The sequence below is a fragment of the Argiope bruennichi genome, chromosome 3 (assembly GCF_947563725.1).
Source record: "Argiope bruennichi chromosome 3, qqArgBrue1.1, whole genome shotgun sequence".
In the NCBI taxonomy this organism is placed as follows: Eukaryota; Metazoa; Arthropoda; class Arachnida; order Araneae; family Araneidae; genus Argiope; species Argiope bruennichi.
This window is the reverse complement of record NC_079153.1, coordinates 11,810,472-11,954,650: the sequence shown is the minus strand read 5'-3', so window position 1 is coordinate 11,954,650 and position 144,179 is coordinate 11,810,472. Positions and strand designations below refer to the sequence as shown.

Here is a 144,179-nt window from a genome sequence, read left to right as displayed (position 1 = left end):
TTGATTTATAAATTTCAACCTAATTATTAAGTAATCCATCCTGATTGTTCCATTTATTTTAATTCAAATTAAAACAACAATTTGTTTAAGAATTTCTTGTGAATTAATTGCTATTATTGGCTTCATAATGTAAGATTCTGTTTGATGCAGAAATTATACTGAATGTTATGTGTATTTTAAAAAAATTCTTAAAATATAATTTTTGCAGTTAAGTTTCCATAAATTATCTTATTATTATATAAATATTCATTCTCCATTTCTATTATGTTTTTTACACTATCTTATTATTTTTTTATGTCTTAGGGAGGATGACATTTTGTGATGTGTAAATACTTTAGAAGGAAAGATATACATGTGTAAAGAGCAACTGGAACCCAGTTGAATGGCATTCTAGCAATATTAAAATTTTTTTAAAATGAGAATTAAGTTGTAAAATAATCCTTAAAACAATGGCGAAAACCTTACCCATGAAAACTGATCTAAGTTTGATCTTTTGTATTAATAAAAGCAATAAGCAACTGATAAGTATTGGTGGGAAGGAGTTAAAAAAATTAGTGTCAAATATTATTTTATATTTGAGTTTGAAAACATGGCTATTTTTATGTCATTTATCCGTATTGATTTTCTGTTCATTTTTTAATTTTATATAATTTGAAATCAACATAAGTTTTAAAAAATTATTTTAACGTACATATTATGTTTATGGATTGAATTATAATAGACAATATGTTAATATTTGACCAAAAATCAAATGTAAAATAACTTTAGTGTATATATATATATATATTGTTGACAGTTTATTATTTTGCAATTTCAATATTTAGATGCAATCTTTATGCATTTTAAATGTAAAAATATATTTTATAGTAAAGTTATTTCCTTTTTTCCCTCCTTATCACCCATTCTATTCTGTCTCTCTTTAATAATACCATAATTTATTTTTTAATACCATCAACCAACCAACTCTCTTTAATAATACCACTATAGAATTGGATAGAATGTTTTAGTACTGCTTAATTTGCATTTATACGTCATTTAATTCTCTGAGAGCCACTTTATGAAAGCACCACAGACATAATATTTTAATATGTGAAATAATTACTTATGATTACCTTATTACAGTTTTCATAATGCAAAATTGTTAATTTGATGCTTATGTGATAATGCATGATGTGCATGTAAAATTTCAAAGCATCTTAAAATTTTATGAAACATTTCTTTTAAGATATTTTCTGCATTCTGACTATTTGCAAGAGCCAAATAACATTTTAATATGATTCTATATTGTTTGCACTTTTTATTACTTTACTTTTTGTTTTGTTTTTGTTTTATAAGCCAGTTGTGTGTGTTGTAAGCCAGTTTACAGACACATTTCATTGATAATATTTTTGCACATATTTTATGCTTTTAAAGACTGATGTTAAGGAATGACATACGACACATACTCACACACGCACATATGTATATTTTATTTCCATGGTTCTCATAATCTTCACGTTTCACACAATATTTTGAAAATGCTTTTTTTCCCCCCTTTTGATAAAACTTTGCATAATAATTCAGGGTAAAAAAATTCATATATATTTAACACTTTCATGACAAAATTATCTATACAATCACTTTAATCATCGATTTATGCACTCTCTTTAATTATGTTAAGGAATCGGTCTTTAAAGAGATTTGAATGCTGTTGATTTATGATTAGTTAACAATTCTGTATCATGACCAGAAATAATTTTACTATAGAATTTGAGGATATAAAGAAACCAACAAGGCACTAGCTTAATTGTAAAGCTCAATTGTAATTGAAAAAGTATTTCTTCCATTGTCTGATGTATTATCGTGCAGTCTATTGCAGTTGATATAGGAAAAACAATTTGCAAATAAAATGTTTCAAATTCAGTTATTAAAGTTTTGAAAAACTTTATTTTACCTAAAATATATGATATTATAACACTTATTAGAATGTCATAAACCTATTTAACATAACTTATACATTTTGACCCTACACTTACATATGTAACAAATACAATTTCATTTTATATAGAAAAAAATATCTTGTATATAAATTTTAATTATTTAAAGGCAAGATGATCTCTATAGAACCATAATAGTAAATTTGAATGGCATTTTTACATTTTGTTAACTTTTATGACAAATACTTATACAATTTTAAACGCACATATATGATCCAAATCTACATTTATAACTATGTTTTGAATTAATTTTTTAGTATGCAATTTATATTCAGGAGTATTTGACATAGTACAGACAAATAATTATAAGCAATATGAAATTAAAACCTATTTCTGAAACAATGTAAATTATTTTGGAATCTAACTAAAAAATTAAAAAGTAGAAATAGCTTATTTTATTTGGTTTAGTTTTGATTCTATTTTTTTCCTGTTAACTTGGTTTTTATTACTAATTAGTATATATATTTATTAGTATAAATATTTACTACTAATATATATATATATACTAATAAATATATATACTAATAATATATTTACTACTAATTAGTAAATATATATATATATATATATAAAGGAATATTAGTTCATTTAAAACATATACAATGACTCAAACTATGAAGAATATGCATTGTGCATATAAACATTTTGTATGGTGATTAATATGCAAAAAATATTAAAAAAATTTCCGGATGCTTTAAATTATGGACATTTTACTTTGTATATACACACATGCATGCTCAAAAAAATAAATTTAAAATTATATTGTTTATACCACTTTAAAACTTTAATAAAAATATTTTGCAATCTAAAATTTGAAAATACATTTATGAAGATTATGTTTAAATACCACTAAATATTTTCTACCTGGCTGCAGATTTTAATCTAATTTTCATAATCAGATCATAAGCTTTTTAGTGACCATGAAGTTTGAAAATAAACTTAAAAGCGAACTTTTAAATAGAAAATGGCTTCTTGAAGAAACCAGTATGATTTATCTTCAAGATATGCAGTTGATGCAATAATAACTGTATTAAAAGTGTTTAAAAAGCGAAGTAATCTGATTGTAAAATAGCTAAAATCGTTGGTAAAATCCACATATGTATCCAGAAAATCATTAGAGTATTTAAAAAAGAAAGAGGATGTAAAGATATTCTGAATGGTGTTGTGAAAAGGGAAATTCTGACAGAAATTCTGATTCATTCTAATGTAAATGCTATCAAACTTACTGCAGAAACTTTTCTAAACAAAGGTCTAAGTGCTGAAGTTGTGCAAAATATAATTAGACAAGCTGGATATGAAAGTCGAGTTTCTGGATAGAAATCATTGACAAGCTTGCAAAATTAGAAAAACTGTTTGGATTTTGCAAAACCTTATCAGTTGAATTCAAGTAACTTTTGAAAGGAAAGTTATATTTAGAGATTAAAGTAAATTCAACATTTTTGGCAATGAGGGCTGTTGCATTGTATGGATAAAGCCCAATAATGCTTTGGTTCCAAAAAAAAAAAAAAAAAATTCCTACTGTTAAACATGGCAATGGCTTCATCATAATCTGGGGTTGTTAAGAAATTTGGTTTTTATTAATGGCATTATGAACCATATGGTTTACTTGTATATATTTTACAACAACTTAAATGTAAATATTAAAATCTAGATTTAGATGAAAGTTTCGTATTCCAGTGACCCTAAACACATAGCTGATAATGTCAACATATGTCTTTTTCATTGTAAACAACAGTTACACACACCATAACAGTCCTCCGATTTCACCATAGAAAATCTGTGGGCCAAACTCGAAACAGTAGTTAAAAACACAAAATTAGAAATATTGAAAATAAATGCCACAAGAAGAATAGGATAAATGTATCTTCAGATAAAACCAAAAAGTCAGTTTAATTGCTACCGTGATGTTTGGAGGATATTGAACTAAATATTGATGCTTCTTTTGTATGTAAGGCACTATAAAAATCTCAAATCTCATCTCAAATTTTTAAGATAAAAATCTGTATATGTTTATTTTAAATACTTCTGAAACTTTTCATTTTAGGTGTTTTTTGTTGGTTGTTCTTTATTTTAAATTAAACCATTTATTATGCATAAGAATAAAAGAAAATGTTTTCACTTCTTAGTAATGTGTTATTTCTATTGAAAGTAGAATTTATTGAGTAAAACTAAAGTGTTTTCTCAATTGTTCAAGTCACTGTACATATGTGAATCAAAAGTAGTTCATAAAATGGAGAGAAAAATATCTCCAAGAGACAAATATTAAATTATCTGAATAATACACATATAAAATGAACTTGCCACATTATCTTAAACTCTGTAATTTATAACGTTTTAACAATTTGTGATACTTTATATCAAAAACTTTTTTATTGTGATTCTTATTCTTTTGAAAAATTTGAATAGTTTCAAAATTATTTTTTTAAATTCTTAGTTCAAAACTGAGCATTAAATACTATAAATTATTAAAAGGAAAACAATAAAATATATTTCATGTGTCAAAACATTTATATTCATTTATCTTAAATTTTTGTATATAAAAAAAATTGCTAAAAAGGTTTGAATTTTTTGGGAAAAAAATATTTTTCAGATTTTAAATCTTTTCTATTGATATAAGTAAGGATGGATCATCAAAGTATCATGTATATCTAGTAATGTTTTCAAAGAATTCAAATCTAAAATAAATGTCAGATAAGATTCAGACAATTTTTATTGATCATGTTATTTTATAGTCACAAAAGTAAGCCAAATGGTAGGAAAATATTTTAGCCATAATTGCTATCAAAATGAATAAAATTTGGTAAATGTAAAGATTTGTTCTCTGTACATGGGTGAAAAACCAATAATATTTAATTTAAGTAAATTTTAATATAAAATTGATTTTGAAATGTATATTTTTCAGGATAATGAAAAATTACTAAAGTAGTGTTTTTTATTAAAAATGTCAGGAATTAATAATTTGTAATAGGGACATAGTTAATGAGAATATATATATTGAATTTAATAAGTTTTTAAGGTTACTATTATGTTAATAGTGCATGTTTTCTTCATGAAATTAAAGGCAGTGGATTTTTCAGGCGAACGGAACCAGAAAAGTACTGGAAAAAAATTCTTTTATCCATGCATGATTCACTCCATAATTTGGATAAAATGTAAGAAATATTTATTATATTTTGTTTAATACTGCTTAACTGCTTCAAATATATATGCATATTTTCTCGATTAATTTATGAAGTTTAAATTAATCCATTTGCCAATTTTTGCTTAAAGCTATTAATATGCAAATTTACTATTCCAAAAGAAATAAAAGAAGTAAGAGAACTATTTTTTTTAATATTTCACTAATTTATTAAGATCATATATTAATAAAATTAATTAAATTAGAACTTGAATAAAATTAATAAATAAAATTTTATTATTTTGAAATGTGTGAATGCTGATTGAAGAAAAATACAAACAGATTGCAGGAACATATTCAATATTCATTTGAATTCAATAGTCATTTTGAAATATTGATTGTCAAGTTGACTGAATTGCTGATATCTCTAATGTTTAATCATTAGGCAAATCTGTTGACAAACTTGGATGACCTTTTGGATCCTTTGTTTAATTAATTAGCCTATATGTTACATGTGCAACAAAAATAAGTTTTTTTAGCGATATTAGAGGTTGTATGTTTGAAAGCAGCTTTTTTTTAATGACAGAAATAAAATTTATTTTTGAAACAGTTACAAAAATATAGAACTTTTTTAAATTTACTTATACTTTTTATTAGATCAATTGATAAAGAAATTTTGCTTCATGGTAGAATCACTAAAAATACATATAGTAACAGTAAAAGAGTAAGGGAGGAAATTGAAATTTTCTCAATGATATTTTCACTTTGAGTTATGATATACTCCATGACTTTTAGTTAAATTGTAATGATACGATTTTTAGATAGGAGAGAAAATGGAACAATTAGTATCTTTATCAAATCATTCATTGGCTTCAAAATAATTGATCATTTGCTGTTGCACAAAACCTGATAAGAACTTTTAATTTGCTTAAGAGTATTGGGTTCTGCATGAGATTACTGCTGAAAATATAGAACTTGACTTTCAAAAGTTGCCTCTCTTTGGTAGGAAGAGAATAAAACCATTTCTTCATTAAAATTGCCTGAAACATGAGACTAATTTATATGAAAAATAGCATAATTGTTAAAAGTTGCATTTACCAAGCTATAATTTTTTTTCATTAGTTCTTAAATAAATGAATTTTGTATTTTAAGCTTCAATGAATAATGATATGGTAGTTTTCATAACACGAAGATTTTTTTTTTTTTTTGTTAACTTGGCAGAATCCTATACCTATTATCACAAAATTAACTTATAATTGGGTAGTATGGGCAATTTGCATAGCAAAATATAAGATTTTCTTCCAACATAATGTTGCAGTGCTGATTTCTCTTTTTATATTTTGGAAGATAGGAGTTCCATTCTAGAAAAAATATCATTTCAGCAAATTATTCTTTATAACAACTACTGTCAATTTCAAAATAAAAGTGTCATAATTTGTACTCATTGCAACTGTAACCACATTAAAATTTTTGGTTAAACCCAAGAAAAAGTGTATTCCCAAAATTGTTTTCATAACTATTTGTGTCTTTGGGTTTTATTTGAATGGCATATTTGATTTAAAGCATATGACATTTCTATTACGGTTTATTTATTTAGCATTGAATCTTAATAAAGTTTCTGATTTACGTCAGATTGAAATTATATATTTTCCTTCTGTTCAATATATAAAATAATTATAAATGGAATGTAAATAATAGTTTTTTTCCAAGTCTTTGCTGTCTATTTCAGGTGTTCTAAAAATCTTTTATTATATAATTTAAATTATGTGTTGAGTATGTGAAGTAAAGGGGAAACAATTCTTTGCCAAAGTTTCTTTTCTAATAAATTATTTTTTAAAGCATGACAAAGAAATTATTGTAAAATAAATTAGAATTGCAAAATAATTTTGAAAGTGTTTTAGTAAATATGTGTTGTTCTGAATAATGTGCTAAGATAATGAAAATGACAGTCATTTTTCATTCTCTGGTTTCTGTTTGTATTATTGCATCAAAAAAATATCTTTAAAATTCTAATTGTTTATTCTCCAAGCAATTGAAATAGATTTTTTTCAGTCTTAAAGTTCATTTCAAAAAATAAATAATATAACATATTTTCTTAAAAATTTGCAGCTAAAATATTTTTTTAGATTACAATAATTTGATAATATATCAAAAATGTGATTGGTCTGTATTAAAAATTCTTTCTCAATACTTAATTGGATTCCTTGGATGATTAAGAATTTTTTTTTGTTTCCTAATTAAAAAAAATATATTTGTATTTGTTGTTTACATAGATATAAATATTTTCATATTATTTCATTAAATAGTCCCTTTTTTATTCTGTAGGAATACTTCTTACAGTTATGAGCTTGAAATCTTCCATTTCTAATTCATCTTCTAATGGATCCAGTGTCACTCGTTTCATTCTTGATGGAGTTGTGGCTGAGATGTTGGTTGAAATTGAGGATGAACAAGAACCATTGCTCTCTCCCAGCAAAGCATTTAAGTTAAATGAAATAGATAACTATGAAGAATTAAAAGATTCTTGTTTGAGACATAGTTTTGTTGCTTTAGACCCTATTTTAAAAATGGACGATATCAAAATAAGTAATATGGAAAACCAAGAACAAAACAAATCAAATTCAGAGCCAGATAAAACTGATGTGTCATCGAAAAAGTTGAAAGAAGATCAAACTTCTTTCAAATCTGATGTTTTAAATGATCATGAAGTTTCGATGAGTGAAAAATCTGACTTGAAAGAAGTGAAAGAAAGTGATAATTTAGATGAAGATAACGATGTAGTAGTAGTAGAAATAGTACAAAAGGATTTAAGTAAAAGAAATGAAGATCAGTTAACGGTGGATGAAGTGACTGAAACAAATGAAGATAAATTGCCTGATCCAGATGAATGTAAGTCACAAGTAGAAATGAGAACTAAAAAGGATGAGGTAGAATTTCAAGAAGAGGGTGAGAACAAGTCAACTTTTGAAGAGACAATTAAAATCCAGAAATTGATTGAAAAAGATGAGAACAAATCAATAACTGAGAAAAAGATGGAAATAAGTGAAGGCCAATCAATGCAGGAAAGAAATGAAATTAAATCACCAGCAGATTTGTCGGAAACAAATAAAGCCCAGTTATCAGAAAAAGATGGAAATAATACAGTATTAGAAGAGATGACTGAAACAAATGAAGCTCATCCACTTGAAAAGTATGAATATAAATCAGTAAAGAAAGAGGTGGATGAAACGAAGGAAATTCATCCATCAGAAATGAATACAAAGTCAGAAATTGATAGATTGACTGAAACTATTGTTGTTGCATGTGAGCCAATAGAATTGGAAATGCTAAATGATAAAGCGTTATCTGGGGTAAAAAAATCTTCGAAATTACCTCTGAAAAAAAGAAAACTTAAAGAACCTGAGAAAGCTAAAGAAGATGGTAAGAAATTTATTTCCCCAATATTTTCAAATCAGTAACTTTCATTGTTATTATCATGTTCCAGTTTAAGACTTTAAACAAATAAATATTTCAATCATTTTGTTTATAATTTATACATAATTTAGTTTTGAAGGATTTACTTTTCTCTTTTGAAAATACTAAACATGTAAAAGTTTAATTACTTTTAATAGGAATTTATGTATTAACAGCATGCCAGCAATTGAGCACCAGAAACAGTTGCCAAAGATGCTATGGTTATTGAAACCAGTGATTAATTGTCAAAAATATCATGTTAATCTATAGATTGTATTTGCTAATGGCATGTGATTAAAATACAAGTACTTTTAATATAATCGCAAAATGTACCAGATTTACAATTTACTTAGCCACAATTTGCTATAATTTAAGAGAATTAATTGTTTGATAGTCCACAAATATATTCAGATCTCAAATATTAACTGCATAAATTTTTACAAATAGATCATAAATTCATCTGGTTTTAAATACAGAGACCTCATGTATAATTTTTTAAGTTTTTAAAGATTTCAAAATAAATTATACTTATATTTGCCAATAATGATTTTTTTACTAATTAACATAAAACATTAAATTTTATAATGTTGAAAGTTGTTCGTATCCTTTTTTTAGGCGAAATATAATTTTATTCACATTTTTCTTTTATATTTCTTGTTTCATATATTAAATTTTAAAATCAAAGTTGTTAAATCATTAATGTTTCTTATTAAAATATGCATGAAAAAGATATAATTTTTATACAATTTTTCTTAATGTGAAAAATTTTATAATATTTTCCTTTTATAAAAATAATTTTAATTTTGATTTTAAAATCATATTATTTGCAATATTTTTTTTAAATAAGTGATAAATTTTTTTTGCTACATATGATTAAATATTGCATTAAATTTTCCTATTACTGTGATATACTTTGTAGTTATTTCTTTATTGCATTCTGGAATTATGTTACATATTATCATATATATTAACATATACATATCATATATGTTTTGGTGAGATTTTTGCTGTTTCTTGAAAAAATGTACCAATCTCCAGTTTTAATACAGTGTTAAGAGAACAATTGCTGCTGCTATTTTGTTGTTTTACCAAGTCATATGATTTTTAAATTTCTTCTAATGCAACCTATTTGTATAATTTAAAAAAAAATACCCAATTTTTCATCTTATTGGAGATTTAACTTCGTTGATTTTCTATTGAATAGCTTTCTTTTATATCAAAATTATTTTCAAAATGGCAGTTTCGGAAATTCACAACAATCTTTATTATATGATATGATTTAGTGAAGATAAAGGGATTCCTCTCTCCTCTATAGTATTGTGAAATAGCAGGTCCATAGCGACAATAGAAAATAAAATACAACAAACTTAGCATGTAAATATCAAAGAGGCAGTGAATTACTGTGAATTAAACAAAATAAAGAGCACATATATAACAAAATTTAGCCATCATTTACAAAATGTTAACTAAAAGAATTCTCATAAAATGTCAGCCATTTGCCAGTATAAGATAATCACAAGTTGATTGCTCCAACCCACCTCGAGGCACATACATGACTGGACTTCTGCAACAGTATTAGCAGGAATTGAGGTGTTTGTTGATGAATCTGAAATAAAGGTTTCCAAAAGTTCTGTAAAATAATATTGTATAATTCTCATTATAATTCAGAATTTAAGAAATCTAAACTTTTAAACTCACTTAGTTTCAAGAAACATAATTTCTTAAAGAATATCAATAAATGGATTTCTGTTTTAAAATATCAGAATTAATCATTTTTTTTCTCGACAAGTTCTATTACTATAGTAGAACTTAAACTCTACTTTTTAATATATATATATATATAACCAGAATATGGGGGGGGCACTGAAAACACAGAATATTAACGAGATATGTCTCATGTGATTGCTTTCATTTTATTGGATAAAGCAGTTTTCAATAATTATACCATTGTTTATGTAAATGTTTTTTTAACCTGAAAATAAGACAAGAAAAATTTATTTTAAGTAATTTTTAGTAATCATAAATAACATTTAATTATGTTTGTTTTTATATTAGTTATATTAATTTTTCTTCTTTTTAATTTTTTTGCCTTCATTTAGTTTCCTATTAGTTGTTATTATCCCAGTAATTGGGCAAATATTAAAACTAAGGACTACAGGGTTAATAGCATCACCAGATTTATGGAGATTCATTTAAAAAATACATTTTAATAACAAGATGTATTTTACTGTACAAAATATGCAAAACTCTATTTTAAAATACTTATTTTTATTTAAAATAAAATAAATGTTTTTAATTTAAAATAGTAATAGTAACAGCCCATTGTTTACTTCTATCCCAAATCACTGACATCAGCATGTTTCTAAAAAAAATAGATCTCTGAAGGGGATAGATTTGGGAAGTACCCGATTATGAAAAGACTATAGTACACTTAAACTTCTTAAATAAATATAATTATGTTTAAAACACATGTTAAGTAATTTTTGTATGAATAATATTGAATTTTATGAATGTAAATGTTTCTAATGCTTTATTGAAAAATTAGCAATTTGAATGAGATTTTAGACTCTGAAATTGAATGAATGCAGTTCAATTTCAATTTTCATTCTTAGCATCTATAATACATATATATTTTCATTGTTTCAGTTAAAGAAGAGGATAAGCCAAAATCACGTACACTTCGTACAAGGCCTTCAGAAAAGGAGAAAAAAGACGTTAAAAAAACAGGTATGTTGTAATTTCTTTAATTATGTTATATTGAAGGGTTTCATAAATCTATGTTTCATAATCAGCATCTAAGTTACTTGTAATGATTTTTATATCTTTAAACTATTCTTTACTAAAAATGTTCTTTGAATATCAAATTTCTTTCAAGTCAACTCTGTCATTATCATAAAATATAATTATAAAAATAATTTTGATTAAATATTTGTAAAAATATAGTCATAATTGACATTTTTATAACAATTTTTTTATTATTATTTACTTTGATTGATGATTTAAGGCTATAATATTAATTTGAAAATAAACATGAAAGAAATGCTCTATATTTGAAACTCAATAGTATTTTCATCTATTTTTAAAAAAAATAAACTGATGTATATTTTCTATCCATTTGGCTTTTTTTTTTTTTTTTTTTTTTTTTTTTTGCCATTGCTAATGTTTTATAAATAACACCACTCCAATTCATTAATTGCAAAGACTGAAATTTTCTTCATGTTTGCTAACTTCCATCTGAATCTAGAATTTATTGCATAGTTATTCTTCTGTGGAGTAAACTCGGCTTATAAAATATGATTAAAAAAAGTTTTGCAAACAGTTAAAAAATTTAAACTGCATTTAGTTTGCTTTTTGTCAGTTTTTATTTTGTATGATAAATTTTAAGGGATGCATCTGCATTTCATATTCTTTATTGATAAATCCTAATTCTTAAAGTATTAAACATTCTGTTTAAATTGATGTAAAGATGTCGTCCATGACTTAGTATTATTACAATTAGTTCTTCTAATTATTCATAAATGTGTGCATTCATTTAAATTCAATAATCTAAACAATATTGATGTTTGTTTTGTTTCCACTTTTTAAAATGGTTTTTTTTCTGATGACTTAGATTTATGCTTTTCCCATTTGAAATGTTGTAAAATTAGCATAGAATGTAAATTTGAATTCTTTATAATAAATATTTATCGATGTTCTTTTCCTTGTTAGATTTTTAACCTTATGCTCTTCTCATTTTTCAAACACCATTTAAAATTTTTATAGATACTAAAAAGAGGAAAGATATTTCTAGTAAATCTACTCCTGTTCCAGCAAAAAAGGCAAAGATTGTTAAAGAAGAGAATCCAAAAAGTAAGACTATCAAAATGTTATGATTTATCTTTAATCCAAAATCAGTATTATTTTGTTCATTATTCCATAATTATTATTGTATTTCACAACAAATCATGATAATTAAAACTTTTATTGTATATAAAAGTAAATGAATTAAGAGTTAATTCCCTCTCTCAAATTAGTAGAGACCTGTATAATTTCTTTGAAATACAATCTTTTTGGAAGCATTACATTGCTTTGAATTGCTTATTCACACCATTGTCTTATCTAGCTACATGGAAAATCAGTGATTTTAGATAAGAGAACAAGGCTTCATATTTTTAAAACTTGCCTGTTCATGTTTTGTGAAAACATTTAAAAGTAATTATATGTTTCACAAAAACAAAATTGAACAATAATTTAAAATTACATTGATTATTATCTTATCACAAGGAAATTATGCATTTTGTTTTAACGTGTTGATATATAATTTTGAATTTCTGTCTATTTAAAGGATTGTCACTGGAGTTTTAAAAATTAATTATAGATAGTAAAAAAGCTTCATAACATCATATTGCTGACATAGATGATTATTAATCATCAAATGAAATGAAAACAAATGATATATACAAAACAAATGAATATATATATGAAAATATACAGTCACATGGCTTTTTCCACGAAACTTCTTGGCATGCTTAATGTTCTCGTCTTCATCCCCCCCCCCATCATTTTTTATTTTCTCAGTGTATGTTAGATTATTTTGTTATCAAGATGGGACAGAATTATGTAAATCCAGTTATAAATGCTAGTTTTTGTTTTTATTTTCATTAGCTCATTAGACACACACACACAAATAAATAGCAGATTCTACTGCTATTTTATTTCATTTTACATTTATTACATATGCTCACCTGAATCATATTTTGCAAAGACTCAAAAGTTGATAAACACTTGTTTCAGGTTCTTAGTGTGTACTCAATACATCATATACAAAATGTGTAACTTATAAATTGGTGCCTACTGTTTCTCATATTGTTTTTGTCTCATTCTGAATAGTTAGATTGATTCTTTCTTGATGATTCAGTACGTTTTGAATGTTTTTTCAGTATATTCGATTTTTTAACAATTTTTTAAAGAAAGTGGCTTAATTTTGAATATCTAAAGATTATGGTTTTCAAAATTAAGTGGACCATGTGTTCTCAGTTTAAACAGCAATGTTCATAATGAGGAACCTGTATATTAACAGCATACTGTAAAAAAAGTTTGACAATTGATTCTATGCATCAGTTTATAAGCAGGGAAATCAGTACAATTACTGTTACATGAGAAATAGTGAAGATTATTCAAAGTAAAAATTTTGTCACATCCTATGTAATTCATAGTTTCATAAAATTCCCTACAATGATTTGATGTAAAATTAATGTAGTATAGTAGTGGATAATTTTCTTATTCTAACATTTTAGTAATTTAAAAATAAGTTTTTGAAAATAATTATGGTTTTATATACCTGTATTCTGAAATTTATGAACATTGTTATGCTTCCAAGTTTTGTAATTTATGAAATTTGATTTTATTTTTAGAAGGCATTAAAAGAAGTTTACTTGATGATGATGAAACTAAGAGTGTTGGGAAAAGATTAAGAAGCGCAGTGCAAGACAACTCTCAAAGTATAATGTTTTCCACATTTTAAAAATGCTTGAAAATTTTTTTTTAATGAAGATTAATGAATTTATATTTTAAGTGTCTTGGTCACTATAAAGTTTTACCATATAATTCTGATATTTAATTTGAAATATAAAAGGGAGTGATCTGAAAAATATATATATATATATATATATATTGATAAGTTAGTAAGTGTAATTCAAAGTAAGATTGGTACTACTGTTTTTTGATGAATTCTATGACAAAGAAACAACAGTAAAAAGCATAATCATATGCTTGTCTTTAAAAAAATTATCGACTTACAAGATCATTCTAAAATATCTGACAAAAATGAAGAGGTGATTGAAGGCCTCAATTAACCAGATTTTGTGTGTATGAAATGAGGCAAATAAATTGCGGTATATAGGAAAATATAAGAGTGTGTAAGCTGAGTGGTTAAAATTTAAAAAAAAAAACCATTTTGCAATGGATATTCAAAATTATTATCACCAATAATCCCACCAATTCAAAATGACAATGCATTGATTGGCATAAATTAATAAAGACCTAATGTATATATATAACTGAAAATTTTATGAGATAGATTTATGTTCATGATAGATTAAAAAGAAATCGTGGAATTCAGTGCATGCTTATTCGGTTTATACTCATATTCTAGAATTATATCATCTATGAATTTCCCATAATTGTGGAATGAAAACAATTTAATATTTTCTAATTTTTAATCATTTACCTTATCATTATACTTTGATTTTGCTAATTTTCTTTTCAAATGATGAGTCTCAATTTCATCAAGTACTATTTTTTCTATGTTTATTGGTTATAAGAGTTTAAATTTATGGTTTGAATTCCTTTCATTAATATGCTGAATACAATTACAAGAAATACTTTGTGTAGGTGCCACCACCTTATCGTTTATTATTACAAAAGTTCTATTTAAGAAAATTAAAGGGTATATGGAACTGCTTCTGCATTTATCTAAAAATTTTAATATGCTTGTCTTTATATGTACACGTTTTACACTTTTTCAATTTGTTGTTTATTTTATTTATTTAAAAGTATTTAAAAAAACTTAATTTTTTATTGGTTTATTTCTTTGCACATTTACTTTTATTCCAAAGCCATAATTTATTAATTATTGTCATTTTTCTATGTATGTTCATAGAAATGTTTGTTATAAAAAACTTGTATGTATTCATTTCTAGTGCAGAAACGATCTCAAGCAAGTAAATCTGTAAAATCTGAAATAAAAGATAAAAAATCTGAGATAAGAACTAAAAAACCAGAATTGAAGAATGTGAAAACTGAAGTAAAGAAGACAAAGCTTGATATAAAGAGTAAGAAACCTGAAACAAAGAATACAAAACCTGATATAAAGAGTAAGAAACCTGAAATGAATATAAAGAGTAAGAAGCCTGAAATGAGAAGCAAGAAACCAGAAATTAAAAGCAGTGAAATTAAAAGGCAGTCTTTAAGTAAGTTGACATCAAATTTTTGATACTTAATATCAATATTCAAGTCATATTCAAATTTTTTGTCCTTGGAAGATCATAAAATTTGTTTTATTATTTTTTAACTAGTTCTAGATTTATATAAAAATGTATATGAATATATGGAATATTAAAATTAACCATGAATATTAAATATTTTTCAGAATATTTGTTTTATTAGTTCAAACTATTGTGAGAATTATTGAATTCATTTGTAATTAAATTTTCAGAGTTAGTAGAACCTCACCAGTTTAAATTATTGTCCGATTTTAAAATATAATTTCTTGAACTGTTTTTTGTACTTAAGAGTTTCATCCATTTTTCTATATGTTATATGAAAAGTAACAAATCTTACAATAATTTATGTTAAATGAATAAAGGATGCTTTAAATTTTGAAGTGCATATTTGTTTTTGCTTTTCAATTTCCAAGTTTTTTTAAGACAAATAATATCAAATTTCTGTATAACAAATTATGACAAAAAAAAAAATAAATAAATAAAAGTTGATTCATCTTATGCAAAGAAATAAAAGTTGATTCATCTTATGCAAAGAAATAAAAGTTGATCCATATTTATTATTAGTATTAAATAAATAAGAAATTAATCCTTAGTCATAATAAATTGCATTATTTAAATTAAATAATTTTTTTGCATATAAATAAAGGTAGGTGTACGCATTTAAGAAGGAATGAATGTACTGTTTTGATTTAGATATATTAATTGGGATTTTTAACAACAAAGGTTTTCATTCCCTAATGCTAGAAAGTCATGGTTAATAGATATTAAAAAGTTCCATTGAGCAAAGGAAAATTTACTTATGGCACTTTTTAAAAACAGTTTTTGGGAGCAAAACTTAAAAGAGTTGCAATTTCTTGGTGTTTAAGAGTGAGCTTCCTCAAAAAGTTTGTTATATGAGTTTAGTATTTTAAATTGTGCATGAGACTATATGTTTATGAGAAGCAAACGATTGTATGTTCAATAGGCATATGATTAAAGAAAAATGTAATTTAAATGCATCTGTGGTAACACAAAATAATATTGAAATTCTTTGTTGAGAATTTCTTAGAACTTTGGTACTAGAAATAGGTTGTACTTGTTTTAGAAACTGAACTTGGAAAAGTGTATTTTTCAAAATTTATTCTGACAGATAGGAGCATAATGAAGGATTATAATTTGATTTAATGAAACATCCAGTTTTTAAAACATGCAGACAACAGCAGTTTCATCTGTTTTCTGTTTTAAAAATTAACTTCAGTATCAATTAAATGCTGAGGTTAATCCTTTTTTTTTTATCATATATAGGTAACTGAGTATCATTTATAATTTGTTTATTAAATCTCTCGATTTTCAAGAACTCTTACTTTTAGTCTTCAATTTTATTAAGACAATGTTTGAGTCCATTTAGGAAGGTCAAAAGTGATTTTATGGCCTATAATCTGTACTGCATTTTGAAAAAAGTATTAACAAAAAATATATTACAGATATTGTTATTGTAGATATTAATAAAATCATTTGTGCTGGCGCTGTATGTTTTGTCGGCAATAATTTTTAGATCATTTATTTTTCTAAGGTCTTTTATTTGCTTTCAATTTTTTTTAATTAATACCATTTTAATTAACTGAATGTATATAATGCATAAATTGTTATTATAATAAATAAATGAAATTACAGTGGATTGAACTGAAATGTTAATTTAAAAATATATTATGGGAAAGTAAAAATTATTTATATACCTCAATCTGTTTTAGATTCATTGTTGGAAAAAAAAAAGTAGTATTAGGTTCTTTGTTTTCTTAAAATAAGTTTTGATTTTTGGGGGATGATTTTATAGCAATGATTTTTTGCTAACTTTAATTGTATAAGTATAATTACCATGGGAAAATAAAGAGTAAAAATAGAAATATTAAAATCCATAGCTAAAAAAAGAAAAATGTAAATCACTGTATATCTGTATCGCCAATAAAATTGCTTATCCATGTATACATCTTACTTGATAATTTTTTTAAAAATTACAATTACTCATTAAAGAAAGATATCTGTGTTATTGATTATCGATAACTGCTTTAAATCATATCTTTATGTAAAAAAAGCAAAACTAATACCTTTCCTTATGATTAGCAAAAAATTAACATAATTAAATTGTGAATATCATTCTGTTTTGAATTGTACAGTATTTTGATTTTTAAACAACTGAATTGTGGTACTTTAATTAGTTTATTGACTTAATAAACTGAAATTTTAATTTGTCTTTTTTTATTATTATTTATGTGCTTCCAATTTAAACAACTTTTTTAACATAATTTAGGGAAAACAACACTACAAAAATCTACAAATGCTCCTGTTCCAGTGATATCATCGAAACCTAAAGTATACAACTTAAACCCTGGGAAAGTGACAAATTTAGGTGTTTTTGCTGAAAGTAAGTATGCTAAATATTTTAAAACTGTTTATTTTAATCCATTTTGTTGATTAATCAAAATTTTTAGACATTAGTAGAGTGAAGAATTCTTCACTCCATTATTTGAGTTAAAAAAAATGTGCTAATTTTTTGCCATAGTTGTGATAACATTTATCCCTTTTATAGTTAAAGAAAGAGTGAATGAAAGTGATATGAAATATTTGCGATATTTGTATCGAATATTATATGACCAGTGGCCACCAGTAAGTTGTATTCTTTTGTTTATATCTATAAATCGCATATAATAATGCTTTTGTTAACAAATGTATAAAAAATGTGATTATTTATTTTTTTAGAGAGACATAGATGCGTTGAAAGAGGAAATCTTAAACTTTGAGGGATACAATTTCAATAAAAAATCGCAAGACCTACAGAAAAGAGAGCAAGTCCTGAAGAAGTACACATTTTTTTTTTGTTTCATTTGCTATTGTTTTTATGTTTTAAAGTAAAAATTAACATGATTTCTTTTTTCCTCCTAGTAAAATATTATGCATAGCAATATAATATTTTATCTAATTAGTAAAAAAAAAATTATTCTTAATCCTATTTATTATTTTAATCTTCTTATTATATTTAAAACATATATTTGGAAATGAATTAAATCAGTTAATTTTTTTTTCTCAAATAGTGTGTATTTGAATGAAAGTGATCTGAAATTATTTTCTTATTTGTTTTGTTTTTCTGACATACATTGCATTTGTTAGTACCTTCTTTATTTTTCAAATGCATAAATTAAGATGTGTAGAATTTAAAAATTGCTTAAAAAATAGAATTTAATATATGCTTTACTTTAAAATTATGTAAGATATATTGTAATAAAACTCTTATTAGAAATTTTGCTTCCATGAATAATTAGATGAATCTTTTCTTTTAGAATGCCTGATACTTCAGTTATTGAAATTTGCAAAATTCTTGCCCTGAAAGTGGATAGTAAAGAAAATATGATTTCAGATATCATAAAATTTCTTTTGAAACCTGTAAAAATTGTTATCTCAACTGTGGATCCTTTTGACCCATCTATGCAACCTGTGGTGAAACTGGAGAGAATCGTAGTTGGTAATAATTTCATTTTTCAGAAAAATAAATAAATAAAGCTTATAAATAAAAAGGAAAATGGTAAAATGAAAAGAAAAAAATTGGAACATTATATTTGAAAATGAGAACAATAGATTTAATGAACACTAGTAAATTCTTAGCCACCATTTTGAATTTTTTTACCCTTTCCCCGTCTTCCCCTATTTTCAAAAATTTCTGTTTTTTTGCTGCATTAGAATAAACAAACAAACAAAAAAAACCCCAAACATTTACAAAGTGTTTTTAAACATTTAAAAGCTTTAAAATATAGAAGAAAGCTTGAAGCACGTTACGGCCGCCCTGCAGAAGTTTCCCTTGAACGCACTAGACGTGTTACAAACGACAAAGAGGTTAAACGCTATTTTTTTTTTTTTAGAATTTTAAAATTTTATTTATAAATTTAATTGACTTGTTCTGTATGATTGTTACCATTGATTATTTTGTCCCATTTGATCAGCAATGGTTGATCCTAATACTTTTGTACATTTGCTATCACTGTATGCAGTCTCAGCAAAAATAGCAAACAAACAATTGTACTATTTTATGCTTTCTATTTTGAACACTCCACTTTTTTGGGGGTATTATAGGTATTTTTTTTTTATTATTGAACCAATTTTTAGATTTTGGACTCTAAAATAATTATATTTGATATTTTTCTCCCCTGTAGCATTGAATTTGCTTATCTGAAATAATAAATACTGTGTTTAGCCTCTTTCTGTTAATACGTAAATGTTGAATAAATGCTCATAATTAATTTTCAGTTTAAATCAGATGCAGCCTCACTCTCTTCTCAGTTATGAAAAGCTTAAAAATTCTTAAGATGAAAAAGTGCTGACAGCAAATATTTCAATACTTTTAATGCAAATATTATATATAATTTGAAAATCAGTGCTCAGAATAGTAGCCAAATGAATTTGGTTATTGCTTATTTGGTTATTATTAACAATTTAATTTCATATAACTTTCTAAAAATTTAAATTGTTCACTTATATATGTGTGTGAGTTTTTAATACTTATAAATACCTTGTTCTTTCTTTCTTTTTTTCTCTTTAATGCAGATGAGTATCTAAACAGAATTACCAAGAACGAAGATAAAACACCTGTGCCTGTTAAAAGAAGCACACGAGAAAGATATCCTTCTACGAAGTTGGAAATTTATGTATCTGATGTATCAGAAAAGGTGAGAATTAGATTTGAGTTATGAAAGCTTTATGGATTAATTTTAAAATGATATTTAAATTTTTATGTTATAAACTTTGAAGATTTTTTTTTTTTTTTTGCTTAATATATAAAATTATTGAATTTGAATTAAAATGTTTGCAAGAATCATAGTTGATAACAGAACTTTCACTAGCAGCAATTTTATCACTTATACTTCAAGAAACATTTATTTTGGAAAGAAAAAAATTGTTAAGATCTTGCATCGGATCAAACCACAATTTTCATCAAATTAAATTTAATATCTTATTTTATTAATAAATAAAACAAGTGCTGCTATTTGATAAAAACTCGCTAAAATTTTTTTGATGCAGTTTTTTTTAATAAAATATATTTAATTGTTTCAGTGTGATATCTAACTCAGATTAGGAAAAGTTGTGATTTGGTCCATTGTGGTTAAATCATACCTTTAAAACTGTTTTACTGTATTTTCGAGAATTCTGCATGAAATTGCTACAATTAAATGAGATAGAACCAAAGAAAATTAAAGAATTAAAGAAACACGTGCATACACATAACTGAAAATTAAAGAATTAAAGAAACACGTGCATACACATAACTGATAACAATAATCCATGTTAAAAGCGTTGTTACAAATAAGTCCTGGAAAGAAAATTTATTATTATTTGTGCATGAACTGTAGAATGTAAAAATAGATAAATTAAAGGATGTAATATATATAGCTGTAAAGTATAGAAAAAAATTTCTAAACCGTTGTGAATAAATAATTAAAATGTTGAGTTAGCATGCATAATTATCTTTTTTATGCAGCCAGTAATTTAAATAAACTATTATAATGAAAATTTATTGGTATATAATGCATAAATTAAAATATTTGTAATACAAAAATGATAAAAATTTTCATATTCAGTGTTTGCACATATCTTTTGTATATTAAAATTTTACTATCGGATATAATTTGTTACCATTAATTTCTTTCAAACTATATTGAACATACAAAATGCAAAAATGTGTATAAAATTAAATTTTGATTATTTTTTTTTGTTAGAAAAATTATTGAAAAATTGGCAAAAAAAATGTATATTTACTAAATATTTTTAGATGTCAGTATAAAATATAAAAGAAGGTAACATATCAATAAAAAATATTTATCTATTGTATACCAAAATATTTTTTAAATATCAAAAATTAACATTAAAATTTCTTGCATTATTTTAAAAATACAAAGAAAAAAAAGATCAAATTGATGATTTTTAATTTTTAATTAATTAAATCAATATTAAAATTTCTTGCATTATTTCAAAAATTCAAAGAACAAATTGATGATATTTTGCTGTATTAGGTAAAGTTTGACATTGATACATAATTGATGCTTTTGTGCCGGATATAACTGGTAATGAATTCCTATCAGAATTAAACTGTGTATTCAGTGGTTATCGGTTTTTACCATCAGTACTGGGATTTGATTACTAGTTTTGTGTATCAGGAATAGATTGATACTTGACATTGTACATGCCACTTTGTCCGATCATTTTATATTTAAGACATCTAGCAACCAATTTTATTGCTTTTTATAAATATTAAAACATTATTTGTTAATAGATATTAGCTTTAAAAACTCATAGCTCTAGCCAAATTGCTCATTACCTATAACTTTGATTGTTTTTTAAGCATTGTTAAAAAGTGAGGACTTTCATAAAACTTAAAGAAAATGATTACTAAAAAAATTTCTTTTAAAGTATTTTGTCTCACATTCATTTAAAAACTATTTTTATATATATTTTTCTCTTTAAATTTACTTTTTAATTAATTGTATTCTGAGAATTTGATTCGTGTTCATTCAATAAATTTTTTAATAATAACTCTGTTGTATGAATTGCTTGTTTGCTTTGAATAAAAAAATTGTTTAATGCAAATAAAATTATTTATTCAATGAAAATCTTCTATGTTATATACATAATAAAATATTATAAGAAAAGCAGAACAAATACATTTGAAATAATTTTATGATGCGTGCATAGCACCTGCAGGGTTTAGGAGCACAACAGGGATTAGGATTCTGTGATACTGTAATGATTTGCTATTTTGTATCATATTCATACAAGTATCACCTTTATACTTTGCATCTTATTGGTACACTTATCAAATTGATTGATACCCAATCCTAACTGAGACTGATAGCTGTTTTAAAGATGAATACTATTCTAAATTGGGACTTTGCTGTATCAAACAAGGCATTGATCTTGAATATGACATTGATTGAGGGTGAGTGAGAAGAGGAAAGTAAATATGTTACTGATATAGTGAGTGTAAGAAAAATTGGTGATTCTTCAGTAGTATGTGTACTTTTACATGGGCTAAAAGGCAGTTAACTTTGGGAATGATATAAATAGTTAAAAAATTATCAGCCATTGCTGAGGCAAGGCCGTGAACTAAATTGTATTTCCCTAATGCTTTATATTTGATTGATATAGCCCCAAAACTGAGGCCGAATGCTTAATACTTTTAGTTAGCACCAGTTTTTTGTATCTGACAAAAGTATCTGATTAATACAATATCACCCAACCATAATTTAAAAGTAGCCAAATGCTGTTGTATATGATTTTGGAGAAGAAATGAAATTTCGTTATCTTTTCTTATTTTTTTTTTTTTTTCATTATCAATTGTTGATTAATTCATTTGTTGTTTGAGTGTTGTTATTATTGTTCTGTTTTAGTTGCCGATGCCTTCTGTAAAAGATGAACAAAAAAATTCACAGCTTGAACTTAAGATTGAAAAAAACTCTAAAGGTATGTGTTTGTTGAAATAAATCTAAATTTTTAAATGCATCTGTATTTCTATTTGATTAATTTCTGAAGAAAAAATAGCAGTTTTTAAAAAGATTGACTTATAAATAATTATCTTTTTGCAAGTTTTGTGATAATTTTAGTTAGCATGTGTTAAATATATAGGATTTTATTATGCTAATTGTTAAAACTGGTCATTCTTATTCTTGGGTAACTACTTTGTAAAAATTAGAATGTGTAATTAAGAAAATCCACTAAACTTCTGATTAAGTTGTAAACACGAAAAGGATAAAGTCGATAATGACTGATTTCACATGATGAGGTGGACTGTATATTCCATTAACTTCATTTTCCACTAAGTTCAGTACCCATCATTCAGTTAAACTTTTTTATAGTTTTATATATATTACCTAGGGTAATTTCTTATTGTAAATAACACCATGCTTTTGATTTGACATAAATTATAAGTTTGTACCATAAATTATAAGTTTATGTATTCTCAAAAAAATATTTCAAATTTTTAAAAATAACATGACACTTATTGTAATGTCACTCACTTTTTAGCAGTTGTTATGGAAGTTTAAATTAACGTGTGACCTTTTAGTCTACAGTTTCTATTAAAACCCCTGCACACCATCAGCTTCTTGGTGTACATCTCCCATTAATTATTGATGCAGGCAGAACTGAAATCTTTTTTCTTTTGCCTATGATTATGCTGACTTCTTTTAGTTTTGATGCATATTTTATTTAAAGTGAAAGGATAAGTGAACACAGAGCCGGCCTTCTCTTCAAAGGGGCCTGGGTGCAAGAAGTCATTTGGGGCCCTAATTTTTTGTAAAAAAAAAAAAAAAAAAAAAAAAAAATTTGAACATATATTATTAATATATATTTGTTTAATGCAGGGTTTTTTTTTTTTTGCAATTTCTTTTTCGATGTTTAATACAGCAAGTGCATTTAAGCGTTTTGACACATGCTTGACCGAAGATAATTCTTTTTTTAATTTTAATTTGCTGAAAAAGCGCTCAGCACTTGCTGTAGTAACTGGTAACGTAAAGAAGGGTTTTAACACAGTTAATACATTTAGAAATAACTCATTATAATTATTATTTAGTATGCATTGTGATATGTCTTGTGTGTTATTTACATCTCTTTCATTCAAAATTAAATCCCATAGCTAACAAATTTCCTGAATTAAGTTCTCACCTACGTCTTTATTATAAAACTTTACAAAGTTTTTGGAACATTTTTCTAATTAATTTGAAATCATAAATAATATTTGGTATACTTTTAAATCTATCTTCTATTTGTACAATAACAGTATCAATTGCAGTGTTAAAAAAAAATAACACCTCATTTCTTCTATTGGGTTTTCTATAACTTCGTCTTTGGCTAATTCAGAATATAATCTTTTCCCTTTTTCGAATTCGTTTTGCAGGAAAATGTTCAAATTATGTGCTAGCACTTTTGTTTCGTCGAAAAATGTGTTAAAGTTTGTTCTTAAATTTTGGATTTCAGTTTTAATTTTATTGACTAAATTAAAAGCCGAGTCAAGAACAATTGTTTCTGCTTAAAATAGTTTATTGATAGTGTTAATTTTGTAAAATATTGCAAACAATACAATTAAACATAAAATAAATGCCATTTCTTGCTCCTAATAAACTTTTAGCTTCGGATACCATTGTATTATCGTTACTTACATAATTGAAACTTCAATAAACTCTTCTAGGGCATTACAAGTTTGTTCAAACTGTGTATACACTGCTTTCACCTAATATATTTTGGCTTCCCAATGAGTGTCACAATGGTTTAAGAATAATGTTTTAAATACTTTGCAGTATTTCCCATCTTTTTCCCATTGCAAAAAATAAACAATATAAATGTTATAATATCCCAAAAAGTTTTTTTACTATATATACTGCTGGAAGAGGCATCACAAATTAATAAATTAAAGGAATGTGATAGGCAAGAAACAAATTGCGTGCAGATTTAGAGAAAGTTTTCTAGATTGCACTCCTTTATATTTCCCTTTCATGTTACCACCGTTGTCATATGCTTGCCCTCTACAATGCATAATATTTAAATCAAGCTCAATAAATCTTTTCAATAGAGTTTGTTAGTCCTTCTCCAGTCATATAAGTTACTTAAATAAACCCTATGACTCGTAAATTTTCCATATGTAATAACGATTGAAGTTTGTTCCTTATGAGAAATATCAGGAGTACAATCCCTTTGAATACTATAGTACATGGTTGCTTTTATATCATGTTTAATTTTGTTAAGCACTTCATTTCCTAATACAAATATAATTTGTTCTTTAGAACTATGTGCTAAATGATGCACAATTCTATTTTATGAATTTATTATTTTGTTTATATGATCCATTATCATAGGGTTGTATTTACTTAATAATTCTATCAAACATAAAAAATTTCCATTATTAGGCTATTCTTCTATTTCGCAAAATTCTTCGAGTGGTAATTAGAAAAACAGAACCATTTAACATGATTTGTTTTACCTATAGTTGAACGTAAATTTAGTCATTTTAGTAATTCTTCCCAAGTAATAAACAAATTAAAATGAAACTAGAATGCTCATGATCTTGGATTATAGTTGACAGCTTTCTCCAGTCATTATAGCCACCTATAAACCGTGTAGTTTGGTCTTTTGAAAAACAGCATACAACAAAAACAAAACAAAACGGTGTCTTGCGTCTTTGAATAAATTAACCAACTGTGAAGTTGGGTTTCACCATTTGGCATTTTTTAATAGTAGTACATAAAAAAAAATTATCTACCTTCAGCATTTTTAGCAAAAACTGTTTTGTGTTGCAGAGGTCCGATTTTAACAAAAACATTCTAAATGTATCAGTGAAAATACCTGGCCATAAACCAGGATCATTTATACTCTCTTGATCATATTTGTTCTTGTCATTTTCATCATTATTTTCTGATTTGATCATATTTCTATAAACACACGATTCTTTGACAAATTTGACTGTTTCAACAGTTTCATTGCAAGACTGTAAATTTGCACAGAACTTTCTTCCCCTCTTGAAGTTTGAATTGTAACTTCTGAAATAGAAGCAATTTCTGTGCCAGAATTATTTCATAGCCATAAAAACAGATCTACTTGTGACTTCTTGAAGCTTAGCTTTTCTTCTTTCTTTTTTTCTGATAATTTTCATTTTTGAAACGCAGTGGGATATTTCCTTGGCATGGACATGGTTGTATCTAATAGTATTAAGCAGTTTATAGAATGAAGTATCAAATTATTATGTTATACTCTAAGCTATTATCTAGTTAGTGAGGTAAGTGATTGTAAATCTATTTACCTTATATTAACAATATTTTACACACTTGCACAAGACTATAATATATACTATGATCTTCATATATTTCCAAATCCATCGGCAGCTCCATTTAAATTCATCCTTAATTCTTTTCATTCTGGTCATGACACTGAAGCAGTAATTTAATTTATCTTCATTTTACTTTTTGTTTGAGAAACTTAATATAAACAAACATAATAGAGCCTGCATAAAAAATATTATGTTAGGTGCAGAAAAAAGTATATAGCTGATGATTTACAAGTCCATTTGAACCCAGCCTCAGCCTCGACTTCTGGCCGCTGCTAGCGCCCAAACTCTGTCTTAACATGTCTGAAGGAGATTTCTTTATTCATAAGTCACCCACCCCACACACACAAACACACTTTTATAGGTATCACTGCGAGCATTGCATAATAACGCGTCAGTCGAAGCTCAGCCAGTCACGTGAAAACAAATTTGTATACTTTCAGTACATGTAAACGCTATTATTGTTCAGAACACTATTTATTCTTAATCATGGTGGGGCACCCGTTAGTCACGTCACCCCGGTGCATAGCACCCCCCCGTACCCCCAGATAGCCAGCTCGAGTGAACAATATGCTAAAGTCATTTCAAAGTGACCCGAAGAATCTGTAAAGAATTGTGCTTAAAATTGATACAGTGTTGTTTTGAAAGATGTTTATTATTAGAAACCAGTTGTTAGCTAACAAATCTAGTATCTTTACCTCTGAATGTTTGTTGAATATCATTCTTATTGGAACTTTTATTTTGTTTTTTAGTATGCATTGATGATATCAAATATTTAAGCGTGAACATATTTCAAATCAGCTTGCTTTGGCAAAATACTCTATCCTTGTACCTTATATTTGTATAAAACTGCCTGCATTATAAATAATTACAATATATTGAAAATAAATTTTATTTTTTTATTCTTACAAATCGAATGAAAAATCTAATTAATTAATAGGAGAATTTATTCATTTATTATGAGATAGCCTTTCCATTAAAGTTACTTTTTAATTTATTTTTTTATACTTTTATAGGTGAATCTTCTAAAAATATAACATTAAAACAGACTACAGTTAACAAAACAAAAACTACAGCAAAGAATACTGCTGAGATGAACAAAGGAACCTTGACTGCAAAGTATGCAAAAAGGAGAAAGAAAGGTTTTAAATTCTCTCAAAAGAAGAATGAACACAATTGTAATGCTAGAAAAAAGTTGATGAAACTAGCTGCTAAAATTCAAACAACAAAATCTCCAGAGAAACAAAATTCTGATGTTGAAGATATTGAAAATACAATTATACCCAATTCTGAAATTAAACTTGAACCCATTGTAGAAGAACTCGGGGAAGTTAAGGAATTGAATGAAACTGAAGAAAGTGGAAGCCATGCAAAACATTTTGTTTCTGGAGTAAGCAAGGTATAATTAACTCATATTTTGTGTTTACTGCTATACTTTATGGGTGCAAAATACTTAGGTGATTTGTTGATAGTAATGACATTCTTTTTTTAGCTTATTTGTTAACGTAGAGAATTAATAATAGGTTTCATTAATTTTATACTTTTGTGAAATTAGTAGTTTTTGTGTTGTATTTATTTTCAATCAAAGCATAGGGTTTTTAATCATAAAACTATCAAGGTTTTTTAACACTATTTTTCAATAATCTTGGAGAAAGTGGGAATAAGCTGTTTTTCTTGGAAAAAATATTTGTGAAAATTTTCCTTGGAAACAAATCATTGGTGTAAGACTTTAGCATTTCATGTCTTTGTGAATATTTTATAAATGATGTATAAATTTCTAATAATTGAAAGTAGAGTCTTCTTCAGTAACTTTAAAATAGGTACAAGAATAGATAGACCATATATATAATGAAATACATCTCCGAAATATTTTATTAAGTTCGATATCAATTATTTGCTGTTTGATTAATAGCAGGTCTTTTCAATTTATTTGTAATTTTGTCTATTTGAATTATGAATTTTATAATTTTTATGTTAAAATCTGTATGCATTGATATTTTTTGATTAAAATGCTATTTCTAATATTGTACATTCTTTATATTAAAGATCGGAGTAAACCCAGTGCGACTAAATATTGTTCTTGTCATATTTAATTAAAGCAAACCGATATACAATTACATTTAGTTTATGTCTATATTCTTATTTGCTCTTAACCAACAAGCTTATTCATAAGCTCTTCTAAATGGATACATTTCTATAATATTTATGTCAAGAAAAGAAATGGTTTTTATACTTTATTCAAATGACTTATATAGGCAGTTTAAATTTAAAAGGAAATAAAATTGATTAATTGGAGAATATCTAACTTAGAGTAGTATCTGATTTGACTCATGATCTAATTAAATAGATATTATATTTTATACATATTGTTATAAATAAACAAGGTCTAAAATTTTTATGAACTGGTTATGTTAAAAAGTAGTTGTTAAAATCACGAGGAGAAAATGTTATGATAAAAGCATTGTGATAAAACCTTAGAAACTTTTAATGTGTTATTAGAATTAATTATATTAATTTCAATCTTATTGGTGTTCATAATTCGAAGGCAAATATGACTTTGTGTAATATTTTAAGTATTCAATATACTTAATTGTAATGTAGGCTTGTTAAACAAGGATAAACAAAAAACTTTGAAAAAAATTGAATAATTGCTTAGCCTATAATTTTAAAAATAACATTAAAATTTGTAGGTACTTAATTTTAAGTTGATTAATTGTTGTAACAGTCACCATGAAATCTGCATATTATTTGCTCAATATCCTCATTCTCTCCAGGTATATATTTTTGTGCAATTAGAATTAGTTATTCTTATTGTAAGTTCATCACTGTTAACTTGATACTGAAAATAATAATAATAATAACAATTCTTATGTGTCTGTTACATTAAGGAGAATAAAAGGCGAGGGGGGGGGGCACTAATACAGATCTTCTTGATATCATGAACATTGATCCCTTTTCTAAACTGCTTGCTCATCAATATATTAGTTTTTGTTTTAATTTTTGGCAAATAATTTGTGCACTGGTACTGTAAACTAATTTGGTTGTTGAAATATTCAAATTTAGAATATTTTTTTTATTAAAAACCCTTATATTATCATTTTATAATTGATAATATAAATTCATAAGCTATTTTTTTAACACTTGTTTATTAAAAATAAAATGTTAAAAAAAAGCTCTTTATTGTTATAAATATAATAAAAATTATATTTGATTACTTTTAAAAGAATAATGTTAAATGTTTTAGTATTTTTTACTCTGTAAAAAGTATAATAAAAATAAGTATAAAAAAACCAAGCTATTTACTCTTTTTTTCCAATCCTTATTGAATAAAAGTTCCTTTTTTATAAACAATCATTTATATTTTAGGATATTTCAAGTGATACAACTCTTTCCTCAGATGAAGCTAAACAAGTAACGAAAACAGGTAGGAAAAATACTTAATTATCCTGAAATCTCTTTTGCATGCATTTGTTATGAATTGGATGAATCTTCTGCTATATAAAATTAATTTTTTTAGGATCCCCTAGAAAGAGAGTTTCTCACAAACGAGTTGGAAAACCTTTGAGATATTTCACTAAAAGTAATTCCTTTTTATTTCAAAATTTTTTCTGTTATTTAAATTCTTTCTACATTAACATGTATAAAATATTAGAAATCAGAGTCACCTTGTACTTCAGTGTTTCTTTCTTTTCTTTTTAATTTTCTGTTTTGACTTAATCTTTAATTCAAAGTTTACAATTTTTCTCTTAATAAAAGCATATCATTGTTATTGAAGATATTGATCAAGATACTAAAGGTATATCAAGAACAATTTTTTCATTATGGATATTAAATTTGTACATACCTTAGTCTTTTTTACATTCTAAGTAAATATAGTTATATTGCATTTCATTTAAATTGTATTGGAATGTAGAAGTCATTTTTACTTTTAGATTCTGCATTTGTACTGCTTTAATATACTGATGTAAGACAGCTGAAACAAATGTATTTCTCTCTATATATATTGACTTATTTATAAACTATGTTGAATTCAAACTTTTATTTTACAGTCAAAGAAAATATTTTAAATGCTAATTTCAGCGCATTACAACGTCTGCATATTCTACTTTTCGGTGCTTCTGATAAGGTAATCAAAAATTTCTTATTACATGATATGGGATTTATGTGTGTTTTTGATTTTTTTAAATTAAAATTTTAAAGTTTTAATATATATATAATATAAAAAATAAGTAACATATATTCGATTTAAAATTATAAATGATCAAAATATTTTGACTATATGGTAAAATATTAAAAATAACATACATTTTTTGCATGTCTTTCACTTTAATAGGAGGTAAGATTTCTGATCATTAACTAGTTCTTTCTAGACAAAGCACCTAATGTATTATTATAAACAAACATGATTTAAGTAGAATTGCAAATACCATGTGTAGATCTCATTAGTTTAGGTTATTATTATTATTTATTTTTCAAACCAATTAGGTGTGTTTGATGTGTATACATGTCAATCCAAATCTATATTTGGCATAGTTGATGTATAATTTTTTTTATCTAATGAAAATGAAATCTTATTCACTTTATTATGATTTTTTGCAAAATTTATTATGCTACCATTTGTTTGTTCATATGTATATTGTTTATTCAACATGTATATGCATCATTATTTGACTTTAAAAAGGAGGATTTGAAAGACTTTAAAATAATAAATTCTGCTGTTAATCAGTTAAAATGCATAAAATAGGTGATCCTTGTATTTATCATATTGAATATGACAGTGTTTTATCTTTCCTTCTCTAGATTTTTTTAAAGTTGTTTTGTAATATAATTTTCTTTTTGACTTTTTTTTTCTTCATATACATTTTTTTTCTATCTCTTCTAAATGTAAATTTTTTGTAAATCTCTGCTTAGACTGTAACAGAAGTTGGAATTCTTAGATTTAAGATTTTGTTACATTTAAGGCATTTTTAAAAAAATATTTATTGCATTCATTATCATTGTTAATATTTTTATTTATGACATGCTTCAGATAAAAATGCAGAAAAATCAATGTCTTTTGAAGTTATTTGTTGCTTGTAAGAATACTTTTTTTTTTAAATTCAAATGGATGGGGAAACCCCCCCCCCCTCAGGAATAGCTATTTTAGTTAATACCATGCCATAAATAATGGTTGTAGCCATCTAATTTTTGGTGGAATGTTGACAAACTTTTATGGCTGTATCAGGTCCATATGTTTTCATAATTATAGATGGTTAAAAAAAAATGAAAGGATGTTTCCAGGCATAGTTTTAAATGTATGCGACAGCATGTTAATGGTGTACTGCTATGAAGTGTTTGTGTGTGGTTTAAGCCTTTAAAAAATAATCTCTTAATGCTTGTTTGTTTTAAATAACTATTACACTGATTATTTGGTTACACTGATTATCTAAAATTTTCCAAGCTAGAAAAATTAACTTGTAGAGTAAATGAACTTCTCTCTCTCTTTTTTGTATTTTATATGTTTGAAATCTTAATATTACTTTATAATATATATGTCTAAGAAAATATGCATATAAATATGGTGAATTATCTGTTTTTGAACTGAGCATGAAAAACCAAGTGGACAGTTTTGCATCTCTAATGATTATTCATGTGAATAGGTTATTAGGATAATTGTATAATAAACATATGTGCAAATATTTGCACATTTTAAGTTTAACCAATTATTAACTAATAGGTTAAAATATTAATTGCTGATTACATTAAACATGACATCTTTGGTGATTAATCTATGGTTACAATAAACATTGCATCTTTGGCAATAAATCACTGTCATGTAATTAATAGGAAGTACCTACATTAACATAATACTCCATACTATTTAACTAGGTATTAATGATACAGAATATAGTAATTTTCCAGTACTTTCAATTTGTCTTCATGCATAGTTTTTGCTAAAATATTGTGTTTCAGGCTATAATTGCTACAAATGTATTTGTTACCCATTGTGTTGCTTATTTGTATAACAATCCATACTTGTTCAGTTTAATTATTTTGCAGGTTAATTAGGGACAGGATATTATTGTATTTTGAAACAGATTTGAATGGAAACATAAATTATGATTTTTGATAATCTTTTACTATCCATATATGCATCATTATATATATGTATAGACTTCTGAAGGGAGTCTCCAGGGAATATATATATATTGTGTGTGTGTTTTGAGAAGTTTTTTTTAAATAAAGCAAGATATTAATAATTATATGAAGAGCTTTAATTTTGTGTATATAAAACTAATTTGCTTTATTGTAACTTGGATTTTTACCCTAATGATGTTAAATTTTTTTTTCTATAATCTATTATGCTTATTTTAAACTTTCATTTTTTTAAACTTTTAACTGCACTCATTATCAATAATTTTATTGTAGGCAGATAATTTAAAGGGGAATATATTAGCTTTTGGTGGTTTTCCATTTTTGGAAGGATCTGAAGAATGGAGACAGAAAGAATTTTTGTTGTCTTTGTAAGTTTTATTTTCTAAATTTTGAAAAATCTTATTGTTATATATACTTTTAGAGCTTTGTTAATCAAATATTTTAGATATAACATATTCAATGTAGAAATGTTACGAGAAATGCCATAAATAACTTTATCAAACTGCTGCAGTTTTAAAAATTCTTTTTGTATTTTGTATCTTATTGTATCTATTTTGGTCTTCCTTCTATTTTTCATGATTATGTTTTTTCGAGTGTATTAATTTAAATAATGGAAATTACTGTCAAATTTGTTTGTGAAGATTCATACGATGGCCAAGTTTAAATGTTAGCACTTCTTGCTTTCAAATAGAGTATATATTATTTTGTTATTAACTATTTGATATGAAACTGTAAGCATTGTGATCTATTTTTTATTGTTCAAAATGTCAGGTAGCAAATTTTTAGAGAAGATAAATTGTAAATGGTTATGTAGTACGAGAATTCATTATCTCAACTGTTAACTCAAAGGTTGCTTGTTAAACTACAACTCGAGTGTAGTCAAACAACTTCAAATTCATTAAATCATTTTTTTTTCTAATTTTAATAAAACAATGTCTTGGAAAATTTTGTATAAACAAAAAACCTTGTCACTTGAACACAACTAATGTAGTACAAATGCATGAAATGTGGGATATTATGCACATGGATATCTGCTTTTTAAATATCTGAGAAACTAATATTTTCTGAAACTCTAAATCTTCTGTATTTTTGAAGCAGCAAATTAATATATCTTGCCAAATCTTTTGAGGAAAAGCTCTTTAAAGAATCTGGATTATTAAGATTTTCATTCTTATGCTGTCTTTCTGGAAACTTTCATATTGGTGGTTAAGTTTATTTTATTTACAATAAAAATTTGTTATATGTTTTATTAAATTGAATCTATACATTACGCATATCAGTTTGTTTAATAAGTAGATTTCCCATTGCAATTTTTGCTGATGTATTTCTTAGACTAATTGTTAAGGATGAGGCAATAAAATAATTTCTGCTTGGCATAACAATGGGCAAAATTCAAAGCTGAGTGAAACATATTTGATATAGGAGCAGTATGGTGATACTCTGAAAGAAAATGATTGCTGAATTTCAATTGCCACATTATTCTCGTGTTAATAGTTTCAGTTAGAAGAATATTATTTAAATAACAAATCTATGGCAGCAATTCCACATTTTCTCCAGCTGATGTGAATGTATAAAATCATGCCATAATGTCACAAATTATAAAGCCCATTCAAACGATGCATTCAATAAAATTCAGTATGGTTTGCATTATCTCTTTAACTGGATATACATACCCACACTAACACAAATATAGAATACCATCAGATAACCATGATCCAGCTGTGAAATATTGAGGCATTTATATTATAATTTATACAATAATCTCTCTCTTTTCTTTTTCTTTTCTTGCTCAGACTGTTGTCACCTTAGAATGGGAAATAATTGGGAATGGCAATATAAACCAATGAAATAGATCCTTTGATATCAATTTTTTGTCTTTAGCAGCTGCAATTTTCTGAAAAGATTACTCTAACCTGTGCAACTAGATCTATTCATGTATAGTTTTAAGAATATGACAATGAACTAGTTCATTTCCCTTGGCCATCACAGTGTGTTAACTTCAATATTATTTTGTTGCTATGATCTATTAAGAACAAATTTTATAACTGATATAAGGGGTCTCTATAGGACCAATCACAATTTTTTCTTGAAAAATGATTTAATATTCTTTTAAATGCTTTACCCAAATTGTATAATTATATTTCTTGATCTGTATAGGCTACTTTAAAAGCAGAAGAGTTATTAATAAAACTTTTTGTGCTATTTCATGGTATTTCTATTATTTTGATAACTACTATTCTGTGGTATTTGAATATATATATATATTTTTTTAATTAGTGATAATCATTTGAAATTTTATTTTTAAACTAAAAATATTTTCAGAAGTTTCTTTTTTATTTTTAGCACTGTTTTACATATTTTGTTTTGCCTTAATACACTATTGTTTTAAAGGTTGGCCCAAAACACTCTTCGTGAGTATTTGAATCTTTTATGCATAGAGTATACTGATGATGACCAGAAAGCTCTAATCAGAAAATTAATGAAGTTCCTTGCTGCACCAAGTGACAGTTCTCCTAGTAAGCTTTTTTATCTTATGTTTTTACATAATTACTTAATAATATTTCAAATCATCATTTTGTTAAGCATAAAAATAGCTGCAAGATTAGCTTGAGTTACAAATTGTTAAATTTATCCTCTTGATAAGAAGGATTTATTTTTAATATTGAAACAATAAATGCATCTATATTAGTTCAATATTAAAAAAATAAAAATATTTAGTTTTTAATTAATATTTAATAAAAATATAATATTTTCAGCTCAGTAACATTTTCATTCCATCTGCATAGCAAGATTAAATGACATTTAGTCAGTCGTACTTCTTTTCATCTCTCACTAGAAATACTAGAAATAAATGCACTAATCTGGTATCTTTTTGGTGCCCCTTTCACTAGCATTCATGGGATCTAAATCCTCATGTCCATCTTCTGATTATGATTGTACTTCAGTATGTAAATGTTAATAGCTTCATCACACTCTAAATATTTAGATACAGATTTTTTTCACCCCAGCTGGAGTGTATTTTTTACTTCTGCATGTAAATATTTGCCTTGATATTTAAAACTGCTTTGAAATTATTTTAAATATTTAGGAAAACAGGGTTGAAATGTTCATTCTTAACCATATATGGTAATTTTATGCTTTGAGTAATATATCAGAATTGTAGAGATTTTATTTTTAGGACTCTCAACTGTTGAATGATTTTTTTTTTATAATTCATAAATTTTATTTTATGACAGGTACTGAAATCAGAACCCAAGTTGTATCTTCTGAACCTGTCAATTGTGCACCTGCTCATTTAATTAAAGGTAATATCAACTATTAATTTTCACCTTACTGTAATAATTTTTTAAAAAGACGATTGAAAGAAAAAAGGTACTTTTAAAGAAATTACTATTTGTTTATTTCACATTTTTCAGCTCCAGGCAGAAAGAAAAAAACAAAGAAGACTGAGGAGGTACTTTTTTTTTTGCTATTCACACAACAATGTGTTTGGTTATCCTCCAAATACCTGTGCTCTTTCACTAGGGTGTGTGTGTGTGTGTGTGAATATGTTTGCTTGTGCAGTGCAACAGTGCTTTTGTTTAATATGACTTTCCCTTATCCATATAACTAAGAAGCATAGATAATTTTAAAAGTTTCTCTTCAGCATTTTATCTTTGACTTTTTGTTTTGTTAAAATGTGAATTTCATACACAAATTTTGGCAAACGATTCATAAATTGGTTTAATCTCCCAGTTAAATTTTTAGAGGTATAATCTTTTTTCTGTTATTTATTTCTTGGAATTGTTTGAATTTACAGAAGTTTAATTCTTAATTCAAAAATGATAAAATAACGATTTTATCATTTGATAATGATAATTTTATTTTGTTATAAAAAATTTTTTATATTAAAAATGATTTGCGAGCATTTTTGAAAGAATTACAGAAAGAAACACAAGTTTTGGAAATTTATTATATTCTAAGGGTTTTTTCCCCCATTTGTTATGCTGCAATTTGATGTATATAGTGTAAAATTTGTTTTAATTAATTTATATTTTTAGAAGAGAAAGTCTCGTACTAGAAAAGTTTTAATGGATGAAGCCCAAGTAAAACGTCTAGTAAGCATTTATCATCATTTTTATTTATTTCTTACATCTCTCAAATAGTTTTTACTTAACAATTAAATCTTAAAAATTTGTATTAGTTTTTTTTTCTTACTCATGTACAGGCAAAACAATATCATTTATTAAAGGAATATTATTTTTTTAAAAATTTTGTATTATATTATGCCAATTTCTTTTTTGTTTTATTTGTAGCTGATGTCTTTGCATATTTAGACAGTAAAAATCTAATTATTTTATATTATGTATTAGATTTAAAATAAAGATATTTCATTTTAATTGTTTGAAATTTTTTTGTGAAAAATACCTGATTGATCACGAAATAATAATTGATAATTTAAACTTAAGCATGAAGAATTATCTGCATATTTACAAAAGATATATTGCTTATTATAGGTGCATTAACATCTTTTAATTGATTTTTAATTGATCTATTGTTTCTGATAGGAAGCAGATCTTGCCCGAGAGCAAAGAATATTGGAAAGGGAAAGAAAACTGCACGAAGAACAGGTATAGTTTTTTTAAAACTGATTTTTAAACATTTATTTGATTTATTGAAAAGAGAATTATATAAATACTGATTTGAAATTAGGCTTCATCTTTATAAGATTGGAAATTATTAATTTACCTATCTGATTTATGTAATTATAAAGATGGTGTTTTCTATCCTCAAGAGGAATGGACATTTGAAGGAAAAGATGATTTTTTTTTTATCTACATAATTGCATTTATAACTGATTTTTTTTACAAAAAAAATGCAGAATAATACTTTGAAAAACAGATACATGAAGATAAATGAATAAGTAAGCAATTAATACATTATTTTTATGCAATTTCTTTATCTAAATATGCTAGCATTGGATCAGAAAACAACAAACCATGTGATCATCATCTGCATATACACTGGAGCTTTTTTTTATTTGCTAGGTTTATTTCTTGCTTATTATTATTGCATTATTGTTTGAAGATTGGCTCAAATTTTTATCCTTGATATGGATAAAAATTTGATGATATGTTGTCTTAACTTATCAGAGGTTGTAGCATCATCTCACTTTGCATTGATGGGAAAGAAATATATCAATACCATTATTTTTTTACACCAAAGGAAACAGCATTCCTTAATCTGTTTTTATGATCTGAAGATATGTTAAATCCATAGAAGACTTCAAGCATAATATGGGAGTAATATTTTACATGCTAATTGAAATGTTCAAAAGCAGTTGAAAATCGCAAAGGATAGGAAACTACATTAACTAATGAACATATTCAAGAACAATAACAAGTTCATATTCGGATTTCGAATACCTGACAAGATAAAATGACAAACTATGTGCACATTAGTCATGATTTTGAAAATGAAAGCATGCATGACAACCTGAACTTTTATATAGCTTGTGTGAAAAGCCTTCCAAAACAACTCAGTGAAGAGAACAAGTGCAGTCGCATGAAGCATCATGCTGATGATTTTGAATTGGATCATATCTCTGGAAATGCAACCAGTTTTCTTCATTGTAAGCCAAAGAGCAAACAATAGAACTTGAAATAAAACTATCTGGAATCTTTCATGAAAATGAAATTCAAGAACTAACCCTTTGCAAGAAAGATGACACTCAGAGATATTTTGGGATTTACAAGGATCAATTTGGGAACATTGCCTGGAAATGGTATCAACAGCAAATGTTTCAGTGATATGCTTTGCTATGAATTGAAGCTTGCATTTTTAAATAAACGCTGAGGTTGATCATCAGAAGACGTTGAAGACATTTTTGAGAAGACATTGAAGATTCACATACCGCTACCCAACACCATTCAGACTCTTCAGAATCAGCATTTAAAAATGGTTCATTTTACATGTATTCCTGATCTATCCCTCTTAGACTGCCATTTATTTCGGGCAATTAAAGTGTTTTTCAAGCATCCATTGATTCACTGATTAAGAGATGACTATGTGACTGGCTGTTAAATAACCCTCCCCCCCCTCTTTTTTTCCCCTGAGTGTATTAGAAAGCTTATGTATTATGGGTTGAATGTATTGAAAAAGAAATTATGCTGAAGAATAATATTTGTAAATTTTCTACTGTTGTAATAAACTTTAAAAATTGAATACAGATACTTATTTGAATATCCTTGTATTTTCTACTGATTTGTACTCTTCAAATTTTTATTATATGAGTATAATCTTCTTTATATAAAAAGAAAAAGGAATATAATTTTGTTTGTTTATTCGTGAAGATTTGATTTTGAAATTAAGAATGTCCATATATTTAGTTTTAAAAGTATTTTCTTTAAAAAATTTTGTAAAGTTGACTTAAATTATTTAACATCACCATTTTAAATCTGTGTTAGTGTCATTATTTTTAATTAGTATGTCATGATGACATTCTAAACACAATCAGTGCTTTTTAAATATGATTTTAACTAGCTGTGCATTTCTCCTTTATAATTTAAGAATATTTCCATTAGCAAAGAATTGTATTTAAGTTGAACAATTAAATGGAAAATATTCATATTTCTTTAAATTCAAGCTTACTCAAGCAAGATCATACTCAAAATTTTCAGATTTCCTTATATTTGATGATTTTTTTCTATTGAAGTGCAATCCATACTTATAGTTTAATATGTTCTGACCATTCCTTTTTAAAAATGTATATTTATAGAAGGAGAAATTTGATAAAATTCTATCTTTCTGTGAGAGCATTAAGCACTTTCATCAGAATTTTTTTCTTTTCTTCCCTGTTCAAATTTTTATATCTATCTTATGAGTTAAAAAAACTTTTGTTAGAGTGATTAATTTTTTTAAAAAAATATAGTAAGTTTTATTTATATGTTTTACCTTATCTAAGTGTTCTATTTTATTAAAAAAATGTTTATGTAAGTGCATTTGGTGTTTTTTTGTAGACAAAGAAATTACAAGCCAAAACAACATCCGTAAGTATATGAAAATCTACATTTTACTTAGTGCTATTTGAATGATCTTAACTTAGCATTTTAAAATATAACTTGTTTCATTTTAATTTTATGATTCCACCTCTTTTAATGCCCGTTTATTGTATTTTACAGATTGTTGAAAAGAATAAAAAAATTAAGCCGTATGTAATTAAGGATGGTATGGAGGTAATAAAATACAGCAACACGTTTTATATATATATATATATATATTAGTTTTGAAAATTTTTTTATAGAAATTAGTATATTAAATTTTTTTTTTAAGTAATTGGCTTTTAAACCTGTTTTCTTTTTTAGATGAAAATTTTAGAAATTTTCAAATGCATTGTAGTTACAATAATTAATATATATAACAAATGCAATGAAATAATTTAGAAATAAATCGAAAATTTATGCTTGTATATATACAGTTATTCAGTTTTTCAATCATAATAATTACAATTTAAAAAGAATTAAAAAAAAAAGGTTTATTTGGAAATAATGAGGTTTTCTCTGCTGCCTCTATAAAAAATAAAAATGTTGTATTTAGCTACTATTTTGAGTTCTTCTGTCTATGTATCAAACCTTGTTTTATGCATTGCCATAATTAAATCATGATTTTTTCATATATATTTTTAGTCTGATGAAAGCTTGGAGAAAAAAGCTGCCTTGACTGCAAAACAGAGCGATGCAGAATTGCTTAATGCATGTATGTGCTCTTTTGTAAAAATATAAATTTGAATTTTTATTATTCATTCAAAAATCTCATTTTTCATATTAGATTTGACAAATGAGTGCATTTTTCTAAAGAATTCAGTTATTTGACTTTTTTTTTTTCCCCTGAAATAAACATAGATATTGAAGTATTACTTATTAATGCTTAAAAATAATATCTTATGATGTCACCTTTTCTTTTTTAAATATAATGTTATCTTATATTTTTTCATTGTTATCTATTATAGTATTGCAGACTGTATATAAAAGAAGAGCGTTGAAAAAAGCTGGTGTAGTAATTTCTGCTCCAAAAAAAGAAACATTGACTCGTCTTGGAGAACTTGCAAATGGTATTTTTATATATGTATTTGACTTATATTATTGAAGATTTAAAATTTCTGAATTTATAATCATATGGCTTTAATAATGTTTGTAAGAGAATCATATGTCTTTATTGCAAAAAAGAGAAAAAATAGTTTGTATAATTTTCTATTGTATAATATGCAAGACTGAAAAAATTATTATTCCTGTGGCGAGGTTTTGCAGCAAAGATGACATTTAATTGTAAATGTTTTGTTCTTATTTACGTTGGTAGCTTTATTTTGATACATGAAATTGTGAAGAAACTCCTATTTACATATTTTGAGATAACACTTTTATTGAATATTACAAAAAAAGCAGAACTTACTTTTTAAAAATTGAATTATTGTAATTTATAAACTTTTTTTTGCTCTATATATAGTAATTGGTTGAATTATGAAGAGCAGTTTATACTCTTACTAATGCTAAACCAGAAATTCATAAATATATTAATTGATTACCCATTTCTTAACTGGTAAGAAAAAGAAAGTGTGTTGCTAAAGTCCAATTATATTTTTTCTTTTAATCTGTGCTACTTATTGTAATGTTTAATTGGATTAAAAATTTAAATATTTGTTATATTTTTGATCTTAAAATTGTTTTAATACTTATAATTATTTGACAGCATTTTTTTTTTTTTTTAAGCTTGAAAGTATCCCATAGATGTAGTAGGCTGTGGAGATTTTGTACTGTTCTGTTTCTATTTTTAAAGATAATTTTATTTCCTAAGAACTTTTTTCAAACAGTGAATCATACTAATAAAGATGAGGATTCATGTCACTTGAATTTATCTTCATAATGAACTGTATATAGTAAATTTTAGCATGTCAAAATAGATGTTGAAACTTTTCATGTCTGTAGATAACAACATGTTATTTAAGTATGCATTAAAGAGTAACAATTGATATGATTTTTTTTTTTCCTTTCTTATAGTTAAATTCCTGGTTGTCACTGCCAATTATAGTGACCTTGATGTTCTGCATCACTTAATATATATGACTGAAGCTAATGTAAGTATTTTAATTGCCTGTTACGATCATTGAATAAATTATATTTTGAAAATAAGTTTATCATTTTTATTGTATAAAATTTGATTGTTAGAATTTGACACTTAATTGAACTGTTACTTTTGAAAAGGGAAACTTCAAGGCATTATTAAAAATGTTATCCTTTTAAAAATTTCTATTTTAACACTAAAAATTTCTATTTTAACACTAAAAATTATTTCTTTCCTTATTTTCATTATCACTCCTTTTTAATATTTACTCTTTATTAAAAAAATCTAAATGTTTTTATATTGATTATTACAATTTTTTAGTCTTTAGCTATATTCTTAAGTTTATTTATTAATATTGGGCTTCATATCTGTTTCCATTGGATTTATTTAGTTTTCCAGTTAATAGACATAAATGACAGATTTGTTTATTAATTTTATAGACAGAAGTGTGAAGTAAAGAGTTTTCATATAAGTAAATGCTTTTGGCAACTGACTACTATAAAATATATATTGAAAAATTGTATTTTTCCCCTTTTATAGAAAGCTAAAGTTAGGAAGAATATACTTGATTTTGCTGGTTTTAATTTTTCTGAAGATACACAATCTTATAAAGATAGAATGGAATTCCTTAACAGGTTGGTCAATTTTAATAAATAGGTTTTTCTGTACAGTAGTTACATATATATATATATGCAAACATATTTTAGCAGTTGTATGGCTGAATAGAAGTTTTTGAAATTTTAGAACTTCAATTTATTTCCTCCTGGGAGGTACTTTATGTACAAGAATTGATGATAAAACTGATGTCCAATTGCGTTGTTATACAAGTGCTAAAGTGAGAGACATTTTTGTCTTTGACCATTTTGCTATGAGATTTTGATAGGGATTTCTTTGGCATGTGTCAATTTAAGCAAGGGTATTTTAGTTATCTTTAAAAGAATGTTGCAAACATTAAGGACTTTATCCCTTCACTTCATTAAGGAGAATGAGAAAATGCTGAGACCAGGAGTTTTATAGTGCACATGTAGAATTTATTAAATAAAAAGTGGGAATTGGATCAGGAATTAAGAAAAAATTTTAGAATGAAGGTAATACAGGCTAGATTAAGGTAAAAATAATCTTAGGTAATGAAAAAAATTTGATTTATTTCCACTGCATTATAAAGAATAAAAGATAATATTAAAGATTTCAAAACCTGTTTCTCTTTAAATCAAAGAATGTTACACACGCTTCAATGCTTGTACACACATATATGTATATAGTGTTATTTTTATTTCTGTTATACAGTTTTGAACATTTTGAATTATAAAATCAATTATTTAAATAAAATTATACTGCTAGTTGAATTCATTAAAACTCTTTTTGCTTAATGTTCTGAAAAGGAAAAAAAGGATGATGGTCTGAAGACAGGCGTCTTTTTTAACTTTAACTATGATAACATCTTGAATGCCATTGAGGGCGGATGTACAAGAAAGAAATTCTCCCATAGGTGCTAACTGTCTACATGCATGATCATTTTATCCTGCTAAGTTTAAAGTGCTTTATAAATCATAAGAATGTACTTAATGATTACTAAAAAGTAATCTGTGTAGAGATGGGAGAAAAAAACTTTTTAAATATGTATTATTAAATATATTTTCAATCATGATTTAATTAAAATACCCGATATTTTATATTAAAAAATAAAATATATAATGTATTTTCCTGTAAATTTAGTTTATCCTGATAAATGATAATGGCTAAAATAACACCAGATTAGTGATGCAAAATATAAAAATACAAGAAATGTATATTTACATAAATACAAATGTTAAAAATAGATGTTTATGTTTAATTTTTAAAAATAATTCAGGAAACTGTAATAATTAAGGTTTTAAAGCCATATGAAAAATCTTAAAACTCAGATCAATGTAGAGAATTGACATTACACAGTTTACCTTCATATGCGATGTCTTGTCTTTTATCTTGCTTTGAGAAAACAATGCATCTTTTTAAGTTTTTAATCATCTATTTTAGCATAAATAATTTAATGCTTGATTATTTTCATTAAAAAAATCTTTTTTAAAAAATGGAGATTTTTTGGCTGTGACTGAACGAATATAACTGGGCGGAATAAAATCTTTAGTAGAATAAAACTCTATCCCAAATGAAAGTATGAATTATAGCAGCCACTTCAAAATGAGCATGTTTCTCTTTGCATTAGCAAAAACATTTGCAAAAATTCACAGATATTTGTCCAACCTCAATCTTACTTAGATGAAAGAAATACTAATGAAATAAGCATTGATTAATAATGCCATCAAATAAAAAGCATTTTGTTTCAAAAGGCCTACATGCTCATGCATTAATAGTCTCACTGCCATGATTCAAGAATTCTGCCAAGCATTCAGCTTTGAGGAGAATTTAGCACTAATGCATTGTGTATTTCAAAGGGGTTGAAAGCATATATTATGCCTACTGGCAGAATTTTGGTTGGTATAGAGAAGGTCAGAGGTTCAAGACTAGATTCCATCAAAAATCTGCTGTTTATATGTACCTGATGCATGTTCAGTTTATCTGGGCTAAACATTCTCTTATATGTGTAACATGGAAATGTGGGTGATATTGATAAAATATTATCCATGTTATCTGATCACTTTTTTAAATTATTAAGTCCACACATCATTTGTGTAATTTCAGAGTGGTAAAAATTCATTGTTAATCTTGCTAAACTAAACAGTTTTATAAATAAAAATCCAAAAACTAAATCTTTGATATTGTTGGGATTATAATTTATTATTCTTTAATTTTCAGCTTGGGCTATGATATATCAAAGAGAATAGCATTTCTACTTGGCCTTTGTCCTTTTAAAACTGAGATAGAGCCACAGGACTTAAATGAACTTATCATGTATTTTCTTATGCATCCATGCAAATCCAAACGTAAGTGTGTTGATTTTTTTAAAAACTTTTTTTAGTAAAAAAAAATGATGCAAAATGATTCATGTATGATTAATGTATATATTATTAAAGTATAAAGTTAAGTTACACTGTAAGAACATTTACACATCTGCAATCTTAAGAATAATCTTTGCCATGATTCAATAATTCTATTATTATTCTAATTTCTTTTATTTAGTCGATAGTTTATTGTAATAAAAGATCAAATATAATGCCTGTTACTTATATTTGCCTTTTTTCTTCTTTTTCTTCTTTTTTTTTAGCAAAGAATTTAATATTTGAATCTTGTTTGATGTTTACTATTTAAAGATAATTATTTAAGATTACTTCAGAAAATAATTGAAAATAGAACTGTCCTATTTTAAAACTATTATTATTCATTATTGAAATATTTATTATCTATATTGATTCTTTTCATATTTCATACCTTACATTATTTTTTTGTAATATAGTTTGTATTCATTTACTTTTGTCATAGAAATTCCAATAAGGCATTTACCTCAGACGTTCTTCAGGAAAGATATTCCAAAAGAGATAGTAAGTTATCTTAAGTAACTTAATAAAAATAAATTTTCATTTGTACATTCTGTATTGCTTATTGATAATTATTGCTGCTGCAGTAGTCATTAATATAATTTTTTTATTAGAACAAACATTGGAGAATGAATCTTGCTGTTCTTGCCAATTGTAGTAAATGCAAATAAAAGCAATAGAAAGAAAAAATTAGAATTCCTTATAAAAAATATTATTAAAAATTTTTTTTGGAAGTGATTTGCTTTTTTTAAAGTAATTATTTCAAAGACTATTTGAATACTTTTCTTAAATTTTTAATTTGAATTGAAATTTAGCAATCTGTCATATTTTAGTGCCAACTCATGCAGAAGCACCTTGTAGATTTGCCTGTATCTACTGCAAGTCCATCTACAAGTGCAGCAGAGAGTTCATCTGAAAAACAACCTGAAATAAGTGTAATAGAAGAAGATGAGCCATCCACATCCTCACAAATTCGTCAGAAAGCTAAAAAATCTTTCAAATCTTCCTGTCTACCTTCTGTTCCAAGAAAAGGACTCTCTCCATCCATATCCACCTTACCTTTAAGTGCACCTAAACCTCTATTGAAGCCCCTGAAACCATCCCAGCCTGTTATGTTATCTGGTACAAACAATAAAATATTTCTACCACAGGCACTTAATCAGTCTCCTCAACCAACATTACAAAAAGCAATCCTTAAAACTCCGGCACCTGCACCTGTACCTCCACGTGCACCTGCACCTGCAATTACTTTCCCTAGTACTCCCAATGCACCCCATGAAGTCCTTATTCAGCAACAGACTCCAGATGGCCAACAAAAGACTTTCAAACTTATTAAATTACCTACAACCCAAGCTATGCATTCAGGTGTTCAGCCAGTTCAGCAAAACATACCTCAACAGACTCCACTAACTATTCCTGCACCTAATCCACCTGTAGTACAAAGCAAACCAATTACATTCACTCAGCCGGTGCAAGTTAGCCCAGTAATTGGTGGATCATTGCCACCTGGCCTCATATTTTTCAAAGGCAACCCTGCAGTTACTGTTAACCAGCCCTTGCCAAACATTATGCAGACAGTACCTGTCGTGCTCAGTCCATCTGCTATGAATATTAATCCCATTGTTTCAGTGGCAAATACAAGTCAAGGTACCACTGTTGTACCAGAAGAGGAGAAACCTGATATTTCAGGTAAATTGTGAATTTGATTTAGTAATTTTTCTCTTAATTTTAATAGCTTTTCAGGCCTATCATAAAAGGGACCTGTAAAACCTTTAAATATATGAGATTCATCTAAATTTTAAATATACTAATGTTCAGTTATACTATATTGCATTTCATTTTATTATACTGTTTCATATATAAAATTATTCCTAGAAACTTAGAAATTTTTAAATTTTTTTTTTAACCTTTGTTAATTATTTGTTTCTAATATGTTTAAGTAAACAAGAGTAATGTTTTTGAAGAAAGCTTTTTTCTTTTCTATTTTTGCATATTCATTATTGTTAACCAATCTGACTTTTTTTTTCACTGCAATTCCCTTTGGTGATCAATTAAGTCTTTTGTGGTAAATCACTTTTGATTTAAAATTCAACATCTATAATATTTGAAAGAAAAAAAAAATTAGTGTTATAAAATCAGAATATAAATGCACCCAGGCAAACCCAGGAAAACAAATTTTAAGTATGCTACAACTATCTGTTCTTCATCCTGAGAGGATATTTTTTTAAATGAATTATTGCAGAGACTAGTACTAATTAATTATTTGGAAATTCTTGTGTTTTGAGAAATGTAAAAATATGTTTAATGAAGCATTTTTGGATAAAATAAAGGTTTTCAAAACTAGACAAAAACAAATTTTTAAGAAAATATAAAAGAACAAGAATATAAATGTGCAATATAATGTGCTGCATACCTTTTTATTCTTACTACAGATTAAATAGCATGCATATTCTGAAATAATTTTCATATTTTGAAGGAAGCACTATTTTGCTACTAAAAAAAAAAAAAAAAAATTAAAAGTAAATATTACAGTAGCAATTTCCTGTCTACCTGAAATATAAATACTGGATGCATAAATTAGAATTTGTATGGAAACAATATTCAAATATATTCATATTGCTACAATCATTGTTTGTGCTATAACTAAAGGGTTCATGGATTGGTAGCAACATGCCCAGTCTTAAGATATTCGGACCATCTTTTGGCACAATATGATTTTAAAGTAATAGAAAATAGGGAATTTTAAATTAATTGTAAATTATTTTTAATTTGCAGTAATAACAAATATGGAAATGAACATAATTATTTCTTTACTGCTTCAGAATTGTAGAATTCTTTAAAATTAGCTAATAATATTATAAAGAATGATTAGGCATCTAAAAAAAATGTGGGTATTTTTATAATTAAATGTAATGAAGAGTTTAAATTCCTGAGGATTCTGCATTAAACACTTGCTAAGTGCCACATACTCTTTAGTTACTTTTCTGTTTATAGAATAATCAATAAAAATTTAGTCTCAAGTTCGTATTGAAATTTATTGATAAATTTTCTCTGTAATTTATATTATTAAATAAAAAATCAGTGCTCATGCTACTGTTCTTGATCATAATGTCATTAATTGTATTATGGTTGCTAAATTTATGCTGTTGATCATTAACAGATCCTGAATTTGAATAAAAAAATTTTTATGACTACTTCACTTTTTTTTTTTTTTATGAAAAAACTTTTGGACTATTTGTTATTGGTAATATGTTAGTCCTTTGATTTAATATTCTGCTTTTATTTTTAGTTGAGTGTGAATATAGTGAAGACAATATTGAGGAACTCAATCCTTCAGCTGACAGCAATCCTCCCACGGTATAAATTATTTGAATGAAATATGTTATTTTTAAATTTAATAATTAAAATAAAAACAAATTCATGCTAAAATTATTTTCTTTTAATTTAATTCTTAAAAACTTCATTTTTGTATACTGTGATATTGTTTAATTGTAAATTTTTTATATGTCATGCATAATATATTTGTTAAATATTGAAACAGAATTTCATAAACATGCATGCTTTAAGTAAATGAGTAGAATAAATGAATATTTATATACTGGACAATAGTCAGTATAAAGAGAAAGAAGGCAAATTGCAAATACATATGTAATATGGTACTCATTATAATTTTTATTCTTTGTCAAATAAAACCATTTTAATGATTATATATCTTTTTTTTAACCTTATAATAGAGGAAAATATTGTAAGAATACTCTTAAACTGTTTATATTTAAAATTATTTACTTATATCATCTTTGATATTGGTCTTTTATTTTCTCCTGAAGATGTTATATATAATTTAAGTATACTTTTATTTACTTTATTATTTATTTATACCCATGCCAACTCCACCTATTAAAAAAAGTATAGGGGACTTGGAGTACATTGTTTAAAAATTCTTAATCAATATATATTTATCATATCCAAAAGTATAACAAAAACTTCTACAGTTCCATCTTCAAATCAATGTTACACTGTTTTTTAAAAAAATGTGATAATCATTTTATTACTTTTTGGAACAAACTAAAGAATATAAATGTCTAAAAAATCTGCTAATAATCTAGCACACAAAATCAATAAATATATTTAAAAAAAATATATTTTAAGTAAAACCTAGAAATCTTAACTGCATTTTTAAATTTTATTCTTTGCATCTTTATATCAAATCTGACTTGCCATTATAAATGTTGCATTGTTTTCATTTTCTTATTAGATAATAATTATTATGAATGCCATATAATGGCAAACATTTTCAGATAATTTTTTTTAGGAATTAAAACAAATTCATAACTATATTTTTCTGCTTCCTAAACATTTAAATTAATTTTAAAACTTTTATAATTATTAATATCCATCTTGTTATTTAGTGCAAAAGGTTAAAGAAATATAGTTGCTTATAAAAGTTTTAAAAAATAGAAATTGTCTTGAACCAAATTCTTATCATAGATGTTTAGAATACTTATACCAGCTTTCAGAAAAACATAGCTATCTTAGAATGAAACATAGCTATCTTAGAAACATAGCTATCTTAGGATTTTGAATTTTTTAACATCATATTTCATAAAATTTTTAAATGTTCCAAATATTTCTTTACAGGATGAAGACCTCTTTAACAGCATACAGGAAATTATTCACAGTTCTGATTTTGAAAACATAACATTAAAAAATGTTATTGATCGAGTATGTTTATTATTTTTAATTTCTAAGCCTTTGTTATAGTATTTTTCTAAAAAATTTGTAGCTTGGTTGTTTTTTTAGTTATTTTTTACTTATTATTTTCTAAGTAAAATTCCAGAAATATTTTAAATACTATTTGTATTGTTTTTAGGTTGCTGCCCAGTACTCGACATTTGATTTGACTCCTCGACATATGTACATGAAGGAATGTATTAAAAAAGTAAATATGTTTTCGAAGTTAATTGATTTTAACAATTTAATGACGCCAGACAATGTTAAATATTTATAGGATTGGATTTTAATCGCTAATAAATGTTTGCATCTGTTTCTGGAAGCATTGAAGCTGTTTCTGAATATATGAAGTTATAGTAAATGTATATATTTCTTGAAATGTGGATGGTTTTTAAAGATTTTTTTTACTTTGAAAGCATCTTTTAAAAAAGACATTATTAAATCTTCAGCAAATGGGAAGAATTCAAAAAAGTATATTAAATGATAGTATCTCAGTTTCTGTGTATATACTAACTTTCATTTGTAATTGACATTTCAAATTTTAAAAATGAATGTTAACTTTTTTTTTTTTTAGCATTTACATATTTGTTTATATCTTAATAAAAAATAAAATTATGTAGTGCATATTTAAAATTATTATTCATAGTTGATTGTGGGGATTTTTTTTTAATGTTATAGATGTTTATGTGGTATTTGCTCTTGCAACTCAGATTTTAAAGTACAGTTTGATGTACTTAATTTCATAAATGATTTGCTATTATTATATTTTGTTTAGCTCTTGGTTGCAAGTAATAAATAATATCTTGTGGCACTGCTTTAATTATTTAAGATAATGTGATTTTTTGGAGTTTTTTGTATAATAATTTTTTTTTATGTATAACTTAGGTTTAGTAACCCACTTTCTTATCTGCCTGTCTGTTTACATATATTTTCAGTACAGGTTTTGTAATCAATTTTAAACTAATTTCCCTATGAGAAAGACTTTAAACCTTTCATTTCTATTCTGGCAGTGAATGTTCTATACTAATGAGTCATGTTTGAACCAGTTTCTTTTTAAAGGATTGCTAAAGAATGCAAAATGAGTTCTTGCTAAGAATGCCCTTATTTTTTACATTCTGAATTCCTCATTTGAAAAAAAAAAAAAAATACTCCAAAAGTGATCCATTAGAATAAAACTTGCATTGCCAAGTTAGTAGTTGAGAGGGTTAAACATAGCTGAGAATTTATGGTGTATTATAAAATATGCAATATTAACTCACTTTCTTGTCTGTTTCTTAAAAATAGTGTCATTGAGTGTAGCTCATTAGGAAGTTAGTTTAAAACGGATTACAAATTTTTATACATACAATATTAAAAAGCAGGAAGTAATTATTTAAATTAAAAAATTACTACACCACACTTCAAAAATGGACTGAAAAGTGTAAAAAAAAAATTCTCCTAACTCCTACAGATTGTCCTGAAAATTTGTGAGTTAGCATTTTGAGACTAGAAGAAATAATTTTATGCTTTTTAGTCCAATTTAAAAACACATTTGTTAATTTTTTTAATAATCATTTTTTAGTTCTTTAGCAATCGAGGCCTCTAATCATCCCTTACTGCCAAGAAATTATAATCAATACATAAAAAAAAATGTTTTTAAAAAAACTACAGCAATTAAAGAAAATTCTGTAGATAGCATTTATTTAAAACAGTTTTTGAAGGCAAAATTTGATAGATGAAATTAATTGGCGATAAGATCAAATTTGTTCCAAAAGTTTTCTCTACGAGTTGAATATTTCAATTAATCTAAGAGTATTTGCAAAAATTTCATATGAGATATGTCATTAAAAACAAATTAATCAGCATTATTTATTTATTTTTTACACGAACGCCATATTTCTTTCATTAATATCATCTTTAATTGCTTTGATCATTGAGTAGAATCAAACAATATTTTAACATAAAATTAAAATATGTGAAATATTTTTCGTTTGTTTGTTTTGTTTTCCTTTGTAAAATTAAGATGAAAAAAATTATTTTCATTTCATATAAGGGACCCACATTCAATTTATTATATTTATGTAAATTGAGATTTTGTTACTTCTATAGATAGTTTTAAAGTTATGTTCATAGGATCATATGGAATTTTATGATGCTTGTAAAATGCATGCACACATTGTATGTATATAAAGTGTATATGTACAATTTATGCTCTGTTGGTCAAATACTTGTGTGCATTTTAAACTTTTAAAAATTCTGAAAATCTTCTAATGATTTTAATTGATATATTTAATTTTCAATGTTGTTGAAAACATATTTTCTAATAATTGTATCTTGTTATCTTTTCAGATTATCATGGGGACATAAAAATCATGTTTTTTATTGCCACCGTACGATTGTTGATATTTACTTCAACATATGTTTTCATGCAATCATATTTGTTATCATTGTACAGTTATCATACATAATGTATTACTGTAGTCTTTTCTAATTCACATTGTTTGGTAAACTTTCATCTTTTGAATAATAAATTCGATGGATTTTTACCATTAGTATATAATTTTTATTTGTTCTGCTATGTAAAATTTCATATCCAGAAAAATATTAGATCTATGCTTTCTATATTATTGATGTATTGAAATTGGTAGCTTTTATTTCTGGATTTGTTCATTAAATAATTATGCAATAAAGCTAAAAAAATTATTGCAGTATAATAATGTTGCTTATGTAAAGAGAATTAAATTATGTATTTTACAGACTGCCATTCTAGAGATTCCTTAAATTTCATATTAAATAATGTATGTTAAGTTATTGAATGGAATAAGTAACATTATTTAGGTTTTGTTATAATACTTTTTCTAAGTGAATTTAGATAAAATGGAAGTGTCTCTCTCTCTCTTTATATATATATAGTTAATCAAAATTTTCTGTTATGAAACTTAGTGAATCAGTAGATATAAAGCTATTTCATTTTTAATCTGAGAAAAACGAAAATTTCCATTTTTCTCTTCCTTTAGAAATGGCACATGGAAAAGTAGATTTCAGCTGTTTCAAAATCAAATTTTATCGTTCTTAAGAATGATCAATTTTCTTTGATGTAATAATTCTATTATATTTTTGATTTTTCTAAAGTCCCCTCCCCCCCCCATTTCTTCCAAGCTTGTGTCATCTCTTTTCTATCTCTTTTTTTACCTTTTGTGTGTCAAATTGTTTTGCAATTTTAGTTTATTGAATATTTATATTCATATGCCTGTTTTCTTTTCATTTGCTGTTATAGTTCTATGGTAATTTTTTTTCAATCTTTGTATTTATGCATGGAAAAACAAAATACTTTTTAATTTATTTTTCACTTTCATGTATTTGAATGGAATTTTATTATATATATTTTTAATATCTAAGAATTTCAAAAATATATTCATACAAAAGTTTCTCTTGATAAATTTATTATAAAAATCTCTTGTTAAATACTATTATAGTTAACTGATTTAAATATTATTATATTAGAACAAAAATAAAGTGTTAACTAGTCATATTTCTACAACCCTATTTTGACAATAATTTATTTTTAATGATGTAAATAATTTTTTTTCTGTTCTATTTTTAAAAATTTAAATTCCTGAATATAATATTTATCTTGGTACATATGTCACAAAATAACAGATTTCATGTTACAGATGGCAACTATCTATTGTTTTAATGCTTTAAAAATAGCATTAATCTTGCAGTTAAATCTATTAATATTTTTTTTTAAGTTAAGTGAAATCTAATCTTGGTAGCAAACATGTTTATATATTTAAATAATAATCTAAATTCTTTTTTATTTAAACTTTCTTAATTCGGTTTTTCCTTGTGAAAAAAAAAAAAGGAATTGCATTTTACATTATAAAGATTATTTTAAAAGTTTGAAAAATGATTTTTTTTTTTTTTTTTTTTTTTTGATGATGATGTGTGAATATCTATGCTAGTATGTGCTTTATCTCCCATTAAAACGTCAAAATCTCTTAAAGTTAAAGAAATTGAATTTTTTCTCAAGAGTGTCACAGTTATTTTGGTCTTCCTTCTGTTTCTATCGTTATTTTTTCGTGTATCTTTTAATTTATAAAATAAAAATATATGTCATAATTTCATAATGCTTATTTTTCATTAAAAAAAAGTTTCTGTAAAGATGGGTAATGAATGAATAAGTCACATTTAACATAATTTTTGACAAAAATATGTTCTTACTGCAAATATATTATTTATTAAATGCACTTTGAATTGTTTTGATCTATTAGCGAAAATTCATTATGTTTCATCTACTGAAATATTGGAAATGCTCAGAAAACAAAATGCCTTTCTTTTTTGTAGAAATTGAGCAAAATATGTAAAATAGTTGCAGTTTTATTGATTATAGATAAATTCATTCTATCTTTATATGTTGCATAGAAAGAAGTATCTGAATTTATTTTAGATGTACACTTTTTTTTTAAATCTCTGATTTGACTTGTTTCCAAAATGCAAACTTATGTTTTTTCTTCATTTATTTCTGTTGGAGTTCATACCATGGATTAATTTATTTGGAGAATTTACATCTGTAAATAAATGTTTTTAAATGTTGAAAATAAAGCAATAATGTTTCTATTCTGGAGTTTTCATTTACTTGTATACATATCAAAGAGTAAATTATAAAAAGATAAAAATTGCAATTGCTGAAAAATTCAACTATAAGATTTTGAGAATCGTCATTTTACAACATCTTGGAGTCAAAAAATCATCTGCCGGCCAGTTATTACAATAACTCAAAAATGCAATGAGCTTGATGGAAATATTTTGATAACAAATCACATCAAATTTGTATCGAAAGTGGCTAAAACATAAGCTGTGAAAAGACTGTACTGTGTATATGAACACAATAACTCTAAAACACAAGCTGAATAGATGTTAATATGATTCTGTGTCCCTTCTGAATCATCTGTGGAAAAGTCCAATACCATGCATTTTATATCTTATATGGGAGTTTTCAAAAAAAATTATGGTGAGAATATTCCTGCTGTTTCATTATCAAGTTGTTTATTTGTAGGTTTTCAGATGCATATGTATAATTTTTTTATCTGAGAATTCAAATTGATTATTGAATTTCTCTTTTGAAAGTTTTATGTATGTGAAGCAATTTTTTTTTATTCTAAAACTTGTGACGTAGTTGTTTATCGCAAACGAGATCAGTGTATGTAAACTACATATTATTAGGTATAAAGATGCTTTAATGGAGTAGGGCATTTAAGAGTTGTAAACCAGATGTTTATTTTCTACAGAAGACTTGTTATCATTAAACTGAATGGAAATGAATTATGCTTATTGATCAAAGTTAGCATGTGCAGTACGTGATGTTTGTTTAGGTAATTCAGGGATTTGATTACTTCTGCGAATGTGAAAAAAGGGCTTTTGAAATAAACCCTTTTAGTTGGGCTTTTTTGCTTATTGAATCTTAATGCCAGAAATAATAACATAAACAGTGGCCAGTGAACTTAGAACCATTGTTTAAAAAGATTTTCGTTTTAAATGAATTGTCTCTTAAATTTACAAAGCCTTTTTTGTAATAAGTGGTGTCTAAAATTAATTGAAGAATTATAATAATTTAAAAAATATATGACCCAATGAATATTTGTAAGTTAACAAAATACTCTTAACTTCTTTTGTTCTTTGATTTATAAAATACTTTTGGCTATAAGCCATTTAGATCCTATGGGTTTGTAACTGACGTGTAAGCTAAATGATTTTTATTAAATTTGCTTATTTTCAGTTGTATTGTGAGCAAATCTAATGTTTTTATAATATTCGGAAATTAAATATAATTTTTCTAATTTATTAATATGTGTAGTTTAAGACATGTAATGATCTTTTACATTTCAGTCATGTAAATGCAGTCTCAGTTAGTAGATTATCGGAAATATTCGATTTACAATGTAGAAAAAAAAAGAGGGGGGGGCAAATATAATGTAATCTGTGCCATCTGATGACAATAATGATGCAAATGAAACAAATTATTCAGTAGCTTGCTTTTATTAGAAAAAAAAATAGCAACATTTTAGAAGTTAGGAAACTGTCTGAATATTAGACGGTTTTGGCAACTAGTTAGTTCGCCAGAAATTTTATTTTGTTGTTTCCAATAAAATCTATGCATAACTTAATTAATAATTCCCCTAGAAAATATTTTGAAGCATCAAATTCTGGCAGATATCAAAGCTGTGTTAATTCAGTAGCTTTATATTTTTGTTCTATGTATTCTGTATATGAACCATCATAAAGTAAAAAATTGAAATTCAGGATAATCTATCTTCTAACTTTCACTACTTTCTTTCTTCACTTTCTTATTTTCTATGTAAAACTTTCTTGTGAAAATTAAATAGAATAGTTCACCCTTAGCTTTCAACAGAAGGAAATCACACAGTTAAGTAACGGATGCCCCAAAATTAACGCAAGATTTGAATTTGCCACCATTCTTGCAGTAAAAGGTTGGCAACACTATTAAAAATAACCCATTTGATAGCTGATAGTTTAGGGTTAGTAAAAATGTTTATTAAACGATAGAATAACTTGTTTTAATTGTTAAGCAATATTTCAAAAATAATGAAAGTCTGGCGGTCATAGTTCGAAAATTTCCGAATCGGCCCCTTGATAGGGTTGAAATTCTTATTTGAAGTCAAAGGTTTATCCCCACAAGTACGCTTGCATTAAAGGAGGGAATTGAACGCTGCATCAACGAACTTTAGTTACATGGTCATGGAAAATTTCGACAAAAGAGAGCGTATGTGCCAGCAAAGCCGTGAAGGCCATTTGCGTTATTTTATTCTATATATAATCCTATCATGTGTATTTTACGATTCAATAAAAATATAACAATTTAAAAGGGAAAAAAAAGTGTTTTTTATTTAATTTAAATCTTGCGTTAACACGTTGCTCTATTAGGTAACGCTCCATTTTTACTACCCTAAACTATCAGCTGTCAAATGGGTTATTTTAATAGGGTTGTCACTACTTTATTACAAGAATGGTGGTAAGTTCAAATCTTGGATTTATTTTGGGACACCTTTTATTTGAGGAAACAAAGAAAACGGCTTGAACTGCAGTTCAACCATGCAATTCATTGTTAAAAATTATGAAAAAGATGTTTCCAAAATTTAGAAAAATTTATACGACAATTAAATTGATATAGACAGCTACTTTTTTAAATTGTACAAAAATCAGTTTAGTATGATAATATTTGGGAGAGTTTTCCCAGTAAAATATTAAAAATTCTCTTAATTTTTAATTAATTCTAATTCTAATGATGATATGAAAAATTGCTCCTAAATGTACATTCTTATCCTGCAAAGTATATCTATGATACATTTGGTAGGTCTTCATCATACAATCCATCCTGAAGCGAGTCAGCTCACATTTTCCTTTACTACTAGACAGTTTTGGAGATCAATTGACTCGCCGAGAATAATGATTCAAAAAATTTTAATTAAATATTTTGTGTACTTATTTCTCAAAATACGTTTAAACTACAAAATTTGATAAATATTTAATTCATACTACTTTAGAAATCTTAAATCGCCTTATCCATTATGCTACATATTCCTTTAATTTTCCGTTCTTTACTTTTATATTTCTCTACCTTGTACCTTTATGCATCCATTCACATCCAAAAAAGAGCAGTAGTATTTGAAAATCATTTTACCAAATGGGTATTCAAAATCCCATTTCATTATTCTCACCAAATCTTATAAGGAAATCCATTCAAGATGGAAAAATAATATAGTGATATATGTATAATAAAAATAATGATAATATAGAAAAATAATTGCATCTCCTGATATCTTCATATCACAATCAAAAATAGAAAGATGGGAAAAAAAAAAAAAAGATGAAATATCAGTTGCAACTATGGAAAAGGTTTGAGCTTCACTTCAAAAACGAAATATATTATAAACATGTTTACAATCTTTCTTAAAAATTGATTAAAAAGTAGAAAAAAAAATTATACACTAAAATAGTAGGTGTCATTGAAAAAATCAATGTCAGAAATTGGAAAAGGAGTAAAAAAAAAAAAAAAAAAATTAGTGTAATATTTTCGGAAGTTATCGCAGGAAAATGCCAACATTTTAATTAATTTTAATTATAATTTTTAAAAAAATTCCAAGCTGCACATTCACACTCTCCAAGATATTCGAAGGGATATACATAGATAAATTTGGTAGTTCTAGATCAAACGGTGTGCCTTGCATAGCGTCAAACATCATCTTTATTATTATTAGAGAAATCAACAAAAACACCGCAATTATCAGAACTTACATTGTATCAAAGAAAAAAAATTTCTAATGTAGACGCCATCATTATCTTTTTCGTTTCCTGTTTTTGTTTATTAAAATAGGTGAGGTTTTTTTCAACCTAATTTTATATTTACTGCAAACTGCATGCGTATGTTAGAACATTAGCACTTAATTATTAAGTTATATGCTTAGGCAAATTTATCAACTATATAACTTGATAATTTTGGTAGCAAATCACCTATAATGCAGCATTACTATTAAACTCGGATCGTGCTACTGAGCTGTGTAAATGAGTTGTTCTATCAAAGCAAATAACAAGATATTGAATTTTTGTAAAACTAGGATATAAATTTTGAATATGGGCGTCAATCTTTTCATTCATTTTGGAAACATTTCGCATTAAAAAAAATCATTGAAATTGCAGAGGAAGTTATATGGTATTTATTTCTTATATCAAATAAGTACCACTTTACTTAAGCGATCCCTCTAAAATCCTTTGTATTTTTAAAAATCAAAATTTATTTTAAATTATCTATTTGTATAGCGAGTTTTATCAGTTTTTAGGAACAAAAAATTGTTCAGACTAATTTTAAAATTCCAGCAAACAGAAGAGCCACTTTTTCATACATATATTATGAAATTTTTCGCTCTATCCCAGGGATTCATTTAAAATGATTTGTTGAAGCGAACAAATTTAAATTCCGATATCTTTTAATGGATTTTTTTTTCTCTTAAAGTTATTAACAGTTGAATTTCAGCAGAAAAAAAAATGTTTCATCTTTTGGATTGCTAGTCCCGAATTGTTCATCCGTCCTTACAAGCTTTTTATGCACAGGTGTAGGTGACGTGAAAAATTTTCTGTCTATACGTTTACGAATTTTTCGTATTTTTAAAAAATCCAATTTCGGTTTGATGGAAATGGAGCATGCGCATCCCCTTAGAAATACTGTCATATTGCCTGTTATTATGTTTAGGTACTTAATATTTCAATTGTGTCATCATAATAAATTATACTCTGGAAAAATTAACCGAAATAAAAATATTAAATTAATTTTAATTAGAATATGCGAGAATTAACAAATTTCTGATGTTGTTAGAAATAATAATTTACGGTAAAACTTTTATTTGGAATAAAATCACTTTTCTAGTAGTTTTTGAAAACCATGCTAGATGGCGCCATGGTTGCCAGGAAATTAAAGGGAATATTTTGTGATTTATCTTCTTGAAAATGTAGGGGAAATGAGGGAGGGAGAAATTGACAGGAAGTCAACTTTTTACCTGTTTTCTAAGCCAGTTCGGCTGGCATTTAGTTTAAGTTGAGGCGCAGGTCGGAACACGATTTCGGCGGTGTGGTTTTTAACAGATTCCAAACAAGTAATGAGAGTTGTGTTATCGAATGATCGGCAAGACTTCCATTCCATTCTGTTTTATGTTTACTAATGCAGATTGAGAATCCAGAGTGGGTGTTTTTACTGTCATTATGGCTTGTTATCGACGACAAACTGTTGCTAATTAGTTGATTTCGACAGTTCTTTTAATCATTATATTTAGTTTTTATTCTTATTTTCGACAATGGGTAATTGCTTCAGTAGAACTGCTAACAAAAATGCCAAGAAAGAAGTCATCGGACAAGCACCCGTTGAGAGGAATATTCTTGACAATTGTACGACCCCTCCTATCATTTCTCAATCTCTGGAGTCTTCTGTGACAATTCTTAGATATAATCCAGATCCTGTCGGCAGAAACGGCCCTAGTTTACCCCCAGTTCCCTCTGATTCTGACAGTTCTTCAGGTTCTAGTGCCAAAATTTTCGTCGCTCTGTATGATTACGATGCCCGAACGGATGAAGATCTGAGCTTTAAGAAAGGTGAACATTTAGAAGTTCTTAATGATACACAAGGAGATTGGTGGTTTGCTAGATCAAAAGCTACTAAACAAGAAGGATATATTCCATCGAATTACGTTGCTAAACTAAAATCGATTGAAGCCGAACCGTAAGTAATTTTTTTTAAATTTCCTTTTTTATGCCTCACTAACGGAAGCAAATTAAAATTTCAATTGATATGATTTAACTTTTTATATCTAACATGTTTAATCTTGAATAAATTTAGTATTTTCAAAGTGGACATGAGTTGCATAGTTTTACATTATGATGTAGCTAAGATAATCAAAGCTCCTAAGTACAGATTGCATTTCTTTTGAATCTGTACTTAAAATTTTAATGCTAAATTTGAAATAGAGCCTAAGAATTCCTATAAATCTCCCTCAACTAATGATGGGGGGGGGACATTTGAATGAACATGTGAAATACATGTCTTCATTAGTGTTTGAAAATTCTGCCAAAATTGTTATATTACTGAAATATATGTTTGAAATTCTAGCTCATTTTATGAGACAAGATTTAAGCTTTCCCCTTCTTTATGCACAATAAGCTTTTTACACTTATTTAAATTTTAAAATGTCTGCTGAGATCTTTTTAAAGAGAAATAACAAATAGTTGAATAACTTGTTCCCAATGGTAGAAAATGAAGGACATATTTATGATAAAGATGGAATCAATTATTTTATGATAAAAGATAAATTATTGTATCATAATGTGTTTGGTAAACTGAGTTATTTTACAATCAAGCACATACGCAGATAGATGTGTTGTAATAGTCTTCTATATACAATATTTTTGTTTTTAAAAAGCTAGAATATATAATCTAAATATGAAAGAAAATGTCATAAACCCAGTTCTATTAATACTAAAATAATATTTTTTTTGTTATTTAAATTTCAAATTGTAAATCTTGAGAGTTAAATATGCAAGATCATTTTTCTATTCATGTAATATTTTATAATACTTGGCAAATACTTAACTGTATTAGAAAATTAAACATACAATACATGCATATTTTTTTCTCTTGTTCTAAAACATACTTTGTGTTAACTATATATATATATATATATATATATATATATATATATATATATATATATATATATATATATATATATATATATATATATAATATTATGTTTTAGTAGGTGCAATTTCTGTGTTTCTTAAATATTTATGTAAAAATTTTTCAAATAGATTAATTTTCTTAAATATTTTTTTGTGTATTTCGAATTCTCTCAGAAGCTTGCACAAGCCTAGCTTTTATTTTTGACAAGGTTATTTGATCTCATATTTATAAGAATGAAAAAAATTAAGTGTTTTTTAAAACACTAAACAAACTTTTTTTCAAAATGCAAGGAAAAATATTCTTTTCTATTGATTAAGAATCATAATAATGATTTATCATTAAAAATATAAAGTTTTTAAACAAATATTTTTTTGCAAATTTAAAGTATGCTGATAAAAATTTTGATTACAAATTTTTAAATTTGAAACTACTCGAAACTCAGACTCCCAAATTTATTAGTGTTTTTTATTGACTGTGTACATGAATATTTCTGAAGGAGACAGTCCATAACATTATAGCGTCATTAAAAACGTAATTGTGCTTTTCTAAATTTCGCGATATTACGATTATACTCTATTTGCCTTATAAACCACGCAGATATTAAACAAAGCTTTTTCATTAGCATTCAAAATCATGCAATGTAATATTTGATGAAAGAATGAAACCATTTGAATTTCAGGGTAACAATGTAATCTGCTATTGGAAATTAGGCAAAAAAAAAAAAAAAAAAAAATGTTATTAAAAAGTTACAAAATTCTGCAAAAATTATTAAAATTTTTTTTATTAAATTGGTATAGTTAAAAAAACATTTTTTTTTATACTTTAAAACATAAAAAAGATGTAAAATTCATTTCTGTAAGACGCCAAAATTCAATTTAATTTTTAATTAATTAAAAATTTAAAAAAAAGCGCTTTTATGTGCTCATTCCAACAATCTTAGGTATACGGCTCAAAATTTGATTGTTGTAAGTCAAACGGTCTGGCTTGTAAAACACCAACATACACGTACGCACACACTGCATTCATCTTTATTATTAGTAGAGATTATTGGACAATATCGTAGCTTAATCCTTAAAAATAAAAAACTAACTTCCAAATGTTTCAAAAAATTGCTTATTATTTTTTCTTTAATGTTATTTCGGTAGATCAAGATATTAAAAGAATTTAGCTGATCATAAATTTGCTCGGTAATTCGGCAAATATGTGCTTCTTAAGAAGTCATTAGATAACATTTAGAGTTTTATCTGAAAGAATTTTGGCAAGAGCCGTTTTATCTTTGATTAAGCCCTGATAATAATTTTTGTTATCACAAACTGTCAAGTTGGATAAGTTATGTGTTGAGTCCGCAAATACCTATTTCCCAGCATTCCATAAATAATATTAATTTATATTATTTTATGAAAGCTGTGTATAAATCGTGAAACTTATAATATGCTATCTTTCTTAAAATTATTTTAATGCATTAATTTCCTATCTCTTTATTATGACTTGTTCAAATAAATTAGATAAAGCATGATAGAAGTACTTTGTTAGTTTTCTTAAGTGGCGCGATATATGTTGAACGTTATACTAACATTAAATTAATTTTTGTAAGTCGAAATGTATAACGGAAAAAAAATTAATGAATTGAAAGCGCTAATTTTATTATGCAATAGCCTCCTTTCTTTCCCCAAGTTCCGACGGACCATCGAAAAAAGATAAATGTAGGGAACAAAATCAATTTACGCCCTAAAGGTATAAAAGCAATCATGGTTACATTTCAACGTAATTACGAAAATCCAAGCATCAAATTTCCTATACCTTCTACCTCTATCTTTGATATTCAAGTTGTGACGTTTTAGTATAGTTTATAAAGAGATAAAACATTAACAATATTGTTTTTGTAATCATTACACGAATATTTAATAACAAATCCAAACAATTTTTTCCTACAAAAGAATTTTATTTTTCGTTATTTATTCGGATCGTCTCTGATTAAAATAATATATTATTTGGCATACAAAAGGGAATAACAAAGAGGATTATGAAAACAAAATCTTCCTTCCTATACCAGAACTATACTACTTCTTAATAGAATTTACATGATTAAATAATATACTGAATGGAGACATTTCTTCAAAAAGTGTTCTGATGATAAATTAGAAGAGCTTGTGAAATACTAAGTATTTAAGTGATAAAAAAAAAGTTTTTTAATCGAAAAATTGAAACGGTTAGAATTTAATTTGATAGAAAAAAAAAAAAAAGATGCAAGTTGCGATGCATAAAGAATTCGGAGGAGGTCCAAATGAATGTCTGTTGATAATGGTTGAATTAGTAATTTAATAAAATTATTAACGAATCAAAAATAAGATAAGTAATTTATAAAAAATATTTAAAATAAAATTAGAAAAAGAACCTCCAAAATAATTAAAACACATATGATAGAACTTATTATTTCCGATTTTTTTTTCCTTCCTTATTTTAATTTTCTTGTATCTTAAAAAAAATAAATAGAAATTTTGATAGTAGCATAATACGAATAATTTTATATGGTATAATATATACTACCTCATTAATTTTCGTTATCATAAATGTTGACTGCAGTGTTACAAATGTTTGCATATTTGAATCGATTGATTGAGTGATTGCATTACTGCAGCGATCAATTTTTGATTTGTGCGAAATTTATGACTTTATACCGACATGTAACATTTATTTACGTTGGTTTTCCCCAAGTTAGTATTTCTGATGATTGTTGCACGGGAAATATCCGTTAGAAAGAGACGGAAGAGAACAACAGATTGCAGTAAACGAAAACGATTTTTTTTTTTTTTTTCGACTTGCGTTGTACAAAATGAGTTTCAAAATGATTTTAAAGTTCGCAGCTATCTAGGCAAAGGTGTCTTCTCCCTCTCAATGATTTTATTTAAAAGAAATTCTATGCATTATAAAAGTTCAATTGGATGCAATTGGTAGTAACTTCTAAAACGCACATTTTGTGGTTTATAAAATTTCTCTGAAGGTATGGGCGAATTTTAAGAAATGTAACATTTTTGAAGTATAACTATTTTAGCTCAATAAAAAAAAAAAAAAAAAAAAATGTAATGCTGCATGTTTACAAAATGAATTATTGTATTTTAAGTTGTACAACGAATAGGAATTGTTTTCATTATCCATTAAGAATTATATTCTCAAAGGAATAGTTTGCAAAAGTTAAAATAAAATCCATAAAATATGTATTTTATTGGCAGAATTCAATTGTAGATACTACTCAGTAAATGTTCTAATTAGAATTGCAATGAAGTTTCCATCTTGCTTATTTTAGCAATTAAAAAAAATTAATAAATTATTATACACTTTGTAAAAGCAGACTTAAAAATTAAATTCGTTTGTCATTATTTTCCCGTCCTATTTTGATAAATTCCCTAAATAAAGCATAATAATATTAATTTGATAATTTCCAAGTGAATGGTAGGTTTGATATCTTAAGTTGCTATACCGTAATTATCAGTCAGAAACAAAAATTCTGGAAACTTTGAAATTTTTATTAACAACAAAATAGTTTAATAAAATGTCTCAAAGCATATTTTATAATAAGTTTTTAATTTTACATCTACTTCCAATCTGACTAGGAGATTTTGTATGTTCGAAACAAATTAAAAAACTATGTAAACATTCTTTTATTTACTGTTGTTAAATCATTTTTAAATTTAATCCTTATTTTAAATTTGGTTTCAGAAAATAGATATAATTCATTTAAAGATTATATGGAGATTAATTATACATTCGTTAAAGATTATATAAATATTAATATATTTTTATTTCATTAATATTTTATTTCATTAATAAAATGATTGTACGTAAATCTTTTTTTAATTAGCATTCACAAAATTGCTATATAGAATGATTTCTCATCTATTTAATGTAAACCGTGAAAAAAAATGAGAAATCTGTTTTTTATTGTTTAAATAACTCATTCAGTCATGTAAGTGTTAGTCTCTTTCATTTAGTATTTTTAAAATTCTTCAAAGATTGTCGCGTATTATTTTAATTAATATGACGAAAACGTAACATTCTGTTGTTGAAAGACTTTAAAAAATTGGATTATAGTTGATATAAATTAAATTAAGCTTTTTTAAAAAATATTAAATAACTTTTTTTCCTTTAAAATTATAAAAATTCATATAGTTTTCATTCATTTATTATTATTATTATTTTGCCATAAAAAAATGTCTTTTTTTTAAGATGTAACACCTTATTTTTCTTTAATGAATCATCAAAAAGTTCATCATTATTTTCTATTATTTGAAAAAGTATTCAAAAAAATTCTCTTTGTTTGTAAATAGGATCCTCGTAAGTGATATAAATCTGAATTTTGCGTTTTTTGATATAGAATGAAATTTTTTGCTGTTAATTCGTGAAATTTCTAGTCTCATTAAAATATTAAAATGAAAAGGTTTGAATCCTTGAATTCTTTTGAGTGTTTAAATTATCTGTGATGTTTCAAAATGAATGCTTGTGAATATTAAATAATTAAATATTTATTTAAAACGATGAATTGAAAACCCCGAATCATTGGAAGAAGGTTGAAATGAAAGGCTTTTTATTCTCCATTCTTTCAAGGCTATTAGTGTTTGTTTTGTTGTATCCCCCCCCTTCTCTGTGTTGATTTTTCTACAATTAGTACAATTGATTTTAAAAAGTCAGGGTTCTTTATTGTGTTTGTTGCGTAGTGTTCTTTAATTATAATTCAAGAAATGAAATTAGTCGAAGCTTGGCGTGATCATGTGTTTCTGTTCACGTGAAATTTATGAGGAATGAAAATTGTTTCAACTTGCTTTGAAAGTTAGGTAGCACATTTCTTTTATTTTTTTCAACATTTCTACATTAGAATTTGGATTATTTAATCGATAATTCATACATAAGAAAGATGAATATTGTATAAAAAAAACTGTGTTTTCAAATTATTAAATAGTTTGGATCCGTTTTAATTAATTTTAAAATTTTTTTTATTTGAATATAATTTATTGTTATTCAAATACCTTTAGTAATGAATATAACTGTTTAATTATTATTTGGGTAAAATTCTCTGATAAAATCGTACATTATAGCATTTTTATGTTCTTAATAGAAATAATTTCAATCTTTTTTTTATAAATAACTATATTTAAAGAACTTTACATTTATCTAATTAATTAAAAAAAGAAGAAAATTCTTTACGGATTTGAAATTGTAATATGAAATATATTTATCGAAAAGGTAACTTCAACTTGGAAAAGGTTTGACATTCAACTATTAATTTGGGAACTTAACTCTAGAAGTTTCCATATTAAATCAATTTGCTTACTTTTTAAAATTAATATGTTTTTAATATTCCTGACGCTATAAAAAAATATTCATTAAATAATCTTCTATGAATCTGTTGTCCACTTATTTTGATATTTATACTTACGGAGATGAGGAAAGGGAAAAGACCGGAGAATAATAATAATAAAATGAAATTCTGAAATTTTAAATTTTATTCTATATTTTTCACCAAACAAAAATACTGTCTTTCGTAGAAATTCAAATTTTGGTTAAGGTGTGAACTTTATGGCATCCCTTAATGCTTCTTCTTCCGGTAATAATTTTTATACTGATACGTGACTGGAACTTGAATTTTATGACTATTAACAAACGGCGATAACCATAACTAGAGAAGATACCCACTATAATGATTCAGAGTTTGTTATAAAGACTGCGAAATTTCATCATTTTCATTACTGTTATTTCTTTATTTTATTTTTTTTTATTTAGAGAACCAAAAAGTATTTTAATTCTAGAACATTGTTAAGAATTGCACATTATTGGTTTAATCTATCGGATGAAAGGCTTTATTGAATTGTAATTATTGCTGTGGTACTAAAATCTTCAATAAAATTTAACTATGAAAGAAAAATATTTATATAAAAATATATTATTCAAGAAATTGGCAGAATTCAGAAAACAAACAAATCTCTTTCTCTCTACTAGTTTCAGACTATCTTCGTCATTGTAAGTCATGTTCTGCTTCCGTTTCTAACGAATACAGATTGCAAATGCTGTAGTGACTACGATTCTTTGAAATTTACTAACACAATTAACTTGGCATTTATAATTAAGTGGCCGAATCTTAGAAAGGCTGTCGAACAAGTGTTAAACTGAATTAGCAAGAATTATAATCAACGCATCAGCGGTGAATAATGTAATATATGCTTCGACGCATCTTAGATTGATGAATTTCATTATACAGAATATTGATTATTGTTGCCTAAAATTAAATTTCGTCTCGATATATGAATGACTTAAATGCATTAGCATGATATTAACTGTTTAATATATACTTAGGGATTGCAATACCGGGATACCGAATACCGGTATTTTGAGCCATTTGTACAATTTTGTAATACCGGTATTCACAAGTATAAATACCGGTTTTTCGGTATTTACTAGACATTTTTAAAATTGTCTCCACTATATGTTCAGGGATCGCGAACATAGCAAAATAGTATACGTTTTTGTTTTTATGTCTCCCTGACGTGCGAAATTAATTAGCTAATTAATGGCTTAATTAATTGCTTAAATCTAAATTAGCGAAACATGGATTATCCCTGAAAGAAAATATTGTATCCATAATGACTGATGGAGCAACAATTATGAAAAAAGTTGGAAAGTTGATTGGTGCAAATCAGCAGTTGTGCTATGCACATGGAATTCATTTAGGACTAATAGATGTATTATACCAAAAAAATAAAGAACAGAAGAATCCAAATACTGTGGATATAGAAACTTCGGATTCCAACTTTGAAGAGAGTAAGAGTGAGAGTGATATTGACAATGAAGATAATGACAATATAATTGTTGAAGAAGATATTGCTAATGAGGATGAAATATTAACCTATCAAGAATTGCTTCCTATAATTTATAAAGTTCAAAAAATTGTTAGGATATTTAAACGTTCCCCTATAAAAAAGGATATATTACTAAAATATATACTAACTGAAAATAAAACAGAATATACGTTGATATTAGATTCTAAAACACGTTGGAACAGTTTACTCTTAATGATGGAACGATTTTTGAAACTGAGAAATCCAATCCAAGAAGCAATAATCGACTTAAACCTGTAAATTAATTTTTCAGATAGTGAATTCGACTTAATATCCAGAACTATATCAGTTCTACTTCCAATAAAACTGACTATTGAGGCATTATGTCGGAGAGATTCTAATTTATTAACAGCTAATGCAACAATAAATTTCAGGTTGCAGTCACTGAAAGAACAGTACACATCACTATCTGAAGAATTATATATTACATTGAAAAGTCGCACAGAAGAAAGGCATACCGAAATAGAAAATGTCTTACGGTATTTACATAATTATAATGATTTTAAAAATGAAAATGAAAAATAATAAAAGAAAATAACCAATTCAAATCTGATTAAATTTACAGTAAATTTTCGTAAAATTTTTTACCCACAAACCTATCTACATTCAGAAGAATTCGGTTCAGTTATCTAAGATTATGATTACATTACTGTCGATAGTGAAAAGGAATTGTCTCTTGAACAAAAATTAGAATTAGCGATAAATAAAAAAATTTCAACGAACCAAAATACAATACAGAAATCAACTATATCCAAAACTATCCAACGAGAAATCGATTTATTTGAAGATGAAAGATTTAGAGGTAAATACTTGGAAAAAGTATATCGCGCATTGCTAACAGTACCACCAACTAGCGTAGATGCCGAAAGAGCGTTTTCGACAGCTGGTAATTTTTACACAAAATTACTTTTCAGGCTTAATGACAGTACAATTGATGCATTATGTTTTTTAAGATCACATTTCAAAAATTTGTAATAGTACCATAGACTGAATAGTGATATTTACACTTTTTTTGTGATTTAAATAAATAAGATGTTCCTTTACTTTTTTGTGATTATATACTGTTATAATTTATAAGTTACAAATTATTTTTTGTGATATTTACACTCTCTAACAAAACTGGTAAATAAAACAAAGAACACCTGCGTTTTCTTTCTTTTTCTAAAATTTCTAATACCGGTATTAAAACCGGTATCCCGGTATTTAGATTTAAAAAATACCGAATACCGGTATTGAAATTTTGGTCCGGTATTGCAATCCCTATATATACTGAATAGCTATTTCATATTGCAGACTTATCAGTGACTATAAACAATAACATAAATTATTATCTACTATAATAAAATTTCTGTATAAACAAAATATTGGTTTAGAAATAGAAAAGAAAAGAATTTAATACAAATGTATGATACACACCCAAAGTACAGAAATAAAATATTTGGCATTGATATGCAAATTAAACATAGTGAAGCTTTTAGAAGCACGAATGTTACTCTTCACAAATGCTCTCTATGATCTACGTAAATTCCCGCCATTCTTAGTCTGCGTCTGCTTTTCTCATTTTTTGAATGTTATACTTTGAAAATGAACAATAAAAAAAATCGTTTGGTATGTGTACATAGAGCATAACAAATTTGACTCCATAGATGGGAAAATGAAGTAAACAGTCCGGGTTCAGTGCACTTGTTTGTATGGATTCTAACCACAAGACTAAAATACGAAGAAGGTATGTTAGGTGTCGTTTGCTTATTAAGCTTCTGTTTATAACGCAAACAAAGTTATCAATTACTTAAAAATAAATATATCTTTTTAAGAATGTTGTATTATTGTTGCTGTATATATCATTGAATGTTTGCATTATATACAATATATTTCGCATATTTTTTTTTAATACACCCTACATTTTTTATACCATCAATTACTTCAAGAATGCTTTGGCAAGGTTGGAAGAATGGTTACCATCTATTATTATATTTGTGTGCATTTATAAAGAGGTTTTAATTGTTTATTAGTTTTCTATATGACACTTTCAATATAAACATTTAAATGTCCAGTTATCTGACAGTCAGAAATTTAAATGTTTAATTATTTTGTTATTTACAAATTAATTTTTTGAATCGCTATAATGTAATTTTTAATTTTTTCGTTGTTTAAAAAGGAACTTTTTTTTTTTTTTTTTTTTTTCTTTTTCTTTTTTTTTTTGATTATTGCGATCTGAAATATTACAAAATAACTTCTTAAATAATCATCTCAATTCTGATTTTAATTTTGTTTTCTAAGCATTTTTTTGTGCCTATTTATTGATTTGATGGTAGCCATTTAAATTTAGAATTATTAAAATTCAATATAACTATCAATTAAAACCAGTCTATTTCAAAATGGAGTATACCATACTTGCGAATTTCATTTATATCATAGTTTATAATTTAAAGTTTAATTTCATTTTGTGATATGTATTATTAATATCTTTTAGTTAAGTTTGAATGGAATATAAAGACACCAGTTCTTTGAAATTTTGTATAAAGAATGCAGATTAGAAAACAGTTAAAAATTGTCTCGGATTTGAAAATATTTTGTGCAATACTTAACAAGGCTGAATTTTTCAAAGTAAGTTCGATAAATATTGTCTTAACACGCTTTCAGATTCATTCAATAATTCCCTAATATTTTTGAACTAAATTATGAAGTTGATTTTTATTTTGCTATAACATGAACTGACCTATATTTTCTATTTTTTGTAGTGTTATAGTTAAAAATAATTTTAATTTTTATTCAAATTAATCTTTGATTAATAATATCTTATATAATAAAACGTGATGAACAAAGTTTAATCTTCTTCGAAATGCATATCTGGTGTAAACTACATCAATTTAATCGTACCGATTTCGGTAAATGTCAAAACTAATCTGTAAAAGTTTTATATACTTTAATTTAACTATAATTAGTAATTTCTAATTTAACAAAATGAGTGAAAATTGAGATTTTTAATTCTTATATTATTGCTGGAAATGAGTAACTTTTAATTGATCGATAATGATTAATTCGATGCTAAAAGCTGAAGAGATGGATAAATTCTGTAATTTTTTATTGTCAATATATCTTTTTTTCTCAATGAAATCAATAGATAGGATTTTTCTTCAGAATTCTGACATATAGTACTTATTTTGTGTCAAAATACATAGTTTGTTAATAATAAATTTTAAGAAATTGGAAACATCATAAACCTAAATGAATGGATAATCTGTCGACCAACTTAAGCAAGATAGGAGCCTGCGTGGAATATTAGCATCAATGATGACAACAATTTCAGTTTCCCTTCAACATATATTGTTTTAAAATACCCGTAAAAATTTTTAAAAAGATGTTTCAAATTAGGGAAAAATTACAATACCAAAAAAATAATAATAAAAAATTAACTTAAAAAAAAAGAAATCTACTAACGCAAATTTCAAGTTATCATGTGAGGACATTATTATTTTTTAAGTTATTATTTGTCTTAATTAATTTAAGTCATTTAATTTAAGTCATTAACCAGTTTAAATCGGTTTGAAACAATCACAAGACTTCTTTATCAGTCTCTATCCCCCCCCTCTCTCTATATATATATATATAATGATAATTTTTTTTAAACTTTTAGTTTTTCTAGTTTGCAATGAAATTTTTGGATCTCAACCAATTTTGAGATAGAAAAAAAAAAAAAAAAATCCCATAGTTTTTTTAAATATTGATGCATACGTAATCTGATAGCCTCGTAATTGTTTCACACCGGTTTAAACTGGTTAAATGACTTTAACTACGGAAGACAATTCGTAAGAATTCAAAGAATATATAATTTGGAATCAAGTTGTAACTTTAGTTGGCGATAATTCGCCAAATGTGACAACCTTGTGCGTTATTTTCTAATTACCTTATTTTAATTAGTTGAAATTCAAAGAATATCCCAGAACCATCAATCTTTATCGATTAAACAAACAATATTTTAACTTGTTTGGTTTATTTTTAAAAAACGTTGCGCGAGTTAGGCAATAACACTGTGATTTCCAAGGGAAATACAACAACAGCAGACGATAGATAATTTAAAAGCTATACAGTGAAAGCCGAATCCAAAATAAAACTACGTTAGCAGACAATAGATAATGGAAAAAGTATATTGCGAAAACCGACTCCAAAATAAAACTACATTAGCAGATGATATATATTTCAAAAGCTATACTGTAAAAGCCGACTCCAAAATAAAAATAAAAAGAGATAAATCCCCAATTTGTTGCCTACACATTTTGAGGCTTCAAAAATTTGTTGCTTTCAAATCGCTTCAAAAACCTCAAGTCAAAACAATATCATGTTCTCACATAATAATAAAGATATTATTGAAAAGTTTTTTTTTGAATTTTAAGATGATGTAAAAATTATTTTTGTGCTATAATATTTCTGGAAGTTTCCGAGATAAAATCTTTTTTTCATGAAAAAATTTCCCTGCTGTTATTTTTTATAAATGCATCAATCATCATGGATGTACAGCTTTTTCACATCTGTTTATTTGGGGGCACGGCAGTGCTCCCGTCAAGTCGAGCAAAAACAAGCGGCACGGCCGTACTATCCTTTTCTCGAAGCAGTTCAGGCCATTTTTGAACCTCTATAACTTTGATGTGGATAAAACTAGAAGCCTGAATTTTCAGTAACCAAGCAGGCATTATATAAACATGGTATATTTCAAATTTCATTAAATTTGAACCAGTAGTTTAAGAATTATAACTAGTCAAAGTTTGTGAATTTTGTCACTGACTGACTGACCGATCATCAAAACTCTAAGGCACTTCTACCAGACATAGAAGCTTCAAATTTAGAATACAATTAGAGTTTAGTGTATAAATTAAGGAAAAACTTAAATATTCGTGTAATGGACGGATCAATAAATTTCTCGAAGTTTCGAGCATTATCCATTTTGTCGTCAAATTCGTCGCCAAGTCGCCAAATGGTCGCCAAGTTTGTCACCAAGCTCTAGCATCACTGGATCGGCATCCGGCAGCATCCAATACAGATTACTATAAAACGGTCTTTCGTATGATGGCACTATTCTCGCTGGGAAAAATGAATTAAATCTCAAAATTACAGGTTTGTAACAATATCTAATTTGAAATAAGTCAATTTGAAGCTGTGGAAGCTGCAAACGCAATGGATGACTTTCAGAGAATCAATCTGGTAGAAGAAGAGCAAACTGATCTTCAAAGTATGATCGCAAAACTTAATGTCGATCAAAAAAGAGTTTTCGATATGGACACAACTGATAATAACGCTGACGTTTTACGCTGTTTTGTGAGTGGAACTGGTGGCACTGGAAAGAGCTTTTTGATAAAAACTCTGAAAATTTGGGTTAAGACGTATTTAAACAAAAAAATTGGCAGTTAGTGCTCCAACAGGAATAGCTGACTATACATAGAATAGATTGACTATACATAGACTATTGCAGTTGCCTGTAGAACACAAGCAACACCGAAGTACAAATCACTTTCTGATGAAGTGCTCCAAGTTCTGAGATCAGATTTGAAAGTAGTAGTGTTTTTTATCATAGACGAAGTGTCGATGATATCCAATGTTACTTTAACATATATCATATATTCATTTACGCTTATCTGAAATATTCGACACAAGAGACGGTCAGAATGGGTGGTTTGGAAAAAAACATCTTGCAGTTTTCGGAGATCTCTTACAGCTTCCGCCGGCAAGAGAAAAGTCACCTTTTGAAAAACTATCAACTGCTGAAACTAACAAGTTGTTAGGTTCCCTCAGTGTACCGAATCTGTGGACTGAACTGTTCATATACGATGAACTTACAATTAACATGCGACAGCTCAATGATTCTGACTTTGTTGAAATGCTAAATAGAATAAGATTAGTTAATACACAAAAAGACCGCGACATGCTCTCGACTAGATTAATAACTCTCAAATCCAATTCAAATGAAAACAGATTAGTTGAAATAATTGAACACCTCTCGAAACTTCCTGATGATACCGTTTGCTTATTATCTACAAAAAACATGTGTCAACAATTAAATACTGCAATGCTTAAATCTCTTCCACATCCCAAAATAAAACTTACAGCTGTAGATAGCATAAATTTCCTCAGATACCTAACAAATACAGCTCATGAATGCATAAAAAATATGAAGACGATGATTCTATGACTGCAGGCCTGGAAGAGAACATAATTATAAAAATAGGAGCAAAAGTCATGTTAAATTGACGTGAGTTGACAATATTGACGTGAGTCTTGGTTTAGTTAATGATTCTTTCGGTATATTGCAAAGAGTAAAGGTTGATCCGGAAAATACAAAAAATAATTAAGCAAATATACATTACATTTAATAAAGAACATGTTTACGAGCTTAGTCCGGTCAAAACTAAATTTGAAATTATTAATAGAGCTTATGTTCATCGCGAACAGTTTCCCATATGTATAGTCTATACTATAACTATACACAAAAGTCAGGGTCTAAGTCTAAATAATGCACTGATGGATATCGGTTCTGCAGCATTCACGTCAGGTCAAGCTTACGTGGCATCTAATTTATCTAATAAATGTCGACTTTGGAAGTATTAAAGCGCAGGAATCCTCAATTTGTGAATACAACAGACTAAGAAGCATTTACCGTCCAGACTTGTCAAAAATTGTAACATCAAAGCTTACGAGAAAAACCCATAGAGACAGAGACTGGGCTTTGAGAAAAACTGTAGCTGAATCTCAAGAAGTAGTACCGGAAAAGAAAAAGAGGAAGACTACATACAAAAATAAGAAAAGGACTATCTACAAAAAGAAATGAGATGCCATCAAAAACATAACTTGTAAAAAAAACCAAGTCTCGCAACTCAGTTCTTCTATCGTAAAAAGCTGCGAGATCCATGTAATACCAAGTCGGTCAATTTATTCAGTCCCTACTTAAGGGTCCTTCTGTCTTAAGTTATTACGTAATTAGCTAACCTAACAACATCTTATAGTGACCATATCAATATTAAAAATCTTTTATGGTTTAAATAAATAGATTGACTTGGCAATCGCACTAAACAATTTAATTTAATATAATATGTTAATGTAATCTAATTTAATGTAAAGATACATTGACTTGACCATCGCATGGAAACACAATCTATTTATTTAAACCATAAAAGATTTTTAATATTGATATGGTCACTATAAGATGTTGTTAGGTTAGCTAATTACGTAATAACTTAAGACAGAAGGACCCTTAAGTAGGGACTGAATAAATTGACCGACTTGGTATTACATAGATCTCGCAGCTTTTTACGATAGAAGAACTGAGTTGCGAGACTTGGTTTTTTTTACAAGTTATGTTTTTGATGGCATTTTTATTTAACATGGCACGTTAATATTTATTTCAACTGTCTTTAAATCTGAAAGTATTGGGAAAGTATTTATCGGGTTTATTATAGTTGAATACTTATCGGGAATGACAAATAAAAAAATCACTAATTTTGCATGCTGACATAAAATACTGTATGCAAAGAAATTTTATTTTTTGTTTAGAATTTATATCAGTAAACTCTGCTATTTTTTGCATCCATTTCTCTGAGCATTTTATTTCATAAGCCAATAAAAGTTTTTTTTTTTTTTTTTTTTTTTTTGAGGAGAAATAAATATGCAAACTGGCTTGAAATATACTAATGAGTTTATTGTTTTGCTTTTTAAAGAAAATTCCTATTTGAAAGATTTTAGAGTTTGATTTTCAATGAAATAATGTTCATAATTTTGTTAGTCTGATTTTGCTGATTCCACCTTTTCTTTAAGGAAAACAAACAAAAAAACCTGGACGTTTTAATGCAGAAGTTTTAATGCAGATTTCATTTTTGTTTGTTTAAAAATATCAACCTTATTTGTTTTGGGTCAGCTTTACTTTTATCTTTCTAATACTTGCAACTATAATTCACTCAATCTAGCTGACCTTACAATTTACATTTATGACGCCTGCTTGATCACTGGAAACAATCCTAAGTGAATTTAATTCTAGTTTTGAAACTTGCAGATATCCTTATTTAAATTGGAAAAGCAGTTTCCCGTAACTGTTCTAACAACTTTTTTCGAAGGACAGACGCAATCCTATTGCGAGATCAGATAAAAATCGTTTGGAACGCCATAAAAAGCTGAGTTGTCTGTAGAACTCGAACAGGTGCAAGGAAAAGTAATAAATTCGAAATAGCTTCTCGCTGTCGAATCAGATGCTGTTCGGAAATTACTGTATTAAAGAGGAGAACATTAGTTCCACGTCGTGTTATTATTGGACCGTTTAATGGGAAAGGGTATATGTGGGAAACGTGTTCTGTTTATGGTTTTTTCGGGTTCCGAAAGTCGTTTTCATTTACAAGTGAATTGCAATTTGATGGAAATGGTTAGCGTGGAATTTCCAACTGCATTTTGGAATTCGGGTTCAATGGTAGTGAATGGATTGGATTTTTCTGTGCTTATTGGAGATGCTTTGTTTCCAACAAATTACTTTGATATTTTCGATTTCAATTCCTTTTAGATGGAATTTTTTTGTTTTATTGAAACACGAAGAACACTCGTATTGGCAAGACATAGTATAAAATTAAATAAATGTTTCTGGTTTTCTTTTTGAATTTTATGCATTAGAACAAAAGTTATAAGGCTTGAATAATTCATGTAAACTTTGGAATTCCAGCATTTATTGATTTGCATTACGGAAAGTCCATTACTTTGGGGAAAGATATAAATATTTATAAAACAGTCAAAGTGTTTAAGTAAAATTTTTATTTATGTGGTTAAATTTGAGCGTATGTGTAAAACATGAAAAAGTAATTTCGAAGAGTATTTGATTTTATAATCACAAAACTGATCGTGTTCACACAGTGACAGATATAATTCCAAAAATGTGTTTTTTCGACTGACAGAGATCTAAAATGTTGAATACCGTCAAAATCTCGGGTTAAATTTTTTTTTTTCACAGTTATAAGAAGTATACAAAGAGAAAATATTATATGAGAAAGTAAAAAGGTGTGTTTTTAAGTAAAATTCGCTTTGAGTAAACCTAAAATGATACCTACTCGGCTAAAGACTTCTCTATTGGCCCTTTTAAGCGTCGCAAATATATTAGTGACAGTTATAATCCAGCTAGATTATCGCTACTAGATGGGTTACGCGCAAATTGTCGTTGCTCTATTTTACTTCTAATTTTGTGATATGATCAGAATTTATGTAAATTAATTTTTTTTGGTAAGTAAACTCTGATAAGATACAAGGAACGAGGCTTTTTGTGCTTAAAGTCTTTTCTTTCATCTTTCTTTTTCTTTTCTTTTTTTTTTTTTTTTTTTTTTGAATTCTTTAACCTGTTTGGATCCTTTTCTTTCTTCTTTGCTTCGAATGTTAATGAGTCGAAGAATATTTCATGTTCTCGAAACTTCTTTCTGAACTTGTTTATTTCAAGAATCGTTTATATTATTCCGAAATTATATTCCTTGTGTATTTTGGCTATGGGCTATGGAATAGAAATTACGAAGTCATATTTGATTCTAAAAATCTTAGTATCGTTTCGTTCTAAGTATATTAGGTTGTAAATTTGTGAGACTAAAGAAAAATAATTATTAAAAAAATTAACATTAAAACTTATGAAAATAAATTGAGTTCAAATGCTTCGATATCTTTTTAGTTTATGTTTGGCTTTTCAAGAGTTCCTATCGAATAAATCAAACATATCGTTTGTTTAAAAAAATTTAAAAGCATTTGAACTTTTAATCCAAAGTATTGTAGCATCAAAATGCTTTTGATTTGATTCTATTTTTAAAATTTAATCTTAATTATATAGCAGTGATGAAACGGCACGTATAAAAAGTACTTAATATCGTCGTAACGAGCATCTAAATCCAGCACTTAAAATAATAAAAATTATTATTATTATAAAATGTACTTAAAATTTATTTAAAAATTTCTTAAAATTTGTGAGAATTACCTAAGAGCTTTTTCGTATATTTCTTAGTTAAAAGCGTTATCCCCCTCTCTTTCGCATAAAAATTGTGGTTCTTGGACGAAGCCATGAACGTTAAGATTGCTCAGATTTTTATTTTTATAATCTCACAAGTGAACATTGTGTGTTTTGTAGTATCGCAAACAAAACCAAGTGTGTATTTTAGAAGTGTTTTTCTGATTGGTTGTAACCAACATTTGTCTCAGAACTACAGTTCTAGTAACAAAGTCACATATCTAAAATTTTGATATTTTGAGCTGTCGCATTTTCATATATGAGAATATATATACCAATAGACGGTCCATCTGTTGACGTTTCAAAATTTGATATGGTTTGATACTTTTAAATGGTAAAACAGTATGCCATATTTCTTCCATCTCTCACCACGTCTCACAGGCAAATAATGTTCTGTCAATGGGTTTCATTCAAAATTTGATTGAAATCTATAGATTTTGTGGAAAGGCCTCACAAAATATTCATGGATTTGGCTCAAAGCGTTTTTTATTTATCATACTCACAAACAGATATAATTCCAAAAATGCGTTTTTCGGACGCAGGGAAAACTGAAACTTGGAGATTTGTAAAAATCTCGAATTTGATTTTTTTTTTTTTTTTTTTGACGATTACTATACTTTTTTCTTGTATATATTTTACACAAGAAAGTAGAAATTGTACTAAAATAAAATTAGTACAAAAATTAATTTTTTTGCATTAATGTACCCAGAAATTATTGAGGGAAAACATTCATATTTTAATTAAATAAAAACATTAAAATTTTGAAAAATTCTTTCATAAGGTGTAGTTACCAAACAAAAAGTGACTATTTGCCTAATATGATAGCTCATTGATGACTGTGAGCAATATTAACCTGCCGAAATATACCTGTAGTGACAAAATGATGCTTTTTTTGAAAGTAAGCTGTCACTGTTACCCACTGTTCTTGCCGGCTGAAAAAACATATTAAATGTGTCATCTCATGCAGTCTGGATTCTGGTCGTGACGGTATTCCGTGGCCTTGTCAAGGTAAAAGTTGTGACATTTACTGAAAAGCGTTTTCTTTGTTGGGCATGTGCTAAGATTTTTCATTGTCGTTTGTAGGTCGAGTACGAATTTCATCTAACCCAGAAGCGCAATTTTTATTCGTTGATTATATACTGTATTCTTTTTTTTTTTTTTTTGTTCGTATATATTCTTTTTTTATGCTATCAGTGGACTTTGCATAAATTGCCTGTAAGGTATTGACACAAATAAATAAAAATAAAGTGAAAGAAAATAATAAAATAAATAATAATTAAATAAGGTTTATTATTATAATTTTTAAAAAATATTGTAGAAATTGTTATGACTATCGGAATTACTTTTTTGATTATAAGTGAAGTTCAATAAAAAGTTTATATATTTTAATTTTTGAAATATTTTTTTAAATACTTTCTGAAATAAAACAGGCTGTTTTCATGTGCTTGTAATATATTTTCATATTAATATCGTATCTTTTCATAATATATATATATTCTCATATTAATATTAATTCGTACTTTCATTTTTTTTTTTCGAAAAAATGTTTACCATTAAGTAAGTTTAAAAAAAAGTATTTGATATGAGTATAAATTAAATTTCTTGGTTGGGGGGGGGTACTTACATACTTAACCTGATTCACCTATTACATCAAGGATTCTTTATATTTCATAAATCTTTTAATTTAAATTTCGTACATTTTTTTTTAAAATTGCGATTAGGAGAAAAAGAAAAATGTGTTTTAATTGCATTTATATTGCAGTATAATTGTTGTAATATTTAATTTTAAATAATTATATTTAAATGTAATTATATCAAAATATGCATTATTAAAAATACTAGTCATTTTTGATTCTTTCCTTATTATTAATCAGAAAACGTCAAAATTATTTGAAAATGGATCCATTGGAATAAATTTTAAAAAAATTTGGATATCAAATAATTTTTTTTAAATATCAAACATTAGCATTTCATTTTTTTTCTTTGCCGTCAAATATTATTTCAGATATAATTTTGTTATTTTTTTTTTAAAAAAAATAGCATATGTTTATTGGAATTGTAAATTTTTGTTCCTTTGTAATCTGATTGAATATAACTCTCAAATCCCACTTAATGTACCAAATTTAATTTAAAAATTTTCATCTTTAACAATCAATGACAGCCTGAATCTATTTTGTTTTTGCGTGTTTTTATCACATTAGAATCGTTTAACAAGCATCAATTCAGCTTAAGTAATAGACGTGGCTTCTAGTGATCGAGGTTACCCGTGCCCCGAGTAACGGAATTGCCAAAACGCAAAAGGAAAATACCCACTTTCAACGCATCGTTGGTCCGAAATGTTACTGAGATATGTTTCATTGATGCTTCTCTGTGCCTTCCTTTCGAAATATGTTTCCAGTGGCCGCATTAGTAGGTGCTCTTATTAATCGAAAGAGGAAATTGTCTTTTTAATCAGGCTGCTGCATTGGCGAAGCGCGCCTTCTCCTCTTTGATTCCCTTGCTTTGTTCTTTGGAAAGGGGGGGGGGGATGAAATGAAAGAAGGACGGAATGTTTGAAGCACTTATACTCCATAATGTTGCAGTTTGTTTGAAGTTTATTGTAAACAATAAATAAAATCAATTTAAATTTGGATTAGCGTTTATTTATATTTTTTTATTAAATGGAATACACACACACATACAAAAAAAAAAAAAAAAAAAAAAAAAACTATGCTCTTTATTACTATACGCATCGAATGTTTTTTTAACACATTTCTTTAACCTTTTGCAACCAGTTTGTTTGCCTAGATTATTGACTTCTTTTTAAAATTCCATCTTAAATTATTAATACGAAGTATACTAAACACATTTCACCTAAATTTATGATACGTCTTAAAAACTGGAATTCTATTGAATCAGTTTATGCAGATTAAAAAATGTATACATTACGAAATAAAAGCGGAAATGAAAATTCTATTAGGAACTTAATGATTGGTAAAAACATGCACTTGAATGTTTTAACGGATACATTCGAAGCATTAAAGCATTGTTACGGATAATGTATCAAATTGAATTTAAAATGTTATTAAAATGAAGGGAAGAAATTATACGAAAATGAAACGGGTATTATTAAAATGCTAATTATTGAGTCTTAAGATAGTTGTTTTGGAAGATATGAGCATTCATTTCCATAGGCAAATCATAACGATTATTTATAGTTATTATTTAATGCTTAGTGATAAAAAAATTATAAAATACACATATTTTCATGGCCATATTTGAGTTAACTAAATATATATTTTAAGTCTTTTTGTTTGTGAGTTATCGCGTTTGCATGCATGCGAAGAATACAGACCGATAGGCGATCATCTCCTTGAAGATTTGGTCTCAAATTTGATAGGTATCTAACCTTTAGATGCTAAATCTGTATACCAGATTTTATTCCTCTAGCTCTCTTCATTTGTAGTTATCGTGTTAACTTACATTCGAATATCCAGACTTCATGTGAATGGATTTCGCTCAAAATTTGTTAGAATTCTTCAAATTTGGTGTAAAGATTGCATACCTAGTTTCTTTACTCTAGCTCTAAGTGTTTTTGAGTTATCGTGTTCACAGATAGACGGATATAATACCTAAAAAGTGTTTTTCGGACTCATGTAGATCTGGAACGTGGAAATTCGTTAAATACTGGAGTACGAAGTTTTGTCGATTACTATACTTTTTCTATATTTTGTAAACAAAGTGAAAATGAGTATTACTAGTCGGACCACCTTTTTTTTTTTTAAAGCTATTAAAGCTTTTATTTTTGTTTCTCATTTGCAGTTTTTGACTACAAATATTTCCATCAACGATCAAGATTTTTATTGCATTTCATATTATATAATTAAAGAAATAAAAGTTTCTTTAGTAATAATTAAAATATTAAATCTGAAATTTTAATTATAAATTTTGAATGAAGGTATTGTTATAATTAGGCAGAAATACTCGCTTTCAACATATTCAAATTCCAATATCAATGTGTGTAACCCCTTTAAATTAGGAGTCATAATTTAAAGAAATCTGTATTCTGATTGTCTTTCATTATCTCTGGCGAAATAAATTTTGATTTTATATAAGAACATTAAGAAACAATGTGTCAAACTTTTAAGTCCTGAATCGAAATTTAAAATTTAAAATAAGTGAAAAATATTTTCTGTGGGAGTCGATTAAAGAAAAAGATAATTCAAATTAAATCCCGTGAGAAAAATATAGCAATTCTTGCATTTATAACTGTCGGAACATAATGGATTTATTGTAAAATTGTCATTATTTACAAAAATCACTTTTAATCAGCTTTTCAAACACGTATAGAAGATTTGAATTTCTCGTAACAGATACATGCTATCACTAAATAGAAAAAGTTAATTTTCCTGAAGAAAAAAACTGTAATTATGTATTTCGGACAAATATATTTTACATGTTTAAGTATTAATCGTTATGATAAACAAAATGAAAGAGTTCATTATCCTTTCATTATAATTGATGTTTTAAAAATCGTTTGCATTTTATTTCTTTTTTATGTTATAAATCTTCTTAAACTATGTTAAATAAAGCTGAGTGATTTATTCATAGTCGTAAATAATTTAATTACCTTTCCCGGAACTTATTTGTTTTTATATGCTCACAATGCATTCCTACCCACTTGAATTGTTTGACTTGAGCGCATCACTTAAAAAGCGCAAAATGCATTATTCAGAACGGCCAATGCTATCGATTTGTGCTAATTGTGTTTAAAAATAGGATGGGATCTGCCTTAAATTCTGCAATGCAGAAAGGCTCCGTGGGAGAAATAAGATATTTGTCTGGGACGGTGATTTAGGTCATAGCCTCGTGACGGATGAGTCCGAAAGTGTAATGAACAGTGTAATTCTTTAAGCGATTAATTTTTGAATTATTTGCTTAAATTAATATTTTACAAAAGAACGCCGATATTCCATTAAGTGAATTAAAACATGTAAATTTGAGTATTAATTTCGATTGATGTCATGTTTTCTTCTCATTTTTATAAATGTTTATTGTTCTGCTAGTTTTTAGTTTAAATCTTTCATATATTACAGTAAAATCGGTATTGGTTTATTTTATATAGTTTCGTGAATTCTGTCTGTATAAAGAGAAATATTTAGAAAAAAGTAGAATCTTGTTCATTTAGCATTGTGACGCTGTAATCGATTTGGATAATTGAAGATATCGCTTCACTATCTAGATAAATGCGGACCAATTACTCTTGAAACTATTATTCAGTTGAAGGAGACTATATAAAATATTGAAGAATAGAAATTTCAGTTTGTTTCGGGTATGTATTGTTATAGTGACAAGCTTGCTATTCTTCCATTATATTAATAGCATTAATTTAATCGTGTTCAATAACTCATATCACACTACTTTTTCACCACAAAAGAAATAACTGTTTGAAATTATGTTTGTACAAGAATTATAAAGCATTGCGATTGGTTACCTATATTTGCAAAATGGTAAAATTAATTGGGGAAGAAATTTGGTAAAATCGCCATTGTTAAGGCTAGGGGCTCTATCCAAGTTTTGAGATATCTCTTAAAAATGGAGTAGGAATAGGTGAATATTGCTTACTTATCTAGGAATCATAAGGTTTTGTTTGATGCGAAAATTGGCAAAATTGATACAGTGATCAGGGTTGGGAACTTTGTCGGGATTTTAACTCATAGAATATGTACGATGTAAAATTATTTTCGGGATTTCTCTTATGACGATAAGAATCTTTTTCTGACGATAAATTTTCATACGAAATAAAAACTGGCGAAATCGGACTTAAATGTGATACTGTTTCATTGATTATCTTAATTATTTTTAAATATATAAACTCTTGAAGATTAATCAGCATCTTGACAGTGTGTTTTACAGCTTATTTAGGTGATACGGTATTTGGTGGAATTTCAAGTTATAAATGAAATTTTGGATATTGAAATTTTAAAAACTGAATTTTATTAAAATGCTTCCCATCCTCCCCCTCTTTGCAAATATGAGAGTTGAGGTTTCTCTGCGTTCAATTTGCCAAAAATGTAAAATACTCGAGAAAATGCTTTCATTTATCGCTGATAACACTTATTGTTAAATGCATTGTTAATTATTTGTATTGTTTTTATTTATCTCTTAAAATATTTGTGTTTCACAAAATAATACCTGTTTTAAATAAATAGCAAAATCATTTCTCTTCACGCGGAACACTAGTCACTGAGGAAAATTAGAGTGATATCTTATTTCTTTATATAATTGCATTTCCGTGACATCACCGTGTGGCAAACTTCACTGCACAAACCATTTAATCCTTTGCGACCCACCGTGACATATATGTTCCTCTTATATTTTTGAATCATCTAAAGTGATAAATAAAAGGGGAATTTATTGAAGTGCTTGTCCCAGTGGTTGTCTATGATTACATTCATATGTTAGTATAATTTTTAACTACGTCTTAGTTATAAAGTAATCCGAACGAAAACTTTATGTGCCGTGAATAAAGTTGCACTTTGAATTTTTTTTTTTTTTTTTTTTGCAATGTATTATGCATAGAAATGTAATGAATAATGTTAGAAATGTAATTGGTAAGAGTTTTCTTGCAATAAAATTATTTTAAAATATTATGAAAGCTAGAGACAAAGGCCACCTTAACCTCAATGGAACACATGTGTCCCATTAAAAAAGATTACTGGGACGCATATGACCCACCTCAAAAATTGCACCTATAATTAATTTTTGTTTTCATTTTAGCAGAATATAGCTACGTATACTTTATTTGACAAATTAAAGCAATAAAATATCTTAATTTTGGAAAAAAAATGGCTATGAAAGGATTAACATGTAACTGCACATTCTCATGTTTTGCTGTGATTTCATATCTTTTTCCCTTTTGAAAAATATGCAGTGGATTCGAAAATTAAATTTACGCGACGTATGTATAAATCCTAAGTATAAATTGATTTAATTACACAATCTTAAAATAATGAAGCTTTATGTGTATTTCCTAAGTATAAATTGACTTTATTAAAATATTATCCAAATTTTCTTCAATGTTTAGTGAGATTTCTTGACTTTGGTATCATTTTATTTATTCGACCACAGTCAACTTTATTATTAACCTCAATCGCAGCACGTGGTTTAAAATGAAATTTAGTCAACCGCAAGCCGCATGCACTGTTGCGAAATGGTAATTCGGACGCGTGTCTGTTTGTGATAAACCCAAACGGATAGGATAGGGTTCATGCTTAAATGAATAGCGCTGAGACATCCGGACCATGTTTATTCGAAGTCGATGCCACATGTGCAAACAAACTCGCGCAGCTGTTTCAGCTTTTTTTTTTTTTTTCCTTTTTTTTTTTCAATTAAAAAAAATTAGGAAGTTACTTTGACTTGGGTCAACAACTTGGAAGCCATATTCTGAATTCAAATGCTATAGGTTAGTTTATTCAAAAAATTCAATGCTATTTTAAAACAGTTTTTTTTTAGAAGAAAGAATATAACATTTTGATATTAAGTTAGAATTTTCCTGGCAGAAATTTATTTCAGGAACTTATTTTTTATATTTTTCCTTGATTCGTTATTAATATTATTTTTAAATTTAAGAATAATCATGTTCTAGAACTTACAATTAGCAGCCCCCCCCCCACATCCTCCACATAAATCCTACTTTTAATTAAACTTCGAAGTTTTTTATTCTTTTGTTATGTACTGACTAGCGCCCTCTATGTACGAACTCAAGAAAAAGACCAGAACGAGAAAATTGGTGATGGAGTGACGTGAGGATGTGCGGTGTTATGTAGTAAGACGATGTGTATGTGTGATGTGTTTCGTGGAAAATGGCCTCAGAAAACTGTTAACAATCGACCCATTTAATGCTGAAATAACTTAATATCTTTTATATATGTGTACGTGTGATGTGTGCAATTAATTACTTTTTAAAACATATTGCACTAAAAGGTTGTTGATTATTATTTACTCTTAAGAAACGTCACAGTTAAAACACGAGCACTTCATGAATTATTCCAATTTTTTTTCTCCCAGATTGAAGAATCAATTGAGTTAATTAATTATAGATTTATTTTAGTAATCAGTTTTATTTCCGAATATTTAAAAATTTATTGTAATTTAAATATGAATCGTTTCTTCTTTACTTTTTTATTACTGAATGTTGCAAAAAATTTAAAGTATATTGCCTTAAATTTTTGAAGTATATTTTGCTGAAGAATATCAATTGTTTTGATTATTATTTTTCTGGAATATTTATATTTTGTAGTTACTATAAATACATTAAAATTATTCTGCAGGGTTAAATGTGGTCTTACTTTGTAGAAGCATTAAAAAATGTTTAAGAAGAAATAATTTGATGTTTAATTTTTTAAAACTAATAAAATATATTGATTGTACTGAATAATGAATGTTTTCTATTTTGTTGGCAACAAATTCGAAAAGAACAGACGTTTCTTGTCAAAATTATTACTTCAACATTTGAAAGTATTTACATAAATTTTTGGAACAAATATATTCGAATTTTATTGCTAGTTGAAAATGAAAGAATATTCGCTAAAAACGGTGTTTGAAAAAAGCTTATCTTTATACTTTTAAATTTCATGTCAGATGTGCTGTAAAAGTTCTATTAAATTGGCAAATATTGGAAAGGAACCTTAACAACAGCTATATAAAAAAAATTAAAAAAAAAAAGAATTCTGAAGGTGTTTGAAGTTTAAAATTTTTAGAGACTAAGGTTTTTTGTTAGTAATAATTCAGGATAAAAATAACTCACTATTATAATTTTAAATTTCCAAAATTATATTTAATGACGTTTTAATCATTTTATTATTTATAGAAAAATATAAGAATTGTTATGTGTTTTATAACTCAGTTTATTTTCTTTTTAATCGAAATGTAAGATAAATATAAACACGGAAGAATTTTAAATCCGTTTCCGTGGTATATTTCATATTCGAAATACAATAGTATACCAAACTTATTAACTGAATAAAAAGATAGCTGCAAATAAAATGGAAATTTATTCTGCCGTAATATTTCTGAACCATTCAGTTCCAGTGCCGAATTATAAAAGCTATGTCCGAAGAAAAAAACTGTTTAAAAGAAACTACTTTCCTCTACTATATTTAAAGGAGAAAAGATTTAAGAAAGCGAATCCACTTCCGTTTCATCAGATAAGCTTACCTGAGTCGTTGAGTTGTGCCGATAAAAAATATACTGGTTCTGAAACAGTCCAATTAAAAATAACGGAATGTTTCAACAATAAGCCAGAACCAACATTGTTTAAATGCGTCGTTTGTGTATCGGAAATGACACATATGATTACAGGCTTGGAACGAAGGTCGTTCGGAAGGTTCTGAAATAATCGCCTTGCCGGATATAAAGAGGAGCGATAACATCTTACGCTTTGGAATTTGTTGTGGATGTTAGAAAGTGCTTTGGAATTTATCAGTGCCGTTTAAGCGAAAAGTTATTTGAGGAAACAGATGTTTATTCTAGCTAACTGTATAGCGATATCAGATTAAAATCTTTCTTTGTTAAGATATTTTCTGATAACGAAAAAATTCGTGTAACGGGAATAAGTTTTATGAAAATAGATATTTTAAAGTAAAACATGTCCAAATAAAATATTTCATATTTTGAAATAATTACAGATTATCAGATTTAAATAACTTTTTGTTATGGTGAAATATCATTTCTAACAATGAAAAAATTCTTAAAATTCAAATATGAAAATATACGCCTTTAAAATGAAAAAAAAATGGATTTTTTAAAAATCATTTCTAATACATTCCAAGCTTTTCGAAACGTTCCAGATTATTTTTCGATGATAATAAATGTCGTGTATTAAATTATATTTTTGCTGTTCCACGAAAACAGAAATGATCTGACGTTGTTGGAATACATTTATATATGTATTTTGGATTATGTATTTTTATTCTGGGTATTTTTAATTATCCATTGCGCACTGATAAAGCGCAATGTTTACATTATATACATTTAAAAAAACTAAAACTGAATTATTTATTTCATAAAGTTAACTGCTTATCAATACAATATTTATTAGATTTTTTTGAATAATTTATTTAATACAGTTAACTGCTTATCAATACAATATTTATTATATTTTTTTTTTTTTTTACTTGGAAGTAAGACAAATTTTAATAACGAAATTTTAATCAATTTTTACTGTTATTTTTTTTATTTATTTTCATAACTGATGCATTGTTAATGAAAGCATAGCTTTGTAGTATAATATATAGCTCATTTAATAGTGGAATTGCAGTATTTGTTATATAAAAATAACAAATCTTTCAATGCAAGTTTTGTGTACTCTCTCAATATTTTGAAATCTTTTGTTTTAGAAGTACAATCTTTTATTTCGCAACCTTATTTAGAACACTTTTTTAAAAAATAATTTTGAAATTTAATATCCAAATATATCTGCTTGCCTTTATTTCAAAGTTGCTGCAAAAAAAAAAAAAAAAAAAAAAAAAGAAAGAAAAAAAAAAGAACCATTTCCTGGTTTGCTATGTTTTTTTTTGTTTTTTTTAAAGAATGATTTTAAAGCATAATTTAAGAAACCATTGACGTAGGAGTTCGTTGGAAGTCCCTAGACTTCGGAGACTTACTCCTTCGGTTCGGCAGAAATGAATGGATTAGGGACAAGAACAATATATGCTGAATATAAATTTTTTTAGCATTTTACTATGCCAGAAATAGATAAAAATTTTATTTTAAAATTAATAAGAATAGAAATAAAGAGATAGGGAAAGATAAAAAATTATTACTTGACCTGTTATTTATCTTTTTCCTAATGATTGCTTTAGCTAATTGCAGCAGGAATTAGCTGTCTGGTTGTTGTGAGAAAGGGATCAAGATAAGGGTGTCATTTTTCTTTTTCAGAGGACTGTCAGGGGTCTTTTATAAGTGCTTTTCTGATTTCCTGGGACTTCAAAAAAAAAAAAAAAAATAGTAGGTCAACAACTGTGTTTAACATAAAAACCAAGCAAACGATTTATATTGCTTATAAATAAATATTGTAGGAAGTACAATATTTATTTACTTTTGAATTTATGGTTGGTAGCTTAAAATTTATTAGCGAAAGAATTAATTATGATTATGCTGCCCCGTTTTGGATCTCCAGAATGAACTATAAACTTACATAGAAATTTATAGCAAGTTGATGACACTTAATTTATATTATGATATTGGATATCATCTTTGGATTCTGTTTGTTAATCCATTATGTCAGGGGTGGCATTAAGTCGATCGCGATCGACCGATGGACCACCAAGACATTTTGGAGTGACCGCATTTACTAAGACCTAAGACGCGCATACCAAAAGAAACATATTTATGGAACATTGTATTTATTCTTTTTATCTCTTGAGAAAAATCAAGGTTTTCTTCTTCAAAATGATATAATTTTTAAAGCACGTTGTTCAGAACCTAAGAATAACTTTCGGAATGTAATGAACGTATCTTAATTTTTAAAAAAGTTGCATATAATTTAACATTGTTCTTTGATTCTACCTATCTGTGTGAATCTGCATTTTCAACGATGAATATAGTTCAGACAACATATCGTTCCTGTCTCATAGACAATCACTTAGAATCCAGTGCAAGAGTAACATTTAGTAATTATATACTGGGTGGACCGCAACACCTTAAAAAAATTAGAAGTAGCCCTTACCCTGAAAAAGTTTGCCCACCTCTGCATTAAATAATTAATGCCTTCAATAAATAAATTAGCATGACATTTCAAAATCATTCCCCCCCCCCAAAAAAAAATGGAACGATTCTGTTTTTATGAAATGTTTTCTTCTCTGTGATAGTTATATATTCAGTGCTGTTGCCAGAAAATATTCGGCTTAATATAAGTTTGCGGTTCTATTGTTTGAGAATAATCTCCAACACTGCTGCTTCGGAAATTAACAAGATATGTCATCTCAGGCTTCCGTGTATCAGATATTTTTCAGGCGATAGTATTCAAATCACATAGTTGTATAGATGTACATTATTGATTTATACCTTTAAGGGAGGATTATTCTTATTGTCCTTTATCAGCACGACGCAGTTCTATCGCCTTTCTTTCAGGAGATTATGATTTTTTTTTTTCCTTGGTTTCACTTCTATTGTTCGAATCTGTGAGCATTGGAAAATCCATTTAATTTTTGGCGAGCGACGTCTCAGAAATGCTGACAATGAGATTTAAAGATCAGAATGGTAGATAGCTGGAGAGGGAGAAAAAAAGGAAGAAAAGTAGTGGGCAGTGAAGGAAAAGGACGCATTACGCTTTCGCAGCTGTTCTTTTTTGTGCTTGCTGCTGAGCTTGGAAGTGGGAGGATAAGATAGACCAGACGAAAAATCGAAAAAAAAAAAAAAAAAAGAATTCTATCTGAAAACGTGAATTTTTCGCCAACTAATCATTTCCTTTCTACGAATGGCTAACTGGAATGCTTCCGTTTCTAAAGGCGATAAAGTTCTATTGCCCTTTTATTTGTGTTGTTGCCCAAGTATTTTATTTTTTATTTTTTTATTAAAGAATTTAAAGATGAAATTGCTTTAATTGAAAAGTTATATTATTTTCTTGCCCGACTAGTTTATATTTTTGGAATTTTTATTTCCTTCTAATTTTGTTTTAAGATATTCTTAAGCTCATTTTACGAATGACCTTCAAATGTCGAAAAATGAAAGTATTTTTGAATTCTTAAAGATCGCGAAGTTATGGAATAGAATACAGTCTCCATTTTGCGTGTATCTGGAGTATTATTTCGTAGTCTAGAATAAAAAATAATAATATAAAAATGAATGTAAAATATAATAATATAAAAATGAATGATTGTTCGTATTTTATGCTCTGGCGTACCATTCATTCGATTGTGATCAAACTTTGCCAACTTTGGTTTCACTCGTGCGAAGGTTATAGTCATAGTACAATTATTATATCTAAAGTAAAAAAAAAAAAAAAAAAAAAAAAAAGAATAAATATTTATGCTTTTATATATAATTCAATTTCAATGAATGCATTAATTATCGACTAGAAAATAAATATCATTCCTAATTTAACAAGACAGCCATTTCAAATTCAAAACGCTATTTCCAAAATTATTTTTTCTGCGGCAGTAACTTGCCGGGTACCAGCTAATTAAGTATAATTTATTAAGCTAAATTATTAACCTGTTCCAATTAGTTGCACAAGAGACTATATATAGTTCAATAATATAAGACTATATTAATGAGGGAATTAATGCCCTATTGTATAGCCATTTAAATTGCAGCAAAATATCTATTACTTGAAGTATTAAACTCTGCGTCAAAAAATGCACGAATTTTCTTTTAACTTTAAAATCCAACACAGTTTAAATGAGGAAGGGACAAAAAAACAAAACAAAAAACATTTAATCATATTGGTCTTAAAATCATTTATTAATATATCGATCTGAATAAGAATAATTAACATCTCTCTTTAATAAGAAATTGTTATCTAACATATGCTAAAAAAAGTTCAGTTAATATTCTGCACAGCGTAATATTAATTTTTTAATCTATTTATGTGTAATACTGTAAGAATAAATAATAAAAACCTAGATTTCCTCATTTTCGGGATTTTTCATTTTTAAAAATTATTTAATGGATTTTGTCAGCATATATTATATGATGACGTTGATTAGAATGTTCAGTACCTTACTTCATTAAAGATTTTTCGTAAAAAAAGAATGTTAAGCTGTTAAACAAGTTGTTAAAAATTAGCTTGGATGAAGACATCTTTTTAATGTAGTTTCGTAAAAAATCGTCCGTTCAAGATTTTTTTTTTTTTTTCTTTTTACATTAAAATTACCTAAAAGTTGGCAAAACTATGAGTTAAGGCAGTTGTGTCTGTATTAGAATCCAAGAAATGTTCTCAATTCACAAATGTTTCCTCCCCTCCCCTCCCCCCTTTTTTTCCTGATTGCTTTTTTTTAATTTTCAATAATTTTATTGCGTTTTATTTCATTTTTAATACTATAGGAATATGTTGTTTCACATTATATCTTCATATATTACGCAAGTAAATTTAAATTAATTGAACCTGAAGTATCTAAAATATACTCATGGAATCTGCCGATCACAAATTTTATTTACCTATTTCGGATATTGGATGTTCTCGATATGTCTTGTCGAATAATCGTGAAGCAAAAACTTAATTTACTTTCATTTATATTTAAATGTTAGATAACAATTAAAAGAAATTTTGCTGTCATAATTGTGTTTTTTATCTTTGAAATGCAGTGTATGATTAAATAATAAAGCAGATTTTAAAATTTATGCACACAAATTTTAGTCACAATTTCAGCCAACAGATGTATTGCAAGAATTACGCCTGATTTTTTCAAATATTGCATTCAAAAAGTAAGAGATATTTTTTTAAACTTATAAAACTGCTTGCATTATGTATTAATATTGTTTAAAGAAAGTACAGTGCGAACTGAACTGCGTAATTTTTAAAAATTATAATCCGAGTGTTGAAGCTGCTTCATAAGCTTAAAATTGTTATAGCACGGGAAACAGCAGGAATCATAATATAGTTCGATTGAGTTTGTATCCCGGACCTACTTACAAAGTCGTTCTTTACCTGGACGTATAGCCGTTTCAATTCCGTCTTAAAATAATGTATCGTCCAAGGCCACGTTTTTTTTTTTTTTTTTAAAGTAAGCAGTCAAAGTATGAATCATACTCGATAAGATTTATCTAATGTGAGGTTCTCGCACATTATCATGCGTCATTTCTGTTTATTTATTTTTAAATCCCACTTCCGTGCCACTTTTGATGAAAGCAGTTTGCAAAGAGCAGTCTAAATTAGCTTGTGATTGCTGCTATCAAACTCTTTAAATTATTGCTTTGAAAAGCTCGTTAAGGACACTTTTCCTTTCCGTTTTTGAATGGATTTCGGATTATATAGTATTCTGAAGTGAATTATTGCACAGTCTGGTGCTGTTACAACATTTTCTGAAAGTCCATTTTGATTTGTACGGAATGCGTGGCATTTCAACATTTAAAGTGTTCTGAATCACATTAGTTAAATGAAATTTTTTTTTTCGCTGATCAATAGTTTTTTTTCAAAAATGCACAAATAATATATATAATAGGCTTGAAAATTTATATATATATATAATATTTATGATCAGTAAAGGGCACTTGTCCGAATCAATCAGACGTTCTTAGGTAGTAGATGGTGGATGTCTAGCTGGATCCAAACGATGAAAACCTGGATTGTGTCAATTGTTTGAAATCTTTTATTACTTTAAAATTTTCACTAATGCTTCAGTTTTTTTCAGTTACATCTAATAATATGCAAAAAATTGAATATAAAATTATTATTTTATATAGAAAAGATAAAAAAAAAAAAGTGGAGTTCGTAACTATCTATGTTTAAAATAATCTATGTTTAAAAATGATGGCTGAATCTCCGATTTTTTATATCTTAAAACACATTTCTTGCTATCTTATTGTGAATAACCGCTTATGGTGACCAGCTAGTCTGCCCAGATTGATGATCGCTAAAATTTTCAGTTAAATCATTTATATAATTTTATCATAAAAGCTCCTTGAGCATAATATTTTAAATTTTTTATAGATACATAATCCATACTATTTCAGAAGCCTTACGCCGTTTTGTTCATTTTACTATAATTTTTATTTATTTTCTATCGCCAACCTCAATATTCATAAAAAATGGATACATTCTATTATTTCTAACCTTTCAACAATATAATCTAATTTCTAATTTAAAATTTTGTAAAAGTTGATATGTTTTTCATATTAATAGTATTTAAAATATAAATTGAAATCTTTTACAGATTTTTCTTAGAATTAAGTAAATATATCGCTTGCTTTCTTGCAATCGACTTTAGCAATAATGATTTGTATTAAAGACAGAAGTTGAATTTCATTATTTTGCGTGTTTAATTATTTCTTTTGCTAATATCGATTGTAATTCGGATCACAAAACAAAAACGAAAAATTATCTGTAATTTTAATAGTGACTATTTGTTAATAATTTTGATGTTCTTCCAGAATTAAGTTTTTGTATTATCGTTCGTGATACTTGTAATATTCGTACTGAATTCTTACATATCTTTGTATTCTTATTGTAAAATATGCTTAATCTTTTCTTTAATTGTCTAAATGTAGGAAAAATGGATGATCCATAACCAAATTGAATTCTCACTATATCCACAAAGCGAATCTTTGACGTGCAGTTTTCCTATGTATGGACTAAGATAAATGTTTTGCAATAGCAATTTACGAATCAGTGATTGAGTAAATCACAATCAATACATTAAAAGAAATCTGTAAATGTATTTCATTTTATTGATTTAATAGTTATTAAAAAAATTGAAGTCTTCATTCTGATGAATAAGCAATCATTTTATCCGGATATCTGCATATCACAGTATTTTTCTTTTTAGTTGAGGAACTCTTTTGACCAGATTATTAATTTTTATTGAGTATTTCTATTGTACGGTAGAAACAGATTTTATTGCTAAATTTCTATAAAATGAAGTTTTATAAAAATATGAAAATGCCGACTTAAAAGGCAACGATAAACTCGTAGCGTAAATGTTTGTTTCAGCAATCATTTTTTATACCACATTTTTTAAATAATTTTTTATTGCGTAGTTTATGGTTTTATTTAAAATTTGATTACATCCTTTCTTTTAGCAGATAAATTATTTTAAATATGTTAAAGGTCACTAAAATCAGTTTTGGTACAAATTCGCTTATTCTTAAAGCTTTAAGAAGAAAACATATGATATATAATTACTTTAAGACATGATGTTTTTCTGTAAGCATTTAAACTCTTTTAAATAAGAGATAAGGATCCTGCGAACTATTGAAGCATTTTCTAAAGACCGTAAACCTTTCATTTAAAGCAAAGCAGCGGTGGCGTGAAATCTGTAATCAGTCTTTTGAAAGAAAAGAAAAAAAAGAGTATTTCTGCTGTAATGAATCGCACTAATCTGAGAAGAAATTTTCCTTTGCAATTCTGTTCTACCTGGGAGTTGGAGCCTTTCAGAGTCCAGGGAAAGATGATATTAATAACAATCGTTATCAGATAAGATTCCATAAATACAGTCTTCGCTGCAGCACCTGCTTTTCCTTGCGGATATTCTCGGGTGTTGACCTGATATCGTCATTGACGAAACTAGCGAATATTATTCCGCGTCTTTTCTATTTCTGTTGTAGCTATGAGATTAAACAATTCGTTTTCGTTCGGAAGAATCCTTATTCATTAGTATTCTAAAAGGAATTATAAAGCGGGAACCATCCCATCATCGAACAATGTAGCCATTGAGAAGTTGCAATTTAGTGTTTAATTACTTTTTGTATTGGTGTATTGAGGTGTGATATCGGGTGGCGATTGTATTCTGTTGTCCTTAAATCATCCAGAAACTTAAGAATCACTTTTAGAAATCGCCTTTTGCTATTGTTTTTACTAACCTGACATAATTCTGCATAGAATTATTTTCAGTGGCTCATTAGGCTTGGTAAAAGTTTTCTAACATTGACCTTTCATAAATCAAGTTCGATACTGTAGTTAATTGTTTGCTCATAATTTATTTTGAAAAAATTTCAATTGAAGTGTATTGTTACGATTTCTTCCAACTGGAGATAAAGCGAGTTGATTTTCCAGATTATATTGTAATGAAAGCGAGTTGATTTTCCAGATAATATTGTAATTAAAGCTCTTTGATTTTACAGATAATATTGTAATTAAAGCTCTTTGATTTTACAGATAATATTGTAATTAAAGCTCTTTGATTTTACAGATAATATTGTAATTAAAGCTCTTTGATTTTCCTTGTAAATATTGTGATTCAGTATATGTTATTTATGCTTCAGTTTGCAGAGTTGTCTGTCTTAGATAGACTAAAAAGTTATTAAAAAGTGAGTAAGACAGAATTTTTTCAAAAAAAAAAAAAAAATATTGTTTAATTGCAATTGTAGTAATAGGCAAGAACCATTTAGAAAATATAGTTGCAGCCTTTAGAATGAAGAAGAGAAAGCACCTGATCGAAGAATGTAGGACTTTAAAAAAATCTTTTGGTTTGTAGTCAATCCAGGATTTTTCAACTATAGTTCATTTGTGTCAAAATCGATAATTATTTTATTTTCTTTCAAAATGCCCATTATTCCGTTATACCCGTTAGAGATTTATTTTACCGCCATAAACATTTTTGCAGCAATTATTTTCATTAGGATTAGTAATGCTTTTGTATTAACATTGTTTTTGTTGGTGATCTTTCTATAATATAAGAATAATTGATAACAAATTTTTAATATTTAAGGGTAACTTCGTTCATGTATTTCATGTTTTTATTTGTACAGTATTTAATTCTATCTGATCACGTGTGTTATTACAAATATTAACTTTAATCTTTGTTTTAGTAAATATCAATCTTCATATAAAACAACTTTATTTTAATTTTACTACAATAACAAATTTATTACATAAGAAAAATAATAAAATTTAACTTTCATACCATTTTCTGTGAAAAAACTTCTTTGCATTCTATGGAAAGAAAAAATTATATAATGATTAATTTGAAGTTTTGATTGAAACGTTAAAGTTGAACTGTCTATTGGAAATTCTATTATAATTTTTTGTAGCATAAGATATTGAGGAATTTGGTTTTAAAAAAAAATTTAGATTTGGGCTATCGAAAAGTTATGGAAAAATAAATTTAAAAGTTTCGAAATGCTTTTTTTTTTTCTTCTTTTTATTGAACACAGTTTTTCGTATTTATTGTCTCTGTCTGTGGCGATAGGAAATATTTGTGTTACGAATGGAGAGATTACAAAATCCATTTCATTCACACACAATGACCGTCTCGTTGAATAAATCGGAAGCGAATAATTTCTTAAAATATGAAATTCAGATATTTCTGGAAGAAATATAGCTCATAAAATCTGTGAAGTGTGCAACAGTGACTTTATTAAAGTTGCGTGGAAAATGTTCAATTATTTTTAACTGAAATATTTGACAGTGCGCGAAAAGCACTTATTCTTTGTAAATATCTATGTTTCCGTCATTAATTTTTATTACTTATTTTTTCATGTTGACTAATGTATTTTTATCTACATGTTTTGAAATATTTCATTATGATATATTATTAGATGCTTGCATGTATTTTAATCAGTGACATCTATTGGTAAATATGCAAAGCATCTATGTAAACGACAATGTTTTGGGGTTTTTCCAATTTACTATTTCTTTATTGTTATCATTTTGAAAGTTTTCCATTTAGTATTATTGTGTTATTCAGTGTGTATTCAATGTAAGACCGCAATCATGGAACGCACCAAATTGCATTTCTGACATTCATTGCTTTTTGTTTGTTTGTTTGATTTCAAAAATTCTACTGCCGAAACCCATCAGACAATTTTAAAAGCTTACGGTTATGCTGCTCCATCATATCCCAGTTGCGGAGTTTGGTTTCAGCGTTTAAAGAACAATGATTTCGATATCAATGACAAAGAACGGCCTGGTGGACCTAAAAATTTCGAAGACAATCAATTGCAAGACTTATTGGACGAAAATGGGGAAAAGTTGTAGAAAATGATGGAAAATATTTTGATTGATATATATATTGAACCAATTTTTCTCAATAAATGCCTTTTTAAATTGAAAAAAAATGGTCAAAATACATGCAAGCACCTAATAAATCAAACATTAATATGATTATTAATAATGTAACCACTGAATTGATTAAATCTAACAGTGAATTGACATAACAGATAGTAAAATAAATTTTAAAAAGCAAGATAAATTTTTAAAAAATAGACAATTCAATCAGTTTTTGTTTAAATTGGAATTATTGTCTTGTTGCTTAAAATATTTAAAAAAATGAAATTTAGGATATTATTTATTTAAAAATATATTAGAGACGTCTTGAAAAATGATGATATGCTGCTCAACCCAGATTTGCTACTAAGAATTAGACCCAATAAAAAAATAAAATAGATTCAGATGCTGGAGTTCATTATTTTCTATTAAATATCTTTTTTTTGGGGGGGGGATAATTACTCATTTGTTTATTTTTGTATATGAAAAAAAATCGTTTGCAATAGTTTTGAAGAACAACGCAGGAATCCAGATTAAAATTATTCCAAAAATAAATTACAATTATCCTATTTACTTTTAATTAATGCCATTATAAACGCTTGATCTGGCTTAAAGGTAAATAAAATAACATTAATTCTAAAGAGAGCTAAGAGACAGCACGGGTTGATATCTGATTGATAAAAAAACAGTGATTATAACTGTGATTCACCTCTTCACTGTTCGTAATATTCATGTTTTACAATTGATTGAGCACGATGTTAATCTGTGGATAACACATGGTTTTGAAGTCTTATCGCGAAGACTTTTTCTTGCGTGAAACCGTTTATGCGGATGCTAGCCTTGGCCCGAGCAACGACCGAGAAGCCTGGACGACGAAAGTGGTGAAGTGGCTTTCTATGATTAATTGGAGACAATTTGCCCTAATGACTTTCATTAATGACTAGTGGACCGAAAGTAATGCTTGTGATAGTTCTTGCGCTTTGCATTGGGTTAGCTTTAATGGAAATGGCATTAGTTTAGTTTTTATCTGACAGAGCACTTCTTTTTCTTGTGGATAAACTTCTGTTTTAAAAACAATAAAATAAGCTGGGAAGAAATGCGTGTACATAATAAGAATCTTTTTAGGTGTTTTTCATTTCTTTTCTGCAGTAAATTATTTCTAATCTAAACATTGGAAAAATATGTATTTTATACTTTATTTTGTTTAATTTCTTTTGAAAGCTATATTCGAAACATTTATAAATTGTTTTTCCCAAACAACGTAGTATGTTTAGTCCGTCTCATTCCAAATTCGTCCAATCTCTCTTGCTTTTAGATGAAGTGACTAAACATTTCAGATAAGCCGAAACATGCTCAGTTCTTAAATCTTACATAATTAAATTAATAATAAATAAATAAATGTTCATATTAAAGAAGAAAAATGAATTAGATTTATTTTAATTATTTTACTAATTAAATATGATCTCTATTAATAATAATGATGAATATTGTATATTATTGCTGTACAGACCAGCCCGTTTGACTTAGAATTATCAAACATTGTGCATGTGTAATTTGGAAGGTGAAAATTTGCATCTCATACCGATTTAAAAAAAAAAAATTTAATCAGAATTTTAATTAATTAAAAATTTTGCTTAATTTTGAGGCTTTTCGTGATAATTTCTGAAAATAATATTGCACGAAAATATTTTTTACACCATTCAATTTATTATATTAAATTATCCTTTTGGTAATGCCTATTTAATAATATTGCAAATGTTTCCTGATTTTTGGCTATATATATATATATATATATTGCCTAATTTCCTACAATAGTTGACTTGAAATTTACACCGTCTTCATTGTTTCATTAAATATTTAATCGCTGTTTTCCTTGTGGCTTTGAAAACTGAGGAAGAAAAACCCTGTTTAATATTTGTGCAGATTATAAGACGAATAAAAAGTGAATTTGCAATGTTTAGAATTTTAGAAAAGAGACCAGCCGAACAACTGTGTTTATTATAGCATTAAGATATAAACTGTTCTTATTAGGAAAATTCATATACAGAATGAACCGAAAATATATGAGTTAAAACAATTAAACAGAAAAACAAAAAATAAATAACAATATTCCACGTGAACCGTTTAGTTATCAAAAGTGGCTACTTTAAAATATTAACGAGAGCTCTCCGAAGTTGAAAAATTTGGATCATTTCTGTTTAAAATATAAATAAGCATACGCTTGGCAAGCATGAACGTTTATTTAATGAAATGCATGGGTTCATGTGTTGTTTGTGTTTGTCTCAAAAAGCGAATAAGAGAAAAAAAAAAAATGTTGCATTTAAAGTGTTTTTTTCTACCTCTCAGAATTTTTTTTTTTTTTTTTTTTTTTGTGATTAATAAATGACATCAACTAAAACATTAAAAATGTTCAAAATTCATAATTATGAAATTATATTCAATAAATAATCATCGAAAATTTATCACAATAGAAGTTAACTAAAATGCGTTTTTCTGCATTTCATTTGTATGCTTTTTAACTTTTGATTAGATTTACAGTCATGCTTTAGGATGCAAAAGGGGGACAAAAAACACCCTGCAAATTTCGTTTTAGTGTTTCGCCAAACTCATTTTCAAAATATTCTTTAAAAAATGAGTACTTCTTTATTTTTGTGTTGCATTGATATATTTTATATCCTTTTTTCTTCTCCTCATTCCATCAAGATATGAATAGAGATAATAGAATTTAATTAAAAATGTTTTGAATATAAATGATAATTTTTATTAATGTTTAAAACACATGTACAGTACCCAAAAGATACACGAAGTAATATGGCTGTGGATATTTTTCGAACGTTATATTTAAAATATGAAATCAACGAAACTTTCAATTATGTAACGATGTAATTATTTAGTAAGTGGTTGAAGCCGCTATGACGCGCCTTCTCAACGAAAGCTAGTTTTAAAATTTCCTCTGTCAAACTGTCAATATTTCTCTATTCTATAATTACAACATTGTCAAAGCTGCGTATTGCTCAACTGCATTAGAGAACTTTCTACCATCGTCTCATCTGTATTCACCAGAATTGTAATGAAATTCATATGCTCAGTCTACTGACTCGTTCTACGAAATCTGTATCATTTCGTAAGCCATTCGTAGAACAAATGCTTTCGACACTTAATTGAAAACAAATACATCCAGGTAAACAAACCATTTTAATGATAACCCCTTTCTCTATCACTCTTACCTCTGTTGCCGCTGCTGTCTTATTATTTACGAGTGCGCATTGTTTTAAAAGCAGGTTTACTAAGCTCTCCTTTTGTTCAGAGGACAAAAAAACAGTGGAATCTTTCTTGGGGACGGGAGGGTAGAATTAACCTCCTTCTGTGGCATTCGAAATATTATTCTGTGAGGAAGGAACCTGTCCCGCCGCTCATTTTACCTTGGGCTGACCCAATTTTAACACGCTTCGTTCGTTTTCTTTTTTCTCCCCATTCTGATTTTATTTATTGTTCGCGTTCCATCAAGTCGTCCGCTATCTTTTTATATCGCCTGCGAAATGAGGAAGATTTTAACCTTTTCATATATGCACGCCGCGCACGAAAGGACAGCTTTACAAGTTTGCCGCAGGATTGTTCGTATTTATAGAATATCGAATTTTTTCCCCCATAAGCGAATTTTTTTTTATTATCAATTTTGTGTTACGTTTGTAAACAGTGATATAATAGGCTTCTACTGTTTGTTAAAATGAAAAAGCAAATAAATGTTTTTGTTAATTCAAAATTAGATATAGTTTTTTTTTTTTTTAAAGAAAAGTTCTTATGAGGAAAAAAAGTATTAAATGCAGACTAGATCATAAACCACTTAGAAACAAAAATGAACCAAAATAGTGAAGTATAAAATTATTATAACGTTACTTTCATGATAATTATTTTTTATATATAACTAGCTAGTACCCGGCGCGTTGCTGCCGCAAAAGAAATAATTTTAGAAATATCGTTTCAAATTTGAAATAACTATCTTGTTTAATTAGGAATGATAGAATGAATAATATTTATTTTCTTGTTGACAATGAATGCTTTCATTCAAATTCAATGATATATAAAGGAGAAGTATAAATAATATTTATTCTTTTTTTTATTTTTTATTATTTTAATAATTAAGTATACTTTAGGGTAGACAATATTTTTTTGTTTTTCCATCTTCAGCAAAAACAAATTTTTGGCTCTCCGACGCGCGAGCATCCAACATACAACTGGCCATGTCACAAATATCTAGGTCAAAACAAACACACATAAAAAAATATTTCTAGGTTCAAAACAAAAAGTTGACGAAGTTTTATCGCAATCTTGTGAACGGTAAGCAGCACATAAGGTACGAACTAACAAAAATTCATTTTTATATATTAGATATAATACTTGCACTACGTCTATAATCTTCGCGCAAGTGCAAACAATAAGTTGGCAAAGGGTTATCGCAATCCGATGAACGGTACAGCAGTGCATAAAGTACGAAAAAACAAAAATTCAATTTTATATATTAGATTTTCTGAACATAAGATCGCTATTAACTGGAGAGTCATTACAAAGACATAGATAATCGTCAATTATTATTTACCATTTGTTGAAAACTCTTCCTTTATTCATTGAACAAATTTTATTGATTGTGGGTTACTTTTCAGTATTTGAATTAATTTGCTTGGAACAAACCCAATTTTCAAAATTCGATTCACCATTTGCAAATATGATTCTTCTTTGAATTAATGCATTGTTTGAATAAATCAGACGATTTTTTTTATTCGTTTGACAATGAATGCGTAAGCCATTGGTTTAAAAAATTTGCAGTTACTTTTATATTTAATAGCATGTTCAGAATAATTTGAATTTTGAATTTTTATTTGTGCTATTTGTTTGCTACTAATATTTATTTGTGTTTGCCACGAATATTCAGTTGTTGTTAGTTGTCTGAGTCGCAATCTCATTTTAATTAAGTAAAATAAAATAAATGAACCAATTAAATTTATAACTTTTTTTTTACTTAATATTTGAGATGGTAAGGTAAATTATCACCAAGTCCATAAAATCCTTCAATTTTTTTTCGAAATTAGAGTTTACTGTTTGTATATGAGAAGTTAAAATATACTGTGAAGGATTGTTTGTTTGTTTTGTTTTACTGTGCAAAATAAATAGCTCCTTCATTCCAACTAATGTGTGAAATGAATGAATGAAAGAAAATTAGACGATTTACGTGCTTTTGATTTAAATAAGGGTATATAAAACTATTCGTGTTAACTTTATAGTAACTATACAATCTTTTCTATCTGAAATTTGTATTCAATATATATTTACTAGCCGCCTTTGGTTACCAGCCGGTTCGCCAATCTTAATGTTCGTTAAAATTTTAATAATTAAATATTTTATGCAATTCCTACTTTAATAGCTTCTTCATCAAAATATTTTAAAACTTCAAATTTTGATAGTCATATAATTCTCTCATAATATTATGAACGCCTTTAGTCATAACGTAATATGTATCTCTCTAATTTTCTGTTAGTTCCCGTAGAATTTATGCTATAAATTAAAGTGGAAAGGATTAATCTGCAATTAATATAATAATATTTTTTACTGAAACAAAGTACTTTTTTGTAATATGATTACTGAAAACAGTCACTGAGCGTTTAAACTTTATGGGCACTAAAGAATATCTTTCCTAATTTATGTAATATTTCAAGAATTTGTCAACAAAATATTCTCAGATTCATTATGACCAGAACGATTAATTAACAATATTTAATTTTAAATGCATCAAACACTAAGAAAATAAAACGAATCGTTTAAAATAATCGGTTGAAAACGGGTTAAAAAAAACTGAAAAAACGATGTACTTAAAACTATAAGCGTATACTAACATAAATACAATTACAAAATTACAAAAACATGCAACGAACCTAAAAATAATTTAAATCATCCGTTGATAATGGTTGTCATGTCAACAATCAGAACACAATGCGCATGCGTGAATTTTCAACGCCAGTTACGGTAACACAAATGCGTGAGTTTTTCTACGCCAGTTGGGATACCGCTATGCAGATTAGAAATTTTTAATTTCCTTTATTCTGTTTTATTTTAATTCAAAAGTACTTAAGAATGAATCTGAAAGATCGATTAATTAACAATGTTTAATTTTAAATGCATCAAACATTAAGAAAATAAATAGAATCGTTTCAAATAATCAGCCGAAAAATTTTAAGCCTAGCCTCATGACTGTTGGGGGGAAAAAACTGAAACCGTACTCATTTGGCGGTGGGGAAAATGAAAAGATTTTTTTGGCGGGAAAGTTAGTTTTTAATTAATAATTAAAATTCTAATTAAAAATTCAAAAAAAGGGCTATCCTATCTTTTAAGTTAGATCAAACTGCACACGGTGTGCAAATTTAATTAAAATCGGTGAAGTAGTTTAGGAGTCCATCGCGGACAAACAACGTGACACGTAATTTATATATATTAAGATTATATAATCAGTACTGTTACGTACGCCATAATTTTTGATTGTGTTTTCTAAGAAAAAACATGTTTGCTCGATAATGCTTGTGAAATGTTTTTCATATTAATTATATTTTTATTGCATTTTACAATAAGACAATTTTTTAATGTTAATGCTTTTAAGAGTAAAGACAAAAATCTTCATTCTTTTTTTTTTTTTTTTAATTATAACCAAAGATTTCCTTATTGCGATTAAAATTTGCGTTTTATGTCACTAAATACAAATAAACTGTTTATAAGTTGATAAATTTTCCAAATAATTCGGATTTATTATCATTTTAATACTTTTCCGTTTTCCTTGCAATTATTTCTGTTTGGAAAATTTTAATGTAATAGCTGTTCAGCAAAATTATGTTTATTGATTTTGCATATAGTAACTATCATTATTTATCCGAATACGACGACTTATATGACGACCCAACAACGACGCAAACGTGTGAATTAACTCATTTACTAATAAGGTAATAGTTACGAGGTAATTGAGTAAGTCAACCATCTAACTCTCCGGCCCGCCACGAAGGCACACGGATTTAAACCATAAAACTGAATGACCGGACCGCCGCAACAGCAACATTGGCGGGAACTGTGGTTGAGTCCTAAGGGCCGTCACCATCCACGGTATAACCCTCCCCGAAGGAAATATGTCCCGTCATCGATGGGAGGAGTCAGATCCCCCACGTATTAGTGTACCCTCCAGGGTGGCGGGATCCAACCACCATGCTACAAGCATCTCATCCTCATTTCGAGGTGCCCCCTCCGGGGGTCGAGATAATCGAGTAAGTCAACCATCTAACTCTCCGACCCGCCTTAAGGCACACGGATTTAAACCATAAAACTGAATGACCGGACCACCGCAACAGCAATTGGCGGGAACTGTGGTTGAGTCCTAAGGGCCGTCACCGGCCACGGTACAACCCTCCCCGAAGGAAGTACGTCCCGTCATCGATGGGAGGAGCCAGATCCCCCACCTATTAGTGTACCCTCCAGGGTGGCGAGATCCAACCACCATGCCGGAAGCATCTCATCCTCATTTCGAGGTGCCCCCCCCCGAATTTTGTTGTCATTTATTCCATTTATGTCATTTATTCCATTGTAGTCATTTATTTGCGCAAGGTTTTTCAAAATTTTTCTTCGTGCGCGTTTTTAAAAAAGTCTTTATGATGAACTTGGAACTTTGTATATTGCCGACATTCAATTTTCTTAATGCATTGATCTAAAATACCAAAATGTATCTAATGATAAGAATTGAATATTGTTAAATTTTCTGTAGTAAAAACTTGCCAATTAAGAAATAAGTATACACGGTTATTTTAGAACAATTATTGCAATAATAAAAAAAAAAAAAACTGAGACCATTCTTAAATGCATGTCACAATATTTAAAATTTAAAAAGAAAAATTTTAAGATTATTTCTGTTTGAAGCTGGAAGCTTAATGGTATAATAAAATGGATATGAAATCTTATTAAATTGTAGACTTACAACATTATATTGTGCTTTTAAAGTCGTTTATCGCATTTCATATCAAGATTAACAAACCATTAATACTCCGTTTTGGTAGTTTCTTGAGCGATGTACTAAAGAGATTTTATTGTATCTACGTTCTATAAAAACTTTTCCTTGAAGCAAGTGATGTGAAAGAAGGAAAAATAAACCATCACAATCGAATAGAAAGGGAATTTTCTGATCAAGATATGAATTTAAAAGTATATATATTTCAAAGTATATAGCTCCTAAGTACGAATGCACATACAATGGACTGGTTTGTAGAAACTTGGAATTATCAGCGATATTTTGAGTACAACTCTAAAGGTGCAATGGTTATTATTATAGAAGGGATAATTCTTTTTCGAAGACGAGGAGAATTTCTATAAACTAGTCGCTTTTGGCGACCCGTTTGTTCGCGCAGATTACTGACATTTTAGACTGTCAAATAATTTATGGATTTTTTTTAAAAACGCACTTCACCTTGTTATTTTATTAAAAAAACACGAATTCAATTGAATCAGCTTACTTCAAATTAAAAAAATGTATATATTACGAATTGAAAGCGGAAGTAAAAATTCTTCGGAATGAATGTTTGGTAAAAACACGCGAATGAATTCCATTAAACATTAACATTGCTACATTTAATGCATCAAATTGAATTAAAAATTTATTGAGATTACGGATAGTATGAAATTGGTTTAGTTTAAGATAATACAAAGACAACTTTTGGAAAATTTGGACACCCATTTTCTTAGGCAGGTCCTAAATATTACCCATTTGGCGACGGTTAAGTCTATTTATGCACTGATTAAACTTTCTGTTTGAAACATATTTCTTGATTTTTTTTAAACCTTGTGTTCTCCGATTAATATACTTTTTGGATGACATGGTGAACCAGCTCCAGAATATTTATATTAATATTTTGTAGTTCCCTTAATTAGCTACGTGAAGCAATACATTCAATGCAGCTGTAAAAAGTTCAATGGAGCAATTTGAAATTCTTGTGATGTAGCAGTGGCATTGCTCTATCTTCTCTTTTGGATAATAGATGGCGATGCCTCATTAGGTACGCATCCCATAGTTCATTGCGATTGTAATTAATGAGATGAGATGCTGTTCTGGTAAGATGTGCGCGCATTAATGCCTTGTTTTTGTGTATTGTGTGAAATGTGATCTTAAAGAAATGTTCCCGAAAACATTCGTCTTTTTGCTTCCATTGTAGGGATAATAAAGATCTTCATTCCACACACACACACACACACACACACACACACACACACACACACACATATATATATATAAACGCATATTTTAAGCAGTTTCGTGGCCGATAAGGGAATACTTGAAACTTTTAAAAATTCCTATTTATTCCATGCCGGGAGGCATAATTTATGTACAAGCAAGAAGCGACGATGGAAGTGACGTCCGTTCACATTGCGAAACAAATGCAAAATAGAACGAAATATTTTTCCCCAGTGGTTTTATACTGTGAGATTCTGATAAGGATTCTTTGACACGTGTCGATTTAGTTAAGGGAATTTAGACATCTTTTAAAAGAATTTGACAGATTTTTTGTCTCTTCACTTGGATCGTATGAAAATGCTGATAAAAGCATTTTTATTGAGCTCGTTTACCATTTATTAAATTAAACTTGGATCAGGAAATAAGAGAACATTTTAGAATTTAGTTAATATGTATTAAATTAAGATAAAAATTAGGAAATTAATTAGATTTAAAAATATCATTACATATGTATATAATAGAAAATGCGTTCAGTGATGTAAAGGTAAAGGCTTTGATAAAAAAAAAAAAAAAAGTAAATTCCTTATTATTTTTTATATGCATTTTCGAACGGTGAAAGAGGTGCTGCCTTCGTTCTTAAGGTCTTATGCAGCTTCTCCTGACCTACTTTAGAAGAGGGTAAAGGGGGAAAAAAGCCCGTGCATTTCCGATCAGCACGTGAGGGTTTTCTCTTTCATGAGATGCATTACACAATCTTTCGTAAAATCAGTCGTCTAACTATTCCTATCGAACCATCTCTAGTTGCAGTGTTGCGAGGTGTACTTAATCCCTGAATCGTAATCCTCTGTTCAAGAAAAAGAAATGTTTAGAAATTGTACTATGCGCTTATACATGTATTATGGATTTTAGGGTTTAAAAGGAAAAATAAATAAAAATTAAAATTAGGCTTTTGTGTTAGAATTGAAAATGAGAAAATAATTATCTTTTCGATCAAAATTCTGAAGATCGAAACAAAATCTAAACAGTTAAAACACTGAAAACACTAATATGAGAAAACTAAGCCACAATGAATATCATTAGAAAAAAAAAATCAGATTTTCTTAAGAATATTTCTATCAGTGCTTTATTATTTTGTTTTAATCTCCAAATTATCTTTTTACTTTTTTGAATGCTAGTCGAAGAATATTTTTTAAGGATTTCCATCTTTTTTTCCCTCTTTTCCTCTTCTAAAAATCTTTTTCTCTTTTTTTAGTCCTTAATATATTTCAGTATTCACTACCATAAATGTTATGAAATCTTCTAATCAATTTTTTTAGCAAATTTCATTGAGCTTCTCTTATTGAATAAAAATGTAATTAAAATCAATTAATCAGTATTGGAAAAAAAGTGAAAAATCAATTAAAAAAATCTATTTTTTCAAAGAAGTTAAATAAAGACATGTAGAAAATAAATGTTCTAATGTCCCGTAATCTGTCTTGGGCTGAATTTTTTTTTTTGTGTGTGTGTATGTGTTCGTGTTCGTGTTCGTGTTCCCTGCGTCATTGTTTAACAGAGACGATGTTTTTCCCAGCATTGACTTATTTTTCTTTATCGCTTTTTATTTACCTTGAGAATAAATGAACCAGTCATTAATTCACGTACAGTTGAGCCAAATGTACTAATCAGGAAGAAAAAAAAATTATATTCTAAAGATGGGATTCCCAAACTTCAAAAAATTGCTGACCATTTTTTTTAGAAACAGAATCTAAAGCGACCAATCTCAAAAAGCAATTTCCCTTTTTCATCCTTAAAACTGCTTTAAAGAAGAAAAAAATGTATTTATTATATATGATTTACAAAAATATATTTCTAACGTCTAGCTTGAAATACTTAAGCCTATATTTCATTTTTTTTTTTTTTTTTTTTCAAATTCTAGGAAGTTACATATGCTATACTCAAGATTTTGCGCCAATCCTCAGTTCGAAAATTTGTTCTAACGCGTTAAAATTACTTAAGACATCTGTCCATTAGTTATGTATGAATCAACCTCAAAAGTCTGATTGCTTTATCATGTTTTGATCCAAAATTCAAAGCTTCATTCTAATTTATCTTTTTGATAACATGTTGGATTCAAACTGTTATACTTCTTGATACAGTGTATTTCCACTTTGAACTAATGGACATAACTCTGAGTTCCTAGTATAAAGTGTTTCCAATACTTCATTTGAATCTCTGGAAATAATATTTTTATTTATATGGTTTTTTTTTTTTTTTTTTTTTTTTTTTGCTATATTTAACTTTTATCTTGAAATATTTTTTGATAAATATATGAATTATAGAAATTTATATTCAGAAATTTTGAGCAGCTTATATATTATAATACTATGACAAAAAACATTGAATAATATATATATATATATATATAATATAATTTTATTATTATGCCTGCGGATACTATTTATCGTACCACGACTTCATACATAATTTCGTCTGTCCGAGTTATTCCATTTTAAATTAGCATATGATCTTGAAATGTTATTGCTTTTTCATTTAATATAATAAACGTAGGAAAATTACAAAAAAGTTATCTAATTTTGATTGAATTTCTAAGATATTTTCATCACAATTAGATTAATAGTTGAAAAAATGCACTGCATTTTTACTGCAGTTTTGCTGCACGTATTGGGATTTAAAAGGAAAAATGACATTCTTTCACGTGTTCTATATTGCGTGATAGCCTTGCAGAGAGATTACCGCTATCTCCTAATCCAGTTTCAAACGCTTTTTTAAGAAAAGCAAATTTTATATTCCATTAAAACAATTATCAATCTATCATTTGCTTGTTTTGTTGTCCACTTGATTTTCTCTTATTACTTTGTTGAAAAACAAATCATCTACTGTTTATAACTGAATGCGTTTTATATAACCATCATGAACCTGTTATTCGAATTTCTTTCTCTTTTCTCTTTGTTAGAAAGATTCGCGCAGCATTTGAAGTAGAAACGAAAAGTGGAAGATGAAAAATTTAGTCATTTAAATGCAAGCTGTTGAAAAGAAACGCATTGCGATTTAGAGGTTATTTCTGAATGGAATTACAATGAATAGTTTGGCCTGTTTTTTTTTGTTCAAAATTATTTTTATAAAAGTTTTTTAAATAAGACTGTGAACTCATCTTTTCAATCTAAATTAGTTTAAAACTGGAAATTTTGCATGATTCACAATGAAGACTTATTCTGTCATAGCTTAAGTAGGATTTTGATATTTGAATTTAAAAATAAAAGTTCAAGAATTATATAACGCCGTTCATATTTCGAAAAAGTCTACAATTTTTAGGTATTGTTTTGAATTTTTAGCTATCATTTACTTAAAATGTTTACAAATGCTGTTTATCTAAACATCGGTCTTCCAAAATCATGATTGATTATTGCTGCAGTTATTTTAAAAAGTGGTGAAAGAAAGATAAAGAAAAGGTAGCTACTCTTTTTTTAAAAAATATTTTTTAGCATACCGGCCGAAAATTTACTGCTCATCATACTGATTTTCTTATAAGTAATAATTTGAAAACTATAATTAGGAGAAAGTGCTTTTTGCTGTCTGTTTAGAATTTTTATATAATAGATTTCATACTTTCCACTCATTTTAGCTGACGAATACGTTTGTATAACATTTATGCCTTTAAAAATGGTTATTTGTGTGTTAATAATTTAATCCCACCATAGTTTTCGATAAAATACAGTACACTCCCGATTATCCGCGGAATTGGGTGGCGCGGCCGCCGCGGATAACAAAAATCGCGGATAATCCGAAAAAAGCTAAAAACGGGTATAGCAAAAGAGAAAAAAGTCATTCCAACTTTGAAAAATCGTTTTATGTACAATAAAACGTAAAATAAATAGCAGGAAATGTTTAACTAACGCTTAATATTTTTGTATATCACTCAAAACTAACCTAAAATGCATTTTGTTAATGAAAACAGAAAAGTGCTTTGTACTTACGAGAGGCGTCAAGGATACACAGAAAAATGAATACATATGTACTGTTTTAATACTGTAATGTATTATGTAATTACAAAAGCATAACTGTAAAACTGCACCTTTTTGAAGAAATCAGTCATTTGTGTTTGCTTCTTGCTTTGGAAGCATTGTCTCTTTGCTTGGAAGCAAAAAAAAAAAAACTTAGTGCGGCAGGCGCGGATAATCGGGAGTCTACTGTAGTATGATTTTATTTGAGAACGTTTTGCATGCCAATGAAATATTTTTACAAGCCTCTTATTTTATTGGAATCATAGTCATCTTCTTAAATGTTCACCCTTTATTTACCGAATTATTTTACCGTCAATTTTTCAACTTTATTTTTGCACCAATAGTTTTCTTTCCTTGCAATATTCTCAGGGAATGCAAGAAAAAAAATTTAGTTAATCAAAATCTATAAATTAATTTAATGAATATTTAAATATTTTTAATTTCTACTTTTAGCTTATATTAACTTCTTGCTATCTGTGTTACATTTTCCGTGTTCTTTTGAATACCGTAAGAAAAAATAGTTATATGATGAAGATATAAGCTGGATTTAAATAGTACTTTTAAGTACCGTCAGTGAATAAAGGGTTAAATGTTTTTAAATGTTCAGTTTTGATTACTAGTTAAATCGCAAATACTAAACTGAAACTGGTGTATATAGCTACCAAGGCAAGGATTTTTGTAGTTTTGAAAGTTAACATACTGTTGAGCCACCTGTTTAGTTGTGGAGTGGCGGGGGGGGGCATCATTACAGTGATATAAGTCGACATGTTAGATATCCGATGACATGCGCAGTGATGTTTATCTTATAACCATGACGTCATGAGTCTTGACTGTATTCAGTTTCAACTGTTTGATAATCCATCTTTCTTCTTTATCTGTTCTGTTGTTAAACATGAGTTTCTTTTACAGTGTTTATTCTGATATCAGAATAGTGAGTATGTTTCTAATTTTATCGATGGATTAAAGAATCTTATCTTTAGACGAGTCACCGGATTTCATTTTGTGCCGTGCTGATATTGATTCGTCTTCATGTATTAAGTGCTAAGTTGTCAAAATGATATTGATAAATGAATGAGTCATGGATGAATCAGGATTTGTAGATCGAAGCGTCAGCCAAAGAACGTTATTATTAAGATAAAAATTATCTGTCTTCTGAATAATAAGAACCATAAACATCAATTATATTTACTCTAAGTAAGCTCCGATAAGCTTCATGTCCCGAGATTCAAATGATACATATATTGTTTAGTGATGATTTTAATGGAATGGGCGACTTAATGCGAATTGAGTAATTATAATCGATTTCGACTCTTTAAGTTTTTGAACAAAAGGATTTTTATTTATTTATTTATTACTGTTTTTAAAATTGTCTTTTTTTCTTTTTTTTTTTTTTCCTTTTGAATGATATTCTGTACTGTGGTATATTTAGGCACTTTTCGTTCCTAGGTAGAACACATTTTTTTCACAAATTGAGGAAAGTAATTTCACATTGAAAGATATTTTTAACTTATCAAGATGTTAATGATTTTAGTTTTATTTTCAAAAAAATTAACCGTAAATATTAGTTGTGCATATTAGTATATTACAAATCATTATTTAGATATTAGTTAGATTTCTTTATTTACATTTAAAAACACATAAATTGTTATGATAGATTAGAAGGAAATAATAGACTTCAAATAAAGCTAACATTAGAAATTATTATTTTACAAATATGTGTTATGTGGAATATAACATAGCTAATTAAATAATATTTAGTATGCTACTTTATTATAAACTAGCCGCCTTTGGCGACCAGCCGGCTCGCCAATCTTAATGTTCGTTAAAATTTTAATAATTAAATATTTTATGCAATTCCTACTTTAATAGCTTCTTCATCAAAATATTTTAAAACTTCAAATTTTGATAGTCATATAATTCACTCATGATATTATAAACGCCTTCAGTCATAACGTAATATGTATCTCTCTAATTTTCTGTTAGCTCCCTTAGAATTTATACTTTAAATTAAAGTGAAAAGGATTAATCTGCAATTAATATAATAATATTTTTTACTGAAACAAAGTATTTTTTTGTAATATGATTTCTGAAAACAGTCACTGAGCGTTTAAACTTTATGCGTTTTCAAGAATTTGTCAACAAAATTTTCTCAGATTCATCATGACCAGATCGATTCATAAACAATGTTTAATTTTAAATGCATCAAACACTAAGAAAATAAAACGAATTGTTTAAAATAATCGGTTGAAAACAGGTTTAAAAAAACGATTTACTTAAAACTATAAGCATATATAAAAAATATATAACATAAATATAATTTAATTACAAAAGAATGCAACTAACCTAAAAATAATTTAAATCAAGTCCGCAATCAGTCACAATAATCAGAACACAATGCGCATGCGTGAATTTTCAACGCCAGTTACGGTAACGCAAATGCGTGAATTTTTCTACGCCAGTTGGGGTAACGCTATGCAGATTAAAATTTTTTAATTTCCTTTATTCTGTTTTATTTTAATTAAAAGTACTTCAGAATGAATCTGAAAGATCAATTAATTAACAATGTTTAATTTTAAATACATCAAACATTAAGAAAATAAACAGAATCGTTTGAAATAATCGGTCGAAAAATGTTAAGCCTAACCTCATTAGCGTGTGGGTAAAACTGAAGCCTTACTCATTTGGTGGGGAAAGGAAGATTTTTTTGGCGGGAAAGTTAGTTTTTAATTAATAATTAAAATTCTAATTAAAAATTCAAAAAACGGGACCCCAAGTGCACATTCCCGACCTCCAAGGTATACACGTACCAAATTTGATAGCTGTAGGTCAAACGGTCTTTTCTGTAGAGCGCCAACACACACACACATTGCGCTTTATAGATAAGTAATTACTATTTTAATATTATGTATAATATTTTATTTGATAATGCAAACATACATTCCAATTCTAATATTTTATAATTAATAGAATTCGTATTTTTTACTGATTTATTTACTTGATATTTTGGAAAAGGATATTTTTTAATTGATCTACTTCTATCCCCTCCTCAGCCTAGCGACCGTTGGCAGCAGCCTATTCTGTTTAGTTAGAAATCCATCATTGACTTAGTGCTGATATTTTCTGTTGCTAAATGTTAAATAATAAATAGTCTTGTCAATAACCCAAAAATAAGACGTTTCTTTTTTTTTTTTTCCCACTTCGCTTCAATAATTGCTTAGTAATAAAATAGTACTTGGTTCGGTGAACATATTAAAAAAATGTAAAAAAAGAGAGAGAGATTTTCTCTTTTGAAAATGATATCGACCTGGTAGTGCTTTTCCTTTTTTATTCAGAAAATGAAATTTTTCTGATTGGTTAATGATCCATAACTGTAATTAATCCCCCCCTCTCCAAAAAAAGAATATCGTTCTTGGCAATAAACTATCAATTAAAAAAATTAAGGTTTTTTTTTTTTTCTCTCTCTCTCTCTCTCTCTCTCTCTCTCTCTCTCTCTCTCTCAGATGATTGTAATTTTTAAATTCTAACTTAATGCTTCACATCTGGAACTGCCGAGTTCAGGAGAAATCTTTCTGGGGTTCAATCTTTTTTCTACAATAAATAAATAAATAAAATAAAATAATTTTAAAACTTTATTTGTAGAAATATATTTATTGTGAGGTTGGTTAAATGACGTCCCGTTTTTAACTTTTGATTCGCAGTTTCGCTAGAGAAGTTTTTTAAAAAGGTGTATTTGGTGAAATACTGTTTGATAGCTTTTGCGAATTGCAATGAATTTCAAATAGTATTTAATAATTTGCTATCACAACTGTATGTAAGATTTTGTAGTACTTTTTCAAGATGAAAGCTTTTTAATGAACATTTTGAATTTCTGCTGTACTTTCATTCTTAATAGAATAGTACTTTTTGAAATTCCGTCGAATATTTCTTGTATACGTTCTCTATTAAACAACTTTGAAATTTTTTCGTATTCGTTATTTCTTCTCATTTGTTTTCATCGTAGAATATGATACATTAATAATCACGAATTCTTGTTATTTGCCGAAACTCTTCTTCCGGTTGCTGTTCTCAGTATTGTTCTCGGAAATCAGACGATTAAGCTTCGAACTTGATCTGCTTCCCGTGGGATTCTGAGAGATTTCGGTTCATTTATTTTATCGGTACCTAAAAAAATTCTCCGATGTTTCCCTCATTTTCCCTATTCGTGGACGATAGGCATCGCAATATGGGTTATACATGTAACGGGTCACATCTCTAAAACGTTCGATGCACTTTATCGCACCATTGTTCAGTTTCAGCATTGTTTTCTTTTTCGAAAGGGACCCATTGCATCGAGAACTCGTTTACTGTTTGTTATTAATTATTGTGCGAACAGTGTGCGGAATGCGTTTTACTCCACTTCACTTTGTTATGGGATCAGAGTAAAAGATACTTTTTTTATTTTGGTTTTATTACCTTAGTGTTTTTCAATGAATATTTTTCATTATTCTCGTATTGAATAAAATTGCTAAGTTTTGCCATATGAAAATGACAACCATTTTTGATCTGGGATCACTGATGCCTCGTATGTTGCATTTAAATAATTAATAATCCTTTATATTTTTTTCCAAAAATTCCTATTACAAAGATTTTATTCGCTTTGCCGATGGAAATTTGTTATCTTGTGAGAACCTGATGTTGTTTCGGGAATTGATTTTGTGGATGTCGAAAAAAATTGACCAGATATGAATATAAAAAATATAAGTCATTGAAGTTTATTGAGTAATAGTCGCCTTTGGCGACCAGCCGGTTCACTAATCTTAATGCTTGTGAAAATTTTAATAATTAAATATTTTTTGTAATTCCTACTTTAATAGCTTCTTCATCAAAATATTTTAAAACTTCAAATTTTGATAGTCATATAATTCACTCATAATATTATAAAAGCCTTCAGTCATAACTTAATATGTATCTCTCTTATTTTCTGTTAGCTCCCGTAAAATTTATGCTTTAAATTAAAGTGTAAATGATTAATCTGCAATTAATATAATAATATTTTTTACTGAAACAAAGCATTTTTTTATAATATGATTACTGAAAACAGAATCACTGAGCATTTAAACCTTATGGGCACTAAAGAATATCTTTCTTAATTTATGTAATATCTCAAGAATTTGTCAAGATTCATCTATTGTCTCAGATTCATCATGAACAGATTGATTAATTAACAATGCTTCATTTTAAATGCATCAAACACTAAGAAAATAAACAGAATTTTTTAAAGTAATCGGTCGAAAACAGGTTAAAAAAAAAACTACTTAAAAAACGATGTACTAACCTAAACTAAAAATAATTTAAATCAAGTCCGTATCTGCTGAAAATAATTGTCAACAATCAGAACACAATGTGCATGCGTGAAGATTTCTACGCCAGTTGGGGTAACGCTATGCAGATTAGAAATTTTTAATTTCCTTTATTATATTTTATTTTAATTCAAAAGTACTTCAGAATGAATCTGAAAGATCAATTAATTAACAATGTTTAATTTTAAATACATCAAACATTAAGAAAATAAACAGAATTGTTTGAAATAATGGGTCGAAAAATGTTAAGCCTAACCTCATTAGCGTGGGGGAAAAAATTGAAGTCTTACTCATTTGGCGGTGAGAAAATGAAGATTTTTTGGCGGGAAAGTTAGTTTTTAATTAATAATTAAAATTCTAAGTAAAAATTCAAAAAGCGGAACCCCAGGTGCACATATCCGACCTCCAAGGTATACATGTACCAAATTTGGTAACTGTAGGTCAAATGATCTGGCCTGTAGAGCGCCAACACACACACATTGAGCTTTATTATAAGTATATCGATAGGAATTGGAGTTGTAGAAAACGTTAAACATCAGAAAAATTCCAAATTCCAAACATTTGAATTTAGATTCAGAATTACAACCATTTGCTTTTAACTTTTATTACATTGAAAAACATATGTGCAAAAAATTTTTGGTAAGAAACTTGTGATATGTACTTTTTTCAAAATATTTCGATTCGTGAATGCATTTTATGTGATCAACTGTATTTCAAAATAAAAATGATATCCTAAAAATCGCTGTAGCAGATTTTTTTAAAAATTTTTTTATTGGAGTTCTTTATAGATATGATTTGGAATCTCATCCCGAGTTCTGGAAAGGGTTTTTTTTTTTTTTTTTTTTTTTTTAACGTATCAACTAATCCTAACGAAATGTTTTAAATTTTATTAAAGTGTTATGAATTATTAGTTTTCCCCTTTAGTATTAATTCTTTTTAGACAATATACAGATAAATATATATAGTTTTAAGGTGTATATATATATTTGCATACTAGTTTTCTCAGCTATATCTATATTTTTTTTAAGAAAGAGTTTATATAGAGAATAAAAAAATTAGTTATAGTCTGCTGTTTAGAAAAGATTCACAAAATAAAAACAATATTTTATTGAAAACGATTATCATATCAAACATTCCTTTAATGCAAAATATTGCAATTTTATCACAAAATCGTTTAATTACAACAATCTCCTGGCACACAGCCAATAAATTGCTACGAACTTTTCTTCTTATTATTATTCTAACACTTTAACAATTACAACAACAAAATAGAAACAAATGATTAAAAATTAAATAGAAAAATATCGTATTTTTAGTCCAAAAACTGTTCGAAATTTTAAATGTTTGGAATATTATGATCACAATCAGTTCTACTTAACCAACTAAATTTTGTAAATTGGTAAATATCAAATATCACGGGCTATGATGTTTTCCATGCAAAATCATAATTTCTGAAAATTAATAAAAATGTCTTTTTTCTAAGACAAAAATTCATTGTGTAACATTCATTGAAAAAAAATTAAAAATTCATTATGGCATTAATTAGATTTTTAAGATTTAAAGTCTCATGTTGCTGCTCTGTTCAAAAATTGCTTAGCAGTGTAATAATATGTGTCCACCATTAAAAAAATAACTCTCTGCCAAACCATTTAGATTTCTTGATTTACAAGAGAATAGAAAGCCACGCAGATAGCTGAAGGAACACAAATGTTGAAATATTCAGTTATTCGGAAAGGAATTTCATATCCGAGAAAGTTGTCTTTCTTTGCTTCTGTTTCAGAAGCAGAAAAAGTGAAAGAAGTGAACCTTGACCAAATATTTATTCTATCAGCATTTTCTTTCACTTTAAAATTCCGAGTTGAAAACGTGACATATGACATTCATATGATGTACGAATTCAAACAGAGGATTTCTCTATTGGTTGAAGCATTTTGATGCTGGTTGTGTGTGGCTACCTTCTATTATGTTGTTTGGTATCTTCCCTCTTTCATGTACAAAGGATTAAGGTCAGGTTGGATTTCTGAATTTGATCTGGCGTTGTATGAATTCACAAGACGTATGAGCTTATTCTCTTACTTTTCTGCTTTAGCTTTGAGATATGGGGTGCCTTTTTTATCAGTGAAGGAATTTTAGGGGGAGGAATGCTTTATTTTATAAAGATTTATAGAAAGATTTATTATGTCTTCGTATCGCAAGAATTTTATTGTTGGAATTTATTTATTTACTCTTTACGAATAATTTTTATCACATCCCCTTGTATATTATGTATTTAATAATGTTTTAAAAAAATTGTAATGATTTTATGAATGATTTCTATATTGTTGAGCATTGTAGTCAACCGCAAAAATAGTTGCAGTATTTTTTTTTCTTTTCTGGATCAATATGTTTTACAATTATATTATTAAAAACAATGAATTAACATTTATTCTTGTTTAGCTCGTTGTAAAATTCTGTAGTAATTCAACAATTGTAATTAGAATAAAAATTATTCAAAATGAACTTCTATGTTTTTAAAATTACTAAATTTTCTCATTGTAAGAAATTTTTCTGTTTGTACATTTTATTGGCCAATTAGAAAACTTTCGCAGCCAGCTTCAGAAATAGTTAAGCCTATAAATATAGACTGTAAAATAAATTTGTTGCTGACTATGACTATCTTTTATATTGTTACCGGTGTATATTGCAGATGAAACACGCACAGCACATGCGCAAAGCCCTCCTGCTGCGAATGTATATATATTATAGCAATTAAAGATTTAACCCTTATCGTGGCAAGATTGCTTTTTTGAAGAAAAGCAAAAAAAATGTATATAGGTAGCTTCTTTTCGCTATAAAAAGCATCAAAAAATAAATTTAAAAATCTAGAAATGTGTTTAATAAAACTAAGATTATTTTATAGTAAACTAAAATTATTTTATAGTGGTAGTATATTTTTATAAAGTTGTATGTATGGTATACTATACAAAATGAACATAAGGGTTAAAAAAAAAAAGGCGCTAAAAGAGTCTCCTTTTTACTTTCATTATAATCAACCTTTATGAATGTATTGAACTCTTATTTAAACCAGTCTGCTATAATATCTTCACTCATTTTAAAAACCATTGTATTTCAAATAAAAAAAAAATTTCTTCTCTAAGCTCTAAAAAAAGAGAATTTTTTTCTAGATTGATAAGTTTGGTTTAAGCATTTTATAAATCGGCAGCAAGTTGAATTAATTCATCAGTGAATTTCACAATACTAAATATCCTGGTGATAGAAAGATTTAGAGGATAGATAAAAATGGCAGAAGCGAGTACTGAATACTGGGAAAACTTTTTATTGATGTTCCACCTATGTGAAAAACTTATACGTTTTGCTAATCTAAATGACCAGCATTCGACCAGAAGACGAGGAAAAGACTATCCCCACCCTAAGTCTGCGTTTTCTTTAGAGCGATCTTTGATTGTCAAAACTATTGTAGAACCGCTCTTAGAACGGCCTGGAAGCAACTGTCCAGATGTTCTGAATGAGACGGAATAGTTCTTGTTTTGAGTTAAATACCCCGGAGTTTTCCTTTTTGTTTTTAAAAGAAGGCAGATAAATGTTTGATTTAATTTTTAAAAATTATCATCCGAAGAATTCTTAACTTTATTTACACAAAAAAAAAATATTATTTTTATATTTTAGAATTATTTCTTTAAAAAATGATAGTTCTGTATCGGAAGGGGTTTTCTTTTATATATATATATATATATATATATATATATATATATATATATATATATATATGGGGGATTCATATTAATATTTTACTTGAGTATGTCATGCTATCGTAAGATTTAATGATAGAATAGACATCCGAAGTTGGATGAAACAATTCCCGATTTTCACTTTTTATTCAACTTTTCCAATGCTACCATCCAACACTGGTCAGTTTTGCATTCTTTGGATTAGCTGGCTCGGCGTGGGAAATAAAGAAAAAGCGTATATATTTTATTCCAATCGACCTTTAAAACACCTTAAACAATTTGGATCATTGAGACTGCATGAGTTTTTAATGTATGAAGAAAGAAAGATATTATTTTCTGCAAGTACTTTCATAGATATACCTTGTCAATCATGAACAGAATTGATTTTTGTTGTATATCGAACGCAAAATCTAATTGATATATCATTCACCTGGTTTTGAGAATCTTTTCTAAAGAACAAACATCTTTCAGAAAAAGTGAATTTTATGTTTCTGTAAATTTTATATTCGTATTGAGGTATTTAAAAAAAAAAAAAAAAACCTGCAAATGTTGAGGTTTTTTTTTTTTTTTTTTTTTTTTTTTTTTCATAGCTACGTATTAATTTTCATTTATTTTGTGAGATGAAATATTTTGCAACTTCATGAATAATAATAATAATGATAATGATTTATAATATGCAAATATGTATATGGAAAGAAACCGATACCTTGAAATCAGGAAAGCGTTAAAAAAAATCTTTCGGGTATATACAGAAAAAAGAAATAACAAATTATGAAAGCGAGAAAAAAAAAAGGAATGTCATCTCAAACGAAATATCACTTTGAAATGTAAACTGCAATCTTTTCTATTCACCATTCTGCAAATGGTTAACAGTTCATTCAGTTCTTTTCCTGTACATTCTCAAAAAACACCTAAAACCTTTTTCCATTCTTTTTTACGATGTGTGAATGGCCGTAAAAAGAATAAAGAAAAGGTGTAAAGAGAAAAAAAGCTTTTGGAGAAAGCCAAAACCAAATACCTTGAAATCAGGAAAGCGTTAAAAAAATCTCTTTGTTTAACTTTCTTTTATCAGAGATATTGTGATTCAAAAGACGGAAAGCGATGGATACCTAAAAGAATAATTTACGCTTTCAGCGTGTGGAAAGAACTGCATTCCGTTCGTAACTAATACCCTTTTGAGGCCCAATTATGACCTAAATTCTTCGCACCTTTACTCCACCTGCTTAGCTAATACGAATCAACCTGAATGTGTTTCTTCAATCCTGTTCACTGTCATCTGAACAATGTCCGCTATGTATTCACTCTTTCAGCTCTCTTTTTAAATAGTAATTAAGAGCGCCAAAGGTTTATTTTATTATAAAATAAACATTACATTATAAACTAAATTACAATTACACTATAAACTAAATTGTAAATTAAATGGCGTGCATACAAATTGAATTTAACGACTTTAGCTTAATCAGTCTGTTGATGTTCTGGAATCTAAATATTTTAAAAAAATTATAAATCTGTAATGGCGATTTTTTTTAAGCCGTTATTTTTGTATTAAAAAGTTAGATATTGCCTGTCAAAATAATATTTAAGTACCTGGCTTACAAATGTACTCCATTTTAGCTCCCATTTAGATAACAAATCCTATTTAGAGCATGCATTATTTCCGTCCGTATTCGTATCACTTCAGATACTTAAGCATGCCCAAGTAGTTTTTGTAATTATGTCGCTTATAATTAATAAATACCCATTAGGTAAAGCATTTTTTGTTTCGGTGTACTTCTCCAATTTGCGCTGAATCCACATTTGGAATTTATTCATTCAACAGGTCACGATTCGGTTAAAATGGATAAATTCACTAAAAAAAATAGATCGTTTTTTTAAGGAAAAATGACAGTTCTTAAGAATATTTGTTAATGAAATTTTTTATTACTATTTTCTAAAAGAAGCTTGTCTTTAAAACCAGAGATTCTAAATTTTAAGAAAAGCGTCATTCACTGTTCGAGAATTCTCGAACAGTGATGAGAAATAAGAAAGTCGAAGAATGAACGCGATTCCTTCCATAATATGGTGTGGTCCAACCAAAGCATCACCCCACGCTTCTAACTACCGAAAACAGCTGTGAGCGAAAACCGTCCACTGCGCGATATTCGCTCACCTTCTCCTAGATCTTAAAACTTCCAGGCGGGCATGTAAATCAAGGCATTTAAAATTTCAATTCTGGATAAAGATAAGAATTCAGATTAAATAATTTTAATAAGTAAAATTCTTTATATATAGTTTGCTCCCCAATATCCGGTTTGCGACTTTCCGCCTTCTGTGCTATCCGGCCTAGTTTTCTTTTATTCTAATTAAATGAGGAAGATAATCTTAAATTCTATTAAGGACTTTTCCAACCTATAAACTGTAACTTCTGACTTATTTTAAAGTTACCTTTTTATATCTGGAATCATTTATCAGTGAAAAATAAAATCAGTTTGAATCAATTTTCTTAAGAATTAGGCCTACGATTTACGTTTATGTTTTGTTTGTGTTTCCTGCATTTAAGTTGGGTATTATAGATCTGTTAAGATGTGAACAGTTTATATCCTTTAACTTACTTTTCCTCTCATAAATTTTTGAAACGTGCAGTGCAGTATATACCGGTACAGAGCCTTCTATTTTAACTCGAAGGGTTACCGGCGGCAACTGCTTCTATCATTGGCCGGGCCGCGGCTACGTTCACGTTGAGATAAATGATGGACTTAGTACTCAATCAGAAGTGTGAAAATACATATTATTACAGTGAGGTTTGATATAAAAACTTTGTCTTTTGGTATTGGTGGGCAAAGAACTGAATGCATAGGACTCTGGCCTAAGCTCCTTTTTGTTATCCGGCCTGTCCTTCGACCGCATTAGGACTGATACTCGGGAGTGTATTGCATTACTATAAGAAAAGCTGTAGAATAACGAATTTTTAAAAAAGAATTTACTTTAAATAAGAATTATTGCAGTTTATATACATATTTGTTTTCATACTTTACATTTCCTTGATAAAGAGATCTGCATTTTAAAACCAAACTGGCCGTGAACGATTTTATATTTTATTTTTTGATCTTATCCAGAATGGCAGATGAAGATTTAAAAAAGTCTGGAAAAAATATTGGCCATTTATATAAGATGGCTTACTAATCTATACTTATATATAAAGCTCAATGTGTGTGTGTGTGTGTTGGTGCTCAACAGGCCAGGCCATTTGACCTACAGCTACCCTTAGAGGTCGGGAATGTGTACCTGGGGTCCCTTTTTTTGAATTTTTAATTAGAATTTTAATTATTAATTAAAAACTAACTTTCCCGCCAAAAAATCTTCCATTTTTTTCCACCGCTAAATGAGTAAGGCTTCAGTTTTGTTTTGTTTTCCCAACAGTAATGAGGCTAGGGTTAACATTTTTCGGCCGATTATTTCAAACGATTCTCTTTATTTTCTTAATGTTTGATGCCTTTAAAATTAAACATTGTTAATGAATCGATCTTTCACATTCATTCTGAAGTACTTTTCAATTAAAATAACACAGAATAAAGGAAATTAAAAATGTCTAATCTGCATAGCGTTACCCCAACTGGCGTAGAAAAATTCACGCATTAGCGATACCGTAACTGACGTTGAAAATTCACGCATGCGCATTGTGTTCTGATTGTTGTGACTAATTGCGGATTTGATTTAAATTATTTTTAGGTTAGTTGCATGCTTTTGTAATTAAATTGTATTTATGTTAGTATATATTTTTTGTATATGCTTATAGTTTTAAGTACATCGTTTTTTAAGTAGTTTTTTTTTTAACCTGTTTTCAACCGATTATTTTAAACGATTCGTTTTATTTTCTTAGTGTTTGATGCATTTAAAATGAAACATTGTTAATGAATCGATCTGGTCATGATGAATCTGAGAAAATTTTGTTGACAAATTCTTGAAATATTACATAAATTAAGAAAGATATTCTTTAGTGCCCATAAAGTTTAAACGCCCAGTGACTGTTTTCAGTAATCATATTACAAAAAAATACTTTGTTTGAGTAAAAAATATTATTATATTAATTGCAGATTAATCATTTCCACTTTAATTTAAAGTATAAATTCTACGGGAGCTAACAGAAAATGAGAGAGATACATATTAAGTTATAACTGAAGGCCTTTATAATATTATATGACTATCAAAATTTGAAGTTTTAAAATATTTTGATGAAGAAGCTATTAAAGCAGGAATCGCATTAAGATTGGCGAACCGGCTGGTTTCAAAGGCGGCTAGTCTTACATAAACATAAATTACTAAATACTTGCTGAGTATTCTGAAGTAATGGTTTCATGAAATTCGTCATCAAATTTATTTTATCGTCTCTATTGATGAAAACGCCTGAAGTAATATTAATAATAAATTGGATCAAGTTACTGAAATTGATACTGAAGATTATTTCTCATATTCATTAAATCCGTTTCTAAAAAAAAATATATCTTATCGTGACTTCATTATCTTTTTGTAAATAAATTGGATTATTTAATGGATGTTCTTTTAAGGTTTTTATTTTCTTGTGCCAATTTACTGTATGATTTTTATATTTGCCCAATTAGTGGCATCTTTACTTATATGAAGGTTCAAATATTTTTTCTTCTTTATTTTCTGACACAAATTTCAAACTGATAATTAATAAAGAATGTGCATTGTTATCAGGAATTGTCAAGGAATATAAAATAAAAGAAAAGATCAATGGAACTGATCGATTGTCTGGCATTGTAATTTCATTGATGGTTCGTCTTCATTAAAAGCAGATTTCTGGGCCCAAAAATGGGCTTAGCTCTATCAGTGCTGAATCGAATGCCTTTTGATTGAGCTTTGTGTTGCTATTAAGTACGTGATATTACTTAGAATATTCGTGTTGGTGTCCGTTATTGTTCTTAAGTTGCGGCACCACTTCATCAGCTGACATTGTTTCAGAATGGCAGGAAACGGAACGAACCAAGTTCTGCAATCTTTTTCTTGTTTGGTTTTCTGCCTATGGGTGAGGCTATTGTCTTATTCGTGCTGGGCGAGGTCGAGTTTTTCTTGGAAGTCTCTAATGGTAAATAAATAAAAGAATGTGTCTTGCTAGGCCACGGTGAATCAGTCGGTTGTGGTAATGTGCACGCTATTTTGCCATTAAATGCTTTTCATATGAGCATAGCTGTTGTCTGGCAATTTCTGATAGAAATGTATCAGTATTATTTTTAGATATAAACATTCAATAAGACAGCGTTGACACAGAAGGGTCTTTAGTATTGCATCATTAAATTCTACATAACATCAGCAACAATTCGATACGATATTTTTTTAAGAAATGTATTCTTTAGTTATATGAAGAATAATCATATTATATATATAATATGAGCAGAGTTTCAAAAATGAAAGCAACAACAAATAATCAAAACGTGGTAAATATTTGTTTTTCTTAGAGAAGAATTCTCAGAAAAAAAAATATATTTCTATAGATAATTTGTATATCTTCGTTGTGAAAAAACAACACATTTATTATTATTATTATAAAAATTTCGTATCGAAATGTGATTTCCATCACCATCGCTCATGTTTTGAAATTCCGGTTTCACTCATGATTATAAAATTAATAATACTTATATAATCCTTTAAAAATTACAAAATTATTAAAGAATAATATTACTCAAGATTTAACCAGTATGCTTATTTTCGATTAATATAAAGAGCCGGAACTCTTTTTGATTCTTTTAGCAGTAATTGGATTTTTGAAAACGATTTATAAGACTATAGTTAAAGCTACAGTATGCAAAATTTTAAATACTCTTTAACGAATCTAAGAAAAAATTGCGGATTGTAATTAAAAATTATTTTGCACATCACCATAAGTTTGTCAAAATCTAAGTTCCTCATTTTTTGAGTTTCGAATTCTAGAACTAGTTGAATGAAATTGGAGTCATTTAATCTGTACCCATAACTTTGTATCTTCTTTTTGACAAAAATAAATTACATCAGAAATGGGTTACATTTTTTAATCATTTATATATTATTTCATTTGTATTTATTATTTAAGGAATTACAGTAGTCTTTTTTAATGTTATTTTTTTTATTGAAGTAATGTTAAATACAAATATGTAACAAATTCTAACTTATAATGGTAAAAGCGTTATTATAACCATTATGACTGCTATCTAAAATTGTGATTTCATTTTTTGCTTGTGTAAGCAGAAGTGTATAATTTTCCGATAATTACTGCTAAAATATATTGATTTCAGGTTTAATTTTTTCATCGCCTTTTTATTTTATTCTTTAACTCATTTTACCTTGATGATGATAATAATTATTATTATTTGTTCCATTTAAAATATTTGTTTTTGTCCAAAAGATTCAAGAGTGTGTCATTTATTTTTTTTCTAGATGGTATTTTGGAAAAATCAAGCGAATTGAAGCGGAAAAGAAGCTTTTGCTCCCCGAGAACGAACACGGGGCTTTCTTGATAAGAGACAGCGAGAGCAGGAGAAACGACTTTTCTCTCTCAGGTCAGCAGTGCTGAAAATGCAGCTTTATTCTCACTTATTTTGATTAGAAAATTTTTTTTCATTTAAAACCTGTTTTATTCTTCTTGTATTTGTTTATAGAATTTTTAATTATGGTTTTTAAGGACTAGCTTCTTTAATGGTTATTTTATTTAATGTTTCTAAATATAAGATTCTGATTAAGAATTTTCAAAAGCTAGCTTCTACGATCTCATCAAAAATTTATCACCTTACTTTTTAATAAAGGTGAATTTGTGTTTAGATGCGTTTTCCCCAATCGATTGAAACCAAAATTTTATATCATTGTATTACTGAGAGCTGCTTCCTTTGAAGTAGAAAAAGATTAAATTGGAATTATATATAATTCTCTAAAAAAAAGATTTTATCTAAATTTACACTACGTTATAACGTAATTAATAAACGTAACATATCATTTACGCATTTACAATAAGTTAGAAAATTAAAGAATGATGAAGTGAAACTACGACTAATTGCGATGAATGAGTATCCTGTGTGACGAAATTTATCTTTAAGTTGAAAATGCAAGTGCCTTCAATCTTTTAAAATAATAATGAATAAAATAAATGTTAATTGAAGGTGATGCAAACTCTTTGTCAATGGCTGCTAATTATATTTGTCTAGAATTCACTTTATAAATGTTTTTAAATAAATTGATTTATATGTATATATATTAATGCTTTTGGCGACCAGCTGGTTGCTAAATTTTTAATTAAATATTTTATGTAGCTTGCTGTTAATTGTTTTCTCAATAAAATATTTTTAAATTCCAAGCTTTGATAGATGCATAACATGTACAGTAAAAGAAACCTTACATCATTCTACGGAATTCCTTAATTTTCTGTATCTGATCTAAAATTTCACAATTTAATTTAAAATAGAAATGATTAAACCTCAATGACTATAAAATCTTTCTTTTGAAAATTATTTAAAAATGGGCATACTTCAACATGTTTTCTTCATTGGCTACTAATGAAATTCACAGGTTAATTGTAATAATATTTCAAGATGTTTATTAAGAAGCATTCTGACTCATCATGAAAAAATATCCCATGTCTTCATACCTCCGTCATCAACAATGGAAGAAAAATCAAGATGAAATATTTATAGCAACAATACAAACGATTTGAGTTCTTCATAACAATAAAGTATATTGTTTAAAAAAACTTAATTTTCAAAAAATCTTAATTTTTTTTTTAAATTATTAAAAATAGAAAAAAAAAATAAAACCAGTGTTGCAATTAAATTGCTGTCATTGGAAAGATATATATATTTTTCAAATTTTAAGATAATACAAAAGCCATTTTTGTGTTGAAAACAAAAAGGTTGTCTAATTTGTAAATAATTACAATAATAATTCAGATTTTTTTTAAAAAAATCACTCTAGGATGCACATTTCCGATCTTCAAATGACACATGTGCCAAATTTGTAGATCTAGGTCCAACAGCCTGACTTGTAGAATGCCAGCCAATACATACACAAACACACATACGTCTTTATTATCAGCAGAGATATACAGCGCATATTTCTAACAGTATATAGTAGTATATACAATTTATGAACCATTAAACTTTTTTTTCTTTTCAAAACGTTCATTTTCACAAGATATTTTTTTGCTTTTACTCTTGAAGGGAAGGAGATAGTATTTTAGTAGTATTTCTAATTTAAATAAGCATAAAAAAGAAAAAGAAAAAAAACGATGTCGGTTATTGTAAGTAAATTATGAGTAGCGTGATTGTTTTAAAGATTATTACAATTTTTCAAACTTGCAAGTTTTTTTGTTTTTTTTCAGCTAATCAACCTTGCGATTTTGCTGAAAATGTTTGATTAATGAGTTATTCCTTACACAAATAATGATAAAATATTGATTTTAAATTTCAGTGCGCGATGGAGATACAGTGAAGCATTACAGAATTCGACAGCTAGATGAAGGTGGCTTCTTCATAGCCAGAAGGACAGCTTTCCGAACTTTACAGGAATTAGTGGAGCATTATAGCAAAGATGCTGATGGATTATGTGTCAATTTACGAAAGCCGTGTATTCAGGTATTCATTTCGTTTTCATTATTTTTAAGTTAAATTTTTTTGATAAAATCGATTTAATACTTTAAAAAAAATGCATATTAAATAAATTTCCAAGCCAAGGAATATGAGGTGTGTTATAATCATAAGGGCGATTGGAAATTAAGTTTTTAGTTAAGTATATTGAATTTAAAAAACACATCATCAAATTCATTTTTTTTTCCTGTTGGATTTCTATTATTATTTTGGCAGTTGGAGTTAAGCAATACGCATCTTATGTTATAATATATTTTTATTTTATTTATGCATCAGTTGAGTTAATTAGGATCAGCGGTGATGAACTTTTCATTACATTTAAAATAATTGAGTTTGTAATGATGTACAATTGCTTTAAGTCTTTTGAAATTTTTTTGATAATTTTCAAAAATCGAATTATAATGTTTTTTTAAAATTTTCCTTGATGAGAACTTATTCTTTAACCCTTTATTTACTAAATTATTTTACCATCAATTTTTGTAATTTATTTTTGAGCCTTAGTTAAGTTTTGGTAAAGAATAAATCCAGGAAGAAGAAAAAAAAACTTTTTAATTCATTAAAATAATTAAATTAATAATAAAAGATTTTTAACGTTTTTTAGTTGATATCTGCAGTTTTATATCGGAAATACATTCTTCGTATTCTTTCAAATATTTTCAGAAAAAAATGTCGTATTGTGAAGATATCAGCCGGATTTAAACGATCCTTTAAAGTACTGTCGGTAAATAAAAGGTTAAACAGGCACTATTGCATGAGAAAGTAATTAATGGAATAAAATACCAAGTTTTGTAAAATTGCTTATGAAAGCTCTGACTCGAATATCCGTCATAGATATTGTAATAAAATATATTCGGCTTTTTATCTTTGTCTTTTATTTGGTATAATTATTTCAGTTACATTCATAGTGTACCAGTAGTTTCATTCATCAAATTATTTAAATGCAAATAATTCAAATATATTTTTACCTTATTAAATTGGGAATTTAAATGACATGGAATTTCTCTTTCTTTTATAACATCAAAGCATCTTTAATTATGTTACAAGCAATGATGTACTGTGCTAATGTACCAAAGCGTGTTTAATCAAAGCATTAGAATTTACTAATTGGTTTTTTAGAAAGAAAACAGCACCCAGTGATATTTTCCATTTATTACTTTATCATTCCGTAGAAAAGCGCAATCTTATTCTTTTGTCTTGCGAAACAGGTTGAGAAACCCACTACGGGTGGTTTGTCTCACAACACCAGAGATCACTGGGAGATTGACAGAAGTTCCCTCAACTTCGTGCGAAAACTGGGCCAAGGGCAGTTCGGAGAAGTCTGGGAAGGACTCTGGAATAACACAACCCCTGTAGCCATTAAAACATTGAAAACTGGTAATAATTTGTTTTTCTTCCTTATAATTGCATTGAAATATTCAATAGAATGCTACGTGCTGTTTTTCTGTAGAGATACTCTATCACTGGAAATGACACCTTTCATTATTTAACTTACCATATTAACATTTTAAGCTTTGATTTTATTTAGGGGTTAAAATATAGTGAGTTATTTATCGGATTGCTAATCAAATACTATTCAAAAAATTATGAATATATATATATAATATTAATTTGAAAGATTCTATAGTTTCTCTTTATCACTACTGGCAGTATCACTTAGTGCAGTACATTCCTGAATATTCGATTCACGACTATCCGGCTTCCGTACTATCCAGCTTAATTTTCTTTTATTGTAATGAAATAAGAAAAGCAAGGCGTTGCATTGGTAACATTGTTCAGACATTAGAAGCGGGCGTCTGCTACATGTCATGCGCAAAATACAAGTTGTGACAAGAAAAGAGCAGCATTCTGCTCATTTTTCATTAGTTCGTCAGTGTGTAATGGACATCAATTATTGCCCTATTCCTGATTATAACTGCATAGTATGTTTTACAATATTCGTAAATTCACTTTCTACGTGTTTTGAGATAAATGGAGTCCTTAGTCCTTGTACTCAACAAGAAGTGAGATAATACTTTTAATAACAATGAGTTTTGGTATAAGAAAACTTTGTTGGTGGGCAAAGAAATGAGTTCGCAAAACTCCGGCCTGTCCGGCTTTTTTGTTATCCAGCCTTCTCTTCCGCCACACTAGGCCGAATAGTCGGGTGTGTACTGTATTTACGTTACCATAAAAAATTGTCAAATTAAATTGTGAAGGTATTCATGTATGCATGACTCATCAGGTTACAGCAACGATTACTTACGCTGAGAATCTCAAAATAATTTTTCATTACTTCGCACTTGACGGAAGTAAGGCGGTTAATTAACCAATAATATCCCGTGAAGGGGAGATAGAACTCCTTTGATTGAACGGCGATTTCCTTTCTCGTAATCGAAGTACAGATTTGGGTGGTTAAAACCTGCCTTTAAGTAGGTTTTTTTAGTTGTTCTTATGCAACATTTATCTTTACATTCCAATTTATCCAGAACAAAAATAGATTTCTTCCCCTCCTTCCGATCCCCCCCCCGCTGATGGAACTTTTATTCGTAATAATTTTCTCATTTATTAAATTTGAGAATTAATTTTTTGAATTAATTATTATTATTTATTTATTTATTTGCCCTGTGAACTTAATGAAATTTTGCATAACACGTTTGCTTTTATTACTTACTAGTCGTCTCAGACGACCAGCTGGTCGCAAGGAATATTAATTATGTTTATTTTCAAATAAATCGTTTATGTATTATTTCATATTCCTCATTCTGCAAAATTGTTTGACATTAAAGCTATGTTTTTAAAAAATTGTATTACATAAATTTTGAGTTTACAGTTAATATGCATAAACCTTTCTAATGTAGACAGGCTCATTACACCATAGTGTTATTAAAAATGTAAATATCCGGTTCATTTATCTTCGAAATTTTGTATTGTTTTAACTTCCCTTTTTTTATTTATCTTGTAATTGATACAGATATTAAACAAAATCTTTCCCCTTGGCTTTCAACAATGGAGGAAAATCATGCAGTTAAATGCTAGATGAAATAATGAAAATATTTTGAATTCCAATGTAAGAATGTAATTTATTGTTGAAAAGGAAAAAAAAAATATTTTTAAAAAATTGCCAACATTTAACGCAATTCGGACAATTATTAAATTAATGTAATTAAATAGACAATTTCTTAATATTTTAAAACAATGCAAAATTCATTTTTGTGCTTTGATATTCTCAGAAGATAACATTTAAGAACACCAAAATACAGTTAATTTTTAATTAATTGAAATTTAAATTAAAATTTAAAAAAAATCACTGAGATTCGTATTCACATCCTATAAGGTAGTTGCAGGTCAAATGTTCTGGCCAGTTGAGCATCAACCCATGTGTGTTCATCTTTATTAGTAGTAGAGATTCGCATATAAAAGAACAGTATTAATGTATTGAATATTTGTAAATCATATTTATTGTTAAAAAATCAGTCAAAATTTAAAAAATTTCTGTCATTAAAAAAAAAATTTGTAGTTACTAGTGTATTTAATTTAACTTTTGTTTGTAGGCACTATGGATCCCAAGGACTTCTTAGCTGAAGCACAAATAATGAAGAAACTGAGGCATCAGAAATTGGTTCAACTTTATGCTGTGTGCACTTTAGAAGAACCTATTTACATTATTACTGAGCTGATGAAAAATGGAAGTTTATTAGAATATTTGCAGGGTATGGATTTTGTTGTTTATATCCTCAGCTGTTAGAGAAACAATTCATAAATTAGATAATAATATCTTTTAAATTTAATTTTGTTCATTATTCAAAATGAAAGTAACAATTTTAACAACAACAATTTTATGTAATTTATTATTATTAATATATGCATAGCTCAGAATCGAATATTTAAGATAATTTTTAATACTTTTTCTCATTCAAAACTTTATAGTTTATATTTTATTTTGTATGAATGTGTAAACACATTACTTTCTCCTCATTGCTTGAATAATACTATTTCCTGTGTCATAACTTTTGTTTGCTGTATATATATAACAGAGACATCAAAATTCATCTCAACCCATTTTCATTGACTATTCTAAAAAATTTATCCTGTATGTATATATGTAAATAAAAAGACTTGATATGTTTTTATGTAAGTCATGTCACAATATTTACAGTTATAATTTCGTATCTTTATATAAAGAGAAAATAAACATTTATATTTTCTCTATATTTATAATAAATGCACAGGTAAATTTTCTGCTTTATTTTTTAGTTCATACATATTTGAAAAAATTAAATTCATTGTGTATTAATTATAGAAAAAAATCCTCTAGTAATGAATATTTTAAATCAAGTAGATTTTGTACAGGGTGTCCTGTAAAGTTGTTTACAAACTTTAAGATTAGGTAAGGCTTACAAAAGTGCTTTATTTTTACTATTATGGGTTGAATCTTTGTCAATGCATTAAATAGAAGAAAAGAATAATTCAGTTAAAAAGTTCTATATAGATTTAATAAAATATAAATTTACAATAACATAAAATCCATTTGTTTGAATAACAACATGCAAAGTATGTATTGCTTCAGACAGCAAATCCTTTGAACCCTTACACCAAAGGTTTTTTTAATACACTATATATTTTGCTTGCTATTATTGTACCTGTCATACTTGGTAGCACTTGTATATTTTTATTATTCAAGAAATGTATTTTTGTTTTTTATAAATTTGCATTTCATTGAATCTATTTTGTAAATTTATGTGGTGTATCCTTTTATTTCACTTGATTCATTGATTGATCAAATTATAACTTATTTCTATATGCCTGAACCAACATTAAATATACTAAATTACTTATTTTTTACTATATAACGAACTATCTATTGTATTGTTAAAATATACTTATATATATATACTTATTACTTGGCCTTAATTTTCTTTTTAAGGGCTATTCCAGCAAATCTCCTTAATTATAGTATTGCCTATACTAATCAGTTTTAAAACTTATTTTTCTGTATACTGTGATTGGCTTATGGAAATTATAACTGTTGTATCAGTTTTCTTAAACACACAATTAAAATACATAGTATTCTTTTTCTGTCATAAACATTTACTTATAGTATTTGTTGTTTCTTGTGCATATTTTTTTTTAATTTTTTTTTTAGAAATAATAAAATTAAACTTTCTAGATATTGTTATTTATTAATTTAGTTTTGGAAATGAGTTTCATTATAAAATTTTTCTGTCATATCCAGGAAAAGCTCGAGCTTTGAAACTTCCTCAATTGATTGATATGGCTGCACAGATCGCTTCAGGAATGGCATATCTTGAATCTCAGAACTATATACATAGAGACTTAGCTGCAAGAAATATACTTGTAGGAGAAAATAATATAGTTAAAATTGCAGATTTTGGCTTAGCTCGTTTAATAAAGGTACTGTGAATATATTTTTTTATCTTTAAATTAGTTTTCTTGAAATATTCACCCATCTTACCATATTTTTTTCATAAGTATTATTTTAAATTTATAAGAGAACGAGTTTATTTTATTGAATAATTTTTTTTAAATTCTTATTTTGAAAACCGGAAATTATTTCTTAAGAAATAAAGCATTTATTTTTAAACAACTTGCATATGGTAATATTTTCTATGGCTGTGATAAGATTCGATCCCATTTGTTAGTTTTTAATTAGAGGAATATTTTCTAAGTTGAAATATAAATTTTGAAGAGAGAGCTCTGAAATCTAAAAGAATTAAAATTAAAATGATCTTAAATCAAACAGATTATTTGAAAATTATGACTTCAAAAATATTATACTAATTTATAATTAAGTTCAAATAAAATGTATAAAAAAACTTTATTTCGATTCAAATATAAACATATTTTATTCATATCTGGTAGATACATACTGTGACCTGCGACTTTTAGAACAAAAAATAATTAGAAAAATAAATAATAATGGCTGATCACAGTCAAAAATAAATAATAATGGCTGGTCACAGTCTTTTTACTTATGAAACACTGTTTAATATATATGTTTTGAAATTTCCACACACTCGTTTTTTCTCATTGACATCATACTATTTCATTATTTTCCAAACTTAATTACCAATTAATTAATTAATTTTGTCTAAAAACTATCGATCTCAATATTAAATTTAGGAAAATTTTTATTTCAAATTTCTATATTATATATAATAATGAATTAAAGACTTAGAAGTGGAAAATAACTGACATTTAAATATTTGATTTTTAATACTTTAATAAAAGCTTGTTTAAAACTTTTTTAATTAAATTTATTATATTTTTTCCAAATTTTAAATTATTGAAGTTTTTTTGAATGCCAGTGCTTGTTTTTATTACTTAGATTCAAAGTGTCTAGTTTAGTCATAATTTAGCTTTCAATTTGTTAGCCATTTATACAATATTTTTGTTACATTATTTCCATTTTATTTCTTGTTTTTAGGAGGATGAATACGAAGCTCGTGTAGGTGCTAGATTTCCCATTAAATGGACTGCTCCAGAGGCAGCAAACTATAGCAAATTTTCTATTAAATCAGATGTCTGGTCCTTTGGTATACTGCTCACTGAATTAGTTACTTATGGAAGAATACCCTATCCAGGTACTTCCATTTTCTTTTTTCCAATTTTTGCAGAGCTAGAAACTGCTTATCCTCTATGAAGCAAATTTTTTTTTTTTTTGTTATTTAACTATAAACTTATTGATAGGGCAATAGTTATACCTTTTACTGTCTTTGCAATATTAAAATGGTTCTTTCTTCTAAATTGGATATGCCTAAATAATTTCTTCAAAAGTATTTAAAAGCTTTTAAAAGATAAAGTGAGAAATGCAGTGGTTAGAAATTCATTTAGATTATATTTTTATTAACATGTAAAGATTTTTTATCTGTGTTTTAAATTAATGTTTGTTTGTGTAATTTTCATTCTACCATTTTTGATCCAATTTTGAATGTTTTATTTTATTGCATGAAGCAACATATTAAGTTTGAGTTCAATGTATTTCTATATTAACTATATGTTTTTCTAATGCCATTGACATACAACTTTTTAACTGAATGTATTCTGTATTTAGTTTAAAAACATTGCAAAATATCAAAAATCTTGAAATATGCATTATTTTGTCTGTTTAGATGTTAGATTTGATACTATGCTTAATATATTTTCACCTTTTTTGTGGATTGGAGGATGGGGTGTTATTATGATGGCTTTCTATTATAAATTTCTCTAATATCTTTGATTCACTCTTTAGGAATGACCAATGCTGAAGTCCTTCACCAAGTGGAGCATGGCTATCGAATGCCCTGTCCCCCTGGATGCCCTGCTGCCCTGTATGAAATTATGCTCGAGACATGGCATAAAGATCCCATGAAAAGACCCACCTTCGAGACCTTGCAGTGGAAACTGGAAGACTTCTTTACCTTAGAAGGCTCTGAGTATAAGGAAGCTTCTAATGTCTACTAAAGGGATGGTCGAATTTTTTCTTCTCTTAAGGAATATTATTTATTATTATGTTTTTGGTTTAAAGACATTTTTAAGCAAAAACGCAAATGCAATGACCCAATTTAGGTTTACAAATGTATTTCCTATGCAGGTTGTACTCAGTGGGTGCCAAAGCAATTTTCAAAAGATTTTAAAAGGTTTTACTGATAACAGCAGAACATTGGTAATCGATTTTTTTTTTAAATTATTATCTAGATTATCAATTGTGTACTGTATTTGTCCAGGACATCTGCTTTATTCAAAAGCAATTTTTTTAACCTTAAGTTTGTGGATCTGTGTAATTTTTCTTTTATGTGCTAATGTGAAGAACTGTTCAAATGTAATTTTGCCTTGTTTTAGGAACGTCTTTTCTTCTGTTCAGTTTAATAACAAATGCATGTTTAAGGAAAGTCTCTGAGAGAACAATTGTGAGTTTTACAGCATGATTTTTTTTTTAAAATTTTGTTGTGATTCTAAAAAGTTTTTTTCTTCCCATTTTAATAAATCTTTGAATTAAGTAGAACTTTTCTGAATTTACTGAAATAAAAACAATTTTTAAAGATAAAGAATTGAAATTTGATTTCAAACTACCTCTTGCTCTAAGGATCCAGGATTACAATGCTTCTTCTTCTTTTTTTCTTTTTCTTTTTTTGAAGTGAAACATTTACAACATACTTTGTAAAATTTTAGGGTCACTTCTGTGTAGTTGTTACTGCACTTTGCTCAACATAAAGACACTTTAGATTGAAGGAGACAATAGTTTTATGTAAATGTTGATTATGAGACAGTTGTGTATACACTGCCATGGCATTATGTATTATACTTGTTGAAACTGTGTAAGTTACTGGTTGAAAAGATGTACATTTTTTTTATCTATATTGAATGAAAATATTTTTAATTTGTTTGCATTCCATTACTGTTATGTATAATGGTAAGACATTTTAAAAATTAATTCCAGATGTATATTAGTATATGTGTTTATTTGCCTTTATTTTTTCCCCCATTTGTACTCACTCATCTTTTGATTTTTACATCAAATATTTGATTTTATTTATCAATTTGTCATTTATTGATAAAATTAAATTTATTGAGAAATATCTAAATCTATTGATAAAAATATATTAATTACCAATTTCTTTAATCTATAATTCAGATTATGAAAATGATCTTTTTATGAAATGGTGATAGATGATTGGCTTTTAGAATTTTAACTACATAATTGATACAAATGATAACTACTATGAAAATGATTATTGCTTTAATCAGAAGATGAGTGAAGAAAGTAACTGATTAGATTCCTTTTTCAGTAATTTTTTATAATGACCAAAGCATTCATTTAATGCAAAAGTAGGATTATGTAAATTTTCATTATGTAGGATTTATTTGGTATGTTTTATAAAAAGACATTTATGAAAGGAAAAAAAATGTATTTGTGAAATAATTCAGTGATAAATGATCTATATGCAGTGTGTTTCATAGATAATTTTAAATTATATACCCTTATGCCCTACGTTTGTTTTGTGTACTTTTTCAACTCGCATTTATTTTCTGCAGATTGTCAGACATATCTAGAGAAGCAACCTTTTCAAATGTTGTTCAGAATAAGCTGTGATAAAACTTGAGGAGTATTATATTTTGGCATGCTCATTTTTGTTTATTATTTTAATAGAACAATTCTTATTGTTAACCATCTCTTAAATTTTTTTTTTTATTTTTTTTTTATTTAATTAGAATATTTAACATATAAAATTTATTAAGAAAATGTTTACATTAATGTTGCAAGTAAGCTAAAAAATTTACTTTAAAATTTTCTTTATAAATAAAGATTATTTTATAGAAAATTAAATTATGTACACAAATGCATTAATTGACTTCAAAAATTTATTAATTTAAAGTCTTTAAATATTCAAGTATTATACCCATGTTCAATAATTGAAATTTTATTCCTTTATTCATTATGGTCTTGGGAAATAAAATGTAAATTTTGTTAACATAAATTTTCCTACTGTTAAATTTGATTGTTATGTCTTTCAATTTTAAGATTTTTGAGTATAATAGTGTGAAAATCTGCAAACACTATGTAAAGTCGAGCTAAAGTTTTTAACCAATTTTAGAGTTGTTAAAACCTGAAAAATTAACATTTTTACTATGTTTTTAAAAATGACATTACCCAAGATATCTATCGTTAAATTCCAAATCATTGTTGTTACTGTTGTTGCTCAATTTAATTGTTGTCTTAATCTATTTCTCCCTCATAGCTGTAGATTCTATTTCATAATAAAACTAACTGATTTAAACTTTCTATGGACTATAAATTTGTATTTGTTACTTAAAAAAAACCTTGTTTTATTTTTTGAGATTTAAGGCTATTTGGTAAAAATGTTTTGTTATTATTGACTGGATATATATATAGTATTTTCTGTTAGCTACAGTTTTTGGCTGAAATTATAGAATTTATTTCTACAATCATGAGAGATGTATGTGATATTGCATCTTTTTAAGTGATGGAATTTAAATGTTACTGGCTGTAAAAGTTTTAAAAATGTTTGAAATGCTTCAAAAATTTAAAAATTAGTAAAAATGTGAAGATTTTTTTTTATACATAAGTAGAGGTAATTGCATATCATTTGTATAAATATAGTTTTGTATAAAATTGCTGCATTAATTTTGAACTTTTTGAATATTGCTTTAAATATGTATTAAAAAATTTTTAGCAAACAGGTATTTTACCCATTTGTATTCAAAGTTTGTTGCAATACTTGTTTGTAAACATTTTGTAAAAAATATAATAGATGTTTATAAAGTTCTTTATTTTTGTGTCTTATTGAGTTAACAATTTAAAATTTACTTTCTTAAATTATGTACACATACTGTATACATTATTGCATATATATGCAGTTTTCTGTATTCTTTTTATACATAATTTCTAAGTACTTTTAGAGCTTTAAAAAAAATCTACTTTTACCCATGCTTCCAAATGTTAAAAGTCATTTTTAAAGTTTTGTTACTTTATATAAGTTTGATTTTTTAAAAAAGAGATATATTTTCTCTTGTATCATGTTTTGGAAAATAGCCATGACATACAATGTGTAAAAATCTCTAATCTCTTTATTGTTCTGATTTTTTTTATATGCAAATATTTAGATTTAATGAAATAAAAAATATCTTACTTTGTATTTATATTATAGAAAAAAAATTAATAATTCTTTTTCAATTTAATATTCTTCAATAAATATTTATGAGTTGTATTTGAAAAATGAACATAGTGTATGCTGTGAGCAGTGTAAAATGCTCTGATATCAATATAGGTGCTCACTTTTTTCTTTTTTATGTCGACAACTTTTTAGAATTCATGAAAAATAGAAAACCTTTTGTCTATATTTATACTACTGAATGAAATAATTTTAAATGTTTCTTTCATTTAATATTCTTAAATGAATGCTTGTGAATCGTACTAAAAATGCAAAGAAAATTGGATTGTTAATAATTTAAACCTATGAATCCTATTTGTATTTCTCTTCAGAGCTGAAAGGATTCAAAAATATTTTAAATTTATGAATATTTTAATAAATAAATAATTTTTTGGAGTGATTTTTTTAATTATTCTTTTTCAATATAATATTCTTTAATGAATATATGTGAATTGTATTTGAAAAGCAAACATAGTGTATGAATTGTGTAAAACACACTGGTGCTTACTTTTTCTTTTTTCCCTCTAGATAACTGTTTAGGTTTCATGAAATATAGAATATTTTTTCTCTGTAATTATACTAAAGAATGAAATAATATTAAATGTGCTTTTTTCATTTTAACATTCTTAAATTAATATTTGTGAATTGTATTAAAAATTGAAAGAAAATTGGATTGCTAACAATTTAAACCTAAGTGTCCTATTTTGATTTTTATGAACTGAAAAGGTGCAAAAATATATTAGTTATAATAGTTTTAAATAATTAAATGAATTTTTGGTGTAATTATATTTATTATAATTAAAAAATAATTACAGTGTGATAGCTTCTTAGTAGATTCATATATCCTATGGTTTATTCTCAGAATTCTGATGCTTTATAGTTAGTAATTGAGCACTTTGTTCTATAACCTGTGAATATGTCTTTGTGTGGAATGAAATTCATTATGTGCAAAATGCTAAGTGTATATAGTGGTTAATGTGCATGTAAAAAAAGCAACTGATTTTCCATAAATAGAATTATGGTTTCTCCTCCCCTTAAATCCTGCAGTATTGTAGGATTTTTATTTTGGAATGCACTTGTACATAAATTGAAACTTTTAGTTACTCTTTAAGAATGTAGAGTAATTCTTTGTTATCTGCCAAGGGATGAATAATAGCTCTAAATGATGTGATATCACACATTATTGCTTTCTAACATCATTTTTCTTAAAGATTTGGTGATGAAATATTTGATAAACATGTTGTGTAACAAACTAACACAGAATGACAAAATAAAAATACAGCATAAGATAAGAGTAAAATTTTCCTAGAAACTTTGAACGAAATAAAGTTTAAACCATGATATTTTCAATGACTCTATACATATGTTTTTTAAAAAATTTTTTATTAATGGTTATTACTGATGTAGACAAATTTGTTTTCTCTAATAGTTAATATACTTTTTAAAGTTTTACAATCTCTTAAATTAGGTACTCATTTAGAAATTATTTTTTTGCATTTAAATGATTTCTATGTATTATTATTGCAACTAATATTAACAGTTCTGCTTTTTCTATTGCAAGCTTTGTAGTTCATTTTCAGTGCTAATAAAATATTAATGCTTTGTACTTCTCATTGAATTGATTCAACATTCATAGTAATGCATTTTTTTCAAATTTCTAATTTCATAATAATTGGTAGGATTTTGACAATTTTAATTAAATTCAAAATATTAATCATTATTTAAAATTTGCAGTTTTTAAAAAACATAGAATTAACACTAAATGTACCACACTTGGTTGTGTGGCCTTTTTTTTATTTGCAATTTAATTTTATCATTGTGCTGTTGATATGTTTACTTTTAAGTTTTTAATCTTATTCTTAAATAATTATAATATATATTTCCTGAGTTCATAGAGTTAATATTCAATTTAATGCAAGATCGCATTATCTGTCATTGAATATGTGATCCATTTTTTCCCGTCTATTATCTGTGAAAGCATTCCTTTTTATCCCCCTTTATCATTCCCAGTCGCTTTTTTAATGTTTTATTAGTAGTTACAATTTATGCGATGTGGTAATAAGTATTTTTATTTTCATATTTAATAGTTGAATTTTATAATTATACTTTGTTAAGCATCCATGTATTTGTGTATTTACTGTCACTTATGTAACATTTTACCTTCCTCTCAGTTATGGGAGTGAATTTCATATGCATTCATTCTTTGAAAATAAATTTCATTGATTTGAATATATGTGTATATTTATTTCATAAGTCTTACAATTCTTTGATGCTAGAAGATTTTGTAAAAATATTTTCTTGCATCAAATACCATTTCCCCCTACATTTTTAGTTTAATTGTAATTATTTGGTTATATATTTTCTAATCAATCACACACTACAATATATTTGAAACACCATCATTTTTAGCTTTTATTTGGCTTGATCCATGTTATTATAGACTGAAATTCATAATCGATTTCTCTCTCATCTCCTGGTATACTAGAGCTTTGAAATTTGATTCACATTATGACAATACGCTTGATTAATATATTCACGAGCATATTGGTGAATCAGTTTGGATTTTGATTTTGTAACAACAATGATTAAAATGAACATTTAAGCTGTCCAAAGGTTTTTATAACTTTTTTATTAACTTTAATTCAATTAATTTTGATTTATTTAGTGATTATTTAATGGCATTATTTATTTGTCATATGCATTCTCCATGTGAATGGGAGAAAAACATTGTTTAATTAAATAATTATTATTCTTTAACTATCTTCAAAGTTCTTTATTTCTTATTTATAGGTTTTCAGATTTTGTTGAAAAATTGAAAGTTATGCAAGGCATAACTGATAGAAATTCAGTGAATGCATGAATGTATTCATCTAACATTAATATTTTTGTTATTTATCTTGAAGTAAAATTTTTAAAACAATATGGCAAAATTTGTTCTGCCAGAACTGTAATTTTATGTTTGAGGGGATGACTTTTTAGAATTTGCTTGATTTTGTTATTTTGTTTACTTAAGTTTTAAAAATCTGTTTTCTGTTACAATTTTACAATCGCAGAAATTAGCTGTAGAAACTTAATGAAATCAAAATCTGCTTTGTTGAATAAATGCTACAATCTCAATGTTTCTTTGACTTTAATAGAATATTATTTACAAAGAGAGATTTGATATCATTTAGCCAATATCTGAAAGTCTCTCAGTGTCTTTTAAAACATTTGGAGAGAGCTCTCTTATATACTTGATTTAGTATGGTGGCCTTACTGAACTTGTAATAGATGATGCATATAAATTGATCAGTGTGTCTGAGATACTTATTAAATTGAGAAATCTATACATTCCAATCATTTTTTATTACTTTTACGATTGTGCTTTTATTAAACTAGCATTATCTTAGTGTATTAATTGAATTTGGAACATTATTTTTTGCCCAATTTTTCAGAGTGATCACAGACGTTTGATTAGATTGGTACATGATGACAAAGAGCTCCATAGCTAAGAAATTTCTATTTTGCCGAAAGTTTTGGAGACACCGCACTCGCTAAGCAAAATTTACAGAAATAAAATAAATTTTTTTGCTTTAACGAGATATGACAATCAAAATCCAATTTATTAAGAAAAATCTCGTCTAGAAATTCTTTAGTTTACTATCTCACTCGAGGAGATAGTAAACTAAAGATATGTTTAACAACCCTCAGATTGTTTCAGAAAAGAGAAAGTACATCGATTGACTCCGCAGGTTACTGCATTTTAGCAAGTTAGTATATCAATATTCACAAGAAAATGGCTATTCTTCTTTTTTTTTTTTAAGAATTAAAGTACCTGTAGCTATTAATTTATACTGTATAATTAGATTAAATATGAAATTTTTAATCGCCAATAAATGCGTTAATCATTAGAATCAAGTATGATTTTAATGTATGAAAAATGTGAAATATTTATTCAAATATATTTTTATCGTTAAGAATTTTTTTTTAGATATTTTACAGCTTATAAAGATTAGATGCTTGTTAAGGATCTTCATACTTTGCTATCATAAAATAATCATTTCAAAACTTCTTTGATTCTATTTCGATTCTATACGCAAAATGTGTTACCGACATTCAACAAAAATAGCAGAAGCGTGAATATAAGACAATGTTCTTGTTTAACGGGGAAAAACAAATATATCGTCGTATTACAAAATGAATTGAATGAACAATGTTTGATAAAAAGAATATTTTTTAACCTTTTTATTAAGAGTGTGAGAGGGGAGGGGAACCACATCGAGCTTAATTTATCACTCAAAAGGTAATATTCTTACTAACTGAAAATTCAGCAGAAAAGCAATTAGTATCTTCAGAAGTCTACTTTATAACAACATATTTGGTATTCTTATATGATAAACTCAATAAAAAAAGGCAGGAATAAATTTTTCAAAAAATTTTTCTACCTGGACTTTAAATAACAATTGCATAGAAAGCAATTACGAACAATAAAAATAATGTGCGCTGATGAAAGATGGTGTAGGTATAATAATTAATAATTATTTTATCTTTTATTCTTTGAAGAAAATTTTTGTCTTTAGTTTCAAACGAATTCTTTGCTAATAATACAATTCCATTTCAGGTACCGATACAATTTAAGTAAATTTTATAACCAAAAATGCATAATTTATTTAATATATCTTTGAATTCTTAACAATATTTAGCAGTAACTAATTAATACTAAGTTTACTCAGCTCATGAAAAAATAAAAACCAATGATTTCATAAAGATTCATGAAAGCATTTTCATATACTGAAGTTCAGTGCCAGTTTCTTACCGTTTTTTTTTTTTTTTTAACTAAGCATTTTTATTTAACTACAAAATTTAATTTTGGAATTAAAAGTATTTTAAGTCTAGTTAACTTATTTATTATTCAACATAAAGTTCTTTATTACAATTTTTTCAAAAATCTTTTCAATGAATGTAATATTCATTCGAATTGTTTTTGTGGATTTAATTGAATGGGAAAAAAAAAGAAAGAACAGAATTCTTAAAGTATATATATATATATATATATATATATATATATATATTTGTGAAAACTTACCTCAGTTAATATTTTCAATACAGTTTTAAAATTATAAAAGCTCGTCATTAGATCATTTCTCCCAATTTAATAGAAATTTGGCCAATATATCCGGTTTTTTAAAAAATTATTTTATTGCTTTTCAAAATATTGTTTTTCTGGTGAATTCAAAGATTTTCTTCCAAATCCGCAGAAGAAAACGAGTAAATATATATATATATATATATATATATATATATATATATATATATATATATATATATATATATATATATATATACTTTTATATCTACTTTATTTAACTTTTATTTAATTTGTTACATGATTTTCAGACGTTGACTTGGCAAGGAGACAAATGAGAATTTAAAAAAAATATCGATATAAATGCGAATTATGGAATGTGAAAAATCTAGTTCAATTTCGTCCTCTTTTTTAAGAAATAATGTATTATCTACAATTACTATAAAAGAAACAATTACTATCTACAATTACTATATCTTTATTACTATTTTTTTTATCC

The 144,179-nt window shown here is 26.9% G+C and overlaps 2 protein-coding genes across 2 annotated transcripts in view; both read left to right on the top strand.

The window, feature by feature from the left end:
* The window catches only part of LOC129963154 (uncharacterized), a 56,294-nt gene extending 2,515 nt beyond the window's left edge, over positions 1-53,779 (top strand). Inside the window, exons 2-36 of the mRNA XM_056077267.1 lie at positions 5,054-5,128; positions 7,420-8,514; positions 11,194-11,274; positions 12,310-12,396; positions 13,941-14,027; positions 15,228-15,497; positions 17,818-17,931; positions 18,097-18,173; positions 18,267-18,367; positions 18,845-19,026; positions 20,103-20,224; positions 22,940-23,012; positions 27,381-27,763; positions 29,731-29,788; positions 29,882-29,944; positions 30,414-30,490; positions 32,773-32,867; positions 34,891-35,015; positions 35,736-35,804; positions 35,916-35,953; positions 36,540-36,596; positions 37,047-37,109; positions 39,498-39,527; positions 39,660-39,713; positions 40,164-40,233; positions 40,487-40,588; positions 41,532-41,608; positions 42,136-42,230; positions 44,389-44,516; positions 45,013-45,071; positions 45,401-46,256; positions 47,857-47,924; positions 49,206-49,289; positions 49,438-49,506; positions 51,627-53,779. Of these exons, the coding sequence (XP_055933242.1) occupies positions 7,437-8,514; positions 11,194-11,274; positions 12,310-12,396; positions 13,941-14,027; positions 15,228-15,497; positions 17,818-17,931; positions 18,097-18,173; positions 18,267-18,367; positions 18,845-19,026; positions 20,103-20,224; positions 22,940-23,012; positions 27,381-27,763; positions 29,731-29,788; positions 29,882-29,944; positions 30,414-30,490; positions 32,773-32,867; positions 34,891-35,015; positions 35,736-35,804; positions 35,916-35,953; positions 36,540-36,596; positions 37,047-37,109; positions 39,498-39,527; positions 39,660-39,713; positions 40,164-40,233; positions 40,487-40,588; positions 41,532-41,608; positions 42,136-42,230; positions 44,389-44,516; positions 45,013-45,071; positions 45,401-46,256; positions 47,857-47,924; positions 49,206-49,289; positions 49,438-49,506; positions 51,627-51,644 (5,010 nt within the window). The 5' untranslated portion in view covers positions 5,054-5,128; positions 7,420-7,436 and the 3' untranslated portion in view covers positions 51,645-53,779. The remainder of the gene's footprint in view (positions 1-5,053; positions 5,129-7,419; positions 8,515-11,193; positions 11,275-12,309; positions 12,397-13,940; positions 14,028-15,227; positions 15,498-17,817; positions 17,932-18,096; positions 18,174-18,266; positions 18,368-18,844; positions 19,027-20,102; positions 20,225-22,939; positions 23,013-27,380; positions 27,764-29,730; positions 29,789-29,881; positions 29,945-30,413; positions 30,491-32,772; positions 32,868-34,890; positions 35,016-35,735; positions 35,805-35,915; positions 35,954-36,539; positions 36,597-37,046; positions 37,110-39,497; positions 39,528-39,659; positions 39,714-40,163; positions 40,234-40,486; positions 40,589-41,531; positions 41,609-42,135; positions 42,231-44,388; positions 44,517-45,012; positions 45,072-45,400; positions 46,257-47,856; positions 47,925-49,205; positions 49,290-49,437; positions 49,507-51,626) is intronic.
* Positions 53,780-58,851: 5,072 nt separating this feature from the next.
* Positions 58,852-138,388, top strand: LOC129963401 (tyrosine-protein kinase Src42A-like). Its single transcript, XM_056077751.1, has 8 exons — positions 58,852-59,565; positions 125,772-125,893; positions 127,791-127,954; positions 129,172-129,340; positions 131,497-131,655; positions 133,179-133,357; positions 134,391-134,547; positions 135,195-138,388. The coding sequence occupies exons 1-8, from the start codon at positions 59,144-59,146 to the stop codon at positions 135,404-135,406; spliced, it is 1,584 nt and encodes a 527-aa protein (XP_055933726.1). The 5' UTR covers positions 58,852-59,143; the 3' UTR covers positions 135,407-138,388.
* The last annotated feature ends 5,791 nt before the right edge of the window (positions 138,389-144,179 follow it).

Bases quoted from the DNA above. Each gene is read 5' to 3' on its own strand.
- LOC129963401 (XM_056077751.1), top strand. From the start codon at position 59,144: ATGGGTAATTGCTTCAGTAGAACTGCTAACAAAAATGCCAAGAAAGAA. The intron at 59,566-125,771 runs GTAAGTAATTTT...TTTTTTTTCTAG, and splicing joins AAATCGATTGAAGCCGAACC to ATGGTATTTTGGAAAAATCA. The intron at 131,656-133,178 runs GTATGGATTTTG...TGTCATATCCAG, and splicing joins TTTATTAGAATATTTGCAGG to GAAAAGCTCGAGCTTTGAAA.